General features: G+C 38.7%; 2 protein-coding genes, 1 long non-coding RNA gene and 1 pseudogene across 6 annotated transcripts in view; 2 read left to right on the forward strand and 2 right to left on the reverse strand.

The window, feature by feature from the left end:
• LOC122240291 overlaps window positions 1-3958 on the reverse strand; it is a 13919-nt gene extending 9961 nt beyond the window's left edge. The window contains exon 1 of the long non-coding RNA XR_006219774.1: window positions 3845-3958. This is a non-coding gene — a long non-coding RNA (uncharacterized LOC122240291). The remainder of the gene's footprint in view (window positions 1-3844) is intronic.
• Window positions 3959-10140: 6182 nt separating this feature from the next.
• Window positions 10141-12845, forward strand: LOC102953619 (annotated as a pseudogene).
• Window positions 12846-52412: 39567 nt separating this feature from the next.
• CD163 (CD163 molecule) lies at window positions 52413-81403 on the reverse strand. The gene is given in 18 exon segments (XM_042991705.1): window positions 52413-52623; window positions 55509-55569; window positions 55572-55643; window positions 56506-56601; window positions 57870-57977; window positions 58179-58214; window positions 58573-58881; window positions 59584-59901; window positions 60952-61266; window positions 61349-61441; window positions 62035-62349; window positions 62448-62762; window positions 72393-72713; window positions 73398-73718; window positions 75475-75795; window positions 78737-79087; window positions 80077-80163; window positions 81277-81403. Coding segments are annotated over 18 exon segments (3477 nt in total). The 5' UTR covers window positions 81308-81403; the 3' UTR covers window positions 52413-52616.
• Window positions 81404-125576: 44173 nt separating this feature from the next.
• On the forward strand, window positions 125577-126888 carry LOC102970258. 4 transcript variants are annotated; one of them, XM_042993755.1, is made up of 3 exons: window positions 125577-125665; window positions 125980-126012; window positions 126109-126888. In XM_042993755.1, the coding sequence occupies exons 2-3, from the start codon at window positions 125988-125990 to the stop codon at window positions 126705-126707; spliced, it is 624 nt and encodes a 207-aa protein (XP_042849689.1). In that variant the 5' UTR covers window positions 125577-125665; window positions 125980-125987; the 3' UTR covers window positions 126708-126888. The 4 variants fall into 4 exon arrangements, with proteins under 4 accessions (XP_042849689.1, XP_007089631.1, XP_042849688.1 ...); XM_042993754.1 differs by lacking the exon at window positions 125577-125665 and adding an exon at window positions 125673-125780; XM_007089569.2 differs by having other exon boundaries at window positions 125980-126888.
• Window positions 126889-144179: the final 17291 nt, after the last annotated feature.

A 144179-nucleotide genomic window follows, 5' to 3' on the forward strand; every position in this document is an offset into this window, starting at 1 on the left:
ATGACTTTCATTTTAAACCCGTTTGGTGCCTCTGCCATGGACTACACGTGATCCTGAGGATGAAGCGGGTGAAGAGGTAATTGTCTGAAGTCGATTTTCCTAATTCTCTTAATTTTGAGTCACCTTTTATTTCAACCGCTGCTGCTTTTGCTTCCCTTTCACCCGCAGTCGTTTGTATAGGAGGCAGAGGAACGTCTCTGTCAGGCGGGAATTCGCAGCCATCCGTCCTGTTTCTTCACCCTCCCACCCTCCCCATGGAGTGAGGGCCCCGGAGTCACAGACTTGAGGTGCCCACCCGTTGGGGTCCTCTCTGGAGAGGCAGGTTTCCATCTCATGGAATAGGTCCTCCTCTAGAGAATCCCTTCTTCTGGATGAAACTGAGAAGGATGCACAGTGGGAGGAATTCAAATTCAAACGGCCCGGCCCCTACCGTCTCCGCTAGTGAATTCTTCAGGTTCCTAAGATTCATTTTCTCTCTGCTGAGCCCTTGCAATTCCTCCACTTTTATTAAGTCCTTTATTTAGCATTTACTACGTGCTGGCCACCCTTCCTATAGATGGTTAGTTACCTCTCATAACCTAATGGGGTAGCAATGTTATTTTTTCCACTTCAAACAAAAGTTAAAGGAATTTATCACCACTAAACCCGCCCTATAAAAAATGTTAAAGGGTTAAAATGAATAAGAAATGTTAAAGGGGACTCTTTGAGTGGAACTCTTTGAATGGAAAGGGGAGACCATAGTAGGAGTAAAGAAAGTAGGAAGCCAGGGTGATCTCATAGTTTCATCAGTTCGAACCCCCCCCTCCCCCCCATCGGGCTCTGTGCTGACAGTTCAGAGCCTGCCAAAAAATGTCTCCCTCTCTCTCTGCCTCTCCCCCACTGGCACTCTCTCTGTCTCTCTCAAAATAAATAGATAAACTTAAAAAAAATTAAAAATAGAATTACCATATGATTCAGTAATTCCACTACTGGGTATTTACCCAAAGAATAGGGAAACACAAATTCAAAAAGATATGGGCACCCTAGTTTACTGCAGGGTTATTTACAATAGCCAAATTCTGGAAGCATCCTAAGTGTCCACTGATAGGTGAATGGATAAAGAAGATGTAGTAGATAGATGATAGATAGATGATAGATAGATAGATAGATAGATGATAGATAGATAGATAGATAGATAGATGATAGATAGATAGATAATAGAATGGAATATTACTCAGCCATAAAAAAGAATGAAATTTTGCCATTTGCAACAACATGGATGGATCTAGTGGGTATAATACTAAGTGAAATAAGTCAGTCAGAGAAAGACATTTGATTTCAAAGACAGACCATTTGATTTCACTCATATGTGGAATTTGAGAAGCAAAACAAAGGAACAAAGAAAAAAAAGAGACAAACCAGGGCACAGACTCTTAACTATAGAGAACAAATTAATGGTTACCAGCGGGGAGGTGCGTGGGCTATGGGTGAAATAGGTGAAGGGGATTAAAGAGTACACTCATGTGGATGAGTACTGAGTGAGCATAGAATTGTTGAATCACTATATTGGACACCAGAAACTAACACAACGCTGCACGTGAACTACACTAGAACTAAAAAAGAACGTACAATTAGGTAATACATCATCAAAAATATCAACTAATAATGAGCTTATAGCTGATATTTGTATTTTTCCTGCTTTCTGTATATTCTTGTTGTTTTGAAAAACATTTTCTATTATGATAAACGTCAAATAGTTGAAAGAAGCAAGGAACGTAAAAATACGAACCACAATTGGAAAATATTCATGAGAAATGTTCACACTCACTCCTCATCAAGCCCATTCAAACTTCGTGGAGAGAGGTGAAATTTTAATTTGGCAAAGTGTGTATATGCATGTGTGTGTTTTTCTGTGTGTGGCGTTGGTAGGCAGGGTGAGATGAAATTGGTTCCTTATACGCTGATCATAAGAATGAAAATTAATACGCAGGTTTTCTGTGAGGGCAATTAAGTAGTATATGTAAGGAATCTTGAAAGCGTGCATTCACTTTCCCCCTTCATTACAGGATTAGACATATAATTTTTGGATATAACCAGAGATTCACCACAATGGGTAGGAATGTTTATAATGGCATTATTTATACTAGTTTGACATAGGGAGATAGTCTTAGTATCAATAAACACATGGTTATTTAAGTTAAGATACATCCACAGGATGAAATATTGTGTGCTGTTCAAAGACTATTTAGTGAAATTAGAATATATTCACAACATAGTTTCATATAAAAAGGAACCCCCAGTCAAAACATATATGTTATATATATGAGATAGAGTGATACGACACATTATACGCATAGATGCCATATTCTCTATATGTATATATAAGTACGTATAGTATCATCCACGTTTCATAAACACAATCATAATTACAATTATATTTTTGTACAAAAAGACCACTAGTTAATGCTCCTGAACACTAGCAATAGTTATTTATTTTTGAAGCTTTTATTTTTATTTCTATTTATTTATTTTTTTAGAGCGAGAGAACATGTGAGGAGGGGAAAGGGGCAGAAGGAGAGAGAGAGAGACAGAGAGAGAGAGAATCCTAAGCAGGGTCCACGCTCACTGCTGATCTGGATGTGGGGCTTGATCCCATAACCCTGGGATCATCACCTGAGCCTAAGTCAAGAGTCAGCTGGTCAACCAACTGAGCCACCGGGCAGATGGACACTGCCATATGAAGATAAGCATTGTAGGGCCCCGAACACCATCTTCCCATGTGAAAGCAGAGCCCATTTTATACGAAGGGGTGTGGCTGATAACTGCGTCCTTGGCACACGATCCCCATGGTGACCGTGGACACATTCCTCCGGCCCACACTGCCCCAGGTCCCGGCGTGGAATACCTCCAGTCTCCCAGCACCAGTGTCCCTTTCGGTTTCGTTGTAGAGCCTCAAAGCTGTGAATCTACTGTTAAATATTTCCTTTTGGAGTGTTAGAAAAATTCCTCCCTGAAGATAGTATATTAGGGCTCAAAAAAAAAAAATTTCATAAACCACTTTAACATATTATTAACACAATGTATCTGATGGAAACTAAGGCTCTTGTGTGATTTCAGGGTTCATATGGGTTCCCCAACGATATTTATGCTTAAAATTAAGTTAAAATGTAACTTTCTTAGTTTTACTCTCTAACATAAATCAGATTCAGGAAATGGGGTTAATCCCATTTCTACTACTTATTAGATTGTGTTATTCGGCAAGTTACTCAATGTCTTTTGGCCTCCTAACACCAGAGTAGATGGAATGAAAGGTCCCTTTCTTTGGATCTAACCTTCTCTTATTCTAAGACCAACACTCCTCTCCTAAATGACACCAAAAAAGGGAAGGAAGGAAGGAAGGAAGGAAGGAAGGAAGGAAGAAAGGAAGAAGGGAGGGAGGGAAGAAGGGAGGAAAGAAGGGAGGAAGGGAGAGGGAGGGAGAGAAAGGAAGGAAGGAAGGGAGGAAGGAAATAGCCAAGGGTATTAGGAAAGTTTAAGAACAGGGTTAAAATCAAGTTCTCTATACTCTCAGATCAGTAAATTTTTCACTCCACTTTGCCACTGTGCCCTGTGTGTGTGTGTGTGTGTGTGTGTTTGCAGCAGGATGCAAGGCTTGTGGGCAGACCTGAGTAGATGACCCCCGTGTCTTCCTTGTGCCTGCAGTCGTGCTGTCCCCAGCCCCGGGAAGGGCGCTTCCAATGTGGGGCTCCTTTCCTGTGTAGTTCAGGTCATTCAGCCAGATGGGGTCTGACCCCACCCCTCCCCCTCCCATGTGAGCAGAGTTGGTGGCATTAATGGCCACTCTATATCCCAGTTGTCTGCATACCACGTGTGCATCACTTAGGTCCCAGCTGTCATCACAGACACGCTCCAGGAGCCCTGGTGAAGGATCTCCACTCTGCCAGCACAGGATGGCCCCCACCCACGAGGCAGAGCTGTTTGTCTGCAAAGAGGAGAAAGTCTAGCCAATAGGTCACAATTTTTAGTGTTGCAAAGCATTTCCTGGTACTGTGCTTTACTTAGCTGAGCAGATGAAATCACCACTGTCTGGGACTGCAGACAGAGATGAGTCAGATAAACCTGAGGAGCATGGAAACAATGGCTGGGTCTGGTTTCCTGGTAGGGGGGTAGGAAATGGGGCGAAAATAAGCATGGAAAGGATCGAAGAGTTCTATGACAAAGTTGAATGAGCAATCATGGTAAGGACTCTCAAACTCGTGACCAATTAAAATGGTCTTTGTTTATTTTATTTTTTATTTTTTAATGTTTATTTTTATTTTTGAGAGAGAGAGAGACAGAGTGCAAAGAGGAGAGAAGAGAGAGAGGGAGACGCAAAATCGGAAGCAGGCTCCAAGCTCCGAGCTGTCAGCACGGAGCCCAATGCGGGCTCGAACCCATGAACCGTGAGATCAAGACCTGAGCTGAAGTTGGACGCTCAACCGACTGAGCCACCCAGGCGCCCCTAAAATTGTCTTTATTAATGTCTAGTTGCAAATCCCCAAAGGAGAGGTGAGTGCTTACCTTCACCTTACCAGTGTGCCCAGTTATCACTATTTATTACATGTTACTCTTTGACTGTCATGCCTATCCCACCTACACCCCTTGTTTTCTTACCTGTCTTTCCTTCAATCCCTCATCTTATCTGCCATGTGTGAGCTCTATTGCCAGTAGATGCCCATATGCACTGTTCCCTCACCGTGCAGGTCACAATGATGGTTTTTCATGGGCACAGAGAGGAGCTCCAAAGACTGTCATTTGACAGTTATCCAGAAGGGACTCATTCCCTAAGCAACAGAACCTATGTCCCTAAACACAAACACTTCCTCCTCCAATATATATATTTTTTTCTTGTGGTTGAGCAAGCAATCCCACAGCTGCACTGATTGTGTAGGACACTGGCATCTTCCAGGTCCCAGTGGTTGTCACAGGGGGAACCCCAGGTTCCAAGCACCTTGATCTCCACTTATCCCTCCCATTGGGGTTTGCCATTCACAAGTCAGGCATCTGTATATCCTAAGAGGAGATAAAGCCTTAGAAAAGAGACTTTTCAACTCCTGCCCAACCTTCTCCCTCTCCAGCCCCAGCACATTAAGATCATTCACTCTCTCACAAGAACAGACTCCAGCCTCTCTTGCTATGGTTACAAGTCCCGTCGGGATGGGGTGCCGTGGGGCACAAGGCAAGATGATTTTCACTCCCTTCACATTCAAGCTTTTCAGCCCCAATTGGATCATTCCCTTTCTCAAAGTGAGGACCCACAAAAAGAGATCCAGCCTCTCCACAACTTAATTCTCTGCACAGCACGCTGGCAGCACGGAGAGAGAAGTCAGAATCACACAAAGAACCCCACCTGTCTCCACGTCTCACTTCAACACGTCCAGAACAGGAGACAGCCGTTCCAACCAGCTGGGGCTGCCTGTGGGCTACAAATCATATTTCAGAGCCTCCAATATCTAGCCCCATCCTCCAATCTCCCTATCTAATTCCAGGGTACTTTTTCTCCATTCAGCATTAGAACACTCCATTTGCAGGGATCCAAGAACAATATCTTTGTAGTACAGACTTGGTTCCTAAGACCTAGATTACATGTTTACTTACTGGATCTGGGTAACATGCCAATCCCAGATTTGGAACTCTGAAGGAAATGAACGGTGCAAATCAATTCCATGAAAATAAATAATGATTGGGTAACCTCAGCATTAAATAACAGATATGAAGATTTGTAATCATTTTGAGGTGATGGATGTAATTTAAAGATAGAAGGTTTTTTTGTTTTTTTTTTAAAGCTTATTTGTTTTTAAGAGAGACAGAGACAGCATGAGCAGAGGAGGGGCAGAGAGAGAGGGGCAGAGAGAATTCCAAGCTGGCTCCGGGCTGTCAGCACAGAGCCCAATGTGAGACTCGAACTCATGAAACCATGAAATCGTGAGCTGAACCGAAACTGAGTCGGACGCTTAACCACCGAGCCACCCAGGTGCCCCTGTAGAAGGTTATTTTTATCTACAGGTTAATTCCAAGCAATACATCTAAGCAATCTAAAAATAAACAAACAAAAAACAATTGCTTTTTCCCACTGATCCCATCCTTTGCAGCACACCTGTGTTAATAATCTATGCCGTTAATATCTATTCCTGACTATTCCAACTCCTGACTCATTTATCCAAACGCCATGTAGCGTTTCCACTTGAATTTCTCATAGACGTCTGAAACGGAATTCTTTTCAGTTCTTCCAAATATCCTCTAAGACTGTAATCTGCCATGTTTTGGTTGATGTAAATCCATTATTTTATATATGGAAATATATTGGCACAATTATTGGCTCCTGTAATACCATATATCCTACCTTTCAGGAAATCTTGTTTTCTGCATCTTCAAAAGATGTTAAAAAATCCCAACACTTGTCACCCCTCTCATTGTTAACAACTACACTGAGCCACCAACATTTCTTGCCTGAATTACTGCAATGACCTCCCATGAGTCTAAATTCTCTATTTCCATCATTGATCCTCTACAGTTTATTCTTTATTCACAAGCTAAAATTAGAAATCAGACAGCAGTTTTTTGCTCAAGATCATCCAATGGCTCCATGTTTCACTGGAGTAAAAACCTAAATTCTTACGAAGACCTACTTATCCCTGAATTATCTGCCCTACCCCTTACCTCCTTTGACCCATGTCTGACTGTTCTAATTCTTACTCTTTAGTTACACTGGGTTCCTTTCCTTACTATTCCTCAAACATATCAGGCATAATCTTGCCCTAAGGCTTTTGAACTGGCTGTTTATCTGTATTTTTATAATTTTCTTTAATGTTTATTTATTTTGGAGATAGAGGGACAGAGAGAGACAGAGTGTGAGCAGGGGAGGGGCAGAGAGAAGGAGACAAAGAATCCGAAGCAGGTTCCAGGATCTGAGCTGTCAGCACAGAGCCCAATGTGGGGCTCGAAACCAGGAATGGTGAGATCATGACCTGAGCCGAAGTCGGGCCCTTAACTGACTGAGCCACCCAGGCGCCCCTACCTGTGTTTTTCTTCCCTGTACATGCACCTAATCAACTCTCTCACCTCCTTCAACTTTGCTCAAGTTTCACTTTTTCTAGAAGGCCTACCCCAAACATCCTATTTGGGATTGTATTCTGTCCCGTATACACTCTGGATCCCATTTTCCTTGTCTTTTTTTTTTTTTTTCGATAACCCTCAACATCTGCTACCTGTATATATACCTTATTCCATCACAGAAAGTTCTATTGCACAACACTACTCTAGAGTCTTCTGTCAAAGAAAATAAGTAATTTTGCTGGACCTATATTCCTTTTTTTTTTTTTGTCACTGCCTTACCAATCTCTTCCCCTTAAAATTCAGCTTTTTTGGAAAATAATCTATACCTACTTTCCCAACGTTCTAACTCCCATTAACTCCTGAACTTGAAACTATCTTCTTCTTTATTTCTTTATTTTTTTTTAACATTTATTTACTTTTTGAGAGACAGAGAAAGAGCAGGAGCAGGGGAGGGGCAGAGACAGAGGGAGACACAGCATCCAAAACAGGCTCCAGTCTCTGAGCCGTCAGCACAGAGCCCGATGTGGGTCTTGAACTCATGAACCATGAGATCATGACCTGAGCTGAAGTCAGACGCTTAACCAACTGAGCCACCCAGGCGCCCCGAAACTATCTTCTTTTTTTAAGCAACAAGACTGCTTTCATTAAGTTTACTAATGACTCACATGTTGCTAAACTTCATGAAAAATGCTCTGGTTCACGTGTAACGGCGTCTCCACAACTTGTTGACAAGGTTGCTAATGCCCTCCTTTTTGGAAACGTCCTTTTCCCTCGGCTTCGGTGACCTGCCATCCTCTAACTACTAGTCTTCAGTCCCCTCTTGCAGTTACTTTTAAGTCAATGAGCCATTCAATATTGTTATTCCTCAGGGCTAACAGCCGTCTTTTCTCGGGTCAGCAATTTTTATTCTTAATTTACAGTTTACCCTTGGGTTTTAGTTGCCATCTACAAATCTAAGATCCTCTGTTTGTACCTCCATCCAAGACCAGTTTTCTGATCACCCAACACTTGCATCAAGTTCCTTACCACCCTCTCTACTTGGCTGCTTTAAAAACACCTCAGACTCGGGGCGCCTGGGTGGCTCAGTTGGTTAAGCGGCCGACTTTGGCTCAGGTCATGATCTCATGGTCCGTGAGTTCAAGCCCCGCGTCGGGCTCTGTGCTGACAGCTCAGAGCCTGGAGCCTGTTTCAGATTCTGTGTCTCCCTCTCTCTCTGACCCTCCCCCATTTATGCTCTGTCTCTCTCTGTCTCAAAAATAAATAAACGTTAAAAAAAAATTAAAAAAAAAAAAACAACACCTCAGACTCAACATATACAAAATGAAATTCACCAGGCTACGTCCTCCAACCTGCCAGGATTCTCTTTTCCGATGACAGAACCGCAGTATACCTGTTCGCTTAGTCCAGAACTGGTGGAGCGATCTTTGAGTCTCCTTCATTCAAACTCCTACATTTGATGAATTATCGAGTTCTGTTGGTTCTACCAACTAAATATTTCCTGAATATGTCAACTTTGCACTAGCTCCACAATGAAAGTTCTACTCATAACCTCATACCTTCACTAGAATCATCTAGTAACTTGACTCCCTGTGTCCAATAGCCCCCCCAGCCACCTCTCTCTCTCTCTCTCTCTCTCTCTCTCTCTCCAGCCAGAGTTTTCTCTTTAAAATTCAAGTCTTACCATGCTTACACTCCTCCATGGTTTCCCTTTCACTTTAGAATAAAGTACAAAAATCTCTATCCCAGGAATAATCTCACCCTTGGCTACATGTCAAGGCTTTACGGGAAGATTTCCGCCTTATTCACTTAGGTCTAATATTATTCCCCTCGACCGTCTCTCAGTTCCTGGAATCAGACAAGCTCATTCTCACCTTTGTTACTTTAATAAAATACTACCTATGTATTTTTAACGGTCTCTCTAACACCTCTATATATGATTAAGTCACACCCATACCCTTCACAGAAATATTCTCTGACTCTGCAAACAGGTAAGGCCTTCTGCTTACACCTTTTCATTTCATCTTGTACTTCTACTTCATAACTTTAAATAAATAATTATTTCATCGTGCACATTCATTACACACTTGGATTCTTTTCTGGATAAGGGACTAGAGCTACTTTTATTTAGCTCATCTGCCTTTAGCCTAGCATTGTCAAGGAGCTACTCCATAAATACGTATTAAATACATGAAATTGTCAATAATTTAGTAAGTATATTTATCTTTGTCCAGAAATTACCTGAGCAGATCAAACTAGCTTCCTTATTAAAGTGACATGAGTTTGTGTCCCTTGGACACAATCCCAGGGAGAAGCTTCATTTACAGTGCAGCCAGATCTAGAGAGTAAGACGTGTGATGTTTTTCCCGTGAAATGAGGCCTTTTGCAGATGCTGAGTTAGGCACATCCAAGTTGCCTGCAAATAACTGCACCAATGTTCGTTTTTCAGCGGTTAGCAGAAGGGTGGCAATGACGTAGATTTCCTGCTTGACCCTCCCCGTGCATCTGCTGCCTCTGCCCACGAGCCTCAGTTCTTTTTTTGTTTCATTCTGTAACCAGAACACCAGAATGATTTTCGAGGTATCATTTTGCCTCAAAATCTGATCAGAGACTCCAGCTAAAAATAATGTTACTTTAATGGTCCTGATTCTTGTCTGCATTTCAAATAATTACATACTACTTACTAGATATTGTGAAGGATATTAGGGAGAGGTGATATCATGTATGTGGGGTCAGGAAAGAAAGGCACATATCTGTAATATGACAATGTCCAGGAAGTTAGAATAAACTTACATCTTAGAGTTGCTAGATGAAAATAATTCTAACAAGAGTTTGGACCCTGGGGTGGGAGGAATATGAAATTCACTATATGTAAAGAGTACGTGATTTTTTTGGAGAATTAAGAAATTGGAAGTTGATTCTGAGCCAAATTGACACAGTCAGCTTTTGAAGGCAATTCTTGCAAGTATTTGTTTGTTTGTTTTGCAGAATTCTTGCAAGTGTTCGTATGAAAGGGAATGAGTTACAGTTCTATCAAGGCTAATTTATCTATGTTAGGGCACTTGGGTAGTTTTTGGCATGCTGTAGCATAGTCAGTGAGATATTTAAGTCCTATTGCCTACTGATGTGAGAATGAATATATTTAATTAAGATGCTGATAGTCTCTGCTGGCCCTGACTATGAGCTGCTGGGTGGAACTGCTCCAAGCTTTCTTCCTGGTGTCAAATGATATCATGGATTCATCCCTCACCGAACAGGGGCAGATCGGCTGCTAACAGAAGCCAGGCATAGGTTTGGATGCCGTCAACGATGCTTTGCTTCCGGAAGCATGTATCTACTGCCTGCTGAAGCTGTACTGCCGGGAGCAGCCCTATTACCCGAACTTAATTGAGCTTTTCCTGCAGAGTTCCTATCAGACTGATATTGGACAGATCCTGGACCTCATCACAGCACCCCCCCCCCCCAGCCCCTGGGGAATGTGGGTCTTGGCAGATTCACCGGAAAGAAGTACAAATCTATTGTCAGGTGCAAGATAGCTTTCTACTCCTTCTATCTTCCTGTAGCTGCTGCCGTGTATATGGTGGGCATTGATGGGGAGATGCTACTGGAGAAGGGGGAGTTCTCTCAGATTCAGGATGATTATCTTGTCTCTTTGGAGACCCCAAGGTGACAGGCCAGATTGGCACTGATATCCAGGACAACAAATGCAGCTGACTGGTGGTTCAGTATCTGCAGAGGGCCTCTCCAGAACAGCACCAGATCCTTAAGGAGAATTATGGGCAAAAGGAGGCCAAGAAAGTGGCCCAGGTGGACGTGCTACACATGTGTCAGCTGCTTCGGATTCTGTGTCTCCCTCTCTCTCTGCCCCTCCCCTGCTTATGATCTGTCTTTCTCTCTCAAAAATAAATAAACATTAAAAAAAACATGTGGATATTCATGACCATGAGGAGGAAAAGTTCTCCTTGAAAGAGAATAGTTCAGTGCAGAACGAGCATCCAGAAGACTTGGGGAAAATTCAATTTGATAGAAAATCGTCACTGAAGGATTGTGATTGTTTGTAAATCATAACTGTAAATCTATCTAAATTGAAAAGCTGGATAGGATAGTCAAGGTTTAAGAGACAGGTTTCAGATTTATATTGGAGTTTAAATAAATTCCTTAAGACCGAATTCAATGTCTTACCTGCTCATCTCAGAAAGGAATGTCTAAAGTAAGAGATAAAGGTGTTGGGACTGATTGAAAATAAGGAAACTCCAAGACTAATAAAAGAGTATATCAGAATCAGGGAATTCAACTCTCCCACAATTATACCTGGGCAGGTGTACATGAGAATTTTCTTTGTACGACCTGAAAGTTGCGTAATAAAAACTTTGGCTTGGAGGAAGAATCCGCAAAACAATTCTTAACATTTTTGAAATTATATAAACCATAAGCCCAGACTTTAGCTGAAGAACATTTATTCCAGCGCTGTTGGTATGAATCATACACAAGTAAGTCCTTCAAGTAAGAATGAGTATTTGGGTAACTCTGAAAAAAGAATTTTTAAATATGCAGATATTTCTTTTCCTTTTTTAAAAAAAATTTTTTTAACGTTTATTTATTTTTGAGACAGAGAGAGACAGAGCATGAACGGGGGAGGGTCAGAGAGAGGGAGACACAGAATCTGAAACAGGCTCCAGGCTCTGAGCAGTCAGCACAGAGCCCGACGCGGTGCTCGAACTCACGGACCATGAGATCATGACCTGAGCCAAAGTCGGCCGCTTAACCGACTGAGCCACCCAGGCGCCCGTCTTTTCTTTTCTTTTTTTTTTTTTTTTAAATGTTTACTGATCTGAGAGAGAGATACACACACACACACATACACACACACTCACACGAGTGAGTGGGGGAAGGACAGAGAGAGGGAGAGAGAGAATCCTGAGCAGGCTCCATGCTGTCAGTGCAAGGCTTGATGCCATGAGCAGTGAGATCATGACTTGAGCTGAAATCAAGAGTCAGTTGCTTAACCAACTGAGCCACCCAGGTGCCCTAAGTATGTGGATATTTCAAGGCAAGTGTTTGAGTGTTTCAATGACTAAACCCTTATTAATTTTTCCTAAATTAATTTGACTATGGATAACTTCTTTTTGTGGAATACTTTGTTACCACTAGGGTCCGGTGAACTTAACTTTGGGAAAATATGGGTAGATATTAGAAAATGAGATTTGACTTCCCGAGAGAAAAGAAGTTTGGTACGATAGAAAGAGGCCTTAAAAATCAGAATGAGGTGGGGCGCCTGGGTGGCTCAGTCAGTTGAGCGTCCGACTTCAGCTCAGGTCATGATCTCATGGTTCATGAGTTCGAGCCCTGCATCGGGCTCTGTGCTGACAGCCCAGAGCCTGGAGCCTGCTTCCAATTCTGTGTCTCCCTTTCTCTCTGTCCCTTTCCCCGTCATGCTCTGTCTCTTTCTCTCAAAAATAAATAGATGTTAAAAAAATCAGAATGAAGATATGAGGTATGATTCATTTCAAAAAGTGAGAAGTGAGTATTCTGTCATATAGGTACCCATTAGGGGAAAAAAGTACATTGGAGAGTCCATGTGCTTTTATTGAAAATCCCGGTTTGGATGTCTTATCCGAACAGGTTGCTCCAACATCTTCACTGTGTCTGCAGTCATGATCTCCCCACTCTTTGTGCCTGCGTTCCCAGAGATGACTCATCCCCACCACAGGAAACATCATCCAGGCAAATTTTTCCAGATCCCGCAGAATCATTTCCAAGACCCATGTCAGTGATACAAGGTGGACAACCCAGCTGGCCACACACTACAGCAGCAGCATCACTGTTCCATGTGTCATCACCCATATCACATGCCCACTGCCCTTGGAAATGTATCTCCTCTTCCTGAGCAGCCCCAGGTTCCACCGAGGGAAAGATGGCCTTCATTAAATACAGCTGAAATGCCAGAACTGCCTCCGTATGTGGTAGAGGAAGGACCCAGAGGCTTAGGGAAGGAAGTTGGAGTGTTAGAGTGAATGTGTCACATAATGTCTGCTCACCCACCGCAGGAGCATTCAGAGAGCACACCCTTCACCACGGTTGTGAGAAATAAATCTGTGAGGGGAGCCCCACCACTCTTGAAGAACTCTGTGGCCGCTCTTCATATAGTCAGAAGCTACAAGGTGGGGGCACCTGGGTGGCTCAGTCAGTTAAGTGTCTGACTTTGGCTCAGGACATGATCTCGTGGTTCATGAGTTTGACCCCTGCATCGGAGTCTGTGCTGACAGCTCAGAGCCTGGAGCCTGCTTCCGATTCTGGGTCTCTCTCTCTCTCTCTCTCTCTGACCCTTTCCTGCTCATTCTCTCTGTTTCTCTCTCAAAAATAAATAAACATTAAAAAGAAGAAAAAAGAAACTACAAGGGTAACTTTTGCCATTCGGTTAGGATTCTTAAGTACAATGGGGGTAACTGGGCCACCGGGTGGTAAGGACAGTGATGGACACTTAATTGTCAAAGGCAAGGTGGGTGTGATTACCATAATGGACTGCACATCCAAAGCAGTAGTTAGAATAGCCTGACTTGGAGAGATTTATGACATCGCCTAGTTGATCGTGATGTTCCTAGAGGTGAAACAGGAAGGCAATCAACTGAATTTTTACTTGATCTGTATGAATGCAAAGAATTCTAAGTCAAATGAGCATAAGTAAACTTGAGTCATAAAAGTGGAGGGTCATGGTGCCACAACTGACTCCCAGCTTTGGACTATACGTACTCGGTAACTGGCAGAAACCCCACATCAGTTCCCTGATCTGTGCAATGAAGATAATTATGGTGGGAAAGGCCAACTGGAAGCTACCAGAATTGCTTATAGCTAGAAAATTAGAGAACCAAAACCAATTGCACTTTCTGGTAATGACGGCAGAGTTTAGTGCCACCATCAAGGACTTGAAGGGTGATTCCTAACATATCCCCGTTCAACTTGCCCATTTGGTCTGTGCAGCCAACAGGTGGATCTTGGAGAAAGACAGCGGATTTCAGAAGCTTAGCCAGATGGTGGCTCCCGTTGTAGTTTCTATTCCAACAACTTAATATAGCTCTCGGTAACTAGGGTACAGCTAGAGATCTGGCAAATACGTTTCCTTCATGCTTTTAATGAAAACCACCAGAAGCGGCTTGCTTTCAGCTAGGCCAGAAATACACCTCTACTGTCTCACATCAGGAATATGAACTCTCCTGCCTTAGTCATAATTTAGTTCACAAGGACCTTGATCATCTTTCTTCCCAACAAGAATTCACACCAACCCATTATATTGATGCCCATCGGACCTAGGTAGCAAGAAGCAGCAACTGTGATATACTTATTGGCAAGACATTTGTGTGACAGAGAAGGAGAAGTGCATTTAGGATCCTTCTACCTCAGTGAAAACTTTAGGAGTCAAGTGGTGTGGGTCATGTCAAGATAGCCCTACTTTTAAAATGTATTTATTATTATTTTTTTTTTTTATTTTTGAGGGTGGGGGCGGAGACAGAGGATCTGAAGTGTGCTCAGCACTGACAGCAGCGAGCCCGATGCGGGGCTCGAACTCATGAACCACGAGATCATGACCTGAGCCCAAGTGGAACGCTCAACCGACTGAGCCATCCAGGTGCCCTGTTAAGATATCCCTTTGAAGCTGAAGGATAAATTCATGTATCTCGCCCTTCCTACAACAAAAAAGAACGACAATACCTAGTGGTTCTCTTTGGATTTTGAAGGCAATGCATTTCTCATTTGGATGTACTACTTTGACCCATCCCCCAAAAGGATGGAAAAGCCGCTAGTGTTAAGTAGGGCCTAGAATGAGAGAAACCTTTGCAATAGGTCTAGGCTGCTCCTCTTCCACTTGAGCCATATGATCCAAAGACCCATTGGTGTGCAAAGTTCAGTAGGCAAGCTGCTCAGAGCTTTTGGTAGGCTTCTAGTGGTGAATCGCAGTGTAGACTCAGGACTTTGGAGCAAAGGTCTGCTGTCCTTTGCAGAGAACTACTCTCCTTTTGAAAAACAGCTTTTGACTTGCTGCTGGGCTTTAGTAGAGACCGAACACTTAACCATGGGCCACCAAATTATCAGGTGACCATGTGACCTGCGCTTCTTATCACGAATTGGATGTCGTCTGACTCATGGGGCCAGGAAGCTGAATGCACCCAGCAGCATTCCATCATCAAACAGAAGTGATATGCAGGAGATCAGGCTTGAGCAGGCCCTGAAGGCACAAGTCAGTTACATGAGCAAATGGCCCACCTTCCCGGTTTCATTTCTTCTATGTTACTTTCTCTCTTTCAGCCTGCACCTATGACCTCAAGGCCATTACTTATGATTAACCGACGGAGGAGGAGAGAACTGAGTCTGACCTACAGATGGTTCTGTGTGATATGCACACAGCATCTGAAAGCAAACAGTCACTGTCCTGCAGCCTCTCGTTGGGACATCCCTGGACAATGGTGAAGGAAGATCGTCCCCAGGGGCAGACTTCTGAGCAGTGTATTTCGTTGTTCATTTTACTTGGAAAGAGAAATGACCAGAGGCGGGATTATATACAACTCATGGGCTGTGGCCAACTTTTGGCTGAATGATCAGGGACTGGGAAGGAACATGATTGGAAGATCGATGCAAGTAATTCAATTTATTGTGGGTATTACTTACCCACTCACGGGAGGAGACTCCGGGTTTGATTTTTCAGAAATCTCAGCTTTGTAGTTACAGTATATGGGAGTTTCTTTCAGGGAAGACCTAGAAACTCTCAGGTTATTTACATAGAGCTTGACCTGAGAATTTGAACCCTGAGTTCATCTTTTTTCTGTCCTCATTGTTCAGCATCATCAGGAGCAACCAGCCAATTTCATTGTGCTCTTTAGTTTGACAAAAATGTGCCAATGTATCAAATACACGGTCACCCAGAATCTTGTCGTTTATAAGTATTCAAAAGAGTATCCAGGGGTTACTCTTTGTGTATACTTTGTATATCTCTATTGTCACATTACACTGAGGACTTTCAGTTCCCCCTTTACCACTGTAAATAGAATCATTAGTGTCTTTGAATCTAGAGAGATTAGGGAACCAACTCCAGAACTCTGAGCCTGAATTCAGAAAACTCATCCTTAAGATTCTGTTTTTCTTTTTAAATGTTTATTTATTAAATGTTTATTTTCTTGTTAAATGTTTTTATTTATTTTTGAGAGAGAGAGAGAGAGAGAGAGAGAGAGAGACAGAGCGAGTTGGGGGGGCAGAGAGAAAAAGGGAGACACAGAATCCGAAGCAGGCTCCAGGCTCCGAGCTGTCAACACAGAGCCCGATGTGGGGCTCGGGCTCACGAGCTGTGAGATCATGACCTGAGCCGAAGTTGAATGCTTAACTGACTGAGCCACCCAGGCGCCCCAAGAATCTGTTCCTTTCGAGCCACTCTTACTATCAACATTTTATCAGTTTCCTAGGATTGCCATAACAAATTACTACAAACTGGGTGTCCTAAGACAACAGAAATTTACTGTTGCGGTTCTAGAGCCTGGAAGTCTGAAAGAAACTTGCCAGCCATGCTCTTCCTGAAGGTTCTGGCAGAGAATCTGCCGCATTGCTTTCTCGTTGCTTCCTGTCATTTCTGGCAATCCTGGCATTCCTTGGCTTGTAGACACATCATTTCAACTTCTGCCTCTGTCATCACATGGTATTTTCACTGGGTCCCTGTCTCTGTGGTCTCTTCTCTTGTTAAAAGACAATTATTTTGGATTAGAACCTACCCTAATCTAGTAGGTATTAGTTTCCTAAGCCTGCCATAAGCAAGTACCAAAACCTATGTGGCTTACTACGACAGAAGCTTATTGTCTCACAGCTCTGAAGGCTAGAAGTTCAAAATCAAATTGTCAGCAGGACCATACTCTCTTGGAAACCTGTCGTGTAGAATCCTCCTTAGCCTCTTCTTAGCTTCTGGTGCTTGCCGGCCATCCTTGGCATTCCTTGGTTTATAGATGCAGCACCATATCCAATCTCTCTGACTTGTTGGCACATGGCTATCTTCTCCCCCTGTGTCTATGTCTCTGTGTCTCTTCTCCTGTTCTTATAAGAACACTGGTCATACTGGCTTAAGGACCCACTCTACTCCTGTATAACCTTAACTAATTATGTCTGCAACAACCATATTCCCAAATATGTTTATATTACGAGGTACTGGGGGATAAGACTTCAAAATATTTTGAGGGGGACACAATTGAAACAACAGTTTGTCCTCCGGTCCCCCCAAATTCATATATTTCTCACCTGCAAAGTATATATCCCTTGTCCCAACATCCCCCTGAAAGTCTAGTTCCATTGCAACATCATCCTAAATCCAAAATCTCATCTTCTGAATAATCTAAATCAGGTATGGATGAGACGCTGGATATGATCCATCCAGGGCCAAAATTCTTTACTATCTGTGGAGATGTAAAACTGGAAAGCAAGTTTTCTGCTTTCAAAATACAATAGTGGAAACAGGCATAGACTAGATATTCCCATTACAAGAGGAAGAAAATGGAAGGGAAAAGGGGTCACAGGTCCCCAGCAAGAATGAAACACAGAAGGGCAAATACCATTAGGCTCCAAAGCCTACAAATAATTCTCCATGGGCCAATTCAGCCTCTGGGTCCATGGAGGCCCATTGGCCTCTAAGGCAGCCTCAGCCCAAGTGGCCCAAACCCCCTGGGCTTTGTTTGCTACCCTAATCCCTCAACAGAGCCACCTTCTGGGCAGCTTGCTTCCTGCTTGTAGAATCTCAGAAATGTGACAGCCTTCCTTCAATTATTTCTGTCTCTGTCCCCTTCGGTCCAAGCTGGCAGTATTTCTTTCTGCTGAGATGGTTGATTGGATCCACGAATCATACACTTGGTGTCTTCAGTGGAAAGTTTCTCCAGCCACACCTTTGGCAAGGTTTCCATCTTATGCTCTTTGAATAGGCCGGAAAATTTCCAAATTTCCAAATTATCAATTTGCTTAACAATTTTTTTCCTCAATTGATCTCTTCTTTTCACATTTTATTAAAAACAGCAAGGAGAAAACAGACAGCACCTTCCATATTTTGCTTCGGGAGTCTCTGTTCATCGTTTTTTACGCCCTACTTTCCACCAGTGATAGAATAGAGTTCAGCATAGTTTCTGCCACTTTATAACAAGGATGGCTTTTTCTCCAGTGGCCAATAACAAGCTCATCATTTCCTTTTAGGCCTTCCTTCACCAGAAGCACCATCAATGTTCACATTTCTAGCAAAACCTCTTCAAGACAGTCTAGATCTTTTTTGATCATGCTTCTCAAAATTCTTCCAGCTTCTAGCCCTTACTCAATCCCAAAGCCACTTTCACAGTTTTAAGTATTTATGATAGCAACATTTCACTTCCTGGTATCCAATCTGTACCAGTGTTTTCCAGAGAAACAGAGCCAATAGAAAAAAATATATATATATATATGATATTTGACATATATGTATATATGTGTATTATATTTTTATATACATAGGACTATTTTAAGGAATTGGCTTATGCAATTATGGAGGCTGACAAGTCCAAAATCAGTAGGGCAGACAGGCTGGCAGACTGGAAAGTCGGCAGAAGTTGATTTTGACTTTGCAGTCTTAAATAAGAATTTCTTCTCTGGGAAACCCTAGTTTTGTTCTTAAGGTCTTCCAACTGATTGGATGAGGTCTACTCACATTACCAAGAGCAGTCTCCTTTATTAAAGCGAACTGATTGTAGATATTAGCTACATCTACAAAATACCTTCATAGAACCGCCTGGATTAGATTTGATTACATCACCTAGCTGAGTCAAATTGACACATAAAACTCATCAACGCCTATACTAACCTTCTTCCAGTATTTGAGCACCTCCATGCTATCACACGTTATCTTTTTAATGCTTGAAACACTCCCCTGCCCCAGAAACACACACACACACTTTACACTTTGCCTGGACAACCTCTGCTTTTCTTCAAATGTCATTCTAGATGTGACTTTTCTTAGGAAGACTTGCCCAGTGCCCCAACTCCTCATTCCCTGGCATTTCCCCATGCAATGGTGGCATCTTTAAATTCCCAATCTATGTCTCTAACCATATAATATTTTCCAAATATTATATTAGATTCCTTTATTTTCTCCTATTGTGTTTCATATCAAACTGCTTGCATGTGTGTGTATCTTCTTCTCCTAATAGACTCTAAACTCCAAAAGGATGTTACCCATAAATGTTAACCATCTTGCTTTTAACCTGGCCCTGGTTATTAAATTCTGGAATATAATAGGTCCTCACTACACGTTTTTGGATGAATAATCATCTTGATTAGTCTATAAACCCATGGCAATTTTTCTGTGAGCTAAGAGAATTAAGTGTTTATCAGAAAAATGTATCTTCTTTAATAATAATGATGTTGTAAAGGAAAATTATAGAAAAAAATCATAAAATTCTCTTTTCATTGCTATCATGATTCACCTGAATGTTACTTCCATTCATAACATGAGGAACAGAGTACAGTATCAGCCATCCTATGGCATGTGGGACTGTAAGGGAGTAATTAGTGGGCGTGAGTTATTTAGACTGCTAAAATATCCAGAAATTTCCAGAGTTCTTTTTTTTTTTTCTTTTTTAATTTTTTTTTTTCAATGTTTTTTATTTATTTTTGGGACAGAGAGAGACAGAGCATGAACGGGGGAGGGGCAGAGGGAAAGGGAGACACAGAATCGGAAATAGGCTCCAGGCTCCGAGCCATCAGCCCAGAGCCTGACGCGGGGCTCGAACTCACAGACCGCGAGATCGTGACCTGGCTGAAGTCGGACGCTTAACCGACTGCGCCACCCAGGCGCCCCGAAATTTCTAGAGTTCTAATGCCAGCAGAGAAGCACTAGACTACAATCTGAAATTTCTTGTATTTACAATTTAAACATGAGCAGTGTCTGACGTTTCTGAATCGATGCTGAATTTAGAACCATCATGTTGAAACTAACAGATGGCTAGAAATGTGCTAGTCTGGTGTGTATTCCTTTCTTGAGCAATTTCACCAGAACATAAGGGTGAGGCATGACAGTTTTCAAATCTGATTTTTCACACACTTGCAAGAGAATCTAGAGAGTAGGTCTGATTTATAAATTATATGCAATCGCTAAAAATGTTACCTAATAAGAAAAAAAGTTCTGTTTTGTTAATTCATATTAAATGTATCATTTAAAATGTTTTAGTCTTACAAAAATTCAGTATTTAAAAAAGCATCTTTGAGTCGGTAATAGTGCTTAAGTAACGAGTCTGATTTAACTTGTATAAGGAAATATCCCCACGAAAGTAAATACAGTGTTTAAAAAGGTAAATATTTAGATTTCGTTTTAGAAAATGTTATCAAACCATGAGTATTTATGAGTTACTGCTTATGTTAGTGACAGATATATAAATTAAGAGGCTTAATCAAATAAGAAAATTGTTTTCTAAGTGGATAAATGATTAAATAATTAAGGTATTTTCATAGAAACACATTTATGTACACTTTCAATAGTATCAAACAGTAGTGATTTTCTTTCAACCTTTGTAAACACTGGTTGCCATATTCCTCTCAGACTTAGCCAGGGCCTTTGAACAGAATGGACAACTCCCTGCACTTACTGGACAGTGAGAAGAGAATTCTTGGAACTCATTTAGGTGCCTCGATCACCTCTCCAAGTAATCTCTCTTAGTCCTGTATGATCACTATAAAAGTTATGCACTTTTTGATTCAAATGTACTTTAAATTTCTCTTTCTTTTTCTTTTTTTTTTTTTTTAGTGAAACTGGGAAATTTCTAGTTAGATAATCTTCAAAAACTACAAGGCTGAAAAATATATAAAGAACTTATAAAACTGAACACACAAAAATGGGCAGAAGACATGGATAGACATCTTCCAAAGAAGACATCCAAGTGGCTAACAGACACATGAGAAAATGCTCAACATCACTCATCGTCAGGGAAATACAAATCAAAACTACAATGAGATATCACCTTACACTTGTCAGAATGGCTAAAATGAACAACATGGGGAACAACAGGTGTTGGCAAGGATGCAGAGAAAGGGGAACGCTCTTACACTGTTGGTGGGAATGCAAACTGATGCGGCCACTCTGGAAAACAGTATGGAAGTTCCTCACAAAGTTAAACATAGAACTACCCTACAATCCAGAAATCGCAGTACTAGGTATTTATCCAAAGGATACAAAAGTATACTGAATCGAAAAGACACATGTACTCTGATGTTTATAGCAGCATTATCAACAATAGCCAAATTATAGAAAGAACCCAAGTGTCCATCAGCTGATGAATGGATAAAGAAGATGTGGTTTATATATACAACGGGATATTATTCAGCCATGAAAAAGAATGAAATCTTGCCATTTGCAGTGATATGGATGGAGCTAGAGAGTTTTATGTTAAGCAAAATATGTCAGTCAAAGAAAGACAATTACCGTATGATTTCACTCATATGTGTAATTTAAGGAACAAAACAGATGAACATAGGGGAAGATAAGAGAGAGGCAAAGCATAAAACAGACTCTTCCAGTAGAGATAGGTAGTAAAGAGGGCATTTGTGATGAGCACTGGGTGTTGTATGTAAGTGCTGAATCACTGAATTCTACACCACAAACTGGTATTACACTGTGTATTAACTGGCATTTAATAAAAACCTGAAAAAGAAAACAAAGGCTGCAGATATCAGATGTTTTACAATCAACACTGAGAATATAAAGGGGGATATAAGCAATAAAAGGGAGAGCCAAAGTCAGATGCTTAACCGACTGAGCCATCCAGGCGCCCCTAAGCAACCTATATTTGAATACCAGCTTCACCACTGCCCTCATAGCCAAGTAACCATCGGTAAGTTACTCCAGTGTATCTATTTCTTCACTGTAAAACAGAGGTTAGAATAGTGTCTACTTCCTGGGATTACACAAGGATAACATGAAATCATCTACATAAAGTAAAACACCTAGTGCCCGGCACACAGTATATGTCCAATGGGTGTTAGTTGATTTGTATTATTATTATTATTTTACCAGACTGACAGTGCTTTTAAAAATATTAAGATATTCGGTGTTAGTGGTAGGCAGGGGGGTAGTAGAAAATAAGGTTTAGTAGAAGAACAAAAGACTACAAAATTCTTGGAAGATAATTGGACAATATATATTCCAGTTTAAAAAGATGCATGTGTTTTTAAATACATTTTTTAAACAGTTTATTTAGTTCTTTTTGATGGCGCGGGGAAGCGACAGAGAGTGGGGGAGAGAGAATCCCAAGCAGGCTACCTGCTGTCAGCATGGAGCTGGATGCGGGGCTCAATCCCACAAACTCAGCTCAGGGGAGCATGACCTGAGCTGAAATCCAGAGTTAGACAGTTAACCAACTGAGCCGCCCAGGTGACCCGAGATGCATGTTCTTTTATATAACAATTCCATTAAAAAAATTTTTTTTAACGTTTATTTATTATTGAGAGACAGAGAGACACAGAGCGTGAGCAGGGGAGGGGTAGAGAGAGGGGGAGACACAGAATCCGAAGCAGGCTCCAGGCCCTGGGCTGTCAGCACAGAGCCCGACGCGGGACTCCAACTCATAAACTGCTAGATCATGACCTGAGCCAAAGTCGGTTGCCTAGCCAACTGAGCCACCCAGGCGCCCCAACAATTCAATTTTTAAGTATTTAACAAAGAAAATAATCAAAGTGTGAAAAATGTACTTTTAGTTATTTTGAATAGTGAAAACTTGAAAACCTGATTTTAACAGTTCACAGTTATGAGAGTCAATAAATTATAGTACATTTAGGCAATATACTATGTAGCCTGTAACGGGATGGTTAATAATGGCCATGAGGAACACGTCTATGATATATTATTCAGCAAAAAAAGGGGCACACACACACACACACACATGAATACAGGCACACACACATATCATATGTCCATGATTCTGTAACATAGACACAATTGTAAAAAAGAAAAAGAACAATTTGAATGAATGGTAGTATTATAAGTGGATTTTAAGAATCTTTTAATTTTTTTTGCATTTGACTTTTACTGGGTATATAACTTGATAAAAATAGTTTTCAAAAAACAAAAAGGAAAGTGCTAAGAGAGGAGATCTTAAAAATTCCAATCTCAAGAAAAAACTTGTTACTATGTGTGGTGATAGGCATTAACCAGACTTATGATGATCATTTTGCAATATATACAAATATCAAATCATTATGTTGTACTGTAAAACTGATGTAATATGTCAGTTATATTTCAATTAGAAAAAGAAAAAAAGGCATTTTATACTATTTTATATCAATCTATAAAATAAAATTACTGTGTACAAAAAGACTGACAGTTAACTTTGCCTACCAAGTTGATAATATTAAACATAATATTAAACATATTATTAAATATTAAACATAATATTAAACATCTCTCTTATGAGAGATGTTTAATCTCTCATAAGAGATTAAAGAGAGATAGGTTGAGATTGATAAAACAAACTTCACTCTTTGGTTTCTGAAATTTGTATATATTTTATACTCAACGATGTCAATTATAATTTATAATAGTAAAAAATGTGTGTATTTCATTTACAAAAATGTGGTTCTTTATATATTCTACTATTTGTCACCTATCAGCCTCCTTTGGCAGGTGCTAAGCGATCAGATTTGAATAAAAGACTATCCATACATACCCTCACGTAGGAAACACATTTGGAAGTTGTCATTTAGGACCACAATGCTCTCCTGCTACCCGACTCCAGACCGTTTAAAACGCTGTAGATACTGCTTTTTTTTTTGCATTCCCCAGAGAGCGGACTCATTTCCAAAGCACAGTATATGATAAATCCAGATTTTTCTTGTGTGAAACACTAATACTAAAATGAAAACTTGTGTTGATTATAGAGACACAGGACAGTAGCATTCGTTTTTATTAAAAAAATTTTTTTTAATTTATTTTTGAGACAGAGAGAAAGCAGGGGAGGGTCAGAGAGAGGGAGGCACAGAATCTGAAACAGGCTCCAGACTCAGCTGTCAGCACAGAGCCCGACGCAGGGCTCAAACCCACGAGCTGGGAGATCATGACCTGAGCTGAAGTCGGATGCTTAACCGACTGAGCCACCCAGGCACCCCATGACAGTTGCATTTTTTTTTAAATTTTTAATGTTTATTTATTTTTTAGAGAGACAGAGTGTAAGTGGGGGAGGGGCAGAGAGAGAGGGAGACACAGAATCTGAAGCAGGCTCCAGGCTCTGAGCTAGCTGCAGCACAGAGTCCAACATGGGGCTTGAACTCAAGAACCCTGAGATCATGACCTGAGCTGAAATCGGACGCTTAACCTACCGAGCCACCCAGGTGCCCCAATGACAGTAGCATTCTTAACAGCCCAGCTCTGCTGACACAGCATTTCTGGGTTTTGACATTTGCCACCCCTTTACATCGATTACTTCTACTCATCATCTTTAAGTACAGATCCTTTTCACCTGTAAAAGAGACCTAGGTCTAGGTCATAAGTGATATTGAGAAGAACCAGGCTTCCTGAGTCTCAAAACATGTTTTGTTTATTTATTTCCATAGGGTATTTCTTTTCTTTTCTTTTCTTTTCTTTTCTTTTCTTTTCTTTTCTTTTCTTTTCTTTTCTCTTTTCTTTCCTTTCTTTTCTTTTCTTTTCTTTTCTTTTCTTTTTTTGGCATAGGATATTTCTTTTTGGCTCAAACGACTCATGGCTGTAATGCTAAAATGTCCTCTCAATTCAGTTTGCTAGAAATGGATTTTTTTTTTCAGCTCTACGGCAAAGAGAATTCACAGAAATGATATAAGTATTCATTCAAGGCCACATAAATCTTTTCATTGAAACTTTCAAGGTTTATTGTATATAAGAGGAAAATGGATTTGAGGGCATATCTGTAAGATGCTCTCATACGCTATATTTTGCTAACTAACAAAATTACATAAGTAATTTAAAAAACTTCCATGATATGATCCTCAGCCAACGGTTGAAGTAAGCTTTCCATAAAGAGCCATTTGAAATGGAAAATAATAAAATTTGTGTGGAAGGAAAGATTGATCATTTACATATGCATAGTTAAATTATTTTAGAAGTATACAAACCCTAATCACAGTGATATGGTTGTAATCTCAAAAAGGAAAGGCTAAATTACGGTGTAAAGTAAAAATAATATGGCACATTATGTGGAGAATTTAAAGAGAATGCTTGTTTGTTTTTTTTACTAAAAATATGGAAATCACAGAAAAAAAGTATATTATCAATATGGTGTCAAGATAAAGGCAGCCCAGGTAGGAAGAATTGGACAGTGTCAGACTTGGCAAGCGTGAGTTTGCTCAGCAAACATGATAGTCCATTCCTCCCAGGCAGGCATATTTCCAAGTTATAGATGTTTCAGATTGTCTGTATTCAGTGATAATAGTCAATCATTAATTACAACTTACTTCCCTTGCTTCTCTTACTCTTAGACCAAACATATTATGTACTTATATTTATGTTAGATTTCTATATCAGTTTTCCTATGGTGTGTATTCCAACCAGCCTTCAAAACCATTCTGGGACGGGTGCCTGGGTGGCTCAGTCGGTTGAGTCTTGATCTTGGCTCAAGTCACGGTCTCACAGTTTGTGAGACTGAGCCCCGAGCATCAGGCTCAGAGCTGACAGTGTGGAGCCTGCTTGGCATTCTATCTCTCCCTCCCTCTCCCACTCCCCCTCCTCAGCTCTCTCTCTTTCTCTCGCTCAAAATAAATAAATAAACTTTAAATAAAATTAGCATACCAAATTTAGCAAAAATATTTAAAAAGTCAATAAACCTTAGGTTTAACCACAGGTAAGTTTGGTTTGATATAGAAAAATCTATAATTATCATGAACGACATAATAGATTCAGGGCAAAGAAATCCATATAATTGTTTCAATGACAGAGTAAAATAAGTTGATAAAAACTTTTTATAAACTAGGAATAGAAATGAACTACCTCCTTCTAAGTGATATCTGACAAAAATATACAACAATAATAGCCCTAAAAAGGGAATACTGGATGCATTCCTTGTAAATCACAAACAGGAAAAAAATGTCCATTTTGTTTCTATTTAACATTATACTAGAAATTCTGGCCAGTGCAATAAACCAAGAAAAATAAAGTAAAGGCATAAGAATTGTAGAGAAAGAAATTGAATTATCTTTATTTTGGATATAATTTTTTAATTAAAAATATATATCCAACACATTTTTAGATAAAATAAGAAAGGCTATGGTGAGGTTAGCTAGAATCAATATACCAAAATATTAATAATAACAACAACAATTACATTTCTCTGTTTTAGTATCAGTCAGTGAATATAATTTAAAATAGATACTATTTATAATAGCAAATAAAAATTTTGATACCAAAGAATTAATCTAACAAAAGTAAGAAAGATCTGTATCCGAAGAATTACATAACATTATTGAGAGACAAAAACATTTCAGTGGGTCATATGTGGCATATTCAGTAACAAAACAATATCCATACTGTAAAAACCATAATTCTTCCCCAAATAGGCTATAAATTCAGTAATAATGAAAATACCAACATGTGATCTTAGGGGCTTGTTAGGCAGATTCCAACATTTATATGGAAAAGTAAAAGAGTAAGAATAGGCAAGACATTTCTGAATGAAAAGAATTAATTTGATATACCTAGACTAGTATATATGAAAACTTACTAGAAAGCTAGAGTAATTAAGACAGCAGGATTTTGGTGTAGGGATGGACTATTGGCTAATTGGGAGAAAATAGACTGCCTCCGAAGAGTCTCACACTATATAATATAGATAGCATTTCAGATTAACATGAAAAGAGGAGGAGGGGAAGATGGAGGCGTAGGAGGATGCTGGGCTCACCTCGTCCTGCCGATCACTTAGATTCCACCTACACTGGCCTAAATAACCCAGAAAACCGCCAGAAGACTAGCAGAACGGATTCTCTGGAGCCAAGCATAGACAAGAGGTCCACGGAAGAGGTAGGAAGGGCGGCGAGGCGATGCGCGCTCCACGGACTGGCGGGAGGGAGCCGGGGCGGAGGGGCAGCCTGCCGGCCAAGCAGAGCCCCCGAGTCTGGCTGGCAAAAGCGGAGGGGCCGGATGGAGTGTGTTCCGACAGCAAGCGGGGCTTGACATCTGGAAGGTTATAAGCTAACAGCTCTGCCCCAAGAGCGGGAGGGCTGGAGGACAATGGGAGGGAGAGTTGTTGAGCCCCTGACAGTAGAGCGCAGCTTGGCGGGGAACAAACGCGCTCGCCAGCGCCATCTCCCTCGCCCTCGCCCATCCCCCAGCCAAAATCCCAAAGGGAACCGGTTCCTGCCAGGGAACTTGCTTGCTCCTCACAAACACCCGACCTTGTGCTTCTGCGGATCCATCCCTCTGGCGACGGGTCTGACTCCCTCCGCAGGGCCCCTCCTGAAGCGGATCACCGGAGGATAAGCGAGCTGAGCCTGCCCCTCCCACCCCCGTGCACCTTGCCTACCCACCCCAGCTAATACGCCAGATCCCCAGCACCACAAGGCTGACAGTGTGCAAGTAGCCCAGACGGGCCATGCCACCCCACAGTGAATCCCGCCCCTAGGACAGGGGAAGAGAAGGCACACACCAGTCTGACTGTGGCCCCAGCGGTGGGCTGGGGGCAGACATCAGGTCTGACTGCGGCTCCGCCCACCAACGGGAGTTATTCAAGACAGCACAGGGGAAGTGCCCTGCAGTCCTGCACCACTCCAGGGACTATCCAAAATGACCAAATGGAAGAATTCCCCTCAGAAAAACATCCAGGAAATAACAACAGCTAACGAACTGATCAAAAAGGATTTAAACAATATAACAGAAAGTGAATTTAGAATAATAGTCATAAAATTAATCACTGGGCTTGAAAACAGTATAGAGGACAGCAGAGAATCTATTGCTACAGAGATCAAGGGACTAAGGGACAGTCAGGAGGAGCTAAAAAATGCTATAAATGAACTGCAAAATAAAATGGAGACGACTAAGGCTTGGAATGAAGAGGCAGAGGAGAGAATAGGTGAACTAGAAGATAAAATTATGGAAAAAGAGGAAGCTGAGAAAAAGAGAGATAAAAAAATCCAGGAGTATGAGGGGAAAATTAGAGAACTAAGTGATGCACTAAAGAGAAATAATCTACGCATAATTAATATTCCAAAGGAGGAAGAGAGAGGGAAAGGTGCTGACGGTATACTTGAAGAACTCATAGCTGAGAACTTCCCTGATCTGGGGAAGGAAAAAGGCATTGAAATCCAAGAGGCACAGAGAACTCCCTTCAGATGTAACTTGAATCAATCTTCTGCACAACATATCATAGTGAAACTGGCAAAATACAAGGATAAAGAGAAAATTCTGAAAGCAGCTAGGGATAAACATGCTCTAACATATAAATGGAGACCTATAAGACTCGTGACCGATCTCTCTACTGAAACTTGGCAGGCCAGAAAGGAATGGCAGGAGATCTTTAATGTGATGAACAGAAAAAATATGCAGCCGAGAATCCTTTATCCAGCAAGTCTGTCATTTAGAATAGGAGAGATAAAGGTCTTCCCAAACAAACAAAAACTGAAGGAATTCGTCACCACTAAACCAGCCCTGCAAGAGATCCTAAGGGGGATCCTGTGAGACAAAGTACCAGAGACATTGCTACAAGCATGAAACCTACAGACATCACAATGACTCTAAACCCATAACTTTCTATAATAACACTGAATGTAAATGGACTAAATGTGCCAACCAAAAGACATAGGGTATCAGAATGGATAAAAAAACAAGACCTATCTGTTTGCTGTCTACAAGAGACTCATTTTAGACCTGAGGACACCTTCAGATTGAAAGTGAGGGGATGGAGAACTATCTATCATGCTACTGGAAGTCAAAAGAAAGCTGGAGTAGCCATACTTATATCAGACAAACTAGACTTTAAAGGCTGTAACAAGAGATGAAGAAGGGCATTATATAATAATTACAGGGTCTATCCATCAAGAAGAACTAACAATTATAAATGTCTATGCGCCGAATACAGGGGCCCCCAAATATATAAAACAATTACTCACAAACATAAGCAACCTTATTGATAAGAATGTGGTAATTACAGGGGACTTTAACACTCCACTTACAGAAATGGATAGATCATCTAGACACACGGTCAATAAAGAAATAAGGGCCCTGAATGATACATTGGATCAGATGGACTTGACAGATATACTTAGAACTCTGCATCCCAAAGCAACAGAATATACTTTCTTCTCGAGTGCACATGGAACATTCTCCAAGATAGATCACAAACTGGGTCACAAAACAGCCCTTCATAAGTATACAAGAACTGAGATCATACCATGCATACTTTCGGACCACAATGCTAGGAAGCTTGAAATCAACCACAGGAAAAAGTCTGGAAAACCTCCAAAAGCATGGAGGTTAAAGAACACCCGACTAAAGAATGAATGGGTCAACCAGGCAATTAGAGAATAAATTAAAAAATATGCAGAAACAAACTAAAAATGAAAATATAACAATCCAAACCCTTTGGGATGCAGTGAAGGCAGTCCTGAGAGGAAAATACATTGCAATGCAGGCCTATCTCAAGAAACAAGAAAAATCCCAATACAAAATCTAACAGCACACCTAAAGGAAATAGAAACAGAGCAGCAAAGACACCCCAAACCCAGCAGAAGAAGAGAAATAATAAAGATCAGAGCAGAAATAAACAATATAGAATCTAAAAAAACTGTAGAGCAGATCAACGAAACCGAGTTGGTTTTTTGAAAAAATAAACAAAATTGACAAACCTCTAGCCAGGCTTCTCAAAAAGAAAAGGGAGATGACCCAAATAGATAAAATCATGAATGAAAATGGAATTATTACAGCCAATCCCTCAGAAATACAAGCAATTATCAGGGAATACTATGAAAAATTATATGCCAACAAACTGGACAACCTGGAAGAAATGGACAAATTCCTAAACACCCACACTCTTCCAAAACTCAATCAGGAGGAAATGGAAAGCTTGAACAGACCCATAACCAGCGAAGAAATTGAATCCGTTATCAAAAATCTCCAAACAAATAAGAGTCCAGGACCAGATGGCTTCCCAGGAGAGTTCTACCAGACGTTTAAAGCAGAGATAATACCTATCCTTCTCAAGCTATTCCAAACAGTAGAAAGGGAAGGAAAACTTCCAGACTCATTCTATGAAGCCTGCATTACTTTGATTCCTAAACCAGACAGAGACCCAGTAAAAAAAGAGAACTACAGGCCAATATCCCTGATGAATATGGATGCAAAAATTCTTAATACGATACTAGCAAATCGAATTTAACAGCTTATAGAAAGAATTATTCACCATGATCAAGTGGGATTCATTCCTGGGATGCAGGGCTGGTTCAACATTCACAAATCAATCAACATGATACATCACATTAATAAAAGAAAAGGTAAGAACCATATGATCCTGTCAATCGATACATAAAAAGCATTTGATAAAATTCAGCATCCTTTCTTAATAAAAACCCTTCAGAAAGTTGGGATAGAAGGAACATACTTAAACATCATAAACGCCATTTATGAAAAGCCCACAGCTAATATCATCCTCAACGGGGAAAAACTGAGAGCTTTTTCCCTGAGATCAGGAACATGACAGGGATGTCCACTCTCACCGCTGTTGTTTAACATAGTGTTGAAAGTTCTAGCATCAGCAATCAGACAACAAAAGGAAATCAAAGGCATCCAAATTGGCAAAGATGAAGCTAAGCTTTCACTTTTTGCAGATGACATGATATTATACATGGAAAATACGACAGACTCCACCAAAAGTCTGCTAGAACTGATACATGAATTTAGCAAAGTTGCAGGATACAAAATCAATGTACAGAAATCAGTTGCATTCTTATACACTAATAATGAAGCAACAGAGAGACAAATAAAGAAACTGATCCCATTCACAATTGCACCAAGAAGCAGAAAATACCCAGGGATAAATCTAACCAAAGATGTAAAAGATCTGTATGCTGAAAACTATAGAAAGCTTATGAAGGAAATTGAAGAAGATATAAAGAAATGGAAAAACATTCCATGCTCATGGATTGGAAGAATAAATATTGTCAAAATGTCAATACTACCCAAAGCTATCTACACATTCAATGCAATCCCAATCAAAATTGCACCAGCATTCTTCTCAAAGCTAGAACAAGCAATCCTAAAATTCATATGGAACCACAAAAGGCCCCGAATAGCCAAAGTAATTTTGAAGAAGAAGACCAAAGCAGGAGGCATCACAATCCCAGACTTTAGCCTCTACTACAAAGCTGTCATCATCAAGACAGCATGGTATTGGCACAAAAACAGGCACATAGACCAATGGAATAGAATAGAAACCCCAGAACTAGACCCACAAACGTATGGCCAACTCATCTTTGACAAAGCAGGAAAGAACATCCAATGGAAAAAAGACAGTCTCTTTAACAAATGGTGCTGGGAGAACTGGACAGCAATATGCAGAAGGTTGAAACTAGACCACTTTCTCACACCATTCACAGAAATAAACTCAAAATGGATAAAGGACCTGAATGTGAGACAGGAAACCATCAAAACCCTAGAGGAGAAAGCAGGAAAAGACCTCTCTGACTTCAGCTGTAGCAATTTCTTACTTGACACATCCCCAAAGGCAAGGGAATTAAAAGCAAAAATGAACTACTGGGACCTCATGAAGATAAAAAGCTTCTGCACAGCAAAGGAAACAACCAACAAAACTAAAAGGCAACCAACAGAATGGGAAAAGATATTTGCAAATGACATATCGGACAAAGGGCTAGTATCCAAAATCTATAAAGAGCTCACCAAACTCCACGCCCGAAAAACAAATAATCCAGTGAAGAAATGGGCAGAAAACATGAATAGACACTTCTCTAAAGAAGACATCTGGATGGCCAACAGGCACATGAAAAGATGCTCAACGTTGCTCCTCATCAGGGAAATACAAATCAAAACCACACTCAGATATCACCTCACGCCAGCCGGAGTGGCCAAAATGAACAAATCAGGAGACTATAGACGCTGGAGAGGATGTGGAGAAACGGGAACCCTCTTGCACTGTTGGTGGGAATGCAAACTGGTGTAGCCGCTCTGGAAAACAGTGTGGAGGTTCCTCAAAAAATTAAAAATAGACCTACCCTATGACCCAGCAGTAGCACTGCTAGGAATTTACCCAAGGGATACAGTACTGATGCATAGGGGCTCTTGTACCCCAATGTTTATAGCAGCACCCTCAACAATAGCAAAATTGTGGAAAAAGCCTAAATGTCCATCAACTGATGAATGGATAAAGAAATTGTGGTTTATATACACAATGGAGTACTACGTGGCAATGAGAAAGAATGAAATATGGCCTTTTGTAGCAACGTGGATGGAACTGGAGAGTGTGACGCTAAGTGAAATAAGCCATACAGAGAAAGACAGATACCATATGTGTTCACTCTTAAGTGGATCCTGAGAAACTTAACAGAAACCCATGGGGGAGGGGAAGGAAAAAAAAAAAGAGGTTAGAGTGGGAGAGAGCCAAAACATAAGAGACTCTTAAAAACTGAGAACAAACTGAGGGTTGATGGGGGGTGGGAGGTAGGGTAGGGTGGATGATGGGTATTGAGGAGGGCACCTTTTGGGATGAGCACTGGGTGTTGTATGGAAACCAATTTGACAATAAATTAAAAAAAAAAGAAAATGGATATTTGAAAATTAAAAAAACATGAAAAGAAATCTGTACAATAAATTGGGTGAAGAATATTGATACTTACTTGAAAAAAATGAAATTAAAACAGTATCATTTTTCACGCATTAAAAAATCTAACTTGGGGGGCATCTGAGTGACTCGGTTGAGCATCTGACTCTTGGTTTGGGCTCAGGTCATGATTCCAGGGTTGTGGGATCCAGCCCCACGATGGGCTCCGTGCTCAGAGTGGATTCTGCTTAAAAGACTGCTTAAGGGGTGCCTGGATGGCTCAGTCAGCTAAGCGTCGGACTTCAGCTCGGGTCTTGAGCTCACAGTTTGTGAATTTGAGCCCCACGTTAGGCCCTGTGCTGACAGCTCAGAGCCTGGAGCCTGCTTCAGATGCTGTGTCTCCCTCTGCCCTTTCCCCACTCACACTCTGTCTCTGTCTGTCTCTCAAAAATGAATAAGCATTAAAAAATTAAAAAAAAAGAGACTGCTTAAGATTCTCCCCCTCTCTCTGCCCCCCCAAAATAAAGAAATGAACTTTAAAAAAACTGCTTAAAAATATGTATATTTTATATGAATGAAGGCTAAACTACAGCTTTTGCATTGGCAGAGATGGAGTTTAAAAACATAACACTGAACAAGAAAAGTAATCTCAGAACACTAAATGCAGTTTGATATTTTATAAAGCTTAAAAACAGGCAAAACTAAACAATTTGTCATATATATTACACTGTATCTATATATATTGTATTAAAAGCAAGGTAATAAGAAACACACAACTCAGAATAGAAGTCACCTTTGGAAGTGGTGGCAGATATATGGAAAAGAGGAAGAAAACAGAAAAAAAGAGATTGCTAAAGAGTCAGTTTCCTGATTGAATGATGGGTTTGTGTACGTTTGGATTAATAAATTGTGTATATGTGATGAACATTTTTGTCTAATAAAATCTTATATTAAGCAGAAAGAAATTTAAAGCATTTTTAAAAGCAAATAAATTAGTGAAAACACTTGCAATACATATGACAAGAAGCAATACTATTTTGAAATAAATATAAAGATCTCATACTATTCTAATGTAAGACCTAAATATTAAAAATGCATGAAGAAACTAAGCAATTAATAAAAATAAATAAGCATTTGAATACTATAATTCAGTTTCAATAAGATTTAAGAGGTTAATTTAAAATGATAAAATAACACTCAGGGGTGCCTGGGTGGCTCAGTCGGTTAAGTGTCCAACTCTTGATTTCGGCTCAGGTCATGATCTCACGGCTCATGGGTTTGAGCCCCGTGTCAGGGCAGAGCCTGCTTGGGATTCTCTCTCCTTCTCTCTCTGCCACTCCCCTGCTCTCTCTGTCGCAATAAATAAATAAACTTAAAAAAATAAAAAGATAAAACAAAATACCAGTCTACAACTTTGGCATTAATTAAAATTATCAAAAATATGAAAAATACAGAAAAGAAATATATCAGATTTATAAAACACAACTTACAAAATTCTTAAAGTAATTACAATATAAAACTTAATTACACCACTTCAATAATCACTCATAGGGTCTTATCTAAATCTATTTGAATTATTTCCAAGTGATGGAAACATACACAGCCAATACAATTTTGTATCATAAGTGAATATATGTTGTAATAGATATGTTAAAGAAATCTACAGGTAATAACCCGTAGCATAGTATAATACTAATTTTCTTTATAATATTATATATTAATATAAAGATATATTAAAAATTGGTTTTCAAAGTTGTAGGTGTGTTTTTCTCTTGGTGTTAAAATTAGGTATGTTTTCTTTACCATGTTTATTCTCTTTGATTTCTATATTTGCTTTATTAACTTTTTCTAATTTTAAAAATACATTATGCTTAAATATGCATATTTTTTCAATGAGACTTCCGAAATTATTTTCACATGTTCTATTGACCTCAAAATAATTGTTTTGGGTGGTGATTAGGGGGAAGGCGGGGTGAGGAAGTGTAGGCCCAGGAAGTAGTTATCCCATAGAACTCAGAAGCGAAAACAGGAATTCAATAGCAGGATGTAAATTACCACACGGACAAGAGATTCTGTTGAGCGCAGCATCTGCCAAAATCTGAAGAAGCAAAATATAGCAAGATGGAAATCCATGCCTCTCTGGTATACGTTAGATGACTTCAGTGATTTAAACCCAAAACAGTAAAGAACTATTCTTCCAAAGGAAAGGGCACAAAACTTCTTTTATCCTACGAAAATGTCACAGGCTTAGATCTTGTTTGTGATGGAAAGCCACCACATGGTTTGCATCAGGATATTTTAGCATGTGACATTAAAAGTTTGCATATGTGTCCGAATCTATATTGAGGCTTCTGGAGGTGTTTTAATCAGTATTTCAGGGCTACTTATTTTTACCTCTCGACTCTTTGGTCTACCTTCTCCCCAGGTTTTTTCTTTCTTTCTTTTACCATGCTTTTCTATCTGATTTTATCACCCCACTTTGTTAATTCATTGCTCATTTGTTGAGAATGAGGTATGCACCAGATTTGGTGCTTTGTTATGGGAAAAGAGCGATGAAAAAAGGTTCTTCCCTGCATCGTACTGGGTGGCTTCTGACTGAAATGTACAAGCCACCCGACCTTTGTGGTCCACTGTACTGATAACTGCTGGTTGAGGTCATGATTATTTACCAAAGCCACCCACTTTGCCAGTATCTCACTATTTATTTTTTTTTATTTATTTATTTTTTCAATATATGAAATTTATTGTCAAATTTGTTTCCATACAACACCCAGTGCTCATCCCAAAAGGTGCCCTCCTCAATACCCATCATCTCACTATTTATTTTTAATTTAATTACTGTTGTCTCTCTCTCTCTCTTTTTTTTTTTATTTTTTTTATTTTCGAGGGAGACAGAGAGCTGTCAGCACAGAGCCTGATGCAGGCTTCCACCCCACAGATCGTGAGATCATGACCTGAGACAAGATAAAAGAGTCTGACACTCAAACTACTGTACCCCCCAGGTGCCCCATAATAGCTGCTGTTTTTTCTTCCATTTTCCCTTTTTTTCCCTCCCTCCTTTCTTTCTTTTTCTTTCTCTCTTTCTCTCCCTTCCTCCCTCCCTCCTTTCCCTCCTTCTATCCTTCTTTCTTCTCTTTCTTTCTGATTTTTTTCAGATGAATAAATTTAGGGGGTCTAACTTACAGCATGGTAATTACAGTTAATACTGTGCTAAGTATTTGAAAGCTGGGAAGAGAGTAGATCTTTAGCCGTGAATAATTTAGCCATAAATAATTGTATCAACTCTGCCGTTGTACACCTTAAACTTACATGATACGTCAATTGTATCTCAAAGAAGCATCTCACTATTTCATCTACAGACTCTGTCACCTTCCTCACTCCTCTCTCCCTTTGCAGCTTATTCTCAGTTCTGCAACTTGTAACGTTTACATCCATGTGTGGGAAAAGAATGAATTGAAATAGGGAAGAGCAAGAACTTATTCCGAGAGTCATTTGGAGACTTCAAATATTTTATTTTATTTTATTTTATTTTATTTTATTTTATTTTATTTTATTTTATTTTATTTTATTTTATTATTTTATTTTATTTTTTAATTTAAAGTCAACTGAGTTAACCTACATTGCAGTCTTGGCTTTAGGAGTAGAATCCAGTGATTCATCTCTTATATAGGACACCCAGTCCTCATCCCAACAAGTGCCCTCCTTAATGCCCATCGCTCATTTAGCCCAGCCCCCCCCCACCTACCTGCCCTCCAGTAGCCTTCAGTTTGTTCTCTGTGTTTAAGAGTCTCTTATGGTTTGCCTCCCTTTCTCAAATTCCACAGATGAGTGAAAACATGACTATCTGTCTCTCTCTGACTGATTTATTTTGCTTAGCACAATACCCTCTAGTTCCATCCACATTGCTGCAAATGGCAGTATTTCATTCGTTTGGTCGCCAAGTAGTATTCTATTGCATATAAACCACATCTTCTTTATCCATTCGTCAGTTGATGGACCTTTGGGCTCTTTCCATAATTCGGCTATTGTTGGTAACATTTAATCAGGGTATGCTACATAAAATTAGCATTTTAGAAAGATTATTTTAAGAGTGTATGAGAAAATTAATCATAGGGATTTACGGAAATAGATGTAGATTCATAAGGGTAATACACAACATTAGATAAGGAGACTTAGTAAGTTGACACCAACACACGCGAGAATGGACGAGAAGCTGAACAAATAGAACAGTAATGAACACGACAGAAGAGAGACGACTATTAAAGTATTGTTACCAAAACTTGTGACCCTCTACCTACCTAATGCCATCCTGCCAAATTCAACATTTTCAACTTTCTTGTTCATTTTCTAATTAAGTACATGGCATGCGGCAGGTTAAAGGTTAAATAACCGTAATCCTTTAAGGAACTCACACGAATAATGAAGAGCTGTAATTCATTAAGTTGACTTTGCTAGATATGAGCTAGCTGTGGTTCTTGAACTATAGCAAGTCGTAGTAAAAAAAAAAAGTCTTTTTTAAAATTGTTTATGTATTCTCTTTTAAGTTTATTTATTTATTTTGAGAGAGAGAGAGAGAGAGAGAGAGAACAAAGTGGGGGAGATTAGAGAGAAAGGGAGAGAGAGAGAGAATCCCAAGCAGGCTCTGCACTGTCAGTGTGCGAGCCTGATGCAGGGCTGGAACTCATGAACAGCGAGATCATGACCTGAGCCGAAATCAAGAGTTGGTCGCTTAACCGACTGAGCCATCCAGGCACCCCAAAGAAGTCTTTTTTTTTTTTTTAAAGTCAGACATTCAGCTGATTTTCTAGAAATTTGCTGGTCTTCAGTCATAAGCAAAATAGTCACAAAGAAGTATCAGGGCATCTTCAAAAGTCCTAACACTTGTCTAGGCCTCCTGTCTCAGGGCAAACAGCCTTTTCCAGCCCGTGACCCTTTGCCATCCTCATTTCCACCAAATGTCCATGAAGTGTAAGTTTAAAGGTTATCACTATTTCATATGTGCTCTGAAATATCTCCTAGCCGTATTTTCCTTTGTCCATTCTTGCTCTTTCGAGTCCATTAAAGACTTGTTCTTTGTTTCCCTCGTTGCAATTTCTTTTCATTTCTCTTCTTTACTAAAAGTTATAGCAGAAAGATCAAGAGTTTGGACACAGCTGGCCCTGGGTTTAAATTACATTTTAGAATTTACTATATGAACTGACATAAATCAATTAGCCTTTAAATGCTTATTTTCGCTTTAGCAATGGAGACAATAATACCTACCTCTCAGGTGGCTTGTGAGAATTAAATTGAATGATGTAAAGCATTTACTACAGTACCTAGCATTTGGTAATAATAAATGTGTGTTTCTCATGTACACCTTATTGCCATTTTTACAACTTCATATCTTTGTCTGACTTCTACATTTTTTTAATGGTTATTCATTCGAGAGAGAGAGAGAGAGAGAGAGAGAAAGTGTGAGTGAGGGAGGGGTAGAGAGAGAGAAGGAGACATAGAATCCGAAGCAGGCTCCAGGCTCTGAGCTGTCAGCACAGCGCCCTATGTGGGGCTTGAACTCAAGAACCGTGAGATGATGACCTGAGCTGATGTCAGATGCTTAACTGACTGAGCCACCCAGGCGCCCCTATATTCTTGTCTGACTTCTAACCCATGGCTTTTATCGTTTGTTTTTGTTGACTTCGTTCATGATTTTCCCTTTTTTTTTGGATTCGTATTCTGCCTCCGTTATTGCTGCCGCACAAAGTGCCACCAAAATTCCAAGATTTTTTATGTTTCTCATTTCCTCTCTATTTTCATCCTTACTGTATAATATTGATATCTATCTGTTGACAGACATCCTCCTACCATACCCACTCTCTTCCCAATGGCAGAGCAAAATAAAAGCAAACCCTTATCAACATGTCAAGAGCTTTGCCTTATTGTGAGACTATCTCTTTCCAAGTCTTAAGAAAGAATTCCCGGATCCTCTCATACATGCCTCGGAGGTGGGCTAATGATGTGAAAACAGGTCTGTTTGGAAAGGAGACCCTAAGATTAAGTTACTGGTACTTGAAAGAAGAAGTCATTGTAAAAGCTGAGGTCATGTTTCCCCTGTTCCTTCCTTGTCACATCAGGATGTGGGGCAGCAAAAATCTGCCTGGTAGGTCCCACAGAGTAAGGGGAACTATAAACTGCGACCCTAAACTTTCAAAAAGGTCCATATTTTGCACTAAAAGATTTATGTGGCTTTTACTTAAAAGGTAAAACATGTGGCCAGATTTGTTTACTTTGGCACACATATTACTGTGTGTGCTAAAGGACTCAGATGGAAATGACATAACTCACAGCTGGATTTTCTGTCTTTCTTTTTAGAAGTTTATTTATTTTATGTTGAGAGAGGGAGACAGCACGGGCAGGGGAGGGACCGTGAGGGGTGGGAGGAGAGAGAATCTGAAGCAGGCCCCACACTGTCACCGAAGAGCCCAATGCAGGGCTTGAACTCACGAACCTCTACGTCATGACCTAGCCAAGACCTAGTCGGAACGCTTAACCCACCGAACTTCCCAGGCGCCCCTCGCAGTCGGATTTTCTATGAAACTTTTGCTGATGTCAACATGAGCATGGATAAACACATTTGAAAATATTCTATAATCTGCGAGAATGTTTAAAATTGAGTCCTTGAAGATTAGATATTTTTAAAAAGTTTTTATTTATTTATTTTGGGAGAGACAGAGACAGTACGAGTGCGGGAGGGGCAGAGAAAGAGGGAGGATCCCAAGTAGCAGCCCAATGCGGGGACTGAACTCGTGAACCATGAGCTCATGCCCTGAGCCGAAGTCAAGAGTCAGAGGCTAAACTCACTGAGCCACTCAGGCACCCTGGAAAATTAGATTTTTAATGTTAATGGTTATGTGAAATAAAATAAAGTTTAGTCACCCAATGAGTTGGGAAAACATCAACTTATTTGTTTTTTCAATTTTGCTGCTTGTATACTTCTTTTTATTATTCTATATATCACAGTTGAATTAATGAATGACAGTTGTCTTGACAAAATGCACTTGTGTGATTATTGTGAACTGAACCAGCAACTATTTTCACGGAATACGATTTTATTAGAAAGAACAACTGGCAAACTTTGTTTATTCAAACCTGGGTATTTGGCAAAAAATTTCTCAAAAGTAAACAAAATAGGCCTGCCACTTCAAAGAAGACAACTGACAATATTTGTTACCAATGGGAAAACATCAATTTAAATGATTTCAAACATTTGGTGGAAACCAGTAGAAGTAGTTTCTTAGCTCACAGTGATTGTTGTACATTTTATTTTATTTATTTATTTATTTATTTATTTATTTATTTATTTTTTTTTAACGTTTATTTATTTTTGAGACAGAGAGACAGAGCATGAACAGGGGAGGGTCAGAGAGAGGGAGACACAGAATCTGAAACAGGCTCCAGGCTCTGAGCTGTCAGCACAGAGCCCGGCGCGGGGCTCGAACTCACGGACCGCGAGATCATGACCTGAGCCGAAGTCGGATGCTTAACCAACTGAGCCACCCAGGCGCCCCTGATTGTTGTATATTTTAATGGGCTTATACATCCTATTCTGCTTCTTTGGGAAAATGTCCTTTTCTTCCTCATGTTTTATCTGTTAATAGTTATTGTTCACATCTTCTGATAAACCCACATCTTCCTGATTATAGTGATAGATCCAAGGAAAAGTCAACAAGTCCATCAGGGTACTTGTCAGGATTTTTCATACCATACTTCTATATGGAGGAGGCGGATTAATAAAAATGAAGCTAACGTACAGAAATTAAAATGAGATATAAGAGAATAAAGACTTCAGATAAGTACCTTAGCTCTTATAAATGTTCATTATTAAATTCAAAAGCTTTGTCCTTCCTTGTCCCTTCCTTGTCAACCTAGATACTTAGCAGATCACAAAACAAAGGTTAAATAAAATTATGCTGCAATTAACGTCAAATGTGTTATTAAGGAGTCCAATTAAATTTCAGTACTCACTAGGTATGAGCCAGTTATACCTCTGACACTGTCTCTTTTTCTCTTCTCAGAACAGAGGTAAATGGCCAAGTCAGAAACAGAAGAAAAACAGGAAGAACTTTTTCTGGGAAAGCGGGACATAAAACAAGCATTGGGGAAATATAATTTACTATCCAGCACAAGGTCATATGATTGAGACAATGGAGGGTAAAAAGGGTGGGGGGGGGGGAGGTACTGAAACTGGGTCTGGTACCTAGTTTCTCAGCCACAACTTCCTGAAATTTTCAAAATGCAGGATGACTGGAACCATTTTCACTTCTTTGACATTTTCTTGCTGACACAATGCAGAGCAAACTATTGCTGGTAAATGTGTGAGCTTTGATCTCACAGGAGTGAGAACTAAAAACATAGAACAACGAAAACCTGGTTGCGGCTATGCTCTGACAAAATGTACGTACGGACACTTACCTCCACAGCAAACCTGCTTCTGTTTTGGCCTTCCTCCATTGCCAGTCTCCAAAGTTCCCTCCCTCAGACATTTGGCAGTAAGCAATTCCTACTATAAATGTTTGCGTCTCTTTCTCACCTTCACAGTGAGCAGGCACAATGAATGTGATAACCTTCTCTTTTGGCAGTGGCTGGATATTCCGCTTTAAGGACTCCCATCAGGCTACAGCTGAGGCCATAATTTCACTTCGAGATTTGACAGAGGAAAGATCTGCTGCCATGGTCACTGGGTCACTGTTATGGCCTGAATTGCATCGTCCCCAAATTTGTAGGCTGAAGCTCTAACCCACAATGTGACTGCACTTGGAGATGGGGCCTTCAGGGAGGTAATTAAGGTTAAATGAGGTTATAAGGGTGGGACCCCAAACCAATAGGATTGGCGTCCTTATATGAAGACGAGAAGACACCAGAGAGCTCTCCTTCTGCGTGCACACAGAGGAAAGGCCGTGTGAGAACTTGACGAGAAGGTAACCAACCGTCTGCAAGCCAGGAAGATCTCTCATGACACACCAGATCTGCCAACACCTTGATCATGGACTTCTAGTCTCCTGAACTTTGAGAAAATAAATTCCAGTTGTTTAAGTCACCCAACCTGTCGTATTTTGTTATGGCATCCCAAGCTGAATATATAGTCACTAGTAAGGTTGTTGGCAGGATCCAGTGTGTTATGGGATATTGCATTTGAGGGACACTGTTTCTTGCTGACTGAGACAGAGGCTTCATTCAGTTCCTTGCCATATTGACCTCTCCATAGAGCAGAGAGAGCATGAACTCTTGCAGCAAGAGAGACTACCAGAAAGATGGAATCACAGTCATTTATAACCTAATCTTCAAAGGGACATCTCAGCATTTTTTGCTGTATTTTATTCATTAGAAGTAAGTCATGAGGCCCAGCCCACACACAAGAGAAGGAGATTACACAAGTCATGGTTACTTGAAGAACATAATTGGGAAGAATCTGAGGAAGAATCTACAGCAAAGACTGAACAAAGACAGAACAGGACATATGAGAGCTGTGGAACAATACATAACAGTGCCACATACTTGTAATTGGAATGCCAGGAGGAAAATGGTGATGGAATGGGGCAGAAAAAATGACGGTCAAGAATTAATGATAGACCCCAAACCACAGGTCCAACATACTTAAAGAACACCAAACGAGATGAGAGGTACACACACACAGAGTGTACTATGTTCAATTGAGAAAGAAAGAGAGAGAGAGGATGAGAAAGTTGAAGTCCACCAGAGGAAAAAAGTCACATGACATAGAGAGGAATGAGAAATCATTATAGTAGACTTCTTATCAAGATGATGCTTCATAAAGACAGTGAAAATGACATCTATTAAGATCTGAATGAAAGAAACTAACCTATCAACCCAGAACTACAGGGCACAGTGAAAATATTTTTCAAAACTAAAGGAGAAAGTTTTAAAATTCCTCAAACAAAACTTGATAGAAATAATTACCATCATTAATTACCACCAAGTTAATTCCAAAGAATAAACCAGGGGAAAGGGAGAATAATAGAGTGGAGAAATCCAGTAAACACCACCTCAACCAAATAATCAAGGGTTACATCCCCTGCAATGACATGTATATATCATGTATCCCCTTGGTATTTCAGGATGAATAAGGCGACTCACTTCTTATTTTCTAAATACCGGTATAGTTAATGTACAATGTTATATTACTTTCAGGCGTATAACGGAGTAATTCAACAATTCTATACATTCCTTAGTGCCCACATGATAAATGTACTCTTCATCCCCCTTCACCTACCTCACCTATCCCTTGCCTCATCTTCCCTCTGCTAACCACCATTTTGTTCTCTATAGTTAAGAATCTGTTTTTTGGTTTGACTCTTTTTCTTTGCTCACTTTTTTTGTTTCATAAATTCCACATATGAGTGAAATCGTGTGGTACTTTTCTTTCTCTAACTAACTTATTTCATTCATCATTATAACTTCTAGATCCATCCATGTGGTTGCAAGTGGCAAGATTTCATTTTTTATGACTAATATTCCACTCTGTGTGTGTGTGTCAGGAAGAGAGAGAGAGAGAGAGAGAGAGAGAGACCTCTTCTTTATTCATTGATCTATCGATAGACACTTGGGCTGCTTCCTTAGTTTGCCTATAGTATATAGTCCTGCAATAAACATAGGGGTGCGTGCATCTTTTTTAATTTATGTTTCCCTATTCTTTGGGTAAATACCCAGTAGTGGAATTGCTGAATCATATAGTAATTCTATTTTTAATTTTTTGAGGAACCTCCATATTGTCTTCCATAGTGGCTGCAACAGTTTGCACTCCCACCAATGGTGCACGAGGGTTTCTTTTGTCCACATCCTTGCCAACACTAGTTGTGTCTTGTGTTTTTGATTTTAGCCATTCTGACAGGTGTGAGGTGATATCTCCTTGTGGTTTTGGTTTTAATTTCCCTGATGATGAGTGATGTTGAGCATCTTTTCATGTGTCTGTTGGCCATCTGGATGTCTTCTTTGGAAAAATGTCTGTTCATGTCTTCTGCCCATTTTTAATTGGATTATTTGGGTCTGTGTGTGTGTGTGTTGAGTTGTATAAGTACTTTAAATATTTTAGATACTGGGGCACCTGGGTAGCTCAGTCAGTTAAACTTCCAACTCTTGATTTGGCTCAGGTCATGATCTCATGGTTTGTGAGATTGAGACTCACCTTGGGCTCTGTGCTGACAGTGGGGAGCCTGCTTGGGATTCTTTCTCTCCCTCTCTCTCTGCTCCTCTCGCACTTGCTCTCTCTCTCTCTCTCTCTCTCTCTCAAATAAATAAATAAACATTACTAAAATAAATATTTTGGACACTAACCCTTCTCAGATATGTCATTTGCAAATATACTCCCATTCAGTACGTTGCCTTTTAGTTTTCTTGATTATTTCCTTTGCTTTGTAGAAGCTTTTTATTTTAATGTAGTCCCAATAGTACATTTTTGCTTTTGTTTCCCTTGCCTCAGGAGACATATCTAGACAAATGTTGTTACAGTCAAGTCAAAGAAATTACTGCCTGTGTTCTCTTCCAGGATTTTTATGGCTTCAGATATCACATGGTAGGTCTTTAATCCGCTTTGGATTTATTTTTCTGTATGGTGTAAGATAGTAGTCCAGTTCCATCCTTTTGCATGTAGCCTTCCAGTTTTCCCAATTCCATTTGTTGAAGAGACTACACTTTTCTCATTGCATATTCTTGCCTCCTTTGGCAAAGATCGATTGACCAAATAATTGTGGGTTTATTTCTGGACTCTCTATTCTGTTCCATTGATCTATAGGTCTCTTTTTGTGTGTGCTGGGATCATACTGTTTGGATTACTATAGCTTTGTAGTATATCCTGAAATCTGGGATTGTGATACCTCCAGTTTAGTTCTTCTTTTAAAGATTGCTTTGGCTATTTGGGGTCTTTTGTGGTCCCATACAAATTTTAAGATTATTTGTTCTAGCTCTATAAAAAACACCTGTGGTATTTTGATAGGGATTGCCTTGAACGTATGGATTGCTGTAGGTAGTATGGACACCTGAGCAGTATTTGTTCCTCCAATCCATGAGGATTCCATTTCTTTGTATCATCTTCAATTTCCTTCATCAATGTCTTATAGTTTTCAGAGTACAGGTCTTCCACTTCCTTAGTTTATTCCTAGGTATTTTATTATTTTTTTTAAGTTTATTTCTTTATTTACTTAGTGTGAGTGAATGGTGGGAAGGGACAGAGGAAGAGGGAGAGAGAATCCCACACAGATTTTGCACTGCACAGTGCAGAGCTCAACACAGGGCTTGATTTCATGAACTGTGAGATCGTGACCTGAGCCAAGATAAAGAGTTGGATGCTTAACCGACTGAGGTACCCAGGTGCCCCTTTATTATTGGTGTAATTATTATTGGTGTAATTGTAAATGGGATCGTTTCTTAATTTCTCTTTCTGCTACTTTATTATTAGTGTGTAGAACACAACAGATTTCTGTATGATTTTGTATCCTGCAACCTTGATGAATTCATGTATCAGTTCTAGTATCTTTTTTTGTAGAGTCTTTAGGGTTTCCTGTGTATAGTATCATATTATCTGCAAATAGTGAAAGTTTTATTCCTTCCTCACCAATTTGGATGACTTTTATTTCTTTTCCTTATATGATGCTGTGGCTAGGACTTCCAGTACTATGTTGAATAAAAATGGCGAGGGTGTACGTCCTTGTCTTGTTCCTGATCTTAAGAGAAAAGCTCTCAGTTTTTCACCATTGTGTATGATGTTAGCTGTGGGTTTACATATATTATCATGAAAAATAACATTTTGTTATGTTGATATATATTCTCTATAAACCTACTTTGTTGAGGTTTTTTTTTTTATTATGAATGGATATTTTTCTTTGTCAAATGTTTTTTTCTGTATCTATTGAGATGATTATCTGATTTTTATTCTTTCTCTTATTGGTGTGATATATCACGTTGATTTGTAAATATTGAACCATGCTTGCATCCCATAAAAAAAGTCCCACTCGATTGTGACAAATTATTCTTTTAACGTATTGTTAGATTTGGCTTGCTAATATTTTGTTGAGGATTTTTGCATCTATGTTCATCAGAGATATTGGCCCACAGTTCTCTTGTGTGTGTTTGTGTGTGTTTGTGTGTGTGTGTGTGTGTGTGTGTGTGTGTGTGTGTGTGTTTTCTTTATCTGGTTTTGGTGTCAGGATAATGCTGGCCTCAAAGGATGAATTTGGAAATATTCCTTTATCTTCTATGTTTTGGAAGAATTTGAGAAGAATAGGTATTAACTCTTTAAATGTTTGGTGGAATTCACTTGTGAAGCCATCTGGTCTTGGATTTTTGTTTCCTGGGAGTTTTTTGATTGCTGACTCAACTTCACTGCTGGTAGTTGGTCTGTTCAAATTTTCTATTTCTTCTTGATTCAGTTTTGGGAGGTTATATGTTTCTAGAAATTGATTCATTTCTAAATTGTCCAGTTTGTTGTCATATATTTTTTCATAATATTCTCTTATTATCTTTTATATTTCTGTGGCATTGTTTTTTGTTTGTTTGTTTGTTTGTTTTCAGCTCTGATTTAATTTGAGTCCTCTCTGTTTTTGGGTGTATTTTTTGATGATGAGTCTGGCAAAAGGTTTAATCAATTTTGTTGATCTTTTCAAAGAACTAGCTCCTGTTTTCATTGATCTGTTCTATTGTTTTTTGTTTTTTTTAGTTTCTATTTCATTTCTTTCTGCTCTGTGCTTTATTATTTTCTTCCTGCTGCTTCCCAAAGATTTTTAACTACTTTGTTTTCATTTTTATCTGTTTCCATGTATTTTTTATTTCCTCTTTGATTTCTTGGCTTACCCATTTGTTGTGTAGTAGCATGTTATTTGACCTCCATGTGTTTGTGGTCTTTCCAGATTTTTTCTTGCGGTTGATTTCTAGTTTTATGGCATTGTAGTCAAAAAAGATGCATGGTATGACTTCAATCTTTTTTAATTTTCTGAGACTTGTTTTGTGGACGGATATGTGATCTATTCTGGATAATGTTCCATGTGCACTTGAAAATAATGTGTATTCTACTGTTTGGGGGATGGGTTGTTCTGAATATGTCTGTTAAATCCATCTTGACCCAATGTCAAAGTCATTGTTTCCTTGTTGATTTTCTGTTTAGATGATCTGTTCACTGATGTAAGTGGGGTGTTAAAATCCCCTACTGTTATTGTATTACTATCGATTATTTCCTTTATGCTTGTTATTAGCTGCTTTATGTATTTGATTGCTCTCATGTCAGGTGCATAAATACTTACAATTGTTATGTCTTCTTGTTGGAATGTCCATTTGTGATTGTAGAGTGTTCCTCTTTCTCTCATGTTATAGTCTGTTTTAAAGTCTATTTTGTACAATATAACTATTGCCGCCTCAGCTTTCTTTTCACTTTTATTTGCATGATAAATGCTTTTCTACCCTTTCACTTGCAATCAGCACGTGTCACTAGGTCTGAAATGACTCTCTTGTAGGCAGCATATGGATGTGGCTTGTTTTTTTTTAAATCATTCGGTCACCCTATGCCTTTTGATTGGAGCATTTCGTCCCATGTACATTCAAAGTAATTATTGATAGGTATGTATGTACTTATTGCCATTGGTTACTTGTTTTGTGGTTGTTTTTGTAGTTCTTCTTTGTTTCATTCTCCTCTTCCTCTCTTCTATTATGGTTTGCTGGCTTTCTTTAATGATATACTTGGATTCCTTTCTCTTTATTTTTTGCATATCTGTTAGTGGTTTTTGATTTGTGGTTACGACTCAGTTTGTATATAGCATCGTATGCATATAGCAGTCTATGTTAAGTTGATGGTCGCTTAAGTTTGAATTTTTTCTCTACTTCTCTCCCCACCATGTTTTAGGTATATTTTGTCATACTTCGCATCATTTTATTTTGTGAATCTCTTGACTGATTTTTACAGATATACTTAACTTTACTACTTTTTCCTACTTGTGGTCTTTCTTTTCCGCTGAAAGAGTGTCCTTTAACATTTCTTGTGGGGCTAGTTTAGTGGTGATGAATTCTTTTAGCTTTTGTTTGTCTGGGAAACTTTATTTCTCCTTCTGTTCTGAATGATAGCTTTTCTGAATAGAGTATTCTTGGCTGCAAGTTTTTTCTTTCCTCTCTTTGAACATATCATGCCACTACCTTCTGGCCTGCAAACTTTGTGCTGAAAAATCAGCTGGCAGCCTTGTGGGATTTCCTTTGTATATAACTTCTTTCTTTTCTCTTGCTGCTTTTAAAATTTAAAGATTATTATTTTTTAAGGTGATTTAAGTGGCCGAGTAATATAGACATGAAAGATGAGAACATTTGAGACTCTCAAGAAAGTTAGACTTGGAGCAGAGAGACATAGGCAAAACTTTTGGTAATATAGATTTGGTCCTCTTTTCTGTTGAGGTGACCAGACTCTATTCTTGCCCTGTTTCATCAAAGTATCTAGGTTCTCTCAAATAGTATCACAAATTACGTGTAAGTGGGTATAAGACTATGAAAGTTGGAAATGTCTTCACTCCATATAAACTAAATTTCACTTTGAAAGTCAGTATATATCATATGATGGTTAAAAGCATGGCCTCAAGAACCAAAGTACTCGGCCTCAAATTTCAGCCCTGTCACTTATTAGTTGCATATCTTTAGGCAAGTCATTTAACTTCTCTGTCCTTCAGTTTTCCCAAATCTAAAATGTGTATTAAAAAGTATGTAACCTTGTCAGATTATTGTGAGGATTAAGTTGTTAACTAATGTGAAACATTTAAAGCAGTCCCTGGTGCATAGTAAGTACCACGTGCTAACTACTCTTACATGGAGTAGAATTTCACCATCCAGGGACATGCTGAGCAACAAAGGGGGCAGGACACATTACTATTAATACTCTCTCAAACAATTGCAATAATTCTGAAAGCACAATCTCAATTTTCATTTACCTCCTACTAGTGTATTAATAAGGAGGTGTTTTGTTTTAATTTTTTTTTAATGTTTACTTATTTTTGAGAGAGAGACAGAATCCGAGTGGGGGAGGGGCAGAGAGAGAGGGAGACACAGAATCCGAAGCAGGCTCCAGCCTCTGAGCTGTCAGCACAGAGCTCGACGTGGGGCTCGAACTCACGAACTGTGAGATCATGACCTGAGCTGAAGTCAGACACTTAACTGACTGAGCCACCCGAGTGCCCCTAAGGAGGTGTTTTAACAACTGATGTCTCATACATAATTTTGGTAAAATAAATCTAAATATAGGGAGAAACTCTTTTTGTATTATATATTATTCTAAAATATGTACATAAATATTTACGTTAATTATTACATAGGTGGGGCTCCTACAAGTGTATACTATAATTTGACATAGATATATACATTTATATGTGTGTATATATATATATATATATAAATTTCTTTTTTTTTTTTTTTTAATGAGGCCGCTTCTTTTTTTTTTTTTTTTTTTCCTTTATTTTTGGGACAGAGAGAGACAGAGCATGAATGGGGGAGGGGCAGAGAGAGAGGGAGACACAGAATATGAAACAGTCTCCAGGCTCCGAGCCATCAGCCCAGAGCCCGACGCGGGGCTCGAACTCACGGACCGCGAGATCGTGACCTGGCTGAAGTCCGACGCTTAACCGACTGCGCCACCCAGGCGCCCCATAAATTTCTTTTATTCACATATACAGTAATGGGGGAACAGTACATGACATACAATTGGGTATTTAATGTGCAATGCCTGACAAAAAGTAGGTACTTAGTAAATAGTTTATTAAAAGATTAAATGATTAAATGATTTAATTAGTTTATGTCCAATATATGTTTGAAATTGACAAGAGGAATGAAAACAATAGGAAGTGACCCAAATTTCATGATTCTACAAGATTGTGGCTTTGAAGCCCTAAATGCTAGAACAGAGTGTACTCAATACCAGAATACCGAGAAAAGGTTAAAAATCTATTCGCGACTAACACTGGAATATTTAACAACAGACTCTAAGCTTAGTGTTGAGCTGTTATAAATCTTTCTTTAGATTTATCTTCTATGTTAATATGTAATATGGATACGTGATTTTTATTAAAATATAAACTTTCCTTATGATAACTTACACTTATATAGAAAAGACATAATTTGCATATTCATTTCAGTTTTAGTTACACCGTCTTAAGGAACAAGGAAGTGAACCATTCAGTCTTTGTACCTTTACCGGGTGTTGCTGTGCAGATTTTTTTTAATTTTTTTTTTTTAACGTTTATTTATTTTTTTTTTTGAGACAGAGAGAGACAGAGCATGAACGGGGGAGGGTCAGAGAGAGAGGGAGACACAGAATCTGAAACAGGCTCCAGGCTCTGAGCAGTCAGCACAGAGCCCGATGCGGGGTTCGAACTCACATACCGCGAGATCGTGACCTGAGCCGAAGTCGGACGCTTAACCGACTGAGCCACCCAGGCGCCCCTTGTGCATATTTTATCGGGGACCAGAATTACATATTGGGAACCAATTAGGAACCAATAAGATTCATGTCTTGTAGAGATAACAATGTATTATTAACCTTTCAATAATCATTAACTTTCCCTTTCTTAGAAAAAGAGCTAAGAACTAACACATGAAATCAGCAAAGTCTCAGGATATAAAATCAATGTACAAAAATCTGTTGCATTTCTATACACCAATAATGAAGCAGCAGAAAGAGAAAGCAAGGAATTGATCCCATTTATAAAAACAATAATATACTTAGGAATAAACCTAACCAAAGAAAGAAAAGATCTTCACTCCAAAAACTAAAGAATACTTATAAAACAAATTAAAGAGGACACAAAGAAATGAAAAACATTCCATGCTCATGGATTGGAAGGGCAAATATTGTTAAAATGTCTATACTGCCCAAAACAATCTACATATTTAATGCAATACCTATCAAAATACCACCAGAATTTTTCACAGAGCTAGAACAAACAATCCCAAAATTTGTATGGAACCACAAAAGACCCCAAATAGCCAAAGAAATCCTGAAAAAGAAAAACAAAGCTGGAGGCATCACGATTCTGGACTTCAAGCTATATAACAAAGCTGTAGTCATCAAGACAGTATGGTACTGGCACAAAAACAGACACATGGATCAATGGAACAGAATAGAAAATCCAGATAGGGACTCACAACTATATGGCCAAATCATCTTCAAAAAAGCAGGGAAGAATATCCAATGGAAAAAAGACAGTCTCTTCAGTAAATTATACTGGGAAAACTGGACAGAAACATGCAGAAGAATAAAACTGGACCACTTTCTCACACAAGACACAAAAATAAATTCAAAATGGATGAAAGACGTAAATGTAAGACAGGAAACCATCAAAATCCTAGAGGAGAACACAGGCAGCACCCCTTTTGACCTTGGCCACAGCAACTTCTTATTAGACACATCACTGAAGGCAAGGGAAACAAAAGCAAAAATGAACTATTGGCACGTCATGAAGATAAAAATCTTCCACACAGTGAAGGAAGTAATCTACAAAACTAAAAAGCAGACTATGGAATGGGAGAAGATATTTGCAAATGACATATCTGATGAAGGGTTAGAATCCATAATCTGTAAAGAACTTACCAAATTCAACACTCAAAAACCAAATAATCCAATTAAAAATGGGCAGAGCAGGTATTTCTCTAAAGAAGACGTACATATTACCAATAGACATGTAAAAAGATGCTCAACATCACTCATCATCAGGGAAATGCAAATAAAAAACCACAGTGAGGTACCACCTTGCACCTGTCAGGATGGCTAACATTAACAACACAAGACACAACAGGTGTTAGCAAGGATGTGGAGAAAGGGGAACCTTCTTGCACTGCTGGTGGGAATGCAAACTGGTGCACCCACTCTGGAAAACAGTACAAAGTTTCCTCAAAAAGTTAACAATAGAAGCACCCTATGACCCAGCAATTGCACTAATAGGTATTTACCCCAATGATACACAAATACTGATTTGAAGGGGTACATGCACCCAAATGTTTATAGCAGTGTTATTAACAATAGCCAAACTATGAAGAGAGCCCAAGTATCATTTGACTGATGAATAGATAAAGAAGATGTGGTATCTATAGACAATGGAATATTACTCAGCCATCAAAAGGAATGAAATCTTGCCATTTACAACGATGTGGATGGAACTAGAGTGTATTATGCTAAGTGAAATAAGTCAATAGAGAAAGACAAATAGAATATGATTCCACTCATATGTGGAATTTAGGAAACAAAACAGATGAACATATGGGAAGGGGGGAAAAAAAGAGAGAGGGAATTATGTGTAAATGATGAATCACTGAATTCTACTTCTGAAATCAATATTACACTGTATGTTAACTAACTACAATTTAAATAAAAATTTGAAAAAAAACTAAAGGAAAACAAATTTGTTTTGATTTGGTAATAAGAAGAAAATTGTTATTTAAACCAAACTAGAAAAAACATATATGCAAATGAAAACATCTTCAAATGAAAAGACATCACGTTACATTTATCAAACCCCTCAAAAAATCAGAAAGCCTACTCAGAAATTCATAAAATCAAGACCAGGAAGTTAAGACAAATTCAAATTAGCAATATTCCCTTTTATTTAATCCCTTTGACAGTCTTAAAAACAGCTTTGAATAGTTACATTCACCAATTTAATTTTTACAAATTCAGCAGCCTTCTTTGGGATACGAGGAGATACAGGAACGTACTGTAATCTTCAGTGGACGAGGGGGATTCTTCCTCTATTCAGTAGTTCAGGTCTTCTTCATCAAGGTGTCTTAAAGGCTGAACAAAAGCCATACATGGAAAAACTGTTATTTTCCTCTTCATACACACTTGTAAGGAATTCCATTATAATGTAATCTAATGTGTTCTATTACCACACGCATGTGTGTGTGCACAAAACACACACACACACACACACACAAACTCACATGTATTAAACAGCATGCTACTTTCCTGAACAGAAAACTTAAATGCAGTGATCTGCAAACTTCAGTGGGCCCAAGAATGATGCCTTTTTCATAAAACTATGATGTATACCAAAATACCATTTTTACAAGCATCCCCATGTAATTCTGAAACAGTGCTTCAGCAGTGATTACGCTTTAAGGAAAAAGTAGTTTAATGATTATTCATTACATCAGAATAATATTCCTATGTTCAAGATTATAAATCAAAAGGCATTTGTAGTCTTAATCTAATAACGTTATTAGATTTTAATGTTTCTCTACACATATATACACACACATGTAATCTTATAGATGTAAACATATTTAATTATATTTGATAACATGAGCACATAAATGGAATGATATTGCACGTTTGTGGGTGATTTTTCCTTTTTCAACTAGCTGCACCATAATTTTCTAGCCACTGCGTCACTGTCATTCACTTTTTCCAGATTTTTGCCATTACTAACAATGCTGTGGGAAGGAATCATTATATGTGAGCTCTTTATCTGCATGGATGAAGTTCTCAGTGGGAGAAGTTCTGTATGAAAGGATGTGAAGCGTTTAAAAAATGATTAAGAGACATTTTTTAGGTTGCTTTCGGCAAAAGCTACCACACCTCTCATTTCCAATAGCAGTGTCTAAAATTTTCTCTGTATTCCCACCAGCGATATTGGCACTGTTTTAAATTTTTGGTGGCCTGTTTTATATAAAGTGATATCTCAGTGTTAATTGTAATTGGAACCTCCCAGACATACTGGTGAATTAGAGCATTTGTAAATGTCTAGGTGTCACTCGAAATTCATTCTGTGTGAGTTGTGTTTTCATAGCTTTGCCGAGTGATCTATCACATGCTATCCTTTAACAATTGTTAAGATATATGTATATAGATAGAGAGATCTATCTATCTACTCTCTCTCTCTCTGTCTATATGTATACTATATATACTATATATATATATATATATATATATATATATATATAGTAACACCTTGGTTTGCAATCATAATTCATTCTAGAAACATGCTTGTAATCCAAAGCGCTCGTAGATCAAAGCGAATTTCATGAACCATTGGCTCATTGTGACCATGTGACTTTTGGCATCGCGTACTACTCATTGCAAGACATCACTTGTTTATCAAGTTAAAACTTATTAGAAATGTTTGCTCGTCTTGCGGAACACTCGCAGAACAAGTAACTTGCAATCCAAGGTTTTACTGTATATATATTTATCCTTTTAATGCTATATATAATTTATTAGCTTCTATGTGTATATATGTACATAAATGATTTGACACTTTACATTTTTATACTTTTAAGAGTTCCGACTTTAATCCTGTGTCTCAGTCTGTATTTATTTCCACAACAAAACCATACTTTTGCTATATATAATTTCTAAATGTATAGTCCCCCCAAAATAGTTTTTTTAAAGATAGAAAATATCTGCACTATCTCATTTCACCATTTTTCTTTTTGATGTATAACTTAACAAATTTCTTGTCTATTCACTCTTTTCCCTTGTTACACTTCCTGCATGAAAAGCAAATTATAAAATGTAAACCCGATTGTGTCTTGCCCCAGCTTCATTTTTCAAAGTTCACTGCCTCCCTAACAGGAGCAGGCAAAGCCGCCCATTATAGGGGTCTACGCAACCTTTCTGCTTTGATTCTCACCACTTCTTCTCTCTCAGGTAGACTGCAAGATTTGCATTAAACGATCGTGCCTTTGTCAACAGTATCTTTTAGTTATGTGTCTTCAGTGCTCAGAACACCATTTGTCACCATAAACACGTACAATACATATGTTTTTCAAGATTTTTATTTTTAAGTAATCTCTACACCGAACGTGGGGCACAAACTAACAACCCTGAGATCAAGAGTTGCATGCTCTACCGAATGAGCCAGCCAGATGCCCCTGTTCAATACATATTTTGGAAGGAAAAACTTCTTTTTTTTTTTTTTTTTTTGGAAGGAAAAACTTCTTATTGTTCCCCAAAGATGTGGTTCTTTTTTATGCCTCCATATTTTGTACATGCTATGTCCTTGCCCTAAAGTTGTCTATCCTTCAATCATCTGATATTTCCCTTGAGTATCACATCTTCCTCAGAATCTCAAACTTTCTTAGGAAAACTTTCTGTATTCTTACAGGCATCGTATACTACCTTTACCATAACATAACATTATACAAGTGTTGACATAAGTCTTTTCTCTTTCCCCAAATGACCCTTATAATATCTTGAAAAGATTTTTTTCATACTAATTTACACAGTTCTTCCTTAGCTCTATGATCTACCACTGTTATTGCTTAGAATATACAACTAAGAGTTGGCCAAGAGTCACATCGGGGCGCCTGGGTGGCTCAGTCGGTTGAGTGACCGACTTCGGCTCAGGTCATGACCTCATGGTTTGTGAGTTCGAGCCCTGTGTCAGGCTCTGTGCTGACAGCTCAGAGCCTGGAGCCTGCTTCTGATTCTCTGTTTCCCTCTCTCTCTGCCCCTCCCCCACTCGTGCTCTGTCTCTGTCTCAGAAATAAACATAAAAAAATGAGTCACATCTGTAAAGAGCTGTTATATATTCTGAAAGTGGATATACATATATATTAATATATATGGAAACATGTGTATATATATTCTTTTTTCCTAATACCAGAGGAGTTCTCAACTTTCAAAAAAAAAATGTACCTGTTTTGAACAACATTGAATAAATTCTCCTCACTCACCTCCCTGGGTTATAATTCCCGTTTTCCTTTTCAGTGCACCTCAGAATGGTCTTCTTTTTCATCCAGAAACAGGAAGAGATTTAGACACAGAAATTAGCCCAGCATCACTAAAATCATCTGACTCATTGGGATTTTCTGAAAGGAAGAAAATAATTACTGGGAAATAAATCAGACCTCCCCTCAAGTGCCTTAGCAGCTCTTTGAACATCTAAACACATTGCCCACAATTAGGAAGGCAACCAAGTGTGATTTAAGGGGCACAGAAAGTCTTTCCCAGGCCTTGTACATGTTTTCCTGACACAGTTGCAGCAAATACCAAGTACCTGGGATTGAAGAAGTGAGGTGGGCCCTTGTCAGATGGTAAGGAATACTGAGAAGGTGTTGAGCGTTTGTGGAGAAAGTGGGTATTGAGAGATTTCTTCCAACCCAGCAGAATTCTGCTGCCCAGAGACAGAATTCATGCACTGTCGCTAAGCAGAAGTTGGAGGACAAAGAAAGAAGAATCATGTAATGGGAAATCAGAGTAATCCTGTGAATAGTGATGGCTTCTATGGGATAAAGATACAGAAATTTTAAGCTTTCAGACTTTTAGGGGGAAATATAGTAAATAGCAAGTAAGAGAAAGAAAAGCAGCAGGAGGTAAGAAGGCAAGAAATTATGAGAGACGTGACGAGTGAAACCACCCTTTAGAAGATTAGTTTCTGTTTCAAGAAAATGAGGTCCAAGTCATAATATGCTTCTTGCATGGTTCCCTGTCCCTCCATCAGACATAATCATAGATCTCTAAGCCAGATCACATGGTTGCAATTCTTATGTTCTCCAAGAGTAATCTGTCGTTCATTTCTGCCTCTCTTCCTTGTGCATCATAACTTCCTATTCCATGTTCGAGATTCCTTTCCACTGCTGTGCACAGTGGAATGCCTCCACTGTAATTGTAGCTACCCGTCTGAACCCCAGGGCTACAGACCCTCAAAGAACCCTCAAAGAACCCACAGACCTGAGGCAGTCAGCACGTCCAGATCATCGGCTTTCAGACAAGAATTCATCTCCCGGTATTGAACTTGGTGGACAGAATTCTCTCCTCTCAAGGAAACTGACAACAGAGGCCCTAGGTTAGGGATCAGCTCGTAATAAAAGTCACCCTCCCTACCAGTGCTTTTCCGCAGCAATGCAAACATACTGAATCTTTACCCATGCCCTTGTCTTGTTTCCATCCGTTCTACTACCAAGCTTTTCCCTTACAAGGCCATGATTAAAGTCAATAGGAGGAGGCGAAACCTCCCCTATTGCCATCGCCTGACTTCCCAGTTTCTTCCCCTAAGGCAGGCAGTGGTCTTCTCTAACTCATCAGAACTTTAAAAAAAAAAATCTCTCTAAAATCTCTCCTCTTCTCTCCATTCTCACTAAAGCCCCTGTCATTTTCCATCTAAACGATTTCGAAATGCTACCCTGGTCAATAACGTGGTCTTCCTTCAACCCCTCATACATCTTGTCATCAAACAGAACTTTCTGAAAAACAGCTTGACTACTTCACCCCCCCACACACACACACACATAGTATTCTTTGACTATTAATCTTCTTACCATGGAGTACACGACTACATACTCTGTTCCTCCTCCTTCTACCGACTTACCGGCAGCTTCTCTCCTGCAACCCAACTTTTACTTCCCCTCAAAACAGCATATATGCCCATCCTTTAAGCTTCTCCACACTTGTACATATTTTTTCTCTTTCCCTATAAAGCACCTTACCCAGTTCTTTGAACTTGATTTTCAGAATGAGCCTCTTAGAAGCCTCCGATTCTCCCCTTGCCCCTCCAGTTAATTACTGCCTTTTCTGTGCCACTTTTTTCCTTATCCATCTTAGTGTACACTACCACATTGCACCTTATTTGTCTGCATGAATATCTCTTCCACTAGACTTGAAATGCCATGGAGACAAAAACACTTGACTATCGATGTCTGTATCTCCAGAGCCTAGCACGTTGCTTCACTGAACAGTAAAACTAATAAGAACTACATAGTGACAGCAAATAAGTATTTGGGCAAGAAAGGATTCCTCCTAAACCATATAAGCATATTCATCCCAAACTATCGATTCTATAATGTCCCAATTAGCATACAGATAGAGTGCAGAAATCATCAAACAGCCCAAACCCCTGTCTCCTCTGAAATCTTGTTCCCTCTTTTTGAGAAGCTGCTTAAATCTCTTCTAGATTCCATCCTTTTGGTTGTTTTATACTGGAGTCTAATATGCATATCCTTGCGTCTACTATGGATATATACTGAGATAATACGTATTTTATCCCAAGAAGCTTCAATCCCATAGAGACATGAGAAAGACCATAATTTGGCTGATACCTGTGAGCAGCTGTCGCCGTCTTCGCTTCTGAATCCACAAGAGGAGAGCAACGAGAAAGGCCAACAGAATGAGGCCAAGGATCCCAAATACGACAAGCGATGAGCGACCTAAGGGCAAGGAAGTATCACAAGAGACGATCATGTCTTAGCTGGAAGACCCAGATCTCTAGTACCATCCTTCTCTGAAATACAGGATTGCCGAAGTACACCTCAGATCTTCAGAACTACCTCTGACCTAAAGTCTCTTGGCAGAAAAGATTCTAAATAACACAGGCAATTGGACCCAGGCTCATAAACCCCACGATATACCTGCAGCCGTTGATGATCTCTGGGCCACGGCGATTTCTGCAGGAGAAAAGAGAAGACTCACTTTGGGGAGTAATATGTAGAACAAATATTTCTATTTCCTATGTGAGCCTTCGGTGCCCGGCAACCAAGTAGATTACTCTTCCCACCTAATACCAGGGTCCCCTTGTTTTCATTCCTTCCGTACAGAGATACATATAGTTACATGCTCTTCCTTTGGTGAAGCCAATGTACAACCATAAATGTTTTCTTCATTCCTTCAGATTGGAAGCATCATGATTCTCTTCCTACTAGATTCCCTGGGTTGATGCGTCTAGTCTTTGCACAGTGCGCTTCACTGCCCACCCCCTTTTTGCTGCCAGGGATTCCACGCTTAGTCCAGGCTCCAGATACTCACCTGAGCACCTCACAGCAGCATCTTCTTTGTGCCCACAGTCGCTGTGCCCCCAGGCTTTGGCAGGACAATCCCACAAGGAAGACTCATTTCCTTTGCACTTGACTTCATTGAGCCATATGGGCCCCGTCCCCTGACCACATGCTGCCTCTTTTAGTGCCTCTAAAGCTGGGCCACAGCCCAGCTGTCGACACACCACCTGCGCATCTTCAAGGTCCCAGGAGTCATCACACACCGTCCCCCAGGAACCTCCATGCCAGAGCTCCACGCGTCCGGAACAATTAGAGCTTCCTTCCTGCAGTCTTATCTTGTCTGAAAAGTCAGAGACACCCAGATCATTTCTGAGAACACAAAAACTTCCAAGAGGTCACAGGCGAAAAGAGAGATTTTAAATTCGTTTTAAATCTCTGTTTGAATACTTGACTTATTTAATCTGCATTTAAAAATATATTTTAACAAAACCTATCCTTTTTGAAACTCTGTGTCTTTTCAGCAAACTGGGCGCATTTCATGCTTGCGACTCAGGAAATGTGAAATGAACGAAATGAACGTTGCATAATGTTAATTTCTCTCAAGGAGAAAGGGTTTAGGAGACAGGTACATAAAAAAAAAATCTCTTCCAGTTTAAGTAGATAGAGAATGACAAAATACCTCAGGACTGGTCTTTTTGACGGCTTCCCTTCTTACACGAGTAGAACAAGATAATATTTGAAACAAAAGTGGGAAAGGGAAGGTAGACTGTTCACGAGTCAAATACTGAATTATATATTCCGTGCTCCTCATTCATGCTCAGAGAAAGCAACCGAATAAACTTTCAAGAAGACCACAGGGCGTGTCACGCTTTTTGGAAAAATAATCCCCGATCCTGAATACCTATCCGCCAAATGAAATGAAACCGATTACACCATCCGGGTAGAATTGGCACCAGAGGTCATTCAGGCCTACGTCGTGAGATCTGAAGAGGCGAGTGGGAATTAGAAAGTAGAGTTTTCATCCAGGCTGGCGGGTACTCACTAGCACACGTGATCCAGGTCTCCTCTGAAGGGCTGGCCGGTCTCTGTTTCCATGGAGAAGACGGGCACTGCCATAATGTGTCGGGTCCTTTCGGACACTGAATGTTGTCCACCCACATGTGCCTGGACGACGTGTCCAGAGATGCAGGGCTGATGGTCCCTCTGTCCGCACAGCCCAGTTGTCTGCATACCACCGCCACCGTTGTTGCAGACATATTACTCTTGCCAACGCTGCCCCAAGCTCCATTGTAGAAAACTTCCAGACGCCCCGCACAGGGGTCTCTGCTGGTTTCATCCGTCAGTCTCAGAGACATGAACTCTGGGGTGAAACACAGAGTTAGTAGTTTCACGTTTTCTCTGAAGGCTCAGAGGACTCCCTCCCTTTACTCTAAGGCGAGCACGGCTTTAAAAATAGGTAGGAAATGTCAACTACCAGTAATTCTTTCGTAACTTCTGGATGCTTCAGTCGATTTTGGTAAAATACAGTATTTTCTAGACTAAATACAGTATAGTTAGGTATACGGCTTACGGTTTTTCTAGTATGGAGTTTTGTACTTAAGGAACTCTTTAGAATGCCTCCGACGATTCGAAATTGATTTCTCAGTCTTAATCAAGAGCTCAGAGACGTCTCTATCCGTTACACAGTTTGGATTCTTCTCCCTAAATTACTGCAATGTTAGCCCGAAGACTTTATTTCATTAGCCTTCTTTTTGCAGCTCTCTTGGCAAATTTTAGGGAGACACTCAGGCACTACAGCCGATGTTGTGGACATGACCCTGAAATGAAATACTTCCTTTTCTGACTCTTCACAGTCGGCTGTGTATGTCCTCTACCAGGTTATGTCATCAAATGCGTATAGGACTTTTCACTTCCCTAAATGAGTCATAGTTTTGTTTTCCCCAATACATTACAACGGACTCCCTTTTTCTGCTTCACAGTAGTTTCTAAAGCTCGCCATGTATATGCAATAAAGGCAGTGGCCTCTTATGATAAGTTTTGCTCCTGTGACAAGTAAAGTTCATTTGACTATCATGAAAAATTACTTGGGTATAATAATTATCTTTTGCTCTGTAGAACGGAGTGCTGGGTGTATTTCTTCCTGTCCCTTTTAATCTACTTCTTTAGACAAGTGATAGGAAACTCCACATATACTTATAAAAGGGCTTCTCGATAATAGTTTTGGGGTCATGTTCATGATGGGCAAGCTTATTTCTGTATTTTTCGCTTCTGAGGTTATATATACTACCTTGCCTCTGAACCTGCTTTTCAGGATTCCCTCAGATTAATATCCCTCACTACACTTTGCTCCCCCACCCACCCCCCGTCCTTTCTTATGTAATTGTGACCAGAGCTTATGTGCAGAACTCACCCGAGCAGATAACCCCTGCATCTTCCTTATGCCTGCAGTTATGGTGCCCCCAGCCGTGTGAACGACATTGCCAAATATGAGTTTCTTTTCCATTACAGTTCACCTCGTCCAGCAAGATGGGCCCCGTTCCTTCCCCAAAATGAGCAGAGCCAGTTGCGTTAATGGCCACTCCGCAGCCCAGCTGCTTGCACACCACGTGGGCGTCACTCAGGTCCCAGCTGTCATCACAGATTGTGCCCCAGGAGCCCTGGTGGTAGATCTCTATTCTCCCAGCACAGCGACCGCTTCCATTTGCCAGGCGAAGTTGACCGCTCCCTGGAAAGGGAAAATAAAGTATTAATAAAACACATTCTTAAGGATTGAGATCATTTTTTATAGCTTGGTCACTGATTCTCACCTATGCAAGCAACAGCGCTGGGGTCTGGAATGGTAGATCTCGTTGGGTCCGGAGACGATGAATTGCACGGGGATAGTGTCTGACTCTGATTTCCTGCAAACAGCAAACTGCTCAGTTATACAAGATACAAAAAGGGTAAGGAAGGGAGGGGACAGATGAGCTGAGAACAAACAGGAAGGTGGTGGGCCAATGGGGGGGGGGGTGGAGAATGAATCAGGTGCTTTGAAAAAGCCAGCACATGGTAAGCGCTGGGTAATTATGAGGTCTGTGAAAATTAAGTTTACTTTCTTTCTAAAAAGACACAGGAGAGAGGCGCCTGGGTGGCTCAGTCGGTTAAGCGTCTGACTTCCGCTCAGGTCATGATCTCGCCCTCTGTGAGTTCGAGCCCCACGTCGGGCTCTGGGCCGACAGCTCAGAGCCTGGACCCTGCTTCAGATTCTGTGTCTCCCTCTCTCCCTGCCCCTTCCCTGCTCGTGATCTCTCTCTCTCTCTCTCTCTCAAAAATAAAATAAAACATAAAAATATATTTTTTAAAAGACACAGGAGATTAATATTCTGGCACACTTCTCATGATCCTTTGAAATAGATCATGCCCTGTTATTTTTGTCCTTTTCCCCTACAGGTACACCTGCCTCTAAGGCACGCCATCCCGGGAAAAGCTCGTCACCAGCTGTCCATCCTCTTACCTGAGCAGATTACAGAGGCCACTTGCCCAGCAGAACAGAGCGATGCACCCAGAGCAGTTACCGGACAATCTCCCATGTGCTGCTCGGTCCCGGTGCAGTGAAACATGTGCCGCCAGATCTGACCACTTCCTTTCCCAAACTGTGCTCCTCTTGGGGTAGAAAGGGCAACTCCACATTTGAGCTGCTGGCAAAAAACGTGGGCATCTTCCATGTCCCAGTGAGAGTTGCAGAGGGATCCCCAGGTCCCAAGTATCTTGAGCTCCACTCTTCCCTCACATGGGGACTTGCCATTCACCAAGCGGATCTCCGTGTATCCTGGAAGGAGACGGGACTTTTAAAAAGATGTCTGTGATGACCTCATCCCACCCTCTTGGCAGTATGGGAACAAACTGAACATGTCCTCTGGGTCTCACTTGAGCAGACGACTCCAACATCCCTGCTGTGGCCGCAAGTCCCATCTGGACGGGAGGCTACTGAGCAGAGTGAAAGATGGGACTCGTGTCCCTCACACTGGAATTCTTCAGCCCAGATCTGTCCGTTGCCTTCTCCAAAGTGAGCTCCCCCTAAGATCGAGATGACTGTTCCACATTGTAATTCTCTGCACAGCACACTGGCAGCTTCCAGAGAGAAGTCAGAATCGCAGACGGTGCCCCATGTGTCGCCATGTCTCACTTCAACACGACCGGAGCAGGGAATATCCCCTCCAACTAGTCTGGGTTCCCTGTGGGCTGAAAAATAATAGTATTTCAGTGAGAAATGACATCACTCCCAGATTTTCCTTCATGATGGGGGTAGAAAAGGGAGGCTAGGGTGTTTAATGATTTTACCATACTTGTTCCCCTTAGCTGTTCTGCCTACAGTTGGGCATAGTGAATTCTAGATCTCCCCATTCCTCGTTGGACCAATGTATCTGAGAGAATTTTTAGAACTTTGTCTCTTGGAATCAACCATTTCCAGAAGCATGATAGCTCTTTCCTTTCAATATTTTATATACATTATTCATAACACCGGGGACCATAGATACGGTGTATCTTCTTTTTGTATTATTTAGCCTTATACTCAGTTCTCTACCCACTACAGTCTGGTGGTGGCCTGATCTCTTTGAATGGTTCTATGTAAAGTGTTGCAATATACTTCCTGTTTTCAAACCCATCGTGGGATTTCTTCTTCCCTTTGCTATATGTTACACTTGACACATGAGATACTCCTTTCTCCTGTTTTCTTTCCTGCCTGACCTGCTTTATCAGAACCTTTCACCTATTCCCTGACCAAGGTTCTAACCTCGATTCTCTCACCTTCCCTTAACTGCCCATAAATATGTTTTCATCCATATGTCTCTCTTTAAATTTATGTTCATAAACATATCTTCTTGGACATCAGAACATAATGGGTTCAAAAGTGAATGAATTACTGCACTGAGAGGAACACAGTAAGTATTCTTTGCTCAATTAATGCGATCCAAACCAAATTAAAATCACTTGAAGGGGCACCTGGGTGGCTCAGTTGGTTAAGTGTCTGACTCTTGATTTTGGCTCAGGTCACAATCTCATGGTTCATGAGTTTAAGCCCAGTGTTGAGCCTACTTGGAATTCTCTGTCTCCCTCTCTCTCTGCCCCTCCCTGCTCACTCTCTCTCTCTTTCAAAATAAATAAATACACTTAAGAAAAAAAAAAAAGAGAGAGCATCACCTAAAATCCAACCACTTCTTTATCTAATTTATCTCATAAACAATGGTCACAGTGATAGTACTGAACATTAAACGAGAGCCTTCCTATGTCGCACTTTACTAAGTACTGAACAAACACCCCTCCGTATAATCCTTAAGGATTAATCCCTAAGGGGATAATTATTAATATCATCCCAATTTTACAAACAACGTAACTGAAACAGAGACGTGTAGTAATTTGTGACAGTCACGTAAGGAGTTAGTGAAAGGCCAGGATTTGATCCAGGCAGTATGTTCCAGAGCCTAGAATATGGACCCTCACGGTATGCTGCACACGTGGAAAATCATTGAGGTCTGTCAGTCCTCCACATCTGTTGCTACTACTTTAACATAATTTGTTATCACGTCACGTAGACCTTTGCAATGGCTTCCTGAATAATCTCCTTTTTCCGAGCCCTCTTTCTAATACATTTATGCCACGATCACAGATGCGTTATAACATTTCAAGTATTTTCACATGATTTCTTTGTCTTGAAGACAATGTTTCTTTGCTACTTATACAACAGTTTATCCTTTCAACAAATAGTGTTAAGTCCCTACAATGTTTTAGGCATTTGTGTGGCCTAAACAGTCGGTCACAGTTCAGTCCGTCAGTGCGAATAAATACTATTACTACCTACTACTACTAATCATAACCACAGCAGTTAACACGTGTTGATCACTCACTGGGTAATTCTTGTGAAGTAAGTAGCATTAATTACTAATCACTTTTCTTTTGAGGGAATGGAAGTACAGAGAGCTTTGGGAGATTCCCTAATGTCAGCCATCTGTTAAAATTTAAAGAGAGATGATAAATACCAATTTCTTTGCAAACTTTAAAATACTTTATGATGTCACCTTGAAGGCTTTCATATCTATTACTCTGTCAATCATACCTGTTGCCCCAGCCTTAAAGAAGCCTGGTCATGCCACGCTTCTGTGCCTCTGCAGAAACTTCTCCGTCTATATTTCCCAACCTATGTACCTGGGAAAAACCTACTTCTTTCCAAGGCTGCTCAGTTTCTTAGTGATCGCCCTCGCCCCCAAGAACACACAGTTTAGCAGAAGATATACGTATACATGTTCATAGAATGATGGGTCCAAAACTAAAAATATATGTTAGTACAAAACTAGCAAATGAAGGTGTCACCAGCTCTGTTTGGGGATCGGTAGGAAAACTATAGAGAGTGCCATAAATCAGAACTGAGTTTTGAAATAAGAAGATACGGAATTTAACAAGTAAACAGTGTTTGAATCTGCATCTAAAGGATACAGTCATGAAACAGCATGGTGTAATTGAGGAATTATGAATAATTCAGTATGAGTGGGATTTAAAAACGTAAAGAAAAGATACACCAGAAATTAAGCTAAAGAAATGGAGCTCAGGCTTTAAGGATTCTCTTTGCCAAGTTGAGGAGTCCAATCATCAAGGTAGGAGTTTCTTTTGGCACACTCAAAACCGATTCAAATTATTTGGGAGATGCAAACTATTCCCTTTAATTTATTTCTTAAAGAAAGGAAGTGTATTTGAAATTGGACCTTCTAAAGAGCATACTTCTTTTAGAAATGCCTGCTGTCAAAGATCACTAATTCTTGTGACCCCTTGACATCACTCTCAGTGTGACACAGATATCCTATCAGCACTTGCCAATTTCCTAAAATGTTTCAGATCTGACTATATTCTGTATTGTGGCCGTATAACACACCCCAACATGTTAAAATTTCACCACTTATCCATTAAATCTGTACAAGGCAAGTTTCTATCCTAATGGGAGTGGAAGAACATGTTGCTTTCTAAACACAGTTCCCAAGTATAAAGCAAATAGTGCTTCTACGCCACAAATAATGAGAGACTCTGGAGCTGAGTCCTTAATTTCCTCTTGTTAAATCATTATCTGAGCGTGAAATTCCTCTAAGGTATCATTAGCTGGTATTCATTTGATCCCATCCCACTTTTGGACAGACCTAAACCTTTAAATAAAATCAGTTTCCTAGATTGAGCCAAATTCAGCTTTCTAATAACCTCTTGCTCTCTCACCTGGATCCATCTCGAACAAAATAACAACCAATACAAAAACAAACCAAAACATGAAACGAAACGAAACAATTTTCTCTTTCATGGTGAAAACTTGCTAAGCAAGTCCCTTCTTTAAATATCCTCTTTTCCTTTTTCCTAAAATTTTGAATTCTGGACAAAGGGAAATTCTCCCATGCTGAAATGACTTGCAGATTCCATTCTAGCCTTTTTCCCCCCATAAATCTGATAGTAACACATTAATCTACACCATGAGTTGGCTTCCTTATATTATTTATCTGCATACAAGGTTAGAATATTCAAGATTTGCTCCTTTAAGAGATTTCTTATCTGCTGGACCTGTGATTGCATTTTAACATAAAAGCCGTTAATTGGATTTCTGTGCCTGGATTTAGCTCCTTTGATCAATAATTTAAACTTTCCCCTGGCATAAGTAACTGAATCTGTATTCAAATGAAGACACGTAGAACAAATATAAGAAAGAATTTGTTAGAAATACGTCCTTTTGTGTAATAATAGGTAAATGCACAATATGATTTTAAGAAGCATTAATACATTTTTATCATTTATTCCTTTCCAGACTCTGAAGAAGTTTAAATCACTCTAGTATCAAAACTATTTCTCAAACTTTAGGAAACTATAGCACACACACCGCTGTCGCAGACAAAATGTTTAGGATTCAAAGTAGTTTTGTAGCAAAATTTCCTAGACCTGTTTGTGACTGCTTTGCGAAACTGTGCATCAGAGATAAATTGTTGCTTTATCTATCTAGTCTTCCTACCCTGTTGAGTTCTTTGGCCCTTTTCAGCCCTAAAGCCCTGTGCTCTACAAAACTAAGAACTCTTAAGAATGTAAACAGATAATGGAATTTGTAGTTTGAACTTGGCAGGCAGAGAGATAGTGTTTCCATGATTTTCCCCCTGGAAATCTTCTGGCAGTATCAAGAAATCAAGACACAAAATTACAAATTCTGTTTCTAGCAAAACCAGAAGAGAGCTAAAGACCTATGCCCCCAAGCCAGTAGAAGAGGTTGCAAAAGCTACATGATTATAACAAAAGAATTTACAAAAGAGAGCAGCGAACATGCCTGGCACTGAGCAAAAAGAAAGGGAGAAAGAAAGAAAGAAAGAAAGAGAAAGAAAGAAAGAAAGAAAGAAGAAAGAAAGAGAAAGAAAGAAAGAAAGAAAGAAAGAAAGAAAGAAAGAAAGTAAGTCCTGGAAACAAAGAGGTCCACTTCACGCTGCAAATTTATGCTACTCAGGATTTTTATCACATGCAGTTGCATAGAACCCTAACTAATTCAGAATATGTTACTGTAAGTGAGGTAACTTTTGGATGCAGTTGAATGGAATGGATGGACAAAATATATAATAACCCAGATGTTATAGGCTGGAAAGCTAATGTCTTGTTATCCTAGGGAAGATATTTGGACAAATGTCACCTTGAAAAGAAAACCACATCCTTGCTGAAGCCGAAAACTCGGAGAACGTAATCAGAGAACAACAAAAAACAAAACAACAACAACAACCAAAAACCAAAATCAGAATGTTGGCATGACATAAATCCTCCTTGCCACTTTTTCCGCATTTATGGGAGAGATAAATTCAAGACTAGACGTAGCCAGACAGCAAGGCAGAAACAGAAAGAAAAATACCAATTTTGTGAAGGAGGCATGCTCTCCTTGCAGCTACTAATGCATAATTAATTGACAGACCTATCATTTGGAACTTGCAAGATCGGAAAAAAAAAAAAAACAAACCCAAATAAACCCTAAGTATCCTGTCCCCCAAACTGAGGTGGTAATAAAACTGTAGGCTTAGCAGAAAATAGAATTGATTCTCCACATACATAGACAATGAGCCTATCAGCAAAGATAAGATTTAAGTCCTGTTTTTCCTCCCAGACCCCTGGTTTCAAATGACCTTAGGGCAGTGGCCAATAAATCAAGGGGAACGGGCTGCTCACAGCATAGTTCAAAGTTTGTAAATATGTTCCTTGACTGTGGGTATTTCACGTAGCATTAGATGAAAGAAAACAGACCAGAAGCATACTAAGTTTGGGGAGAGTTGTTTTGCTGACTTTGAGGACAGCTGACCTCTGTGAACGATAACCCATAAAGCAATCCAAGGGCCCCTGAGCCAATATCAGCAGAAAGCGGATTGTGAAAGGTGTTCAGCCTTCAAACCTCACTCAGCAATGACCGTGGAGGGCTCCAGTAGGAGAAACTGCCCGGAGAAGAGCACCTGGGCCCAGGAAGGACAGTGAACAGAGGACAACTTTTCAGAGGGCAGAACCTGGCCTATGAGATTCGCTTACCAGGGAACTCAGTCAGTTGCAGGGCAACTCATTCTTGACCAATAAGGTTTGGTAATTTCCGCAGCAAAACAACTCTCGCTATTTCTTGGTGACCACAGAACCACCCAAACAGCCTTAAGCTGCTTACCTACTTGACTTATTTAAAAATTTTTTAATGTTTATTTTGAGAAAGTGGGGGAGGGGCAGAAAGAGAGAGGGAGACACAGAATCCAAAGCAGGCTCCAGGCTCTGAGCTGTCAGCACAGGGCCCGACTCGGCGCTCAAACTTACACACTGCGAGGTCATGACCTGAGCCAAAGTCGGACGCTTAACCAGCTGAGCCACCCAGGTGCCACCTGTTTGACTTACTTTAATGAAAAAGAAGTAAACTTTTCGTTAGCCACTCTTATTTGGCTTTCTTTAGGCCAAGTTGGATGCTGCCCAACTTAGTTCTAATTAATATAAAATACAATTAATAGGAAAATATTTAGAAGAAAATTATCAGGGGCGCCTGGTAACTCAGTCGGTGGAGTGTCCAATGCTTGGTTTTGGCTCAGGACAAGATCTCATGGTTCGTGAGGTCGAGCCCCTCGAGCTTCTGTGCTGCCAGTGGGGAGCCTGCTTGGGATTCTCTCTCTCCTTCTACCCCTCTCCTGCTCATTCTCTCTCTCTCTCTCAAAATAAATGAATAAACTTAAAAAACTAATAAATAGAAGGGGCTCCTGGGTGGCTCAGTTGGTTGAGCATCCAACTTTGACTCAGGTCATGATCTCATGGTTCATGAGTTTGAACCGCATGTTGGGCTCTGTGCTGACATCTCAGAGCCTGGAGTCGTCTTAGGATTCTGTGTCTCCCTCTCTCTCTGTCCCTCCCCTGCTCCCTCTCTCTCTCTCTCTCTCTCAAAAATAAATAAACATAAAAAAATTTTAAAATTAAATAGAAGAAAATAATCAGACATACGAGTATGCTTACACATGCTCAAACACAGGCAAAGTCCCCCCAAAAAGTTATATAGAGAAATATAGTTCATAGTTAGTTGTAGCATAATGCATGATGACAATAAATATTATGTATACATCATATGACAACATAAAAATGCATAATATGACTAAAGTTAAAGTCAAATATATCTCCCATCTCTAAAAAGTAATCCAATCAGAGTTTTTTTGGAAAATAAATCATTATTCTACGATGAATACAAGTGATGCACCTAGAACAAAATGATTCATAAAGGTTAAAAATAAATAAAGCAATAGTTGTGGTAATAACATCAGACAAGTCTGATTCGGGACAAAAATCGTTCAACCATAGAAAAGGGGGGGGGTGCCTGGGTGGCTCAGCCAGTTAAGCATCCAACTTTGGCTCAGGCCATGATCTCACGGTTCATGGGTTTGAGTCCCACGTGGGGTTCTGGGCTGACAGCTCAGTGCCTGGAGCCTGCTTCGGATTCTGTGTCTCCCTCTCTCTCTGACCCTCCCCCACTCATGCTCTGTCTCTCTCTGTCTCTCAAAAATGAATAAACATTTAAAAAATTAAAAAAAAAAGAAAGGGGAAACTTTATAATACTAAAAAGAACAATTCACAATGACCACATAACAGTCATAGGAAGATCTATGTCCCAGAGTCATAGAGCATCAATTCATCAATTATATGATACAGTCACTGGTATACTCAGTGAAAAACCTATAACCTCATATATTTATATTAATAACTAGGAAAAAATCAACATTAGTCAAGCCCTGAACTCAAGAAGTTAAGTTAGTAGGAAATCAGAAAGGAATTATAGAAAGAAAAGCAAACTGTAATGAATTAGAAAACAAAAATAGGATTAATTAAAAAAAACTAAATGCTAGCTCATTAAAAAAAAACGCTAAATAAACCACACTCACTTTCTCTAATAAAAGAAATTAAAAGCATAAATAAAATCATACAATAATAAATGATCAGAAGAGAAATGTCCTGGATAGAGAAGTAATTTCAGAAAGGTCTCTAAATATTGATACAAAATTGTGGTCAAAATACTTTATGAAGTGAATACTAAGGTACAGAACAATTTACCTAATATGCCACCATATGAACAACAAAATGGGGTGAAACTTATACATGGATTTGTTTGTATTTACATAAAGTATCTCCTAAAGAATATATAAATACCCCAACCACATGACTTGTTTGTGAAGAGTAGAATTGGACAGCTGGGGATAGCATTTGGGAAGAGCTTACATTTTAATTTTGAAGTGTAAACCATGTGAATATATATTCCAATCAAGAAATCTTAAAAAAATTTTTTTAATGTTTATTTATTTATATATATTTTATAATGTTCAATATAAATTATATTATATTTATAATGTTCAACAATTTTCTCTTTCATGGTGAAAACTTGCTAAGCAAGTCCCTTCTTTAAATATCCTCTTTTCCTTTTTATATATATATATATCTTATATATATATATATATATATATATTTAAATATATATTTATATATATTTATATATATTTTATAATATATATCTATATATATTATAATATGTATATTTATATATATAATATATATTATATATATTTATATATATTTTATATATTTATATATTTATATTTATATATATATATATATATTTATATTCTTGTTTATATCAAGAACTGTGAGATCATGACCTGACCCGAAGTTGTACACTTGACCAACTGAGCCGTCCAGGCACCCTATAGAAATCTTTTTTAAAAATGAAAGGAAAGGGGCGCCTGGTGGCGCAGTCGGTTGGGCGTCCGACTTCAGCCAGGTCACGATCTCGCGGTCCGTGAGTTCGAGCCCCGCGTCAGGCTCTGGGCTGATGGCTCAGAGCCTGGAGCCTGTTTCCGATTCTGTGTCTCCCTCTCTCTCTGCCCCTCCCCCGTTCATGCTCTGTCTCTCTCTGTCCCAAAAATAAATAAATGTTGAAAAAAAAAAAAAAAAAGATGAAAGGAAGGATGATTGAAAAGCAGATATGTATCCTCAAATTTGCGTCTTAAAAAACTGTCTTTTTACAGTCAGAGGATAATTTCTATGTAACTAGAAGTAGACACTTCTACTTTGTAACATCAGGGAATGCACCCAGGGGCACAACTAGGTTAGGATGTATCTGGAATAAAGCCATTGGTTCGTGGACATACAGCAACCGTATGACTTGATCTCCATGTGTTCAATGGTTTTGCTCTTAAATTGCTTTCTCTGAAGTCTTTCTTTTACCATATCTGCAATATGTTACCTTACAGTTGTTAAAAAGGCACCACTTTTCAACAATGTTAACATTCGTATAAATGTGATTAGCATAAAATACTAGAGATTATCCATAAGCCAGGCCAACTCACAGCTCATTTTGGAACATTTAAAAGAGGTTGCAGGGAAACACACAAAAATATTCGTAAAGAAGAAAATCCTTCTTTTACTTTTTAAAATCACATACTTTTCACATACTTTTAAAAATCATTTGGTTGACATTCCCATGAAAGACACTTTTAAGGTCTACCTTAAAAATTTTAATCCTTCTTAATTTTTCATATTTCTACGGATTTAAAAATGACTCAATTGTTTTGTTTTGTTTCTTAACCAACAAACAAAGGAAAAGAAGAGAGAGAGGGAAACCAAGAAACAGACTCTTAACTATAGAGAACAAATTGATGGTTACCAGAGAGGAGGTGGGCAGGGGGATGGGTTAAATGGATGATGGGTATTAAGGAGGGCACTTGTGATGAGCACCAGGTGATGTATCTATTTTTTTTTTAATGTTTTAATTTAGTTTTGAGAGAGACAGAGACTGAGAATGAGTGGGGGAGGGGCAGAGAGAGAGGGAGACACAGAATCAGAAGCAGGCTCCAGGCTCTGAGCTGTCAGCACAGAATCCAACATGGGGCTCAAACTTGAACTCGTGAACTGTGAGATCATGACCTGAGCCAAAGTTGGACCCTTAACTGACTGAGCCACCCAGGCACCCCTGTGAGTATTGAATCACTAATTTGTACATTTGAAACTAATATTACACTGTATGTTAACTAATCAGAATTTTTAAATCGAAACAAAAGCAAAAAAAAAGAAACAAAAAGAAAAATTACTCAAAAGCTAAAATGGGCAAAAAGCAAACACAAAAATAAAACATAACAATCCTGCGACCAAGGTACAAAATGAATGACAAGTTTCTCTGAAATTTGTGCAATGGGATAGATATTTTCTGGTTGCTTGAGTGATGTCTAGTCCTAGGGACCAATGTCTCTCATCAGTTTCAAGGCTCTTACTGGAAATTTACACTCTTTGAATTCACGTTCTTCACATGTTGATAGAAAGTCTTACCTGAGCAAGTAACTTTAGCTTCCTCGTAGTGATCACAGCTAAGTCCACCCCATTGCCAATTCTTGCAGTCCCAGAAAGACGTTTCATTTCCATTACAGCTGCCTAAAAACAGCCATGTTGTTGTTGCCTTGGTTTTGGAATAACTCTGATAGGATGTTTTGAGAGCAGATCCACATCCCAGCTGCCTGCAAACCACATCAGCTTCTTTCAGTCCCCAGTTTCTGTCACACACTTTCCCTACCAGTTTCTGAATTTCCACCTCCACTGTCCCAGCACAGCGGCTGCCTCCACCTACAAGTCTTAGCTCCAGATCTGTTCCATCTGCAAAAGAAGCACACACTTAGGCCACAGATACACATGGAGGTTAGCTCCCAAAGGATATATTCTTTACCTTGCTCCTTCCCAGATACTGAGGCATTTGGAAATTATGGCTTATCCATCCCCTGGCTTTTTTAATGGCCAGTAGAGGCCATGACTTTGGTTAAAAACAGGGTTATAGGTTCAAAGTTTAAGAAAAATTGTCAATGGGGGGCGCCTGGGTGGCTCAGTCAGTTGAGCGTCTGACCTTGGCTCAGGTCATGATCTCACGGTTTGTGAGTTCGAGCCCTGCATCGGACACTCTGAGGTCAACATAGAGCCTGCTTTGGATCTTCTGTCCCCCTCTCTGCCTCTCCCCAGCTTGTTCTATAAATAAATAAATAAATAAATAGTCAATGGCAGCATGTCAGAGATATTTGAAAAAGACATAACATTTTGTGTCTCGGAGCTCCAGGGAGATTTAGAATCTTAAATGTGGTCCCTAAGAGCAGCCTGAATAATTACTGCAGAAAATAGTCAGACAACCCTCCAAACCAGCCAAATAAAGACTATGTTTAAGATTACTCACGACTGTGAAAGAATCCCCAACAAGGACATTAGCAGACATTTCTATCGCTCACGTCTCCCCCACCATGCCTACTCCTAAAGAACACAAGTCCTTCCTTCTCTGTTTTTCTCTTAACTTACCGGAACATGTGACACCAGCGTCTTCATTATGGTTGCAATAGTGCTTTCCCCATTCATGGTGTCTGCACTGCCAGAGGGCAGACTCGTGTCCATGGCAGGAAACACTGTCAAGCCAAATGTGTCCACTTCCTTCACTGGCATTAACTCGACCAATGGCGGTGATGGCAGTTGGGCATCCCAGGTGCTTACATGTCACAGCAGCATCATTGCTATCCCAGCCATCATCACACACTGTCCCCCATTCCCCTTGGAATCTCACTTCTAATCTTCCTGAACATGCAGTGACTCCTTCCACCAGTCTCAGGCTCAGATCCGCTCCATCTGTAAGAGGGACACAAAACAAATCAGTGATAAAGAAACAAGAATAAGGGGCAAATATAAATAAAGACAGAAAAGAGTGATATAATACCACTGAAAATCACTGGATGTGAAGAAGGAGTGCCTTGGGCAAGAAGACAGGACTTTTCAGAATAGCCAGTATCACAAAGACAAGAAGAAACAAGTGTTGGCGAGGATGTGGAGAAAAGGGGACCCTTGTGCACCGTTGGTGGGAATGCAAACTGGTCCACGGTGGAAAACAGTACGGATGTTCCTCAAAAAACAAAAAGAACTACCCTATGATTCAGTAATTGCACTACTAGGTATTATCCCCCAAAATACAAAAACTCTGATTCAAAAGGACACGTGAACCCCTATGTTTATTGCAGTATTATTTATAATAGCCAAATTATGGAAGCAGCCCAAGTGTCCATTGATAGATGGACCAGCTCCTCAGTCCAAAAGTGAGCAAAGAGAAAAGGGACCTCATCATGACTACTTTCACCTTCCCCCCAATCAATATCCTCGAAGAACAGAACTTGATTCTGAGTGGTATCTTACAATAAACAAATTGCCCTTTTCCTCTGGTGGTTTTAGCATTTGCTGCCACAATGCTGTTTATTATGATTCCTCAGCATTGAGAAGAAATGTACTGGTCGAGGACCTAGAAGGATTTTGGTGGGTAAATGGTAATGGGAGGTACAATTGTGGGTTTTTTTCTCTCCCATATCCCTTTCGCTTTCTTCAGCTAACAAAATCTATCTTCTCTGTAGGAGTCCCATTTTTTATGGTTCGAACAATAGATGGTCATGTTTTTCAACAACAACGAAAAGCCAATTTAAGAAGGAAAAACCCAAAACCCCCATGGCATTGGTTCAGTGTTTGGATCCAGCCATGCATGAAGCCAGCTGTACCTCGTGGATTCCCCAGTTTCCTGAGTCAGTATTCTCTTTCCTTAAAGTTGGTTTGAATTGAGTTTCCTCATTTGAAAAAAAAAAGGGGGGGGGGCCGGGAGGGGGGAGGTATCTGGTGAATATAGGGACATCTTCACTCTATTATATTTTCTAAATGTTCTCTGGGGTTCAAGACCTACTAGGTCTGCCTCCACATAAGAACTCAAGTGACAAAAGGAGAGTGTCATTCCTGTACACGCAAATCCAATGTCCCTTTGCCCTGAGTAAACATGGAACATGAAAGTCTCCAGATAGACACAGAACCTATTTGTACCGTAGCACTAGCATCAAGGAGGTCTTAATAGAAAACCAAATTAATTTTTATCATTTGATTCTGTGAATTTGAACTAATATTTGGGAAGGGGTGGGTTTTAATGTGGCTAAACCCTCTGCAGGTAGAGGACGATAAGGGGTGTGATTTCTTTTCAAAACTCATCCACAAAGCACAAGTTGCTAATTAAGCTGTTTTTTTTTCCTTAATTCTTTTTCTTCTTTTTTTTTTTTTGGCAGGGGTGGGGGTGGTACAGGGGAAGAGTGAGGATGATTGGATTATTCTCTAAACACCTCCTTCTAGCTTCATGACTTGGATCTCGGGTTCACTGTTCATCCTTCCCCGCTAACGCAGGGAGCCTCATTTCAGCTGCGGTAAAAACTCCACAGGTATCAAATCAGGAACCAGAAATGAGGCAGTAAAGTGATCAAGGAAGCAGGCTTCATTATGGTTTTAAGAGTTCAAGCTTTTGAGACTCTCACCCCCTTTCTTTGTCCTCTCATGAAGAGCAGAACAGACCCGGATCAGTCCTTACCTAAGCAAATCACTCCAACATCCTCAGCGTGATCACAGTTATGCTTTCCCCATCCTTCGTGTTTGCAGTTCCAGAGAGCTGACTCATTTCCACTGCATACGAGATCATCAAACCAGATTGGTCCCGAACCTTCTCCAAAATTAGCTGAACCAGAGAAACTGACAGCACTTCCACATTCAAGTTGTTTACAAACCACAGAAGCATGATCTATGTTGAAGTTATCATCACACACTGTTCCCCACTGTCCTTGGAACTTGACCTCTATTCTTCCAGAACACTGGTTGCCTCCATTCATCAGCCGCATCTCCAAATTGGATCCATCTGGAGCAGAGAAAAGAACCAGGGTTCAGAAGTGATTTTAGGAAATGAGCTTCCTCTGGATACTTGAGATTTGATACTGGTTTTGAAAATGGTGCCTCATTTTGGATGCTGCCCATCTTTACACAGTGGGGAATTTTAATCTTTTAAAGATCAACCGACAACTAGGATTTTCATCTATACCTACTTACCAAGGAGGATGCTTTACAGATTAAAATCTGCTTTCTGTTTTGTTTTGTTTCCCTCCAGGATTAAGACAAAACACACACTCTTTTATGTAGAAATAGACAAATTTGACTCCAAACACCTATTTAAAAAACTAGAAAAAATAAAATTGGTCCATACAACAATGTAGCAAAAAATGGCAAGCTGGTCATTTGTTGAACATTTAAAATCTTGATTTTAATCTTGCTTTATCACCAACAGTTGAGAGCATGAAGATTAGAAACAGGAAAAAGTGAAAAATAAAAATGCATGAGCATGCACAATGGTTTGCAAAAGCATCCTCTGGTATACCAAATTAATAAAAGTTGAGGAAAAATAAATCAAAATAATTCATTTCCTACCAATATACTGTTTGAATCAAAGCTTTTTTACCCCCTTCCCCAACGCATCTGGTACCATTTTTAGCAAAGAACAGCTTTCTCATAAAGAAAATTCTCTCTATACACTCTTCCCTAGATTTTTCTGTGAGAACTAAAATACCCAAGAAAAGGAGATTTGGGATGAAATTCGGGGACATCCGAAAAACAAAATCTGTGCTTAAACAAAATGTTTAGATCCGCTTTTTTTTTTTTTTTGAGAAAGTAACCCACTTTCAAAAGCTCTAAATACCAGGCAAAGACCTCTACTTAACAGGATTTTTTTATCCTGACAATTTATAGTAAGAAAAATAATAATTCGCAATTAAAATAGGCATGTGGTGTCCCAGATGTATCATATATGCTACCTTCTTCACAACATTAGGCATTATATATTATTTCCACTACCCCTACTTCACAGATTCTCAATTTGCCTAATTGTCACAGGAAACAAAACAAAACAGAAAGCAAATTTTAATCTGTAAAACATCGTCTTTGGCAAGCAGGTGTAGATGAAAATCCTAGTTGTTAGTTGGTCTTTAAAAGATTAAAATCCCCCACTATGTAAGGATCCTAATTGTCCATTATCCCTACTTAGAACATTCTCAATTTGCCTAATTGTCACAGGATCACACACCCAGAAGAGAGTAGAGCCAGGATGTGAAAAGAAAAAGCAGTCTAACACCAGCGTTTATTGTCTTCACTGTTATACTCTGTTGTCCCAGTGCGTGTGATAATAGCAAAATCTCCCAAGAGGCAGAGCATTGAGGATTGAGCATTAGTCAGGGTGGGGAAATCTCAGAAATACGGGTTCTGAAAACTTGTGAAACTAGGGAGTCATTGAGTGGCTAGGCATGCACCAGTTGGAGCTTTAGCTGTGTAAACTTCCAAAAGCAAATGTGATTAGCTCTATCCTTAAGTATAAAATACTGAAAACAAGAGTTAAAAGCTTCACTGGGGTCTCAGCTTAAACACTCAGCTCTGTATTGCAATATAGTGAGAGCCTGGCAAAATTTATTATGATTTTTAACTTTGCTGTAGATGCTCGATGTAGATGTTACTATTGTTGTTCCGAATCTTCCCCCATAATGATTAATGATAGCAGAGAAGGAGGAGGAGGAGGAAGAGGAGGAGGAGGAGGAGGGAAGGAGAGAAGAAGGAAGGAAGGAAGGAAGGAAAAGAAAGAGAACTGAGTTGTCAAGTAATGAGAAACAGTGAGCTATGCAGAAACTAAAGTTAATTTTTACCACTGACTACACCAGTAGCTCCACATGTTTTAAGCACTGAGTTTCCAGAAACTGAAGCTCAGAAAGGTTTAACAAAATAACATTAACGAGTGTCTGAGTTGGAATTTTGTCCCTCACTTTTCTAGATCCTAGCCTGTCTTGCTCACATACACCACAATGTCTGCATCGGGATTAGTCCTTTTTAAAACCAGTCCCATGGAGGAGATGGTCTCTAAGAAAGAGGCTAGGAGGTGAGAGAGTTGATAAAAGCCAGTGAAATGAGCAAGGAGAAATGGAAAGCCCAGGAATCTGAATTGGGTCATAAATATGACCTTGGGATCTGTCAGCAGAAAGGTCTGACCCATAACTTTCTGAGTTATTGTACAGTCAACTGAGATAAAATTTACGAAATGTTTTGTAAATTAAAACCACCATGTAAATGAAATGAACAGCACTGTGCACCGGAGAAAGCAATAATACTTTGCAAAACATCCTTCCTCCAGGATTAGCACTAGGAATATTTATTTCTTGATCCAATAAGTCGATTAGCAGCTAATGGACAAAAAGGTGAATGCATGAAAGCAGTGTGTCACTGAGAAAGAGGACAAGGAATGAACTTAGATATCATGATATTTTTATGTAAGGAGTAGAAACTCATAGGAGGTTTACTGACCATAAAATTAAAACTGGTCACTTCCTCGTCGATTGCAGTGTTCAGAATCTTTTGATTTTTTTTTTTTTTTAGGGGGTTTGTCATGCATTTTCTGGTCTATTGGCAATGGATTGGGTAGTTTTATACATGGACTGGAGGACTTACAGCAAATTGGCCCCTTTTCGTTTTCAACCCATCTACATATTGATTCCTCCCACAAAGCATTTCATGTCAAGGTTTTGACTTTTTAAAAATATTTATTTATTTATTTTGAGAGAGAGAGAGAATGTGTGTGCATGCGTGCAAGCTGAGGAGGGGCAGAGATTGAGAGAGAGAGCGAGAGAGAGAGAGAGAGAGAGAGGAGATCCCAAGCAGGCTCCCCTGTCAGCACAGAGCCAAACACAGCGCTCAAACTCATGAATCTCTAGATCACGACCTGAGATGAAACCTAGAGTCGGTCGCTTAACTGACTGAGCCACCCAGGCACCGGAGGCTTGGACTTTTGCAAGTCTTACCTGAGCAGGTCACACCAGCATCCTGTTGGTGAGTGCAGTTATGTTTTCCCCATCCTTCATGTTTGCAGTCCCAGAGAGCGGACTCATTCCCTCGGCAAGAAACATGATCCATCCAAATGCGTCCAGAGCCTGGCCTGGAATTAGCCCATCCAGTGGCTTTGATAGCAGTGGGACAACCCAGCTGCCTACAAATCACAGAGACCTCATCCATGCCCCAGTCGTTATTACACACAGTTCCCCATTCCTCCTGGACTTTCACCTCCACTCTCCCAGTGCACCTGTCTTCACCATCCGCCAGCCTCAGCTCCTTCTCTGCTTCTCCTGCAACAATGCATAAAGGCAGCAGTTGGTCGGGATCCAAAGAGCAAGTTGAAAATTAGTATTCTTTTGATTACTATTTATTTTTCAAAGCCAAATTGGAGAAACATGCCTGGCCTCATCCAAGGTACGATAGGAGAATGCTATTTGGGAATACACATATCAGCATCACAGGTTTCAGATAATGTAATGACCTAAAACCAGTAAAGCTAAGTAACACAATTCTGATATTCTTTATAATGTCAACTTGCATAATCTCCACGGAAAGTTTACTATTAAAAGAGCATACTTCAGAATTGTATAGGGATGAGCCATGTAAGTTTCTCCAAATTCCTAAGATGGAAAAGATGAAGAGACCAGTCATAAGGAATTTAACACCCATTGTATACATATATGTAAAACACCATGAATTTTTAAAATACTACGTGCAATCTGATCAAAACTTTTCTATTTAAATGGAAATTGAGATGGAGATATTTTCCTACTATCTCCTACCATAAGATAATCCCTTCTCCCTCCCAACCCCTCCCAAATGTCTCAGCTCCCATCCTATGACTATTTTAACTAACCTAAGAATCTGTGCTCTCACGCATATATATCTGGCCTCCCTCAGTACATTTTTAGGTAAACTTTGGCATTTGAATTTATTGAAGTGTTCCGAAAATTCCATTTCATCCCAATAATTCTGAGGTTTTTCTCCAGAAAAACCCTATTCCCTCTTTTTTTAGGTAGACATTATTTCAAATCTTTAAACAAAATGCACTGCCCCCCCCATGTAACAGTTTATTTTATTTTTGGGGAAAGTGTGCTAATATTTTGTTCCTTTTTTGATATCACGTGGTTAGGATCTTACTTTGTACTTTTAATATCTGATCCTTTGAAATCGCGAAGTGTGTTTTTAGATGCTGTTCAGCCTTCAGGAGAATTGTTTGCTTTTCAATAATTTTTGTCAGATTGGCTAAGACTGCAAGTAAATTTGACAAAGCACTCACCAAGAGAATTGGTGATCAAGCAGGAACTGAGAACTGAGACCACAGCCACAGTGGAGGGACTCAAGAGAACAAACCATCTTCTAAAGTCTATGGGGGAAAAAAAAAGGACAACAGTATTGTCTTCCCAAAGAGACTTTGGAGAATTTTGAGATTAACAAGGAAAGTCCAACCAAGACAAAGAACCTTTCCTTCAAAATGGCAAGGCGGAATGGACACATTCACACCCAGAATCATACAGTCTCAATGAAATAGCTTTGAAACTGTTCATGTTGGTAGGCAACCCAGAGGTGAGGAATTAGAAGCAAGTTGAGGATGGAGAAGAATTTCAAAAGCAGACTTTAAGACCTGGAAAATCAAAACAGCATCTGTGAAATTTAGCAGGGAGCAGTTCCCTCCACAGGCACAAAACAATATTCAACTACAGAGGTCCCCGTCTCCAAGCCCACTTGATCCAGATGGAAAGTTCCATGAGGGAATGGATTATACCTGTCAAGTTCAGCGCTGTTTCACCAATACCTGGTATACTGCCTGCTAAAGAGTAGTTGAACATTGATGGAATAAAGTGACCATGTTTCTTTGTGAAAAACCAAAATATTGTATAGAGTGTAAAACTCTAAAGCTTTTATCACTCTCACTTCTTAGTCTTACTCTAACCCAACACTTGCGTAAAAGTCCGAATGCTTTGGTAACCACACAGGAGCACCCACTTTGGGATAAGTCACTGAACTGTAAGCTTATGACTCATGCTTTCATGTGGCATGCTATCCTTTGATAAAAAAGCTCTGAAAAAAAAATTAAAAGTGCTAAATGAATTTACCACATTCATAGAAATCAGAAAGTAGGTTTCAACACGCAGGGATGCTATTGTAAAGTTCCTCTAGGTGATCAACTTTCAATCAATATTCATTCCAGCACGTTCTATCTTTTCTAACCATTCTTTCCAGACTCAATACTGTTCAGTTCATTTCAGCCCCTTTCTGAGTCTCACCTCAGCGGTTTGACAAAATTGATGCCAAATCTAATCTTTATCTCCCACCTTCAATTTTGAATCTATGGCAGACACAAGTTACTGCCATGGAAGCTTCATGTCCGTTTCCCATCCCTCACTGATGCCAACCACTATTATGTAAGACCCATTGACTGCCAGAATCATTTTATGCTACATTAAAAGGTAAATGGGGAATAAATAAGAAATGTTACCAATAGGTCCAGAGTTTCCATGTAGCACCATTCTGAGTTTGTCCAGTCCAAAGTTTGAACGCTTTCTGAATCCTCTTGTGTTATTCCCTAGGAGTGTTCTGCTAAAGAAGAGGACCGCTAAAAATTCTAAAACATTATCTCACTTCTGCACACACACACACACAAATCCAGAAAGGCTACATAACAGGAGGTGGAGTCAATCAAAAAAGGGAAGTCATTCAAAAGACTGAGGTTCCCTTTCATACTCATGTTTTCTGCAGTATGGGACATGAAACAACCAAAGGAAATTGAGAAATATTTACTACGGATTTACAAAAATTAAGGGGAAATATTAACTCATGGACTGTTGTTACTGAAACGAATATTTAGATTTCTGTACTTTGTTTTGGACTAATACAGTAGAAACAAAAAGGATAGGGGCGCCAGGGTGGCTCAGTCGGTTGAGTGTCCGACTTCAGCTCAGATCACGATTTCGCCCTTTGTGGGTTGGAGCCCCGTGTCAGGCTCTGTGCTGACAGCTCAGAGTCTGGCACCTGCTTCTGATTCTGTGTCTCCCTCTCTCTCTGCCCCTTCCCTGCTTGTGCTCTGTCTCTCTGTCTCAAAAACAAACAAACATAAAAAGAAAAAAGAAACCAAAAGGACAATCATGGAGTCAAGTTGTGCCAAAAAGCTAAAGGGAAACAAGCAAAGTGTAATTAAATAATTTTTTTATCATTATAAGCACTTTGAATACTATTACCATAATCAAATGTGGTATGAATGAATAATTTTGTGTAGATTGTCTATACAACGGCACTTGTATTTCTTTTCTAATGAAATGAAGAGCAACAATAAAATCAGCCATGACCATTACAGATCCTAAAAATGGTGAAATGAAAATTTGCAAGACATAATTTTAGCTCCAAGTAACACAAATTGCAGGGACAGAAACACACACGTTGACGATGATAAACATAGGTTCAAAACGCAGGGTGAAAAACAGAGAAAAAAGAGGTCATACCAAGTGGGATACAGGAATAAACAGTCAGAAAACCCTTTTCCGTGAGGACATGCTTAAGTTGTGTCCTAAAATATGAGGAGGACTTTGCCCAAAAGAAGAAAAGCTACAAGGATTCAAAGCGTAAGAAACAACCCATATGAAACAATACAGGCATGTGAAAACATGGAAATTTGATGGTTCATGATGCATAAATATTCTCAGGTATTAGTGGGGGACCAGAATAGGTGAGTTAAAGAAGCATCCCCAGTCTTCCAAGGAGACATTCACTACAATCCAGTTCCTCAAGGGCATACTGACATCTGTCCATTTCTTGGACATACCTAACCTCTCACCCACGTTGTTCCTTCTGTGTGTACTGTCTTTCACCGGGCTAACTCTTACTCATCTATCTTTTATGTCTCAGTTAAACACCACTTCACTAGGAAAAATAACTTTAACCTTGAATTACTCCAGAAAATGTGCAGTCATGGTAACCTGCCCTTTGAAGATGATAACTCATACTTTTTATAGTTATTTGTGGTTCATCTTACTTGCTACTCTTAATACCCCAAGGATAGGAACTGTGTCTTCTTTTTCAACAAGACACCCGCCAGCCTTTGCCAAATGGTAGACTCTTGATAACATCTATATTTTGTTACAGTAATAGGTGTTGTTGATAATGTTATTATGGCTGCAGAGGTAAACAAAGGTTACATGAGGAAGGACATCATGGGCCACGCTAAAGAATTTGAACTTTATATTATAAAGGTCTATTCCATGGCGTGGAAACTCAGGGCAGTAAACTAGAGCAATCATGGGATTTACCTTGTTAGTTTCTCATCTCTTACAGATTACTGTCCTTTGTTGCCTGATATTCAGTGTCTTGAAAATTTTTGTTTTGTCTGTTTTTCACTTGTTTCAGGTGGGAGAATAAAGGTACTTCTTTTTTCTTCATCTTTAATGGAAGCAAAAATTTTTTGCTCACTAAGATTTTTATCTTTTTAATTTTCCAGTGGTCTATTCATTTCATTCCTCTACTATTTTTTTTTCAATTAGGCCCTTCTTATACTGTTAGTAGATTTAAAAAATTGGGGCACCTGGGTGTCTCAGTCAGTTAAGTGTCTGACTCTTGATTTTTGGCTCAGGTCATGATCTCTCGGTTTGTGAGTTCAAGCCCCACATTGGGCTCTGTGCTGGCAGAGCAGAGCCTGCTTGGGATTCTCTCTCTTTCTTCCTTTTTCTCTGCCCCTTCCCCGCTCACTCTGTCTCTGTCTCTCTGAAAATAAATAAACTTAATAAAACATTTAAAAAAATAAAAAATAACATTCTACCTTCACTGTATTTACTCTTGTTCTCATTTCTTTCCATTACCACCCTTGCCTCCAGTCACCCTCAATATTGCTACAAGATAAAATGTAAAAACAAAGCATCTTTCTGGTACTCCAATTTTGAAAACCGTTTACTGTCATTATTTGTCTATCATATAACCTGTACTTTGAAGATTGTAACTCATACTTTTTATAATTATTTACTGCTCATCTTACCTGCTAGTCTTAATATACCAAGCATAAGAAATGTGTCTTCTTTTTTAAAAAGTTGAATATATGACTCCTCTATTTGTTATTTCTTGTCACTTTCATTTTTTTTTACCCTTTTCTGTCCCCAGCCTGCACCCTCTTCTCTCCCCAGCCCATGTCATGGGGCAGCACTCCAGTATATTTGATGCAGATCCTCAAACATGCATATGTGCAGACTTGTAAAATGAATTTTGCCTGTTTGTGTTTTTAAATTACATAAATGACATGTTCTAATTAAAAGGTAAGAAGAATTAATAATAATAACAATAATAACACAAAGGGTAAGTAGACAAATGGAAGAATATGATAAAAAAATTTAGGTACTATATATAAAGTGGCAAAATATCTTTTCAAGGTAGACCACGATGAGATAAATTGTATAGTATAAACCTAAATCAGCTACTAGAATAACAAAACAAAGAGTTATAGCTATTAAGCCAATAAAATAGTTATTATAGCTATTATAGCTCTTAAGCCAATAAAATAGATAAAGTGGAATCATTAAAGATAGTTAATACAAAGGAAGCCATAAAGAGAGAAAAAAGAAAGAATAGATTAGACAAATAGAAAACAAAGAGCAAGATAATAGTTTTGGACTCAACTATATCTATAATCACACTAAATGTAAATGGTTTAAGTACACCCAATTAAAAGGCAGAAATTAGCAGCCTGGTTTAAAAAGCAAAATTCAACTATATGATGCCTAAATCATATAAAGGAAAAAGATAGGTTAAAAGTAAAAGGATAGAAAAAGAAGCTGTGCTGACATCAATGAAAAGAAAGGCAGAGTGGCTATATTAAAATCAGTGAACATGGATTTCAGAGCAAAAGATATTTCCAGGGACAAAGAAAATCATTTCATAATGGTATATGGGTCCATTTATCAAGAGTACATATCAATACTAAATGTTTATGAAATTGACATGAGATCTTCAAAACCCATGAAGCAAAAGCTTATAGAATTGCAAGGAAAAATAGCAAATCCATAATTACGATAGGAGATTTCAATCTCTGTCTCTCAATAATTGATAGAACAATTAGGCAGAAAATCAGTAAGAGTATAGTAGAATGAAACAAAATTATCAATCAACTTAACCTGATCAACATGTACAGAACATTTCATTCAATAACAAGAGAATATACATTCTTTTCAAGTGCATTCAAAACATTTCCTAAGATATTTCTGGACATATAAAAATTCTCCATATATTAAAGTAATTTGAATCATACAAAATATCTTCTCTGATCATTTCTGGAATGAAATTAGAAATCAATAACAAACATATCTCTGGAAAACTTTAAATATCTAGAGACTAAATAGCTCACTTTTAATAATCCAATGGTCAAAGAAGAAATAAAAAAGTAATTAAAAATATTAAGAACATATAAAAATGAAAATAAAACACATCAAAATTTATGGGATGTCACTAAAATAGTATGCAAGGGGAAATTTATAGCACTAAACTCCTATATTAAACAAGAAATGAAAAATAAATGTCACCACAAAACAGAAGAGACTCATAACTATGGAGAACAAACTGAGGGTTGCTGGAGGGGTTGTGGGAGGGGGGATGGGCTAAATGGGTCAGGGGCACTAAGGAATCTACTCCTGAAATCATTGCTTCACTATATCCTAACTAATTTGGATGTAAATTTTAAAAAATAAAAAATAAAATTAAAAATAAACAAATAAATAAATAAATGTCACCAATTGTCACCTTAGAAAAAGAAAAGGACTGGCAGATCTCTCTCCAACCTGTAGCTCTGATGTATTCTGGATCAGCTTTTAACTCTTAATAGTATATCACTGTCCTCTAAACCCCTTCTCCTTCACTGCTGCCATATGGTTCTGGCTTCTACCCAGTGCAGCACACTTACCCCCAAAGCATCATACAGTTCTAATATCTGGAGGCTGGCAGCTTGACTTGGCACTTTAGGCCCTCAGCAGGGTGAGCTGTTAAAACAATACACCTACCTCTCTCACTCATCCCCATTTCCTCCATTCCCTGCTGGGTTTTGGAAAGGAAGGATTCGTGGAGACCACCTCCCTCCTCTGTGACCCCAGAACTTCGGTCCCCTCCCAACACCTCCATCTAGTTAGTGGTACTCACTTGCTTGGAGGCAGACTCCCGACAGGGAGAGGGCTACCCTCCTCTAATGGTTTCTCTGAACATAATAAGATAAATGCTCTGTATCAGTGAGAAAAGTCCCAGACTAATGGCAGAAATTTGCATTTTGAATATGTGTGTTTTGTGTTGTGAAACCTGAAATTCCTTATTTATTAATGGAAAGTCTGACCTCTCTTCTTTCTTTTCCTTTTTCTTTCTTTTTTATTTTCTTTCTTTCTTCTTTTTCTTTTTCTTTCTTTTTTCTTTTCTTTCATTCTTTTCTTTTCTTTTCTTTCTGGCCTTCATTGCCATATTTTGTGGGGCTGTGAGAGGTTACACTATTTTAGATTATTCTGACCTAGGGTTCTTTCCATAAAAGGTACTTCTGAAGGCGAGATATAGGGTTGAAGAAGCCCAACAAGCCTCTAAAATCATAGCTCTCCAGTGTCCTTTAAAGAGAGGTGATTCTCAGCACTAGCAAAATCACTATAGTAGCCTAGTGTGTTTTCAAAAGCAGTTTTAGGGAAAGATGCTGGTTTTCAGTACTTAGTGCTCTTTGAGTTTTAGAGCATTGAGATTTAGGAATTTTGAAGGGATGAGAAGGATTATTTAGGGTCTGACTTACAAATAAAAGATTTTCTCTTGTGAATCTATTTTCTTTCTTCTTTCTTTCTTTCTTTCTTTCTTTCTTTCTTTCTTCCTTTATACTTCCCCCCCACCCATCATTTCTTTCCATGTGCCTTCCTATTGGCCCAACTTGCGCCCTTTGCTTGGTTTTTGGTTTTGCTTTGCTTTATCATTGGTTCATTCCAGGCCTCAATTATTGAAGGACACTGCCATTAGTGAAAGAATAGTCCATGAGTCATACGGTTTTAAGACAAAGAAAATTTCTCTGTATGGTTTCTCTTTCAATCACACTTCAGAAAAGGAAAGACTTCCATAGACAAAATTAATAATCTGTATAATAATAATGGCTTTGGCTTTCACCTGAAAATCCAAGAATTACCATTTTCATTGAGATAAGGATTTTCTTGGTGTGGATTGCTTATTACTGTCCATGGGAGAGACAGGTGGTGTTTTTGCAGAAGTTCCTAAGTCCCAAAAGACTAAAAACCTATTTTGTCTCATATTTATGTATATTTTGAATTTATTTATTTATTTTGAGAGAGAGAGACAGAGACAGAGAGAGAGAGAGAACAAGCAGGGCAGGGGCAGGTAGAGAGAGAGAAAGAGAATCCTAAGCAGGCTCCATACGGTCAGCACAGAGCCTGATGTGGGGCTTGAACTCACAAATTGTGAGATCATGCATGACCTGAGCTGAAATCAAGAGTCAAGTTGTCAACCAACTGAGCCACCCAGGTGTCCCTTGGCTCATTTTTAGAGAATGAGAAGCATAGTTTCTGTCCTTCTGTGTACCTCATAAGCTGGAGTTAAAGGTTTGTCCTATTCATTGTCAGAAATGTGGGATGGCTGCTGGAAAGAATGAAGTTTTACTGACCTCAAAATAAGAAACAACTTGTTTTTCACAAACACTAAAACTACAAATTTTCTCTTTGATTTATTTTTCCCCAAAAAGAGAGGTAACAAAATATCAATTTTGAAAGTGGTGCCAGTGGTAGGGACCACAAGGAATAGGGTGTCAGACACCTACCTACAGTGAATAGTCTTAAATGCACTATTGTTTCTTTTCAGAGTGTTACAAATTTGCCATCCTGTATTCCATAGAAAATGGAATAAAGACAGAGAGACGTAGAATATGCCTTCCTGCCCACAGCAAGGATTTGGAATTGACTTTCGTATGTTGAGTACATTAGAAAAAATAATCAGATAGATTGATTGAGTGGGTTTCCAACAAAATTGTTCCACTCCCAGTGTAAGACCATTTCGTACTGTTTCATTCCTTAGCATCTATACCCCACACTTACGTTTTGTCTTCATCACATTTATCTTCTCTTTTGTTTCTGTAAGTTAGTCATCAGATATTTTAATCACCCACACAAAAGCAAACTGCATTTAAAAACTTTATAAGATAGAGGGAAAATATGGTCTTTCTTATATCACACTCCTCCCCTCCAAAAGCAACAAGCTATTTCTAATTAGAAACTTTCTGTTCCTTCTCCTCTTTTGTCCTCTGCACAAATACCATTTGCCTACAGTTTGCTTCAGTAAATTTTTATAGCAGTTTGCAATCAATTTTAAAATATTGTCCTTGGGGTTAAGATGGCAGAAGAGTAGGGGGACCCCAAGCTTGCCTCAATCTTGAACACAGCTAGAAAAATACCACATCATTCTGAAAACCCAAGAAATCAATCTGAGGACTGAGAGAACAAAACTTTACATCTACAAGTAGAAAAATGAGCACCTTGTAGAAGGTAGGAGCTGCAGAAAGTTGATTTGGGGGCGAAAAGAACATCAGGTACTACAGAAAGAAGGGAGCCTTGATCGCAGAAAGAGGAGTGAGAGAGAAAGAGAGAAAGAAAGAGTGAAGCAGCAGGCAGGAGAATGCACAAGAAAAGCTCTTCCCTAAAACCATTGACTGGGAAAGGATAGGGGCTAACTATTGCAAGCTATTATAACCAGCAGAGTGCAAAGTCTGAAGTTTTAGAAGTCCATGCCATCACCTGGCAGGCTTGGCAGTCCTCCACTGGGGAAGGAGGGTAGAGACCAGGGTGTGGGTAGCATGGTCTGAAGATCCTGGGGTTGTGAGGAGCAAAGCAGTACCCCTTCCTGGAATGCATATGGGAATGGTAGCATGGCCTCTCGGGGAACAAGAGAACCACCAGTGCCAACGTGATGCCCTGTTCCCAAGGATAGGAACAAAGACACTGACTGAGGGCAGCAAATCTTGGTACCAGCTTTCTGTTGCACTTTACCATAAACTCCCAACCATTGTGTGGTTGTGCAACTGCTTTTCTGGGACCAACTGGCAAATGGCAAAAGCATGGCAAGATCCTCCCCTAGAGGATCCCACAAATCAACACTGGGCAGGTCCCTAAAATTACGAGTTTTGAAACTCAGCCACGTGCCTGAGATAAAACACAGGAGTACTGTGCCACCTGGCAGATGGACAGCTAGGAGGCAGACAGGATGAAGGCAGGGATCTGACAGAAGCCAGAGACACAAGAGGGGTGATTGCTCTTCTGTGAGGGCTTCCTGAACAATGGTGGGAGGGAAGTCCCTACTTCTGGCTCCAGGGAGGAGACAGCACCCCACATCCAGTGGAGGATGGAGCTGCATATACCAAGCCTCACCCCCCTTCATCCTAAGGTTGCATCTCCACTAGGGCAAGTCAGCCCAAGAATCAGTGTAGCAGAAGACCATGCACCAAGTCTATTGATCCAAGAGTGCTGTAAAGCTTCAGCTCTAGGGGAAATGGGATCTAGCTGCTTCTTCTTCTTCTTCTTCTTCTTCTTCTTCTTGATCTAGTTTCTTTTAACAAGCAGACCAAAACACACCTGGTTAAAACTTGCCACATGTGAACAAGTTCCAAACAACCCCACTGCAGGCAAGGAGAAATGCTGCAGAGGACTGACCTAGAGGTAGGAGCATCCAAAACACAACAGAAGAGTGCATATAGCACACCTCATCCCCACTCTTTTGGAGCTCTTCATATAGCCATTACTTTCAGGAGCAGGTATATAACAGTCTTTCTTAACAATCACACACACAATAAAAACAGTGATCTAGACAAAAATGACAAGACTGAAGAATTCATCCCCTCTCACCACCCCCCCAAAAAAAAGAATAGGATGAAGTAACAACCACGGATTTAATCAATAAATATAAGTAAGATGTCTGAACTGGAGTGTAAAACAACAAATGTACACCTGGCCTTGAGAAAATCATAGAAGACACTAGAGAATCCCTTACTGCAGAGATAAAAGAACTAAAAACCAGCCAGGCCAAAATTTAAAATGCTATAACTGAGATGCAAACCCAACTGATGCCATGACAACAAGGATGGATGAAGTAGATGAACAAATCAGCTAAATAGAAGATAAAATTATGGAAAATGATGAAGCTGAAAAGGAGAGGGAAAGAAAGGTGTTGGATCATAAATGTAGACCTTGGGAACTCAGTAACTCCTTAAAGCATAGTAATATTCATATCATATGAGTCCTAGAAGATGAAGAGAGAGAAAAAAGGGCAGAAGGTTTATTTGAACAAATAAATTACAAACCTCCCTAATCTAGAGAAGGGCATAGACATCAACATCCAAGAAGCACAGAGAGCTTCCACTGAATTCATCAAAAGCCAGCCATCACTGACATATCATAGTCAAATTTATAAAATACACAGACAAGAAAAAAATCCTCAAAGCAACAAGGGAAAAAAGTCCTTAACCACAAGGGAAGACAGATCAGGTTCACAGATATGTCCATAGAAATTTGGCAAGCCAGAAGGGAGTGGCAGGATATATTCAAACATACTGAATGGGAAAACTATGCAGCCAAGAATATTCTATCCAGCAAGGCTGTCATCCAGAATAGGACAGACAAACAAAAACTAAAGGAGCTAATGACAACTAAACCAGCCCTGCAAGAAATATTAAAGGGTTCACTTTGAGTGGGGGGGAAAAAGACAAAAACAACAAATATGAGAAAGAAACAGAGACTATCACCAGAAACACCAACTTAGCAGGTAATACAATGGCACTAAATTCATATCTGTCAATAAACACTCTGAATGGACTAAATGGTCCAATCAAAAGACATAGGGTATCAGAATGGATTAAAAAAAATAAGACAAATCTATATTCTGCCCACAAGAGACTCATTTTAGACCTAAAGACACCTGCAGAAAGTGACGGGATGGAGAACCATCTATCATGCTAATGGACATTGAAAGAGAGCCAAAATAGACATACTTATATCAAGCAAACTAGATTTTAAAACAAACATTGTAACAAGAGATGAATAAGGGCATTATATCATACTTAAGGGATTTATCCATCAAGAAGATCTAACAATTGTAAATATTTATGCCCTCAATGTGAAAGCACCCAAATATATAAATCAATTAATCACAAACATAAAGAAACTCACTGATAATAATACAAAATAGTAGGAGACTTTAACATCCCACTTACAACAACGGACAGATCATCTAAGCAGAAAATCAACAAGGAACAATGGTTTTGAATGACACACTGGACCAGATGGACTTAACAGATATATTCAGAACATTTCATCCTAAAGCAGAAGAATACACATTCTTTTGGGTGCACATAGGACATTCTCCAGAATAGATCACATACTGGGTCACCAATTAACCCTCAACAAATACAAAAAGATTGGGATCATACCACGCATATTTTTAGACCACAATGCTATGAAACTTGAAGTCAATCACAGGAAAAAATTTGGAAATACCACAAATACAAGGAGATTAAAGAACATTAAAGAATGAAGGGTTAACCAGGAAATTAAAGAAATAAAAAGTACATGGAAGTCAATGAAAATGAAAACACAATAGTCCAAAACCTTTGGGATGCAGCAAATGGGGTCATAAGAGGGAAGTATATAACACTACAGGCCTTTATCAAGAAGCAAGAATGGCACAAAAACAGACATTCAGATCAATGGAACAGAACAGAGAACCCAGAAATGGACCCACAAACATATGGCCAACTAATCTTTGACAAAGCAGGAAAGAATATCCAATGGAATAAAGACAGTGTCTTCAGCAAGTGGTGCTGGGAAAACTGGACAGCAACATGTAGAAGAATGAACCTGGACCACTTTCTTACACGGTACACAAAAATAAGCTCAAAATGGATGTAAGACCTCAATGTAAGACAGGAAGCCATCAAAATCCTCAAGGAGAAAGCTGGCAAAAACTTCTTTAACCTTGGCCACAGTAACTTCTTACTCAACACGTCTCCGGAGGCAAGGGAAACAAAAGAAAAATGAACTATTGGGACCTCATCAAAATAAAAACTTCTGCACGGCAAAGGAAACAACCAGCAAAACTAAAAGGCAACCGAAGGAATGGGAGAAGGTATTTGCAAACAACATAACAGATAAAGGGTTAGTATCCAAAATCTATGAAGAATTTATCAAACTGAACACCCAAAAAACAAATAATCCAGTGAAGAAATGGGCAAAAGACATGAATAGACGCTTCTCCAAAGAAGACATCCAGATGGCCAACTGACATATGAAAAAACGTTCAACATCACTCATCATCAGGGAAATACAAATCAAAACCACAATGAGATACCACCTCATACCTGTCAGAATGGCTAACATTAACAACTCAGGCAACAACAGATGTTGGTGAGGATGCGGAAAAAGAGGATCTTTTTTGCACTGCTGGTGGGAATGCAAGCTGTGCAGCTGTTCTGGAAAACAGTATGGAGGTTCCTCAAAAAATTAAAAATAGAACTACCCTACGACCCAGCAATTGCACTACTAGGTATTTATCCAAGGGATACCGGTGTGTGGTTTCGAAGGAGTACATGTACCCCAATGTTTATAGTAGCACTATCAACAATAGCCAAAGTATGGAAAGAGCCCAAATGTCCATTGATGGATGGTATATGTATACAATGGAGTATTACTCAGCAATCAAAAAGAATGAAATCTTGCCATTTGCAGCTACATGGATGGAATTGGAGGGTATTATGCTAAGCCAAATTAGTCAGTCAGAGAAAGACAAATATCATGTGACTTTACTCATAGGAGGACTTTAAGACACAGAACAGGTGAACATAAGGGAAAGGAAGCAAAAATAATACAAAAACAGGGATAGGGACAAAACATAGGAGACTCTTAAATATGGAGAACAAACAGAGGGTAACTGGAAGGGGTGCGGGGGGGGGGGATGGGCTAAATGGGTAAGGGGCATTAAGGAATCTATTCCTGAAATCACTGTTGCACTGTATGCTAACTAATTTGGATGTAAATTAAAAAAATAAAATAAAATGAACCACACACACACACACACACACACACACACAAAGAAGCAAGAAAAGCCTCAAATACACAACCTCATCTTACATCTAAAGAAGCTGGAAAAAGAATGGCAAATAGAGCCTAAAACCAGCAGAAGAAGGGAAATAATAAAGATTATAACAGAAATAAATGATATAGAAATTAAAAAAGCAACAGAACAGATCAATGAAATTAGGAGCTAGTTCTTGAAAGAATTAACAAAACTGATAAACTCCTAGCCAGAATTATCAAAAAGAAAAGAGAAAGGATCCAAAGAAATAAACTTACAAATGAAAGAGGAGAGATGACAACACGACAGAAGTAGAAATAATTATAAGAGAATATTATGAGCAATGATATGCCAACAAATTGGGCAATCTGGAAGAAACAGATAAATTCCTAGAAAGTTATAAACTACCAAAACCGAAACAGGAAGAAATAGAAAATTTGAGCAGACCCATAACCAGCGAAGAAATTGAATCAGTAATCAAAAATCTCCCAACAAACAAGAGTCCAGAAATTGACCCACAACTATATGGTCAGCTAATCTTCAACAAAGCAGGAAGGAATATCCAATGGAAAAATGATGTTGGGAAAAACTGGATGACAACATGCAGAAGAATGAAACTGGACCACTTTCTTACACTGTACACAAAAATACATTCAAAATGGATGAAAGACCTAAATGTGAGACAAGAAACCATCAAAATCCTAGAGAAGAACACAGGCAGCAACCTCCTTGACTTCAGCCATAGCAACTTCTTACTAGACACATCACCGAAGGCAAGGGAAACAAAAGCAAAAATGAACAATTTGGACTTCCTGAAGATAAAAACTTCTGCACAGCAAAGGAAACAATCAACAAAACTAAAAGGCAGCCTACAGAATGGGAGAAGATATTTTCAAAGGACATATCTGATAAAAGAGTTAGTATCTAAAATCTATAAAGAACTTACCAATCTCAACACTCAAAAAACAAAGAATCCAGTGAAGAAATGGGCAAAAGACATGAACAGACAGTTTTCCAAAGAAGACATTCAGATGGTCAACAGACACATGAAAAGATGCTCAACATCATTCATCATCAGGGAAATACCAATGAAAACCACAATGAGACACCACTCACACCTGTCAGAATGGCTAAAATGAACAACTCAGGCAACAACAGATGTTGGTGAGGCTGCAGAGGATGGGGAATCCTCTTACAGTATTGGTGGGAATGGAAACTGGTGCAGCTGTTCTGGAAAACAGTATGGAGGTTCCTCAAAAAGTTAAAAATATGATCCAACAATTGCACTATTAGGTATTTACCCAAAGGACACAAAAATGCTGATTCAAAGGAGTACATGTACCCCAATGTTTATAGCAGCATTATCAACAATAACCAAACTATGGAAAGAGCCCAGATGTCCATAGACTGAAGAATGGATGAAGAAGATGTGGTATATATATATATATATATATATATATATATATATATATGATGGAAAATTGCTCACCCATAAAAAAGAATGAAATTTAGCCATTTGCAACAATATGGATGGAGGTAGAGTGTATGTATTATGTTTAGCGAAATAAGCCAGTCAAAGACAAATATATTATTTCACTCATATGTGTGAATTTAGGAAACAAAACAGATGAAAATGTGGGAAAGTGAAAAAGAGAGAGGGAAGCAAACCATAAGAGACTCTTAATAATAGAGAAAAACTGAGGGTTACTAGAGGGGAGGTAGGCAGGGGATGGGGTAAAAGGGTGATGGGTATTAAGAAGGGCACTTATTGTGATGAGCACTGAGTGTAATGCAAGTGATGAATCACTGAATTCTACTCCTGAAATCAATATTGCAGTGTATGTTAACTGATTAGAATTTAAATAAAAATTTGAAAAGAGGGGAAAAAAAGAAAAAGATATGATCAAAGACAATCAAACAACTGATCCACCAAAAAAAAAATAAATAAATTATGAACTGCCTCAGCATTATTCTTTCAGAATTTGGATACTTGGGCCAATATCCAAATGAAGTAATTTTGTAGTTATATAAAGTGATCAAATTAAAACAGTCCCCTTTCACTGTACTAGAAGTATAATTCGTTTTATTAAAAGTTGTAAAAGAGTAAAGAAACAGTGCACAGTAATACACTGCAGGCTGAGTGAACTGAGAATGCATTTTCTTTTGCTTTCTCCATCAAGAAAATATTCCCTTGGAGACTGACTCACAGTGAAAAGACATAATCTAGGTGCATATTCTCAAAGTATGGGTCCCAGCTCCTCATCTGGATCACCTTGTGCCTGTTGGCCATGGAGAGTCTCAGGCCCCATCTCAGTGCTAGTAAATCAGAATCTGTCTCGTATTAGTGTTCCCCGGTGGTTCATAAGTACATCAAAGTGTCCAAAGCCTGATCTAGGTGACTATTAAAAACCCCTAAAAGAAAAATAAATGACACAACGAAACTTGTAAAAATGAGATACACATGCCCATTAGTCATACTTCTAAAATTTTTTAATGGTTATTTACTTATTTATTTATTTTAATATGGAATTTATTGTCAAATTGGTTTCCATACAACACCCAGTGCTCATCCCAACAGGTGCCCTCCTCAATGCCCCTCACCCACCCTCCCCTCCCTCTGACCCCCCATCAACCCTCAGTTTAGTCTCAGTCTTTAAGAGTCTCTTATGGAATGTTTATTTATTTTGAGAGAGATAAAGAGCATGCATGGGGGAGAGGCAGAGAACGAGAGGGAGACACAGAAACAGAAGTAGGCTCTAGGCTCTGAGCTGCCAGCACAGAGCCCGACGCAGGGCTCGAACCCACGAACTGTGAGATCATGACCTGAGCCAAAGTTCGACACTTAAGTGACTGAGCCACCCAGGTGCCCCTGTTAGTCATACTTCTAAAAAAACTTAATCACACAAGTAATAAAGGTAAATAAAATAATAAATTTATATTGTAAGTCTGTGAAGGTATATAGTAAAGGAGGCTTCAATTTTCTTCTCAAAGGAAAAAAATATTGCCCATGGACTTTATCTTTTTTCCTTTTGAGAAAGGGATGCTAGCACAGAAGAGTGCAAGTAAAAACTGTCTTATGTGAGGCTTTCTTCCCTTTCCCCGTCTGCTTCTCATGATGTTTACTTCAGTGTCCTTCCAAGGAGGTCTCTTAATCTTAAAATTTTGCATTTCCTACTCTTAGTCAAATTGTATTACTGTTTTTTGGGGGTTTTTTTAATTAAAAAAAATTTTTTTTAACGTTTATTTATTTTTGAGACAGAAAGAGACAGAGCATGAATGGGGGAGGGTCAGAGAGAGGGAGACAGAACCCGAAACAGGCTCCAGGCTCTGAGCTGTCAGCACAGAGCCTGACGCAGGGCTCGAACTCACAGACCGAGAGCCGAAGTCGGGCGCTTAACCGACTGAGCCACCCAGGCGCCCCTGTATTACTGTTTTAATAACTCTTCCCACTGCATATTCTCCATCTTGAATTGGCACTTCTGAATTCGGAAAATGTAGTTGAGATCTAAGGATTACTTCTGGGAGATGTGCTTCTCCCTTGTTTGTGGTTGCATATTATTCTGTATCATTGAGACGGTTATTCTGCATAATTGAGACATACTATGCTTCAGAGAGTTTGCATAAACACTAGCCAGGATTACTGGGAGTTAAAACACAAAATTCAGGTATGGAAAAGCAACTACGTAGAGTACTAGAACCTCCTTTGTACCCGTTGGAAGAAATATAAAGAGTGTAATAAACCCAGCTAAGGTTATTACAGTCTGGTTCTTTGAAGTACCATTTTTCTCTCCTTCTGTCTTTTTCCACTTTCCAAGGTACTCAGGAAAATAGGAGAAATTTCCAATTGGATTAATTGGATTAATTTAAATTAACTTGGATTAATTTAAAATATTTTATTCCCTAATGCCCTTTTTGTACCTGTCGTAATGTACAGGATCCTTCTCTTTTGATGGGAAAGACAGGTAGTTATCTGAATCTAGGTTGAAAAAGTTATATATAAATAAATTATAATAAAAGGGATATTGTGCTTTTCAAATCTGTGTTTTTTCTTAATCTAGGTCAGGCATATCCAAAATAAATATGTAAAGAAGAAAAGAGTTTATCTTCATGAAAAAAAGAAAAGAAAAGAAAAGAAAAAAGAAAATCCAACCCAAAGTAAGTAGAAGACAGGAAATACTAAAGAGAATACAAAAAAATGGATAAAACTAAAGCCAGAATGATCAGTATTAAGAATACTGATATTAAGAATGGGAATATTAAGAATGGGAATCGCTGTAAAGTCTACAGAATTAAAAAGGAGAAGAGGGAAATATAAAAAATTTTGCCAATAAATTGACAACCTATATGAAATGGAAAAATTCCTTAAAAGACAGACTATGAAAGCCCACTAAAGGAGAAATAGCCTGTAAAAAATCCTAAAAAAAATCTTCCCACATTGAAAATTCCAAGCCCCATTGGCTTCATTGGTAAATCCTAACAAATATTTAAGGAAAAAAATAATACCAAGTCTAAACAAACATTTTCAGAAAATAAAGATTGGTCACTACTTTCCAACATGCCCTTTGAAGCCAGTGTACCTTGATATCAAAACCAGAAAAAGACATTAAAAGGAAAGAAAATCGCAAATGAATATATTTCACAAGTGTATATGCAAAAATCTAAGCAAAATGTTAGCAAATGAAATCCAACAATATATAAATAACTATCTATGTCATGACCAAGCAGGGTTTATCCTAGGAATATAAGGTTAATTTAACATTCAAAAGTCAATTAACATAACTCATTATGTTACAACACTTACACAGAAAAAACAATTTGTTCAACTTGACGGATGTAAAAAGTCTTTCACAAGATGCAATTTCAGTTTCCAATAAAAACTCTCAGAAAACTAAATATTTAAAGGGCACCTATAAAAAACTTACAGTTAAAATCATATTTAATGTTGCAAGACAAGACACTTTCAACATTTCTATTCAACACTGTATTGGAGGTGCTGTCCAGTTTAATAAGGCAAGGAAAATAAATAAAAGGCATTCATACTGAAAAGGAAGAAGTAAAATAGTCTTTTTTTTTCTTTTGAAGGAATATGATTATCTCTGTAGTATATCTGGTGGAATCTACGAAAAAGACTGATAGAAAAAATAGTTGAGTTTAGCAAATTTACAGGATACAAGATCAACACACAAAATAAATCAGAAATTGAAACTGAAAAAGTAAATCCCATTTGTAATAGTATCAAAATTAGCCAAAAAATTTTGTGATAGATATGACAAAATGTGAAAATCATATACACTCTAAACTACACAACATTATGGAGAGAAGTTAAGAAAAACTTAAATAAGTGGAGAGATGTATTGTGTTCTTGGGTTAGAAGACAGTAGTATTGAAATGTCAATGCTCTCCAAATTGATTTGTAAATTAAATTTAACCAAAATCAATATCCCAACCAAATCAAGGATAGAAATTGGCAAATAAATTTTAAAATTTATTTGAAAACGCAAAAGGTCTAGAATAGCCAAAACAAATTTGAAAATGATGAACAAGTTGGAAGGTTAACATTATCCTATTTCAAGATTTTTTAATAAAGCTACCATAATAAAGGGAGTGTTGTATTAGTATAATCAACACATATATGAATAACTGATTTTTGACAAAGAATATATTTTTCAACCAATGATGCTGGAACAACTGGCTACCCACACGCAGTAAGATGAATTTCAATCCTTACATCATATAATACAAAAATTAACTCAAAATGGATCATAAACATACATTGAAAACCTGAAACTACAAAATTTTTCAACAAAAAAAACAGGAGAAAATCTCTGTGACCTTACGTTCCGCAAAGATTTTCTAACACCAAAAGCATGAGTTATAAAACAACAATTTGATAAATTGGATATCATCAAAATGAAAAAGCTCTGCTCTTCAAAAATCACAAAAGAATGAAAGACAAGCCATAGACTGGGAGAAAATGCTTGCAAATCATGTATTTGATAAACGATTTGTATTCAAATTTTATAAAGAATTCTCAGGGTGCCTGGGTGGCTCAGTCCATGAAGCATCTGACTCTTGGTTTTGGCTCAGGTCATGATCTTGTGATTTGTGAGTTCAAGCCCCATGTCGGGCTCCACACTGACAATGTGGAGCCTGCTTGGGATTCTCTGTCTCCCTCTCTCTCTGCCCCTCCCCTGCTTACTCTCCATCTCTGTCTCTCAAAACAAATAAATAAGCTTAAAAAAAATACAATAATTTCGTACAGAATTTCACCAAGGAATTTCCAGGATGGTGAATAAGCACATGGAGTAATTCTCAACATCATTAGTCCTTAAGAAAACTGAGAAATCCACAAGGAGATACAACTTACATACCTATTAGAATGTCTAAAATTACAAAGACTGACTACACCAAATGTTGTTGAGAATGTTGAGGAACTGGAACTCTCATATAGTCTTGTGTGTGTGTGTGTATGTGTGTGTGTGTGTATTATTATTTTTTATTTTTTTAAATTTATTGTCAAATTGGTTTCCATACAACACCCAGTGCTCATCCCAAAAGGTGCCCTCCTCAATACCCATCACCCACCCTCCCCTCCCTCCCACCCCCCATCATATAGTCTTAATGGGAATTTAAATAATGTAACCACTTTTAAAACCAGTTTGACTGTTTTTTTAAATATTAAACAAACTCTTAAGTTTACTTAAGAGAAATGGTAACATATGTCCCTTTAATGACTTGAATATTTCTGCCAGTTTTATTTGTAATAGACAAAACTAGAAACAAATGAAAAGTCTTTCAACTGGTGAACGAGTAAACAAGGAGTGGAATATTACTCAACATTAAAAAGGAATAAACTATTGGGGCACCTGGGTGGCTCAGTCGGTTAAGCATCTGACTTCAGCTCAGGTCATGGCTTCGCATTTTGTGAGTTCGAGCCCCGTGTCAGGCTCTGTGCTGACAGCTCAGAGCCTGGAGCCTGTTTCAGATTCTGTCTCTCTCTCTCTCTCTCTCTCTCTCTCTCTCTCTCTGCCCATCCCTGCTCATGCTCTGTATCTCTCTCCTTCAAAAATAAACATTTAAAAAAATTAAAAAAAAATAAACTACTGATAGACCCTACAAGAGGAAGGAATCATACTTTATGATTCTATTTACATAGAATTCTGGAAAATGCAAACCAATTTATTGTGACTGGAAGCAGTGCTTGCTTAGGGATAGATCGGGAAGAGTGGAAAGGAGGGATTACAGCAGGGGGTAATTATGATGAAAGTTTTTGGGGTAAGTGATATGTTCATTGTCTTGACTGTGTTGATGGCTTCACAGGCATACACCTACATCAAACTAAAAAATTGAACACTTTAAGTGTGCACAGTTTAGCGTATATCAATTATTCCTCAATAAAGCTGTTTATTAAAGTTTTAGTGAGCAATTATTAGTGGGAGATAAAAGAAAGGGAGAAGTCAGCTCCATCTTTCAGGTTTACAACAGCTCAAGGCGCAAGGCAAACCGTCCAGTGAGAGTCAGTTTTGGAGGAACTGAATATGTAAAAAAAAAAAGACATTTAGGTGGACCTGGAAGTTAGAACATAATTTCGTTGGCAATCTGTGACCTTTTTATATGGGCCTGTGCATGGCAGATGGAAGAAGGAAGAGAAATAGAGAAGTAGGGTAGTACCAGATTTTGGAACTTCTTTGGAGTTTTGAAACAGATTTGGGGCTTGTTAGTAAAGTCACTGCGCCCATATTCTCATTGTATCCCTTCTAGAATGAAGCCCTTGGCTGTGTCAGAATCACCTAGTGTTTTATGCTGTTTCAAATCTCTACATATCAGTTGCAGGTTTATGGTATTATTATACAAATCAGGAACAAACATATGCTTTTTCTTTAGTCCTCCATCACCCACCCCTAGAGAATACCCGTGTTCTCTTCCTAATTTGCCTAAGACACAGTCTCCGTAGCACTGAGCAAGTTCAAGTTCCACTTTTCCTTTCCTCAGGTAATTGTCTAGTCTTCCATTGCAGTTCATGGAGAATGGCCATCTACATCTGATTATCCTTGTGATGGGTGCCAAAAGTCCCTTGTTTTCAGATTTTTCAACTATTATTATTTTAGCCTTTCTGGATAGTTCTTCATCCCTTCCCCTCTGATTTCCCTTCCCCTCAAAACCCCAGAGTGCAATGTCTTCTGAATCCTTTATGCTCTTGGCCCTCACTCAGTGCTGCCCTTGTTCTCAGATTATTTTCTCTTCATATTCTAGCATACTGAGCACAAATTTAAGCTATACATTTGCAAACTCATCATTTACATTGAACATACAAAGTGTGTACGTTGCATATGAATAGTTCATTGCAGGAGGCTTATGACTAATCGCTGACTCTGATTCCATCAAACTCTGATTTCTTTCCCCCCAATTCTAGTAAATGGACTTCTGCTTTGCCCCTGCCTTGTGACAGTCTTTGTCATGTACCAATATGCTTTATTTATGCTGCACTTAGTAACTTGATTATCTCTCCAAATTGATGAGTGTTTCAAGATGAGGGGTCCTGCTTTCCAAACAATATGTAGGAGACAGAATCAAGATCTTTTCTTCATACTGTTTTACTACCAGCCAGAGATTGGATAGCTTTCTCTTTATCCCTCACAGTTCATAACTGGCCTATATCACTCCCATATTGAGTCTAAATTGTTTTTCTCTACAAAGCAACATTGTAAATGCCCTTATGCATTTATAGCCCCAGAAAATTATCATTTTTCTCAGCCTTCATTTAGTTATTTCAGCTAGTCAAACTCAACTGCACCATATATATACAATAGCTATTGAATTACATGTTATGGATAATCCCACACTGACCTTTCTCCTTGTTCTTAATCTTTTCTTGCTCTCTCTCCACATCGCCTACAATATAAGCTTTTTGCTCTAAATCTGGACTCTGACTTTATCCTTGGGAGCTTAGATTTCATGTTGTTTTCAACACCCTCAGCATTTGATTATTCATTTCCCAGTGTTCTTCATCATAGACTTGCAAGTCAAGCTTTTCCCTTTTAAAATTTATTTGTGAAAAAGCAGTGTATACTCACAATTTGCTTTCCTTTCATCCAACTTAACTCAATGCAATATGGTTTCTACTCCATACATTATATTTTTGCATTTAATAAACAAATATATTCATATGTTATTTGTATCAAGTACCCTGTTTCTTGGAATACATTAGAAATTAATTCATTCAAGGCTTCTAATCTCATTGAGCATTCCTCATTAGGAGGAATGACAGACATAAATATTAGCTAATAAATTGTTCTATGTAATATCCAGGGCAGGAGCATAACAAGGGGATTTAACACCCTGCAAACAATTCTAAAGGATTTGTATGACATCCAAGAAAAATGTCCTTTAAGTTGAGCTCCGAAGGATGAGTTAGATGGCTACAATGGAAAAGTGGAAGACTTTCCAGGTAGAAGGAAAAGCACGTTTAAAGTCCAGGAGATAAGAAACAGCCTTGGTGCACTGAAGGAGCTAAAAATCCAGTATATTTGCAACATAGAAACAGGATAAGATTGGCATTTGTTGAGTTCAGAGGCAGGGCAGAAATAGTTCTCATAGAACACTTAAGGCCATGTTAAGAATTTTCCATTAAGGGGCGCCTGGGTGGCTCAGTCGGTTGAGCGTCCGACTTCAGCTCAGGTCATGATCTCACGGTCCATGAGTTCGAGCCCCGCATCGGGCTCTGTGCTGACAGCTCAGAGCCTGGAGCCTGCTTCAGATTCTGTGTCTCCTTCTCTCTCTGCCCCTCCCCTGCTCAAACTCTGTCTCTCTCTCTCAAAAATAAATAAACATTAAAAAAAAAAAAAAAAAAAAAAGAATTTTCCATTAAGAGCATAAAGAAGATCCTGAGTGGTTGCAGAGTAGTAATATAATCAGATTTCTGTTTCCAACAATTACTCGAGTTATGTTATAAAAAGAGCTTACAAAAGGGCAAAAGTAGGGGTAATAATGCCAGACAAGAGACTCTTAGAGTTTTCAGTAAGAAAGGACATATGGTGTGGATGATGGGATGTAGCGGTGGGTTCATCTGTGATTAATTATTCATATAAATAAATGACTCACTGACTGAACAAATAAATAAGGTGTATTCATGTACCAATAATGATGAAGTGCCGTAGCCCAAAGATTATCATTGATTCAACTGTATCTACTTGAGACCCAAGAACAGAGAAAGAAGAAAACAGCGGATATGGGCAAAGTACACTCTCATAGTCCAAAAGATAAACTTTGGTAGTTGATGATGAGGGATGAGAGAATTCAAGATGATGGATTGAACCACCAGTAAGGTTGTCATGAACTATGGTAAAGAATACTGGAGGAACGACAGACTGGAACGAAAGACAGTGAGCTAGAACCAGACATGTGACAGTTGAAGTCTCTTTGAGACATCCAAGAGGAAGCAATGAGAAAACAATATACTTGCAACTAAGAATTGTAGAGGAGCCAACTAGACCAGAGATGTAAGTTTGGAAGTGTTTAGATGGCAATTAAAGACGTGAAAATCGAAGAGATCATTTACCACGAGAGCCTCGGTAATGATGAACATTGAAGAAACTCCAACATAGAATGGTGGGATGGAGGAGAAATGGTTTTCCAAAGAAACAGAGAAAGAATGCTCAGATACATTGAGAAAACCCTTGAGAGTGAGGCTCCATAGTCGAGAAAAGAAAATATTAGGAACAAAAAAAGAGAAGAGTTGCTGTGTCAAAGGATCTGAGGACTAAAGAGAGTTTTTTTGGATTTGTGATGTGGAGGTCAATATTGAGTTGATGTAGAGTTTCAGTGAAGTAATTTTCATTTTTGTGTATGAACTATGAATAAGTGACATAGCACAGGTTGTGGTAGAGTGCCTGACAAAACGGAAGACCCAGATGAGGACTGAGGTGTTTATTTAAAACCTATCTGCTCAGTTGTGTCATTTTTTTTTTTTTTTTTCCAGCAGTGATCGCAGCCAGGGGAGATACACAAGATAAACAACAGGAACAGAGCAAAATCCAGCCTCAATGTCTCTCTGGGTCACCCACTCAGAACTTCCCTGTCGTTGTGTAACAATTCATCACTATTACTAATTCCAGAAACAATTACACTGCAATTCTACCAAGAAAAGTCTACTTCCCATTCTTTCCATCCTAGTTTTTTTTTTTTTTTTAAACCGGACCACTGCATTAATAACTTCTATTCCCTGTGAAAGCGTTCTAAAGAAACACTACAGATGACAAGATCTTGGTCACTGCAATTTCCAGGAACAGACACAGTCAAGGGCTAGTGGTTTCAGAAAGGGGAATAATATTCACAATAATATTGTGAACATCAAAAGGTTCAACTTGTGTGGTCTTAGAAATTAAGGCAGGGCAGATCATTTTTAACTTAACTTATCATCAGACAAGTAGCAAGAAAAACAAGAACCTAGAGCAGATGAAAGGCCCTACCTAGTTGCACTGATTTGGGTCCTCTATCGCCATAGCACGTATAAAGTTCCAATGGGACCATGTAGAAAGAAGAAAGGGTTTACAGATTTAACCGGTGCCCTTTGCTGAGAAATAAATGGAATCGCCATGAATGGGAGTTTGAATTCTTGATCTGCTAGGTTGAACTGGAAAGAGGAGGGAGAAATGTGAGTTCTGTTACTTGCCACAATACTGGAGGATCATTCAAGTTACTTGCATCCTGAGAAGACACTTTTGAAATATGTATGCATATTTGAGGTTTATAGTTTGTTTCACAACACTCTAAATCTTACTTCTCAGTCTTTAGGAAACATTATATTTTAGAATCTTTTGCCTGTTTACTATTTTTGATTTAGAACAGTAGTTCCACAGATTTTTTTATTTGCTTTTTCTCTTATTTGACTCCCTTTCAAAAGTTGTCCAATCAAACATGACTTTTACCTTTTAGTCACTCTCTTAGCAAACATTTCCTCCAATTTACTTTGCGTTTATGTAAAAATGAATGTCAACAGTTTTTACTGCAATCACTTTCAGATATTGACGATTTCACCTTTGGGTGAGAAGATATTATATTCAACCATCTGGATTAAACAATTTTTGAAATATGTGTCATATTTTACCTTTTCATACATAAGGTAAAAGTGTGTACAAAGCAATTTTATCTTGGGAAAAACTTTTTATCAATCAGAAAATATTAGGGGGAAAAATGTAATGAGCTGATTCTGAGATAAAAATACAAATATTTTGTCATAGAGTAATAACATATGAATTCATTAGTATCTGTTAATAATCTAACAGAAATTTCTTTACCAAAGTAGCAGCTAATAGCATGTAAAAACTCAGGGAATGTAAAGAAAAACACAGTTCTAAAAAAGACAAGAGTTTGGAATAAAATACAGAGGAAGGTAGGACTGTGTCATTAAGGTCTGTAAAGAAAATTGCAAGGGATAGACAATATCAATAGACATGTAGAATATGAACTCCAGAACAAAATTATCAAAAACAAAATTTAGGTTTACAAAACTGGTCACAGGGTACAGTTAAAAGCCACTCATATATCAGCAATTTTTTTGAGTCTGGTACAAAATATTAAGCACTAAACAAAAATAAGTTTACTGAATAAATGATTAGAAGAATGATTGAAGTTTCAAAGTATTTTGTTAAAAACATTTTTTATATAAGAGTGCCTGGGAGGCTCAGTCGGTTAAGCATCCAGCTCTTTATTGCGGCTCAGGTCACGATCTCACAGTCCTTGAGTTCAAGCCCTGCATCGGGCTCTGTGCTGACAGCTCAGAGCCTGGAGCCTGCTTCCAGTTCTGTGTCTCCCTCTCTCTCTCTCCTCTCTTGCTCGCACTCTGTTTCTCTCTCAAAAATAAATAAAACATTTTAAAAATTTGTAAAAACTAAAAAAACATTTTTTATACAGTTCCTCATTGGATCTTGTTCTGAGATAATGTCTGAGATAAAGGAAAAAATTTTCACTTCAAGGATCTGTTAGTACATTCATTCTGTAACTTAATTAATGCAACTCTGTCTATGCCAGCAGCGTTGGTAAGTGCAAGGAATAAAGTAAACACGATCCCTATCCTCAAAGAATTTACAGTCTAATTTAGAGCTTAGCCAATTACAATGTCATAATTTTATATACAAAAATCTATGAGACCATCTTTTAAAAAAATTTTTTTTAATGTTTTTTATTTATTTTTGAGACAGAGAGAGAGAGAGCATGAACGGGGGAGGGTCAGAGAGAGAGGGAGACACAGAAGCTGAAACAGGCTCCAGGCTCTGAGCGGTCAGCACAGAGCCCCAAGCGGGGCTCGAACTCACGGACCGCCAGATCATGACCTGAGCCGAAGTTGGCCGCTTAACCGACTGAGACACCCAGGCGCCCTGAGAGGATCTTTTTAAAAAGGAAAATCTATTAACTCTGCTCTTGGTACTTTACTTAAGGGCTCAAAACAAATTCTGGTTCAATAACGAGAGATGACCTTATTTTTAAATAATTATGTGAATAAATAAGTAATTAAATGAAAGAAAACTAGAAAATATTTAAGCTAGGATATTATTACATTGGAAGTTGCCCCCGGAAACCATCCTAAATGGTTCATTTCCAAAAGTACCTTTTGAGCTAGAGGCTTTGGCTTTTCAGCTGCATTCTTTCCTGGCCAAATTTGCACACAATAATAAGTTCATTTTCAATGTAGTCATCTATGATTTAAAGCAAAAAGAAAAAAAAAGCAGGATATAAAAGTAAGTCATTTTAAAATTAGGTCCAGTAAATAGTGAAGGTGTAGGAATGACTGAAGTGGGGGAAATTAGTCTGACCAAATAAGAATGACCACTTAGGACATAGGACAGAGCAAGTGTTCCTTTGAGTATCAGAAACAGAAACTTAGAATATGAGGCGAGGTGGAAACCAGTTGTAGCCGTCAGGCAAGACTGCAGGATTGAGGGCACTTCCCTTGGTTCATCAAAATATGCTGATGCTCTAAGAGACTCTTAAAAATTGAGAACAAACTGAGGGTTGATGGGGGGTGGGAGGGAGGGGAGGGTGGGTGATGGGTATTGAGGAGGGCACCTTTTGGGATGAGCACTGGGTGTTGTATGGAAACCAATTTGACAATAAATTTCATATATTGAAAAAAAATTAAAAAAAAATTCATACAACTAAAAAAAAAAAAAATGCTGATGCTCTACACGTGCAAGAAAACAGGATTGCCGGTGTGAGTGGCTTACAGGGTAAGATATCCAGATGAGAAAACAGGCATTTGCAAAGTCATTTTTACTTCCTGCCAAACCATAAGGTCTGGAAGATGGGTATGAAAATTGGAAAGAATTAGACCTTTTCTTTTAAAATTAAGAAAAAGTGACTTTAAAAGTCAGATATTGTACATGAGGAAGCAAAACATTCCCAGGGACCGCGAGGACTAGTACATACTGAATTCCGACAAGTCACAGGCAAAGAGAAGGAAACTAAGCCAATCTTGACTACCAACGATTGCAGGTGACCCACTCTTATTTTTTTGTTTTAATTTTTAAGGTTAATTTATTTATTTTGAAAGAGAGAGAAAGAGAGCATTAGCAGGGGTGGGGCAAAGAGAGTGAGAAAGAAAGAATCCCAAGCAGGCTCTGTAGTGTCAGCGTGGAGCCCGATTGGGGACTCAAACTCAAAAACCATGAGGTCATGACCTGATCCAAAATCAAGAGTTGGAGGGTTAACAGACTGAGCCACCCAGGCATCCCAATGACTCAGATGACTCATTCTTTACTCAGGTAAAGCATGGTCCATTCACAGGCAGGTTGCCTCATTTCATCTCACCAACTACCTTGTGAAACAATAATTTCTTCACCTTGCAGATAAGAATACTGAAGCTTCTAAGTTAAGTGGCTTACCCAACAATGATTATTATGTAGAAGAATAAGAACGGAAACTGACATTTTTGACTCCAGGCTTGTTTTCCTTTCCACTTAAACATATCCTCCTCAGAGTTAAAACACTTTTTGAACTCTCTCTAAAAAGATCCCCAATTCCATCAACTGATGAATGGATAAAGAAATTGTGGTTTATATACACAATGGAGTACTACGTGGCAATGAGAAAGAATGAAATATGGCCCGTTGTAGCAACGTGGATGGAACTGGAGAGTGTGATGCTAAGTGAAATAAGCCATACAGAGAAAGACAGATACCATATGTTTTCACTCTTATGTGGATCCTGAGAAATTTAACAGAAACCCATGGGGGAGGGGAAGGGAAAAAAAGAGGTTAGAGTGGGAGAGAGCCAAAGCATAAGAGACTGTTAAAAACTGAGAACAAACTGAGGGTTGATGGGGGGGTGGGAGGGAGGGGAGGGTGGGTGATGGGTATTGAGGAGGGCACCTTTTGGGATTAGCACTGGGTGTTGTATGGAAACCAATCTGACAATAAATTTCATATATTGAAAAATAAATAAATAAATAAACATTAAAAAAATAAAAAATAAATTAAAAATTAAAAAATAAAAAGATCCCCAAATCCTTAAGACAAGGAGAAAGCAAATCACACAATTTTCCATCATGATGAACACCGTCCCAGAGACCAGAAATTTTCATGTAGGCGGAAGGAGTTGGAAAGAAGGGAAAATCTCCATTTCAAGCAAAACTTAAATTCTTAGGAGAGTGCCAGTTCAAATGGGCAAATTATAACTTGGTAGGGTTCTGAGGTATTTGTATTTTTTTCTTATCGCTAGTACTTTTGATATAAGGATGTTGTCACTTATTTGTGATAAAACGAATCTTTCCTCTTATTGTCTCTAGGAAAAAAAAAATAAGTTAGGCGAGAACCAAACTTAGTTTTCCTATTGAGTTCCAAAAGTGGTATGTGAGTTCTCCGTTCATCTCTGTACAATTGCCTTATATTTTGTTAGCAGAGAGATGAATATTTTCATAAATGGATTCTCCAGGAGTGTAATGTTCTTCCCTTTTTGAAAGCAGCTGTTTGCAAAAACCAGGAACATCACACCCAGTTATTTGCCGAAAACCTCAGCCTTTTATTCCATAATAAGAATTGAGTACAAAATGTACACAGCACAGACTTTCCCCCCACCTCGCGTTTACTGTTGAATCCTTAAGTCCAAGAAATTTAAGATTTCACTCATAGACACAGATTTTAAGGAAGCAAGTGGACAAGTATGCAAATACAAATATTCAGAGTCATGTGGCATCGCAAAACTTTTGAAACAAGCATGTGTCTAGTAAGAGGAGAAAGTTGTCAGCAAAATTTAGAATATCCATTCGATGGAATACTATGCAGCTGTTAAAAATACTATTGGCATGTTTTATGTGTGGATTTGCAAAATCCATGCTATTTTATTAGTGAGAAAACCAGAACATGGAATATTATAGTATGATTACATTATATAAATGTCTGAAAATATTTGTGTGTGTGTATATATATATATATACACCTATGCATATACTAAAAGTTCTGAAGTAATCAAACAAAAATTGTACTTTATTTATGACTAGTGTATCATAGAGTTTATTTGTATATTAAAAGTAAAGGAGTATCTTTAAAAAATTTTTTTTAATGTTTATTTTTAAGAGAGAGAGAGAGAGAGAGAGAGACAGAGAGAGACAGAGAGAGACAGAGTGTGAGCTGGGAAGGGGCAGAAAGAGAGGGAGACACAGAATCCAAAGCAGTCTCTAGGCTCTGAACTGTCAGCACAGAGCCCAACATGGGGCTCGAACTCATGAGCTGTGAGATCATGACCTGAGCCAAAGTCAGATGCTTAACTGACTGAGCCACCCAGGGACCCCAAAAAGGAGTATCTTTTAAAAATAATATGTGGCTCCCTAATTTCTTTATATCTTCAATCACTTACTTAGGAAATATTTACTGATCACCCAGGAGATGCTAACTATCTCTGGGATAGTTGGTATGGATTCACAGATGAACTAGGCCCCATAAACAAGAAAATCAACACCTACAACAGAGTTTGGGATAAGTTTGGATGGCAGTGTGTATGGGTACTTTAAGAGCATGGATAGATGTCTCTTAATGTCAATGGAGTCCAGAAAGCTCTGTCCTCTGCTAAATCTGAAACTGCATCAATAGTCATATAGATAGAGGAGGAAATATTCCAGCCATAGATATAAGTAGTACAAAGGCTTTGAGGTATGTGAAAATATGACAACCTTGGGAATTTGGAAGTTGTACGAATAAAGTGTAAGTTATCTAAAGATGTAGAAGGATTTATATTTGAAAGTTAGGAAATAAAAGAAAAGCAAGGAATATTGACTGTATGGAAGGGGAGAATGTAATGAAAGAGTTTAGTCAGGGAAATATGTTTACATTTGAAAGATAGATAATTCAGAAAGGGAATGAGGAGCAACATGGAAAACCAGATGTGTATCTCAAGTGGACACAAAAGATGCACACATCTAAAGTCAACTTTTCCCTTAATTCTTAAACATCTATGATCTGAGCCTTTACTTTGTGGTCATGCAAGGAATTTAGTCCCCGTGCCTAAAATTTCTGAAACTCTTCAGTGCATGTTTCGATTACTTCTCAAGTCACTTCTCGAACTTTCTTTAGGATCACCTCTATTCTCTTGCCGTGTTTCTTCCTAATATTTCTGCTAATCATTCATTAATGAAGATTTAAAGAAATCAAGGGAAAACAAAATGGAAATTTAAAATTGAATATCGGGGCATCTGGGCGGCTCAGTTGGTTAAGCGCTGGACTCTTGATTTCAGCTCAGGTCATGATCTCAGTTAGTGATTTAGAGCCCGCATTGCCTGATTGGGATTCTCTCTCTCTCCTCTCTCTGCCCCTCCTTCCCTCTCTCTCAAAATAAATAAACACGATAAGATAAGATAGATAAGATAAGAATAAGATAAGATAAGATAAGATGAGATAGGATAATTCTTGCCCTTGTGTCCATTACCCTTGCCAAGTCACAGGGATTCCCCGTGCCATGTTTTTCGAACTTGTTTCTATTCAGAGCAGAGGCCACTCTCTAATAGTACTTCTTCACCAGGTCTCAGTACTCCTAAGAGTAGAAAAAAGAAAGATAATAATCTAAAATCATTTCACCAAAGAACAATCTTGACACCCATTGAAGAGAATTCTTTTGTTTATTTGCAGAGCTTTCCCTACAAGTTTTAGCTAAGTGTTTTTAGCGTTCATAATCAGAGGGCAATGGGTTTTTCTAAATAAATGAGCTCCTGGGGCGCCTGGGTGGCTCAGTCGGTTAAGCGGCCGACTTCGGCTCAGGTCATGATCTCGCGGTCCGTGAGTTTGAGTCCCGCGTCGGGCTCTGTGCTGACAGCTCAGAGCCTGGAGCCTGTTTCAGATTCTGTGTCTCCCTCTCTCTGACCCTCCCCCGTTCATGCTCTGTCTCTCTCTGTCTCAAAAATAAATAAACGTTAAAAAAAATTAAAAAAAAAAAAAAGACTAGGGGTCCTCTCTTCCAACCAATATGTAAGAGACAGTAGCATGATATTGTCTTCGTACTGTTTTATACCCAGAAAAGACTGGATATTTTTCTCTTTACTCCAACAGTTGTCATAGCTAAACTATCTAGTATCACATTTTTGTGGTTTGCAACTGGCCTATATTACTCCCATATTGAGTCTAAATTATTTTTCTCAACCAACTAACATTGTCGATGCCCTTACATGCTTATGGTCTCTCTGAAAATTATCTGCTTAGCATTTTATTTACTCTTTAAGCTAGTCAAACACAATCACACTCTATGTTCACAGCTGGTGAATTGTGTGTTATAGTTAATCCCATACTGACTTTCCCCCTTGTTCTCGATCTTGTTCTTTCTCCACATCGCCTGTAATATCAGTCCTTTGCTCCAAATCTGGATGGATTTTATCCCTGGTAGCTTATTCATGTTGCACTTGACATCTTCGGGTTTTTGATATTTGAGCTTCCTAATGTTCTCCAGCATAGATTTGCAACTCCTGCTTCTCCCTTTTAAGAGTTCTTTGTAAGAAGGCAGTTTACACTCACAATTTGCTTTCCTTTCAACCAACTGAACTCAACACAATATGGTTTCTACTCCATATTTTATATTTTTCCTTTGCTTGACAATAACTTACCTAGTAGTGTTTAGAAAGAACCAGAAAAAACATGTATGAATACCGTACATCCTTGGTCTCAAGATACTAGAACTGCCTAGATCTATCCAGTGCTTGTAAGTACATTTCCAGTCCCACAAGTTATCGAGAAGACATTAGAATAAAATAAAAGCCTTGAACAATATGTCCAAGAGCAAACACATTAATTTGTGTAAGTGTGACATAATCAGACTTCTCTTTTTTCTCTTAATAATGTTTCTGTTATTTGTCCTGATGATGGGAGGTGAAATAAACTGAACACTGGGAGGGAATTTTTTTTTAATTTTTTTTTCAACGTTTATTTTTGAGAGACAGAGAGAGACAGAGCATGAGCAGGGTAGGGGCAGAGAGAGATGGAGACACAGAATCGGAAGCAGGCTCCAGGCTCTGAGCTGTCAGCACAGAGCCTGACGCGGGTCTCGGACCCACAAGCCATGAGATCACGACGCGGGCCGAAGTCAGACACTTAACTGACTGAGCCACCCACGCGCCTCTGGGAGAGAATTTTTTTAAATGTAGATAGTGGCCAAAAGATTTTACTTATAAAAATGTTTGTCCAAGACCACAGCTCAAGAAGGATCCATATTGAAAAGGAAGAAGTACAATTTCTATGTCACTATTTCATATGACAATACTATACATAGAACACCCTAAATCACCAAAACTCTGGTGAAACTAATGAATTAATTCAGTAAGATCGCAGGATACAAATTAACATGCATATATGGGGAAGTAAATGTGAGTGACACACATTTATACCTTATATAGTGAATGAACAAAAAAATCAGCATTATGTTATGAAGGATTATTGCATACGACAAGGAGTATTAACATGAAGGAAAAGCAACTCCCAAGAAGTGAGATATTAGGTCATCCTCAGTAGGTTTCCACATATTGTTGCCTTTATGAGGTATGTACAAACAAACATGGGAAGGGAGCAATTATAATAGGAAGAGTTGGTGAAGGAATGAGGGCCTGGTGAAGTTAGCAAGGCTTGCAGAACATTAAAAATGTAACAATGTAATTAAAATCTGTATGGCAGGAAGTAAAGAAGTTAATGGACAGTACAGAAAAATAGTTTATGAGAGGAATCTAAATCCGAGAAACTCCATTAGAAGATTGAGGAGAAGGACAAAAATGATCTGTAGGGGATGGAGAGTGGAAATACAGCCTAGGAAATAGAGGTCTTTTCTAAATTATCAATCCCAATAGATGGGATAAAAAATAATCAAATATGTCATTGGAGTAGCAAAATTTTTCTAAATAGAGAATGAAACATGTAGATTAAAATGGATCATTGTACTTTAGGAAATAAATAATAAAAAGAGAATCACACATATTATTTTAGCAACATATTTTAACTACACGGGGATAAATAGGTAACCTATAAGCTAATGGAACAAAACAATACTGATCCCAAACTTATTTTCTGCAACTGGTGACTATGGATATACAGTAAGGAACTGTTAAAGTGTTTATGACCCAATAATTCTACTCGATCAACTCATCTGCCATGTGTGTGGACAGCAGAATGTTTTAGTTCTTCAATGTTTTAAAAAATGTACCCTCACACACAACGCCCAAAATGATTTCAGAAAGAAGAAACAGGGGCGCCTGCGTGGCTCAGTCGGTTGGGTGTCTGACTTCGGCTCAGGTCATGATCTCACGGCTCCTGAGTTCGGGCCCCATGTCGGACTTTGTGCCTACAGCTCAGAGCCCGGAGGCTTCAGATTCTGTGTCTCCCTCTCTCTCTGCACCTCCTCCACTAACACTCTATCTCTCTCAAAAAATAAATAAACATTAAAAAAAAATTAAAAAAAGAAAGAAGAAACATAAGTGACTAATTAAGAAAAATATGGGAAAGCAGAACAGGAGGAAAACAGGGCGAGATAGAAGAAAAATGTGTGTCAGCAGGACTACAGGCTAAGTCCTTCTGGAATCAGCGAAACTAAGCGTGAGAGGAAATGCTGAGTTTATTACTTAGGAGAATTTGTGGTTGAATTTTTCACCTCTTGCCATGTTCTTCTTCCTTCCACAGTCCTCCTTCCCTGGCTACTGTCTCTAGGGTTCACAAGAGAAGGAGAAAGTAAGCACGAAGAGGAAGTAAATTTGGAAGGAATGAGGAAATGTAGTCAATGTGAGGGCTATGACCTCTTCCTAAACAGGGAAAGGAAGTAAAAGCGGGCAACTCTGAATTGCAGCAATTAAAGTGAGGGTTATAATGTGTTCATGAAAGCTCATAGGATTTGAAGGGCTATGACTCTGGAGTAAAGACTAGTAATTTTCTATGTCAGTTTTGCTCTTAAGACTATGTTGTGGAACACTACTTAATTGACCGGACTTGAACGTTATTGGTCCTTACACACGTGGCAGGTAGAAAAGGGACCAGAGCAAGAGTAGTGTAGGACATAGGGCCAGATTAAGACCTTCATGCTGTTCCAAGTTCTGAAGACATTATGGGCTATTTCATATACACAGTTCAAAAGAAAAATGTTGAACATTCAAACATGAATAATGAAGCTCCAAAAGGTTCTCGATTATTTCCCAACAATTACTCCCTTAATGGTTTGTTTATATTTAGAATATGAAAAATTCCCACCAGTTGCATTTAAACACAGTAATTTGATGGTCCCTTAAGGACATGCTTAGTCTTTCTGTTAGGTAAGTCTTTACTGGAATCATAGTCTAAATACTTTGTGTGTGTATGTGTGTGTGTGTGCGCGCACACCTGCATCCCTCCTCCTTGATTCCTATCCGTGAAATTCACACATCCTTATATGGCAAACTCCTGCTGCTTTGCAACTTTCCTCTCTGTAGGATTTCCTTGTTCTTTTCCTAGGTAGTCACTTAACGTTACTCTTAAGTTCCCATTTGAGCTTTGCGTAGTGGCAGTATCCTAGCCAGTGAGGTTTACTGGAGGCGCGATTATTGCTAATTAAGTTCCCATTTGATGCACTTTGTCCTCTTTTGTACTCCCACGATCTCTCCCTTTCAAATAGGTCATATTCCTGTTCATAACACATCTGGAATTTATTCTATTCCGCTTCCTCACCTCTTTCTTTACTCCTCTGGACCCACAAAAACTTGATTTACCAGTGAGGGTAACTTGTTTCCTTCCTGCTCCCTCTCGAGCCTTAGACTGTCCCATATTCTTGTCTCTCAATGAGACAGATGACAATGAGTTGACCTTATCCTATATTGATGCTCCCCATCTTAGTCCTGCCTTCTGGAAATACTGTTATGGTTAAATGAGGCAATTATCATAAAGTGCTTACCACATTGACGGAGACAAATTAGACAAACATTCAAGTGTAGCTTTGTTTGTGTGCATGGAGTGAGCTGGAGAAGACTGAGCTGAATCTGAGCATTTAATGTCATCGACACCCCAATTTTGTTTTATGTCCACTTTACACATTGGGTTGAAGGCCCTATGGTTAAATTGTAAAAAAGAAAAAGGGTACTTCTCTAGGGGAAGGGTTTAAAACTCACTTTTGCAATGTCAACGAAAAACATCATCTGAAAATTTTAAAAATTTGAATATTTTGCTACCTCTCTTTCCTCTTTACCTTGTTGCATATTTGGTTTCCAAAACAAAAATTTCATTTTATTTCTTTATATATTTTTTAAAGTTTTATTTATTTTATTCACTAATCTCTGCACCCAACATGTGGCTCAAACTTACAACCCCGAGGTCAAGAGTCCATTTTATTCCAACTGAGCCAGCCAGACACCCTGAAGATAAAAATTTTAGAATCATGTTATTATTATTGCTCTTATAAACACTAATTTTTCCTTAGGTTTTCCATTTCTCTTTCAAGGATTATTTATTTCATTCACATAGTTTTATAACTCTAGTGAGAGCAATTATTTAGACTTAATTCCCATGTTTAACTGGTTTTTTTGTTTTTAATAATTCATTTAATTTTTTTCTACATTCTTTAAATTTTTTTATTTTTTTATTGTGGTACAATGTATATAATATGAAGTGTACCATTTTAATGTTTTTTAAATGCATAATTCAGTATATAGTTCAACTAAGGACTTTAAGTGTTATGTAACCGTCATCACTATCTATTTCCAAAACTTTTTCATCGTTCCAAACAGAAACTCTGTACTATTTAAGCAATGGCTCCCAACACTCCCCTGCCCCAGTCCCTTGTAACCTGTATTCTACTTTCTGTCTCTGTAAATTTACCTGGTCTAGGAACCTCATATAAGTGAAATCAAGGGGCGCGTGGGTGGCTCAGTTGGTTAAGCGTCTGACTTCTGCTCAGGTCACGATCTTGTGGTCCGCGGGTTTGAGCCCCGCGTCGGGCTCTGGGCTGATTGATGGCTCAGAGCCTGGAGCCTGCTTCTGATTCTGTGTTTCCCTCTCTCTCTGCCCCTCCCCCGTTCATGCTGTGTCTCTCTCTGTCTGAAAAATAAATAAACGTTAAAAAAAAATTTTTTTTAAAAAATAAGTGAAATCAAGCAATATTGTTCACTTATATCTGGCTTACTTCTCTTAGCATGATGTTTTCAAGGTTCATCCTTATCACAACTTCCTTTCTATGACTGAATATTATTCCACTGTATTTATATATACTACATTGTTTTGACTTACAAGTTTTTTATTTTAGTATTTCATTTGAAAGAGCATATCATTGGGTTTAACTTTATCTGTACTTAATTTAAAGACATCATATCCTTTTATTCATACATCAAATTTGTATTTTCGTATATCAATCAAAGAGCTAGAGGTATGTCATCATTATGTTCCCCACTAAGTACTGGTTTTATCTTGTTTATGTCACCACCTTTGGCTATAGCTTTGTTTGTGCATTTATTTGAATATGTTAATCAGATTCCTTTTTTTGCATTTAAATGTGTAGAAACTAGAACATTTCATAATACTACTGTTAAGATATGTAAATTTCATAAAATTATAATGAAGATATACACGTTAATTGTACTGAAATAATGATCCCTTACACTCAGTTGGATATTTGTTGCAATGAAACCACTTGATTCTGTTGGTGCAAAAGAAAATAGTTAATTTAAAGGGATTATCCCCCTTTCCCCATTTTCCCTTTGTCTTCCTTGAGAACTCACTTTAAATAATAGATGAGGAGAAGTGGTAACCCTCTTGCAACTATGAGGGCTAGGTCAAGAAAATGGCAGAAATTCAAATTAAATGTTCTCACACTACTGAACTACTGCATAATTCTGGATTTGTCCATTTCTACAGGTCCTGTTATATAAAAATTAAATGTTCTTATTAAAAAAGAAAGTGAGATAGTAGGCTATCATGAGGATAAAGACCACATTTCCTCATTATTGTATACACAGTATCTAGCAATAGAAGATGGCAAACAAGTGTTTGTTGACAGAATGAATATACAAATGAATGTATATATATGAATGAATATACAAAATGCTTAACATATGTTATAAAAGACTACGCCAAACAAGTAAATTATAATCATGAATTTATGAAGCTATAACATGTAAACTGCACCTTGAAGTTTTGTATTTATTTATTTGTTTTTAAATGTTTATTTATTTATTTTTTAATGTTTTTATTTATTTTTGAGAGAGAGAGAGAGGCAGAGCATGAGCAGGGGAGGGGCAGAGAGAGAGGGAGACACAGAATCTGAAACAGGCTCCAGGCTCTGAGCTGTCAACACAGAGCCTGATGCAGGGCTCGAACTCACAGACTGTGAGATCATGACCTGAGCCGAAGTCGGACGCTTAACCGAATGAGCCACCCAGGCGCCCCAAATGTTTATTTATTTTAAGAGAGTGAGAGAGACAGAGCATGAGCAGGGGAGGGGCAGAGAGAGAGGGAGACACAGAATCTGAAGCAGGCTCCAGGTTCCGTGCTGAGCTGTCAGCATAGAGTCCAATGTGGGGCTTGAATTCATGAGCAGTGAGGTCATGACCTGAGCCAAAGTTGGACACTTAACTGACTGAGCCACCCAAATGCCTCTCATTTTCACCACTTCTATTCAACAAAGTACTGTAGTCCTAGTCAGAGCAATTAGGAAAAAAAGAAGAATAAAGAAAGAAAACACATAGAAATCATAAAGGAAGAAGTAAAATTACCTGTTTGCAGAAGACATAATGTTATATATAGAAAATCTTAAAGACTTCACAAAAAAACTTGTTAGAATGAATAAACAAATTCAGGAAAGTTGCAGAGACAAAACCAACATTAAAAAGTCAGTAGAGTTTTTTATTTACTAACAATGAACTTTCTAGAAAGAAATTTAAAAATAATTCAATTTACATTAACACCAAATAGACTAAAATGCTTAGGAATAAACTCAACAGTGGTGGTGAAAGACATATACACCTAAAATTATAAAACTTTGATGAAACAATTTCAGTAGTCACAAATAAATGAAAAGACATCCTGTGTTCATGAATTGGAAGATTAGCATTGTTAAAATGTCTCTAGTACCCAAAGTCATCTATAGATTCAATACAATGTCTATCAAAATTCCAATGACAACTTTTACAGAAATGACAACAGAATCTTAAAATTCATTTAGGACCAAAAAGACTCCAAGTAGCCATACCATATTGAGAAAGAAGAACAAAGCTGAGGGCCTCATTCTCTCTGATTTCAAAATATGTTACAAAGCTACAGTAATCAAAACAGTATGATACTGAAAAATAGACACACAGAGCAATAGAACAGAGTAAAGAGCACAGAAATGAATCAACACATTTACAGTCAACTGATCTTTGACAAGGATGCCAAGAATACACATGGAAAACTCTTCAACTAATGGTGTTGGGAAAACTAGACATCCATGTGCAAAAGAATGAGATTGAACCCTATTTTACACCACTTTCAACAATTAACTCAAAATGGATTAAAAATTTAAGGGTAAGACCTAAACCATAAAAACTTCTGAAAGAAAGCAGAGAAAAAAATCTTGACTTTGGCCTTGGCAATATGACCAAAACCATAGAGAACAAAATAAAAAATGGACAAGTGGGATTACATTGAACTAAAAAGCTTCTGCACAAAATGAAAAGGCAACCGACAGAATGGGAGAAAATATTTACAAGGCATATATCCGATAGAGTTGTATGTGTAAAATAGAGAGACAGCTCTTATAACTCAAGAGATTTCTTATAAGCAAAGGAATTGAATAAACATTTTCAAAAAAAACCCATACAAGTGGCTGAGAGGTATATGAAAAGGTTCTCAACATTACCTATCATCAGAAAAATGTAAATGAAAACCATAATGATCACTTCATACCTGTAGAGTGGCTATTATCAAAAAACAAAAGATGAAAAGTGTTGATATGGAGGAGAGGGCACATTGTACACTGTTGGTAGGAATATAAATTGATGTGGCCACTATGAAAAACAATGTAAAGTCGGTTAGGCGTCTGACTCTTGGTTTCAGCTCAGGTCATGATCTTATGGTTTGTGAGATCAAGCCCCAGGTCAGCGCAGGCCTGCTTGGGATTTTCTCCCTCGTTCCTTCTCTCTGTACCTCCCTCCTCTCAAAATAAATCGATAAACTTTTTTTTAATTAAAAATATGATCCATTAATCTCACTTCTGGAAATATACCCAAAGGAAATGAAGCAACCTAAATATCCACTGACAAATGAATGGATAAAGAAAATGTAGTATATTCATACAGTATAATATTATTCAGCCTTAAATAAAGAAAATCCTATAGTAAATAATATTGTGTTAAGGGAAGATGTTAAGTGTCCTTATCACAAGAAATAAAAGAGGATGAAGAAAAACTTTTGGAGGGAATGGATAGATTTATAGCATAGGTTGTAGTGATTTTATGGGTATATGGTGTGGTGTTTTTATGGACATGGACTTATCTCCAACTCATTGAGTTGTATACACTAAATATGTACAACTTTTTGTACATCAGTTAGACCTCAATAAAATGGTTTTTACAAAGAAAAACAATAAAATTAATGAAACAAAAATTTGTTTCCTTGAGAATATCAACAAAATTAAATGTTTATAGCTAGACTTAAAAAAAGAGAGAAGACCCAAATTACTAAAATTAGAAAGGAAAGTAAGGGGGAAACTGGGTGGCTCAGCTGGTGAAGTGTCCAACTCTTGATTTCAGCTCAAGTCACGATCTCACATTCATGACATCAAGCCCCGTGTTGGGCTCTGTGCTGACAGTGTGCAGACTGCTTGGGATTCTCTCTCCCTCTCTCTCTGCCCCTCCCCTGCTCTCTCTCTCTCTCTTTCTCAAAGTAAACAAATAGACATTTAAAAAAAAGGAAATAAAAATAGGAATATTACTAATAACCTGATAGGAATAAAACTAATTAAAATAGAGTGCCATGAACAACTGTACTCTAGCAAATTATATAACCTAGATAAAATAGACAAAGTTCTAGAAACACATAAACCAAAAAAAAAAAGCTGACTAAAAAACAAACAGAAAATTTGAATATATTTATAACAAGTAAAGAGATTTAATCAATAATCAAAACTTGTCAACAAATAAAAGGGCCAAGACCAGATGGCTTCATTGGTGAATTCTATCAAACGTTTAAAGAAGAATTAACACCATCTGTAGACTAACATCTCTTATGAATATAGATGCAAAAGTCCTTTGTAAAACACTAGCAGATTGAATCTAATAGCATATTAAAAGTGTTATACATTATGACCAAGTGGTGTTTATTCCAGGAATGTAAGTGTGGTTCAAAATAAGAAAGTAAATCAATGTAATAGAGCACATTGTATGGGAGGTATTACATTAACAGATTATACTTATGATTATGTCTTGGATGTCTGCTTTCACCCTTTCTATTCAGCATTTTACTAGAATTTCCAGCGAGAACAATTAATTACTCAATAAAAAGGAAATAAAGACATCTAATTCAGAAACAAAAGAGTGAAACTACCTCTATTTTCAGATAACATGATTTTATATGTAGAAAATCTTAATGAATACACCAAAATAAAACCCACCTATTTCAGCTAATAAAAAAATTTGTAATGTTGCAGGATACAAAATCAGCACACAAAAATCAGACATACAGATGGCAAACAGACATATAAAGATGCTTAACATCACTGATCATCAGGGAACTACAAATCAAGGCTACAATGGGATATCACCTCACACCTGTCAGAATGGCCAAAATAAAAAACACAAGAAACAAGAAGTGTTGGTGAGGATATAGAGAAAAGGAAACCTTTGTGCGCTGTTGGTGGGAATGCAGACTGGTGCAGCCACTGTGGAAAACACTATGGAGGTTCTTTGAAAAATTAAAAATAGAACTACCCTACGACCCAGCAATTGCACTATTGGGTCTTTACCCAAAAGAATACAAAAACACTAATTTCAAAAGGTATATGCACTCCTATGTTTATTGCAGCATTATTTACAATAGCCAAATTCTGGAAAAAGCCCAAAAGCCCATTGAATGATGAACGGATAAAGAAGAGGTGTTATATACATACAATGGAATGTTACTCAGCCATAAAAAAAAGAATGAAATCTTGCCATTCGCAACAACATGGATGAATCTAGTGGGTATAATAGTAAGTGAAATAAGTCAGTCAGAGAAAGACAAATAACCATATGATTTTACTCACATGTGGAATTTAAGACACAAATAAGCAAAGGAGAAAAAAGAGAGAGAGAAGCCAAGATGCATACATACATATACATATGTATACACCACATCTTCTTTATCCATTCATCAACTAACTGGAATCTAAATAAAAAAAAATTTAAAAATCTGTTGAATTTCTCTATATTAATGGTGAAAAAATCCAAAAACAAAATTAAGAAACAATCCCATTTACATAGCATCAAAGGAATGATTTCTGCAGTCTCCTATAAAAAGAGATCTATTATCACTTAATCCTAAATTTAATAATTTTCTATAACTTTTCTCTGTCTCTTGAGAAAGTGAAAAAAAAAAAGCCATAAACAGGGTTTCTGTTTCTTCTTATTAGTTTATTGAGGAACTTCACCAAACATCTATAATTGAAACAGTCTAGGTCTTTGAAACTTAATGATTACCATAAAGAAATATACCAGAGACTATTTATTTATTTATTTATTTATTTTACCAGAGACAACTTTAAAATATGTGGTAGAATGAAGGGAAAAGAGAGGGTTTGAGATGAGAACACAGAGAAACAGTAGCTTACTTTCTGTTATTGACACAAATTCCCAAAATGAGGCAGTGATCAACAGTGGGAGAAGGAGGATATAAAACTGTCATGCCAAAATGCAGGGATTATCTCCTTGTTTTTCATTGAGAAGCTTCTTTTTTTTTTACTGATATTTTTTAAAAATTTATTTTTGAGGGAGAGAGACACAGGGTGTGAGCAGGGAGGGGCAGAGAGAGAGACACACAGAATCTGAAGCAGGCTCCAGTCTCTCAACTGTCAGCACAGAGCCCGACATGGGACTCGAACCCATGAACCATGTGATCATGACCTAAGCCAAAGTCGGATGCTTAACTGACTGAGCCATCCAGGTGCCCCATCACTGGGAAGCTTCTGTATGATTCCAATATAGCAGAAAAATGTTGCTGACCTCCATTTGCATAAAAACTCCTTTTGCATAAAAACTTTCAGAATGACAAGGAAAGTATTTCCTAAAAACCTGTAACTGTGCTTAAATTCAGTAGGTGAAAACTCAATAGACCAGCTGCGTATACAATTCTTGGAGAGAGATAACATACAGAATAATATGAAATGAGTATATCAACCCTCCAAATGCATATTTAATACCATATATAATACTATTGAGACATATGAGTTGTAGCTCCAAAAATACTTCAAATTTAGCACAGGAAGAAATCCAAGGGCAATGGGCAGGGTAATAACATTCATGTCCTAAAGTCAGATTCACAAATAGAAATTCTAGGAAGCCCAAAAGACTTTAACAGGAAAATTATTGCAGGGCCAAAAAGCGCAAAGTGTCTGAAGAAAATAAATATTATGAGAGAGAGACAATAAACACAGCAAATGAAACATCTTATACCTAAGGAAACATTTTTAGAAAATGTACAAGGTGTATAAAATAACTAAAAGTGAGATATTCAAAGAGACATTAAAGGATATTTCATTAATTTAAAAAACCCCATAGGAGCACCTGGGTGGCTCAGTGGGTGTAGTGAAACAGTTCTGCCTCTTGATTTTCATGGTGGTTACACAACTATATGCTTTTGTAAACACTTGCAGAAGTACAACCTAAAAGGGAGAGAATTTTACTGTATTATACCTTAGTACAAGACATTTAAAAAATTTTTTTTAATATTTACCTATTTTTGAGAGAGAGACAGAGCATGAGCCGGGGAGAGGCAGAGAGAGAGGGAAACACAGAATCCGAAGTAAGCTGTAGGCTCTGAGCTGTCAGCATAGAGCCCAAGGCAGGGCTCAAATTCACAAACTGTAAGATGGTGACCTGAGCCAAAGTTGGATGCTTAACCGACTGAGCCACTCAGGTGCCCCCAAGATATTTTTTAAATGTTAAAACAATAAAGTTTTCAGTAGAAAACAACATTTTCATGATATTGGAGTAAGTTGTTACTTAAATAGGACACACACATCACTAACTTGAAAGGAAATAAACCTAGGAAAAAACATCAATAATATTAATATGAAAAACTTCTGTTAATTAAATGATGCTATTAAGAGGATGGAAAGGCATCCCTCAGAGTGAGAGAAGATATTTACAATTCACATATCTATCAAGGACTCATATCCAGAACACATAAAGGACTCCTAAGTTCAATAAGAAAAAGACATACAACTTATTAAAGAAAAATGGGCAAAAGACTTGCACAAGTACTTCACAAAACACAATATTCAAATAGCCAATGAGCATTGCTCAATTTCATTAATCATGGAGGAAATGCAAATTAAATCTATATGGAATACAGCTACATAGCAGAATAGCTCAAATGAAAAACACCTGGGGCGCCTGGGTAGCTCAGTCAGTTAAGCGTGTGACTTCAGCTGGGATCATGATCTCATGGTTCGTGAGTTCGAGCCCCGCATCAAGCTCTGCACTGACAGGAGTCCGCTTAGGATTCTTTCTCCCTCTCTCTGTCTCTCTCTCTCTCTCTGTCTCTCCCTCCTCTGCTCATGCTCTCTGTCTCAAAATAAATTAAAAAATTATCACAAAAAAAAAAACTAAAATGAAAACCAACTGACAATGCAAAGTGTTGGTGAATATGCAGAGGAAATCTCTCCTGCTGTGGAGGTGTAACTAATATATCAAAATACATGCATGGAATAGTTATAAAAGCACCATTTGCAAAAGCCCCAACTTTAAAATCACCAGCATTAAAATGAATAAATTAAAAACATAAATAAATAAAAATAAATAAAATTAAATGAATACATAAAATATGGTATATTCACACAGTGGAACTATAGCAAAGAGAAGAAAAGAACCACAACTACACTCAACAATATTATAAATGGATCTCACAAACAATATATAAAACAAACAAAAAATTCCAGGCACAAAAGATTACATAATTTATGATTCATTGATATACATTTCCAGAGCAAACAAATTATATTGTTAGATGTTCAGATATTGTTTACACAATGGAGAATGGTAACTAAATGAGCGTACAAATGGGGCTTTGGGGATGTTGGTATGTTCTTTTCTCGATCTAAATGACAATCACTTGAGTGCGTCCCTTCTGTGAAATGCATAGGACTGAACAATGTGACTTGCGTGCTTTTTTGTGTATGTTTGCCCTTCAAAAATTTTACTTCAAAGTGTACTGAAAATCTACTCCAGAAACTACAAACATAATTTTAAGAGACCTAAAAAGTTAGGAGAGAAGACTGGGAATACTTCTGTCTGAATGTATCCCACCCCTCCTCCAATTTTAAAGTCAACACATCCCCTTCTCCTAAGTTGGGCAGCAGCCAGAACCACCAATCCATCAGGTGTGGCTTCAGGCTCCCTAGAAAATCCCCATAGAGAAAGTTGAGGCAAGCCTGTCCCTTCTCCGTGTGAGAGTTTTTTCAGAGAGTCCCAGGGCAAGGATTAAGCATGGCGTTTTCAAGCATGGCTTGACTTTCCAGTAACTGTAAGAATTTGCTCTGAAAATCTCTTTCCAGTTCATAGGAGGGATAGCGAATTACAGAAAGCACAGAGGTCACAATAAACTTATTGGAGGAAAAGCGCTCCTCACACCATCAGATCTGTAATTCTTTTTAATTTCTGTTTTGTTATTGAAGCATCTGCTTCATATCACTAATCACCAAGGAAATGCAAATCAGATAAGTAATTAAAGGCAAGAACTACCTCATTCGTTTTTCTATGCTCAGGACTGTGTTTGGTGCTCAGAGTCCGCTCAAAGTGATGAGCAGCCGAATATAGCGCAAGTAAGAAATTTACACGCTCCCTCAGTAAAAGGCAATCCCTGCATCTCGACTGGTTAATCAGAAGCAGATTTTGAAACTGGTAACGGGAAAGTTGACCTCAACTGACACTAGTCAATTCAGTTAATCTATCAGATAGGTACATCTCAGGGAGAAGCGCTGAAGACTTACCTTTCAGCACTCATATTCAGACACCTGTGGGGGTTCTATGACAGTTGGAACTATACTGTTGATCAGAGTGGGTTGACTGACACAGGTTGGCACGCAGATTATAAAAAGAAGGAAACGACACAGAGTGTGTGCTGAGAGCAAAAGGGATAGTGGTATAGAGAACTTAATAACCTGTGGGAAGAGGTTGGGAAATGAAATGGGGTTGGGAAGAGAGATGGGCAAGGAAAAATCAGAAGGGGTTAGCAAATGAAAGAACAGGAAATATTAGTAAGTGGGCATTTTTTTTTTTTTTTTTGAACCCTCTCCTAAACTCTCTTCGGAGTTGTTCTCTCACCTGAGACAATTGAGTTCCCTCACAGAGACCACCTAATAAGAGAATAGCAGAGATGGCACAAACGGGCAAACTGGGCTAAAAGGGGCAAAACTACAGTCATTCTTCCTCCCTACTTTGCTTTTGTCTTCCTAGATTCCAAGATGGCTGAGACTACTAAACTTTGGGGTATGGCGCCTGTCATACTGAAGATGAGCAAAGACCCCACAAACTTCTACATAGGGCGGTCACTCTGGTTCAGCATTACTTTTCTTTACGTTTCAGTTGTGTATGTGGTGCAAATCACCTGGCTTCGTCTGTTCCGAGACTTCCAGTGCCACGGAAACATCTCCAAAGTCTGTCTAGCAGAATGCTACGAGAATCACTTCACTAGGCCTGTGTTAGGAGTTTGGTATACGGTTGGCTTTGCCTTTTCCACCATCTTTTTTGTGATGGAGTTTTTGGTCTGTCAGAGTGTGCGTAAACTGACCAAGATATTTAGGAAGGAATCTTTAGGAAAGAAGCCTGGTGACACTCACGGCAACACGGAGTACGTGAAGGCAAATGAAGATGAAATTTTTGACTTATCCCGGGAAAAGCCCCTGTTGGCAATGTATCTTGTCTACTTTCTGATACAGTTGTCTATACAGGTGATCTTCTTGGCCATTCTTATTCACTATCACCTACCACTGATTAAAACCCCCATTTGGTGCAGTACCCCCATGTGTCATGGGCCCTATGAATGTGTGCTATTGGGGACACAGGAAAAGATGATGTCCATTATAATTCTGGCTACATACTCCGTGGTCATCATGATGTTTTGTATTATGTTCTTCCTGTACACCATTAACACATACCTAGCCATGGGACGTAAGTTTCTCTGAGGAACACAGAGGCTCTATGCCATCCTCAGAGTAGCCCTGATGATTATCACTGATTACAAAACGTGGAATGATTGCAAAGGAGGCCTGTAGCAGTCTCATTCTGGAAGAATACATACTTCATCCTTCTTTCACAGTCCCCAGGACCTGCTGGTCTTAGGAAAATAAAACTTGGATACGACAAGCCTGCTTTCTTCTCTTTGGGGTAATCAATTTTTCCTAAAGAAAAAATTAGAATCATTTTCAGAGGATTATAAAGGGAGGACTGAGAGAGCATTCCACCCTACCAGTTTTGATATGCGATCACAGTGAAATTTTAAGGGCTATTCTTTTCCATTTTGTTGGTTAGTAACTTCAGATTGAGATTAAGGGGATTTACATAATGAGAATTTTAGAGGGAGGGACACAGTGGAAAACTACAGATAATCAAACGTCATAGCTTCTTTAGTATATTTAGAATCGTATCTACTACGTACAGCGTTCTTCAATCAGTATCTTCTGGGATTTCCTACTTGAGTAAGACTTCAGTGCAGACGTTTCAAGGAAGGTTAATACCAAATATGTTGCAAAAATAGAAAACATAAATGAATAAGAAAAAAAGGAAACAGTATGTCCTCAGAGCTTCAAAGTAGATGATTTAGCTTCAGATGTGTATTAAGGAAAGGGAGAGAAAGGAAACAGAAGCAGCACATGTATTTCTGTACTTGAACGTCATCTATTTCCCTTTGGCACTTTATTTCGTCATTACCAACTACTAGCTTAGTTTCAGCAAGCTGCAACAATTTATGTAGAGGTGATTACATTTGAGAAGCGAATTCTTCATAGAACAATTAAAGATTCTCCGTTGGTAGATTTAAGTTATAAATGCAGGCACTGCTGCTGTTAGTGGGGGTATGGATACATTTGGGGGCTGCGGAAATAGCCTACGGATCTTTAGTGAGCAAGGAAAGTTGTTCCTTATGAACCCAGGTGCTCACCACAAAATAAACAGCAACTTAGAAGACGAGATTAGATGCTATTGTGTGGATAGATGTATTTATAGAGTCAGGCATGGGCATGCAGTACTAGAATGGAAGCCTGAGAATCCCTGTTAATGGATCTCAGTTTGAACTCCATCCAGAGTCAAGTGAACTTGCAGGATGAATGTCTGGTGATTGGTGTGCCCCTCCCCTCAAGCTCCTCTTGTTATGCTACCTGTAGATTACACTTTAGGTGATCCCAGATGTCTATAATTTCTGACACAGGAAGACAAGGCACAAGCCAAATGATCTCCATGGCCCATTTCAAATATATCTATATCATCTTCTCAATAGAAATTAAATACCTATCATGCCATTCATTTGGCATGTGTAGGTAATATCTGTCCAATTTTCTCCATCATCACTCTCACTCTTTACTATTACATGATTATATCCCACTTGGATCTCAATAATAGCTGTCTTATGTTGACCACCTCCCAATACCGTTGCCATTTCCATGCTTTGGTTCCTCATTGTCCTAAGAAAAATCTTAAACTGTTTTTTTTTAATGTTTATTTATTTTTCGAGAGAGAGTGAGAGAGAGAGAGAAGGAGCACGAGAGAGGGAAGGACAGAGAGACAGGGGGACAGAGAATCCAAAGCCAGCTCTGCGCTGACAGCAGAGAGCCAAATGTGAGACTTGAACTCAAGAACCTGAGATCGTGACCTGAGCCAACACCAAAGTCGGACACTTAACTGACTGAGCCACCCAGGCGGCCCAAAAGTTTAAATTCATAATTTTTTTTTTTTTTTTTTTTTTTTTTTTACAAAACTCTACTTTGTTAGCTTCCTATTTAGCAATCCAGTCTTGTTTTTGACCATGACCTCCCAACACATCCACACTTCACGCTCCATCCAGGTGTTAGAGTGCCTTATAATGCAATGCTCTTTTTGACTTCTCAGACTTCACTCAAGCTCTGCTTTCCAACTGTGACCATTTTCACAACAACCCTGATTCCTATTCTCTGAATCTACCTAACTTCTGCTAGTTCAGCGTAGATGTCACCCCCTGCAGGAGGACTTCCTGGCTCTTCCAAGTCTGAGTGAAGAGAACTCATTCTGTGATTCTGTGTTCTTACCTAATCCTGACACTTGTAGCCATGAGTGGCTTTTTGCCTTTATCACCAAGATACAACCTTTTCGTGACAGACAATATGTCTGATTTGCTTCCTAACTTACACATAAGGTTAAAACACATTGTATACATTGAATAACTATTTGCAGATAAAATTCTTAAATGAAACAGGGGCACCTGGGGGGCTCAGTCGGTTAAGCATCAGACTCTTGATTTCGGCTCAGGTCACGATCTCACAGCTCATGAGTTCGAGCCCCATATCAAGCTCTGTGCTGATGGTGTGGAGTTTGGGGTTCTCTCTCTCCCTCTGTCTCTCTCTGCCCCTCCCCCACTTAATTGCTTTGTCTCTCTCTCCCTCTCTCTCAAAATAAATAAAATCAACGTTAAAAAATTATTAAATGAAATATTACTGTGGCCCATAAAGTACTGTTAGAAATACCAGTATATCATATAAAGAAATCTTAGAAGGGCTTATATATCCAACTGTCCAAATCTTTTTCCCATTTTTATTGGATTGATTGTGTGATTATTACTGAGCTTTGAGAATTCTGTATATATTCTGGATACAAGTTCTTTGTCAAATTACATAATTTGCAAATATTTTCTCTCAATCTGTGGTTGGTCTTGGCATTCTTTCAATGGTGTGTTTCACAGAGCAAAAACTTTCAGTTTTGATAAAGTGAAGTTCATGAAATTTTTCTGTTAGGATTTATTGTATCTAAGAATCCTTTGCCTAACTCAAAGTTGCAATGGTTTCTATGATTTTTTCCAAAAAGTTTTCTAGTTCCACAATTTACAGGTAGATCAATAATTGGATTTGAGTTACGCTCTACAGAAGGCATGGGAAGAGCTTCCTTTTTAAACACTGATTCCATTTTTTTACACTATTTGTTGAAGAGGGTATCTTTTCTTTATTGAAGGGTTATTGTGTCTCTGTGAAGAATAACTGACCATATTTGTGAGGCGTATTTCTGCACTCTCTACTCTGTTCCATAGTCTCTGTTGGGCTTTTCACCATTCCTATACATTCTTCATTACCATAGACTTAAAATTAGCCTTAAAATCAGGTTCTGTGCATCATCCAAATTTGTTCTTATTTATTTATTTTTTTTTAACGTTTATTTATTTTTGAGACAGAAAGAGACAGAGCATGAATGGGGGAGGGTCAGAGAGAGAGGAAGACACAGAATCTGAAACAGGCTCCAGGCTCTGAGCAGTCAGCACAGAGCCTGACGCGGGGCTTGAACTCACAGACCGTGAGATCATGACCTGAGCCGAAGTCGGACGCTTAACTGACTGAGCCACCCAGGTGCCCCTGCTCTTATTTTTCAACAATTTTTTGGCTAGTCTAATTACTCTGCCTTCCCATATGAATTTTCGAATGCACTTGTTGCTGTCTTAGATTTTGAGCCTATTTCGAATCTACTGAATAATTTGTGCCAAATTGACATCTTGACCATATTCACTCTTCCAATTTATGAACACAATTTCTCTCTCCACTTATTTAGGTCTTCTTTTTTTAAATCTCTTTTTGATTCATGTTTTGTAGTTTTTAACATGAAGATCTTGAACATATTTTGTTATATTTTTACCTACATACTTTATTTTTCCTGGTACTGTTATAAATGGTACTTTAAAATTATTTTATTTCCAACTCTTTATTGTATATGTACGTATGCAGGATTTTGTATGTCAACATTATATTCTGTGACTTTACTAAATGCATGTATAAGTTCTAGAAACTTTTTTTTTAATTCCTTATTGTTTTCTGTGCAGGCAATAAAGTTGTCTGCAAATAGAGAAAATTTTGGGTTTTCCTTTCTAATATATATGCTTCATATTTCTTACTCTTGCTTTATTGCACTGGGTAGGTATTCCACTCTAATGTTGGGTAGGAGTGGTGACATCAGACATCATTGTTTTCTTTCCAATTTAAAAAGTAGTTAGGGGCAGGCACCTGGGTGGCTCAGTCGGTTAAGCATCTGATTTCGGCTCAAGTCACGATCTCATGGCTCATGAGTTCAAGTCCTGCGTTGGGCTCTGTGCTGACAGCTCAGAGCCTGAGCCTGCTGGGAATTTTGTGTCTCTGTATCTGCCCCTCCCTGGTGCTCTCTCTCTCTCTCAAAAATAAATAAACATTAAAAAATTTTAAAAATAGTTATTAATTCTTTCACCTTTAAGTATAGGGTTGCTGTAGATGTATTTGTAGATGACCTTTCCTTAGATTAAGAAAGTCCCTTTCTATTCTTATTTTCTGAAGATTTTTATTATTTATGTATGTTAAAATTTGTCAAATGCATTCTTTGCATTTCTGATTGCATTTAGGGCTCACCCAAATAATCAGGATAGTCTCCACATCTCAAAATCTTTAACTTAATCCCATCTGAAGGGGCGCCCAGGTGGTTCAGTCAGTTAAGCCTCCAACTCTTGGTGTCAGCTCAGGTCATGATCTCAATGTTCGTGAGTTTGAGCCCCATGTTGGGCTCTGCAGTGACAGTGTAGAGCCTGCTTGGGATTCTCTCTCTCTCTTTCTCTCTGCCCCTCCCCTTCTCACACTTTTTTTCTCAAAAATAAATAGATAGACTTTAAAAAAAAATCCCATCTGCAAAGACCTTTTTTGCCATGTGAGGTAACCTTCAGAGGGCCCAGAGAACAGGATGTGTATATGTTTTGGGAGCAATCATTCAGCCTACTACAGACAGTGAAAAGGAACACTGAGAATAATTACATAGCAGCAACAGGTGCAAACAGGGACTGTTGTAGGCAAACCGGAGTATACCGTCCCATATTTGGAGGCAAGTTGGGGAGCCTCAGGTTTCTGAAATGTTCTTCCATAAGCAACCGTGAAACAGGAAGCATGGATAATGGTCACTGTCCATTAAAGAGAGCAAGTTGCAGAGGAAATAATTATCCTTGAGATAGAGGCAGGAAGCTGCTGGTCCACACAACACCTGTGTGTGTATCCTGCGGGATGCAGCCCAGCACAGGATATAGGGATGTGGTGACTGTGCAAAAATCAGCCTTCACAACCACATGCAACAGTCCTAGATAGACACTGATTTTATAAGAAGATGGGGCAGAGAACGTATTTGTGAAGAAGTTTGGAATTCCAAAAAAGAAGCTACATTTGAGTCACTGAAAAATACTCTCTCCTCCTTCCCCTAACAGTGCCTTTCATGGAACAGACATTTTTATTTTCGATAAAGCCCAACATTACTTTTTTTTTTCTTTCGTGAGTTGTGTTTTTGGAGTTGTATCCAAATCTCAATGCCAAACTCAAGATCACTTAGATTTTTTCCTATGTTTTCTTTTGGACGTTTTAGAGACGTAGATTTAGATGTAGGCATAAGATGTATTTTGAGTTAATTTGGGGGGAAGGTGTAAAATCTGTAGTGCTATGCTATTGTTTGGTTTGTTTTTTTTTACATATGAAAAAAACAAATACTTGTTGAAATGCCTATCGTTTCTTCATTGCATTGAGTTCGCTGATTCTTCAAAGACCAATTGACTATATTTGGATAGGCCCATTTATGTCTTCTCAATCCTGTGTGAGCAGTTTGCTGAGTTTATACAGCTAAAATGTGAGAAACTAAATTTGGACCCAGGTCCCCTTACGCTGGACACGTAGCTTTCGGCCACTGCACTGTACTGTCTCTCTTTCTACTGCTGTTTGGCAGAAAATATTAAACATTTTGGGGGGAAATTCAACAAAAGGATAAAACTCCCTGGGCAGTAAACTTCTACCTTCACTTTTTTCAACTTGCCTTCACCAATCTTTTTCCTGACCAACTGTGGACAACAAAGTCAAGGGAAAGCCTTTGGCTTACCTAGCTTGTCTTCCATGACTTATAATGATTCCTGCTCCTCATAACCAACAAAATTTGCTTTTGTATTTGACCCAAAGTGTGTTCCAAATTCCAAGTGAAAGGGTAGAGCAGGCACGACTGGCCATGCACAGCTGTAAGTTCCTAACTATTCGGGTTTCCTATACCTGATCTTTACATGTGATCCTGTCCGGCTTCTAACTCTCCCCACTTGTGTTCATCATCTTATTTCCACCACCACTTCACGCCTTGACCTTTGGGTAGAGCTCCATTTTCTCAGCAATATCCTGCTTTCTCTGGATTTGTGGCTCCCCTACTTCTGGTTCCGTCTCACCTACACCGTCTCTGGCTTCCTGGGGTAAATCCTCCTTTGGCTTGGTTTGATCCATGGATTCACCGCTACAAACAATGTTTTCATCAGAATCTTACTTCAGAAAGGTAGTGTCCAGCATGGCTCCGATATCTAGAGTGCCATGCTCCAACCACATAACTATTTTCTTTTTTTTTTTTATGTCTATTTATTTTTGAGAGAGAGAGACAGACAGAGAGTGAGCCGGGGAAGGGGCAGGGAGAGAGGGAGACACAGAACTAGAAGCAGGCTTTAGGCTCCGTGGTGTCAGCACAGAGCCCGACACAGGGCTCGAACTCAGGAACCGTGAGATCATCACCCTTAGCCGGTCAGAAACTTAACCTACTGAGCCACTCAGGTGCCCCCACATTACTATTTTCAATCTTACAAGCCCCACGAACTTTATTTATTTGTGGTCTCTAATCAGGTATAATGTTACCTTTAGATGTCATTGGCCATATCATTTTCAAATCTTCACAGGGATTAGATATAGCAAGTCTGAAGATGTTTAAGGGAGGAAAAGCTCCGAGGAGTGATACCAATGAAAAGAAAGCCATCAATAGTGATATATCAAAAGATACAACTGTTTCAATCTGAAATCAAATAGTGAAGGAGCAAACAGGTCAACATCCCATTTCACTATAGTTCCAATGGTGTACAGTCAAGGTCATTTATAATGATGACTCTTGAGTGGTTAAAACATAATCAGTTATCTTCAGTATATTCCGATTAAGAAAGAATGAGGGACACCTGAGTGGCTCTGTCAGTGTCCGACTTCACCTCAGGTCTTGATCTTGCTGTTCGTGAGTTTGAGCCCCGCATCGGGCTCTGTGCTGACAGCTCAGAGCCTAAAGTCTGCTTCTGTCTCTAAAGCCTGATTCTGTCTCCTCTCTCTCTACCCCTCCCCCTGCTCATGCTCTGTCTCTCTCTCACAAAAATAAACATTAAAAAAAAGAAGAATGAAAATAAATCACATCTTTAGAAAGATGTTCGCCAAAAGTGTGAAGGTGGTAAAACAAAACAAATTTTTAAAAACACCTTATAACGGTAATTAAATCGCTTGAAATATTCATCTTGAGAAAAACGATAGTCGATGAAAATAGATAAAGAAATGAGAAAGAGAAAAGCAGCCCGTGACACCTGGGAGCTGGCCTGATACTCAACAGCTCAGCCTTGGCTTTCTCCTGTCGAACATAAGAAATTTCACAAAACGCTGACACTCGATAAGGCCACTCTACGTGACCATGACGGATCGAGATGAAAACAAGACCATTCCACAATCAGGAACACGCAACAAAAGTATAAACACTGTTCAAACCACAAAAATGACCATGCGTCCTCTATTCTGGCCAATAGGAATGACTGTTTCTTCTTTACTAAATAAAGTCTTAGCCTGTTCCTAGTTTTCCTTTCTTCCAGAAAAGATTTGTGAAAATACCCAGTCATACAATTATCTTCATTTCCTGACAGCATCCAATCCAAGCCCTGCCTCCTCAAACTCCCCCGCAAGTCACCCAACACAAGCTCAAATCTTATAACAAATCATTTCTAATATATCTGTAGGAAGCACCACAAGATTCCCCATGGAGTGCATTTCTGCTCACTGCCAAGAAAAATAAACGCACTTTCTTTAACTTCAGGTATGTTTGTGGTAGTCTATGGATGGAGGACATTGACAGAGGGTAGCACGGTATGCTGTTTAAGAGACTGCTGTCCTTTGAATCCCGGTTTACACCAGCTGTTTAAATTAAGTAAATTAATTTTTAATCTTTCAGCCCCAGTACCCTTATTGGTAAAGAAAGAAAGAAAGAAAGAAAGAAAGAAAGAAAGAAAGAAAGAAAGATAGGGCAAGAGGGGAGTAAAAAGTATATCTTTTACAAAATTGGGTTGAAAATTAAATATACAAGTATCTGTTGCCTTGTTTTAGCTGTTAGAATACCTGGGGTGCCTGAGTGGTTCAGTCGGTTAAGCATCCGACTCTTAATTTTGGCTCAGGTCATGGTCTCGTGGTTCACAGGACCGTGCTGACAAGTGCAAAGCCTGCTTGGGATTCTCTCTCTCCCCCTCTCTCTGCCGCTTCCTCTCTCTCTCTTTCTCTCTCTCTCTCTCTCAAAAATAAATAAACACACATTTAAAAAAATCATTCCTCTAAAAACAAAATTTATCCCACATAACAAGTTCAGTCTGAGATCATCTAAGGGTTCACTCAATGACTTGCTCAGTGACTTGTTGACTCCCAGACGCCACAGACTCAAGTGACTAAAACTTGATGGTGGTAGATGGCAATGCACATAGAAGTGGTCTGGGCAAGGGCTAACTCCCAGTTTGCGGAGATGTATCCTAAACTTCCCCTCCTGCTTCTTGCACCCATTAGGATGGGTCTTCTTAATGAAGACAAGTTTGGAGAAATTGGAACACTCATACGCTTTTGGTGGGAATGTAAATTGGTATAGCCCTTATGGAAAAAAATATGGAGATTTCTAAGAACACTAAAAACAAAACTACCATGTGCTCCTGCAACCCACTTCGGGGTGTGTATCCCAAAGAATTGAAATCGGGATCTTAAAGATATCTGCACCCCCATACTCGTAGCAGCATTATTCACAATAGTCAATATATGGAAAGAACCCAGGTGTTCATCAATGGATGAATGGCTAAAGAAAGTGTGATATATACACACAATGGAATTCAGCCTTAAAAAAGAAGTAAATCCTGGGGCGCGGGGGTGGCTCAGTCGGTTGAGCATCGACTTTGGCTAGGGTCATGATCTTGCGGTTTGTGAGTTTGAGCCCTGCATCGGGCTCTGTGCTGACAGCTCAGAGCCTGGAGCCTGCTTCAGATTCTGTGTCTCCTTCTCTCTCTTCCCCAACCCCACTTGTGCTCTGTCTCTAACAAAAATAAATAAATCTAAAAAAAAAAAAAGAAGAAGAAGTAAATCCTTCCCTTCCCCTATGTTCATCTGTTTTGCCTCTTAAATTCCACATATAAGGGAAATCATATCCTATTTGTCTTTCTCTGACTGACTTATTTAGCTTATTATAATACACTCTAGTTCCATCCACATTGTTGCAAATGGCAAGATTTTATTCTTTTGATTGCTGAATAATATTCCATTGTACATATATACCACATCTTCTTTATCCATTCATCAGTGGATAGACATTTGGGCTCTTTCTATAATTTAGCTATTGTTGATAGCACTGCTATAAAGGTTGGGGTGCATGTTCCCCTTCAAATCAGCATTTTTTAAACGTTGGGATAAATACCTAGTAGAGAAATTGCTGGTTCATAGAGTAGTTCTATTTTCAATTTTTTGAGGAACCTCCACACTGCTTCCCAGAATGGCTGCACCAGTTTGCATTCCCACCAACAGTGGAAAAGTGTTCCCCTTTCTCCGCATCCTCGCCAACATCTGTTGTTAATTTTTGGCCATTCTGACAGGTTTGAGGTGGTGTCTCATTGTGGCTTTGATTTGTATTTCCCTGATGATGAGTGATGTTTAGCATCTTTTCATGTGTCTGTTTGCCATCTTACTGTCTTCTTTGGAAAAGTGTCTATTCATGTCTTCTTCCCATTTCTTCACTGAATTTTTTGGTTTTTGGGTGTTGAGTTTGGTAAGTTCTTTATAGATTTTGGAGACTAAGCCTTTAGCAGATATGTCATTTGCAAATATCTTCTCCCATTCTGTCAGTTGCCTTTTAGTTTCGCTGACTGTTTCCTTCACTGCACAGAAGCTTTTAATCTTGATGAGGTCCCGATAGTTCATGTTTGCTTTTGTTTCTCTTGCCTCCGGAGACGTGTCTATAAAAAGTTGCCGTGGCTGAGGTCAAAGAGGTTGTTGCCTATTTTCTCCTATAGGATTTTGGTGGTTTCATCCATTTTGAAATTATTTTTGTGTATGATGTAAAAAATGGTCCAGGTTCATTCTTCTGCATGTCGCCGTTCAGTTTTCAGAACACCATGTGCTGCAAAGACCATCTTTTTTTCCATTAGATATTTTTTCTGCTTTGTCAAAGATTAGTTGGCTGTAAGTTTGTGAGTCCATTTCTGCATTCTCTAGTCTGTTCCATTGACCTATGTGTCTGTTCTTGTGCCAGGACCATACTGTCTTGATGACTACAGCTTTGTAATACAGCTTACAGTCTGGAATTGTGATGCCTCCAGGTTTGCTTTTCTTTTACAACATGACTTGGGCTATTCAAGGACTTTTTTGGTCCCATACAAATGTTAGAATTATTCATTCTAGCTCTGTGTAGAATGTTGGTGATATTTTGATAGGGATTGCATTAAATGCATAGACTGCTTTGGGTAGTATCTTAACGATATTTATTTTTCTAATCCATGAGCATGGAATGTTTTTCCTTTTTTGTGTGTCTTCGATCTCTTTCATAAGTGTTCTATAGTTTTCAACGTACGGATATTTTACCTCTTTGGTTAGATTTATTCCTAGTTATCTTATGGTTTGTTGTGCAATTGCAAATGGAATTGATTCCTTGATTTCACTTTCTGCCCCTTCGTTATTGGTGTATAGACATGCGACCGATTTCTGTACGTTCATTTTCTATCCTGCAACTGTGTTGAACTCATGTAACAGTTCTAGCAGTTTTTTGGTGGAGTCTTTTGGGTTTTCCACATAGAGTATCATGTCGTCTACGAAGAGTGAAAGTTTGATTTGTTCCTTGCTGATTTGTATGCGTTTTATTTTGTTTCGTTGTCTGATTCCTGAGGCTAGGACTTCCAGTACTATCTTGAACAACCGTGGTGAGAGTGAACATCCCTGTAGTGTTTCTTACCTTAGGGGGAAAGCTCTCAGTGTTTCCCCATTGAGGATGATATTAGCTGTGGGTCTTTCATATATGGCCTTTATGATGTTGAGCTATGTTCATTCTATCCCTACTCTCTTGAGGATTTTTACCAAGAAACGATGCTCTATTTTGACAAATGCTTTTTCTGCATGTATTGAGAGGATGATGTGGTGCTTATCCTTCCTTTTATTAATGTAGTGCATCACATTGATTGATTTGCAAATATTGAACGACCCCTGCAGCTCAGGAATAAATCCCACTTGACCGTGGTTAATAATTCTTGTTGGATTTGGCTTGCTAGTATCTTATGGAAAATTTTTGCATCCATGTTCAACAGGGAAATTGGTCTGTAATTCTCCTTTTTAGTGGAGTCTTTGCTTGGTTTTGGAATCAAGGTAATGCTGGTCTCATAAGGTGAATTTGGAAGTTTTCCTTCCATTTTTTTTTTCTTTGAAAATAAAACAAGAGAAAAACATAGAGGGAGGCAAGCCATAAGAGACTCTTAAATGCGGAGAACAAACGGAGGGTTGCTGGATGAGAGGTGGGGGAGGGGGGGGGATGGGCTAAATGTGTGATGGGCATGAAGGAGGTCAGTTGTTGGGATGAGCACTAGGTATTATATGTAAGTGATGATCACTAAAGACTACTCCTGAAACCAAACCAAACCAAAACAAACCTTTTTGGATGAAGGCAGTATGCCTAAACACATAAGCAATAAGATACTTAATATTTTTATGAAATTGTGATCAATTTTACCATTGTGTTTACACTTAAAAGATCTTTATATACAGGGGTGCCTGGGTGGCTCAGTCGGTTGGGCGTCCAGCTTCGGCTCAGGTCATGATCTCACGGTTTGTGGGTTCAAATCCCTCATCGGGCTCTGTGCTGACAGCTCAGAGCCTGGAGCCTGTTTTGGATTCTGTGTCTCCCTCTCTCTCTGCTTCTTCCCCACTCGTGCTCTGTCTCTCTCTCCCTCAAAAATAAATAAACATTGGGGTGCCTGGGTGGCTCGGTCGGTTGAGCGTCTGACTTTGGCTCAGGTCATGATCTCACGGTCCGTGAGTTCGAGCCCCGCATCGGGCTCTGGGTTGATGGCTCGGAGCCTGGAGCCTGTTTCAGATTCTGTGTCTCCCTCTCTCTCTGCCCCTCCCCTGTTCACACTCTGTCTCTCTCTGTCTCAAAAATAAATAAACGTTAAAAAAAAATTTTTTTAAAATTTTTTTAAATAAATAAACATTAAAAAACATTAAAAAAAATCTTTATATACATTCTTCAAGTTTTTAAACCTAGGGTGCTAACTTGACAATTAAGTTTGGTTAGTATAAATTGTCAGTTAAAGCTCTAGGATGTGTTTGGTAGAAAATGGTGTTTTAAAGTATTAGGATAATTAATGAAATTCTATAACTTTCTACATCTGCAGTTCATGCTATACTATAGAGAAACAGCCTTTATGATATATATATATGTGTATATATATGTATATACACATATATATATTTACACACACTATATATACACACTATATATACACACACTATATATATACATTTTATATATACATTATATTATATATATACAGTGTGTACATATATAGTATATATATATAGTATACTCTTACAAAATGTCAAATGGAAGGAATGTGCAAAGTTCTCTTCTTATTGCACTAAACTTTAATATAATTTTATATTTTAATATGTCAGTTTAAATACAGTTATTACAAATTTTTTAAAAAAGGTCAATCCTTCCACTTGTGACCACATTGATAAGCCTAGAAGACATTATACTATGTGACTTAAGCCAATTGCAGAAGGACAAATACTGCATGATTCAACTTATCCGAGGTATCTAAAATAGTCAAACTCATCAAAGCAAAGAATACAATAGTGGTTGCCAGGGGCTACGGAGTAAAAGAAATGGGGAATTGTTCGATGGGTGTCAAGTTTTAGTTACACTACATAAATTCTGGACATCTGCTGTACAAGAAATACAGTATAGCTAACTATACAGTCCTGTACACGCCAAAATTTGTCAAGAGGGCAGACCTATGTTAAATGTGCTTCACACACACACACACACACACACACACACAGGAACTTGGGAGGTGTGGGGCATGTCTATTGATTGTGGTAATGGCATCATGCATGTTTGCATATGCCCAAACTCATCAAATTGTACACATTAAATATATGCAATTCTTTGTATATCAATTTATACCTCAATAAAGATGTTAAAACTTTTTAAATAAAAATTAAAAATAATAACCTATGGTGGAAAGAACATCTGGCCACCTATTAGTCTAGATTCCAGTTCTATCTAGAACACAAGCGAATTATGTTTTCAGGTAAATTATTTGTTCTTTCTGTTTATTTACTTGTAAAATGATGGGATTGAAGCAGATTAGCAAAAAATATGTACTATTTGTTTAAAATTCTAATTTTTTGAGTAGTTGGCATTCAGATTTGTAAGAGTTGCCTTTTAGGCAAGAAACTATGGGCAAAACTGTATGCATTCTCATTACTTACCAGATAATTTGTTTTAAAGTATCTGGACCTGCATTATTTAAGCAGTAAAAAATATACATTAGAAATATCTGGGCTGAGTTAACACTTAAAATCAAATCCTTGGATCTTGAATCATTATAAATTAGATAAAATCAGAATCTAAGTTCATATTCATTGGACTAACCATTTGGAAAGGTGTAGTGTCCTCTCAACAAGTGGAAAATCAGGCTAATCTTCAAGTGATCAATGACATAGACAAGCATCATAAATCTGTGACATCCCAGCTCTAACGTTCCTGATAAAAATCGCCTTTAGAAAACTTTCTGCCTCAATCAACATGTCAGAGGAAATTACACCCAACATTTAATCATTTCTTTGGGTCTTAAAGACATCTCTAAGGTGCAATGGCAGAAAATACAAAAGGAAGTCCTTGTTAATTTCTCACAAGGTCACATGAAGTTATGAAGGCAGAATTAGGCAGGGAGGACAGATCTGATTCAGCTACAACAGATATATCTTAACTGCAGTGATCAATCAGAAGCACTAGGGGGTCTCTAGCAAAGAATGGGCATGATATGGTTGAGGGTATGGGGCAAAGCATCAGGTAAGAAGGAGCAGAAAAACGACAGGAGGCAGGCGTTGCTGTAACAAAGTTTAGCAACTTCGTAATTGTGCTGAGCACATCTCCCATTGCCATGTGGAGATCTGATGCCAAAGATAGCATCTTCTAAAGGTTTCTTGGGGCGCCTGGGTGGCTCAGTCGGTTGAGCGTCCGACTTCGGCTCAGGTCATGATCTCCAGGTCGTGAGTTCGAGCCCCGCATTGGGCTCTGTGCTGACAGCTCAGAGCCTGGAGCCTGTTTCGGGTTCTGTGTCTCCCTCTCTCTCTGGCCCTCCCCCGTTCATGCTCTGTCTCTCTCTGTCTGAAAAATAAATAAACGTTAAAAAAAAAAAATTAAAAAAAAAATGATACATGAGTGGCCAACAGGAACATGAAAAAGTGCTCCACGTTGCTCCTCACCAGGGAAATGCAAATCCAAAGCCCAGTATCACCTCATGTCTACCCGAATGGCTGTCATCAAAAAGACAAGAGATAACAAATGCTAGTGGGGTTGTGGAGAAAAGGGAGTCTTTGTGCACTGTTGATGGGAATGTAAATCGGTGCAGCCAATTTACCATGGCAACAGTATGGAGGTTCTTGGAAAAATTAGAAATAAAACGACCCTATGATCCAGCAATTCCACATCTGGACGTTTATCTGAAGAAAATGAAAACATTAACTTGAAAAGATATTTGTACCCCCCACATTTACTACAGCATGATTTACAATAGCCAAGACATGGAAACAACCTACATGTCCATCGAGGGATAAATAGGTAAATAAAAAAATGTATATATACACATATATACAGACACACATCATAGAATACTCTTCAGCTATGAAACAGAAGGAACTCTTTTTATGACAATATGAATGAATCTTGAGAGCACTATGTTAAGTGAAATACATCAGACAGAGGAAGACAGATACTGTATGATCTCACTTATATGTGGAATCTGAAAGAGCGAGAGAGAGATCAGATGTAAAAAAGATACAGAAAGATATAGAAAAAGATGTCGGATTTGTGGTTGCCAGAGGTTAGTGTTGGGGGTAGAGGGGATCGGATGAAGCTGGTCAAAAGATACTTCCAGTTATAAGATAAAAAGTATTAGGGATATAATGTACAACATGATGACTATAGTTAATATTGCTGTATGGTATATGCGAAAGTCGTTCAAAGAGTAAATTCTAAGAGTTTCCCAAAGGAAAAAAAAAACATTTTTTTCCTGTTCTTTGTATCTATATGAGTTAATGGATGTTAATTGAACTTTTTGTGGTAATCGTTTCACAATACATGTAAGTCAAAGCATTATGCTGTACTCAAGTTTATATAGTCAATTGTATCTCAATAAAACTGGAAAGAAAGAACTATAATAGGGTTTGTAATAAAGCAAAACCGTTATTCTAGGACATAACTACCGGGCTGAGTTAAAAGGATAAGATCAGAGAAAAAGCCAAGAAAGTTGTGAGTAGAGTCCGTTTGAAATCATCACAGGTAAAGGTTTCTTCCAAATGGGAGACTTCCCACAGTGGATAAGCCAACCGCCTCACCCCAATCCTCCTGTGGTAGACTGTTGTATCTCAAAATCCATTCTTCCTTTCTTCCTAACACTTGCCCACTTTGGTAGAGGCCCCATTTTCTGGTATTCTTAATCCTTAAGGGTGGCCATATGATTGAGTTCTTAACAATACCTGACTGAAAGAACAAACACAATTTTGACCTTGTTTTCCTGAAAGGAAATTACTTGTCCTATACTTCCTTGTTTCCCTTTCCTCCGGGCTGGACCACGAACATGGCAATGAGCCAGCTTTGACCATGCAGACAAGAACAATGCATTAGGGCAGGCTTTCTAATCATGGTTTCTAGAGAATTCACTAAAAAAAAGATTATTCAAAGGATGATTTTCTCAGTTCTCTCAAGCGTGACTACTTTATGTGGGTAAGAAGTAAGTTAATTAATCACACAAGATGATTTATTTATTCACTCCCAGAGAGAATTTATTTATTCTCTCCCAGAACAGGTTGAGAGGAGATGGTGGAGTTCTGCGTGGAAGGAAACTTATTCTTTGAATTATCTCATGAGTCAGGGCTACCTAGCCAATTCAGACCCGCCAGACTGGTACTCTTAGAGAAATGAAACTCCGTTAATTAGTCCCTTCTGTGCATTAGTGTTTAGTGTTTAGTGTGCACATAGTGTTTAGTGTGCAATTAGTGTGCGATTAGTATTTATGTGCATCTTTGTTTTTTCAAAGTAGAATTTATTCTCACTACTAGACACTGCTTATTTTTTCTTAAAGGAAAATACATCTCACTGCATTGTAGTATATTGGGTTGGGGTAGACTGATTCAACATTGGCTCATTAGTGGTTTGGATACTTAGGTATTTTTACCCTTAATCAATAACTGATGGGTTTTTTTTAACGTTTTTATTTATTTTTGAAGGAGAGTGAGAGACAGAGCATGAGTGGGGGAGGAGCAGAGAGAGAGGAAGACACAGAATCCAAAGCAGGCTCCAGGTTCTGAGCTGTCAGCACAGAGCCCAAGGTGGGGCTCGAACTCACGAACCATGAGATCATGACCTGAGCCAAAGTCGGATGCTTAACCGACTGAGCCACCCAGGCACCCTTATAACTGATGTGTTTTTTTTTTATTTTAAGTTTATTTATTTTGAGAGAGAGAAAAAGAGAGCACAAGCAGGGGAGGGGCAAAGGAAACCCAGGCAGCTTCCTTGCCATCAACACTGAGACTGATGGGATGCTTGAACCCATGAACTGTGAGATCATGACCTGAGCCAAGATCAGGAGTCAGTCGCTTAACCAACTGCACCACCCGGGCACCCTGTGTTGGGTTTTGAGTGATGGCTGGGTATGGGTTCTGAATCTAACGTGTCGTCTGGTAAATTACAGCAAGATAGAGTGAGTAAATTATTTATTTCTCTTACCCAACTCCTTCTTTGTCATCACTTCCATATCTGCCTATTCTAGCAATAGACCATGATGACATAATTACTTATGACATCACAGGAACTGACTACATTCATACAGAAGGATGAGAAGGATAGAGAGAAGCCACGTGGAACAGAAGAGGACAAGATGGAAGGTATGAAGAAGAAGAGAGAAAGAGTAAAAAGAAAAAAGAGAGGCAAAGCAGAATTAAGTCTCAGGAAAGAAGGCAAAAAGCTTTAAGAAGCTAGAAAAACTTCCAGCTTAATAGCTGTATCAACAGGTGAACCTCAAAGTCTTAGTGGCTTAGAAGCATTCAAAAAATGCATTTCTTGGGGCACTTGGGCGGCTCAGTAGGTTA

Source organism: Panthera tigris, chromosome B4 (assembly GCF_018350195.1).
Source record: "Panthera tigris isolate Pti1 chromosome B4, P.tigris_Pti1_mat1.1, whole genome shotgun sequence".
NCBI lineage: Eukaryota > Metazoa > Chordata > Mammalia > Carnivora > Felidae > Panthera > Panthera tigris.

Coding starts and splice junctions, on each gene's coding strand:
- LOC102970258 (XM_042993753.1), top strand. CDS start 125,705: ATGAAATGGGGTTGGGAAGAGAGATGGGCAAGGAAAAATCAGAAGGGG. Junction 125,781..125,979: donor TGAAAGAACAGGAAATATTA/GTAAGTGGGCAT, acceptor TTGTCTTCCTAG/ATTCCAAGATGGCTGAGACT.